Source organism: Salvelinus namaycush, chromosome 11 (assembly GCF_016432855.1).
Source record: "Salvelinus namaycush isolate Seneca chromosome 11, SaNama_1.0, whole genome shotgun sequence".
Lineage (NCBI taxonomy): Eukaryota > Metazoa > Chordata > Actinopteri > Salmoniformes > Salmonidae > Salvelinus > Salvelinus namaycush.
The window spans coordinates 20,335,289-20,437,987 of NC_052317.1; the positions used below are offsets into that span (position 1 = coordinate 20,335,289).

General features: G+C 41.0%; 6 protein-coding genes across 7 annotated transcripts; 4 read left to right on the plus strand and 2 right to left on the minus strand.

The window, feature by feature from the left end:
* The first annotated feature begins 1,495 nt into the window (after positions 1-1,495).
* LOC120055274 (aryl hydrocarbon receptor repressor-like) lies at positions 1,496-24,743 on the plus strand. Its single transcript, XM_039003159.1, has 8 exons — positions 1,496-1,557; positions 3,725-3,906; positions 19,412-19,545; positions 20,639-20,728; positions 22,278-22,413; positions 22,741-22,874; positions 23,152-23,354; positions 23,696-24,743. Exons 1-8 carry the CDS (start codon positions 1,496-1,498, stop codon positions 24,741-24,743), a joined length of 1,989 nt encoding a protein of 662 aa, XP_038859087.1.
* A 1,659-nt stretch (positions 24,744-26,402) lies between these two features.
* LOC120055553 (exocyst complex component 3-like) lies at positions 26,403-33,126 on the plus strand. Of its 2 annotated transcripts, XM_039003427.1 has the most exons (13): positions 26,403-26,502; positions 27,019-27,183; positions 27,342-27,561; positions 27,695-28,376; positions 29,903-30,020; positions 30,224-30,349; positions 30,588-30,688; positions 30,831-30,941; positions 31,028-31,169; positions 31,276-31,398; positions 31,542-31,703; positions 32,159-32,280; positions 32,440-32,644. In XM_039003427.1, the coding sequence occupies exons 2-13, from the start codon at positions 27,040-27,042 to the stop codon at positions 32,642-32,644; spliced, it is 2,256 nt and encodes a 751-aa protein (XP_038859355.1). In that variant the 5' UTR covers positions 26,403-26,502; positions 27,019-27,039. The 2 variants fall into 2 exon arrangements, with proteins under 2 accessions (XP_038859355.1, XP_038859356.1); XM_039003428.1 differs by lacking the exon at positions 26,403-26,502 and having other exon boundaries at positions 27,040-27,183; positions 32,440-33,126.
* A 9,697-nt stretch (positions 33,127-42,823) lies between these two features.
* On the minus strand, positions 42,824-52,456 carry LOC120055898 (zinc finger CCHC domain-containing protein 2-like). The gene is made up of 10 exons (XM_039003938.1): positions 52,435-52,456; positions 50,276-50,364; positions 47,944-48,023; positions 47,419-47,502; positions 47,172-47,232; positions 46,955-47,078; positions 46,637-46,778; positions 46,414-46,527; positions 44,835-46,190; positions 42,824-44,509 (listed from the first exon to the last, which is right to left on the minus strand). Exons 3-10 carry the CDS (start codon positions 48,017-48,019, stop codon positions 44,448-44,450), a joined length of 2,019 nt encoding a protein of 672 aa, XP_038859866.1. The 5' UTR covers positions 48,020-48,023; positions 50,276-50,364; positions 52,435-52,456; the 3' UTR covers positions 42,824-44,447.
* Positions 52,269-57,204, minus strand: LOC120055275 (zinc finger CCHC domain-containing protein 2-like). Its single transcript, XM_039003160.1, has 4 exons — positions 56,965-57,204; positions 55,016-55,118; positions 54,365-54,435; positions 52,269-52,566 (listed from the first exon to the last, which is right to left on the minus strand). The coding sequence occupies exons 1-4, from the start codon at positions 57,202-57,204 to the stop codon at positions 52,441-52,443; spliced, it is 540 nt and encodes a 179-aa protein (XP_038859088.1). The 3' UTR covers positions 52,269-52,440.
* A 6,632-nt stretch (positions 57,205-63,836) lies between these two features.
* Positions 63,837-86,850, plus strand: si:ch211-106n13.3 (vWFA and Collagen domain-containing protein). The gene is given in 22 exon segments (XM_039003161.1): positions 63,837-63,849; positions 65,063-65,623; positions 65,772-65,934; positions 66,050-66,281; positions 66,453-66,626; positions 66,789-66,867; positions 67,095-67,210; positions 67,356-67,409; positions 67,514-67,567; positions 67,661-67,714; positions 68,014-68,067; positions 68,374-68,424; positions 68,519-68,572; positions 68,933-68,986; positions 82,145-82,216; positions 82,812-82,856; positions 83,005-83,037; positions 85,165-85,311; positions 85,432-85,486; positions 86,049-86,243; positions 86,372-86,449; positions 86,663-86,850. Coding segments are annotated over 22 exon segments (2,526 nt in total).
* A 1,251-nt stretch (positions 86,851-88,101) lies between these two features.
* LOC120055554 (C-C chemokine receptor type 3-like) lies at positions 88,102-90,511 on the plus strand. Its single transcript, XM_039003429.1, has 2 exons — positions 88,102-88,189; positions 88,409-90,511. Exon 2 carries the CDS (start codon positions 88,427-88,429, stop codon positions 89,534-89,536), a length of 1,110 nt encoding a protein of 369 aa, XP_038859357.1. The 5' UTR covers positions 88,102-88,189; positions 88,409-88,426; the 3' UTR covers positions 89,537-90,511.
* The last annotated feature ends 12,188 nt before the right edge of the window (positions 90,512-102,699 follow it).

Below are 102,699 nucleotides of genomic sequence, written 5' to 3' on the forward strand. Positions count from 1 at the left end.
GGTGGCACAGAGTTCAGGCCAATGGTTCATGCTCATGTCAGTGGGACATTGAGGGGAGCGGTTTTATTATATGCAAGAATATTAGCATTTTTCTGATATGAATTGCCATTGGTTCTAAAGAAGTATCACTACAAAATTCTCTTTTCTTATTGATGACAGAATATTATACACTGAATAACATTATTATTATAATTTTCTTTTTTTTTAAGGATTTGTCTTATTAAGAACCCATTGACCCTAATTCTGGGGACATTCATGCAGTGTTTAGGCATACTTCTACTGAATAGAATTGAATAGACTTTAACATTGAATAGACTTTAGCATAGCCTAGATGCACACACACTATTTTAATAAGTTCTGTTTAACAGATGTTCGTTTACATTGGCTACAATTGCACTAGGCCATACATAGACTCTATATTCTCCGTTAGTACATTCTTGGGCTACAGTAGCACATCCAATGACAATTTTTACATATTTAATCCAGAACAATTGACTACTCACCCTGTTTTTAATTTGGTGTCTTGTACCTTTCTCTACGTAGGAAAGTGAAGTAAACATTTTTTTATGTGAGAACATGAAAATGTTGGCTATTGTCCTCCCGGAAAATTGCTGTGGCTCTTTCCATTCCTCTCCCTTTCCAAACGTCAAAATGAATGCTAATGGTGGATATAACCTACATTAATACTATTTCGTTTGTAAATGAACGTATTCCATTATATGTAAATATTAAATAATATCCACAAGAAGAGACCGTCGCTCACTGGCTCTGAGAAGTGCGGAACTGCTTGTGGGTCGGTCCTGAAGAGCATCCCGGAGAGTTGCGTGCGAAGGGCATGCCAGGTCACTGGGATGAATCCGCCACCTGAAATAGCCTACGTGGAATTTAACGCCACCCAATCCGGTATATAACATCAACCACATCCCTGACAAGACAAGAAGACTGCCGACTGATAAAGCACATTTACTGAGAGCTGTATCTTATGCAATAGTTTAGTTTTTTTTAAACTTTATTCACAAATTTTACATTTACGGGGCTCTAGACGGTTGATGACTGCCTGTTAACTTTGATTTGCAAATTGATTGGAACAGCCTTGAGGTGAGTTGTTACATTTTAATACAATCTGTAAGCTAGTAGATGTGTTAATTTCAAAATGTATCAGGAAAGGTAATTTCCCTTGAATCGATGGTTTACTATGCATGCGCTTAGGCTACTACGCATTACACTTTTCCACGCTATTATGCCATTGGTCCCGGAATGTAAACAAAGGTACGCAGGTGGATGCGGGTATTGTGAAATAACGGGATGCTAAATTTGTTTTTTCATTGTGGCAGCTCTTGCCGTTGTTTATTGTGATAGATGAATGAATAAATAGTAAACACTAATCAGTATTTTTGCCTGAAGGGGACTTGCGACCTCTTTATCATAATATGCCCTTTGTGTAAGTTTTGTCTTCTTGAGACCGGTAATGCATTCATGTTAATTGACTCAGATGATGATTCCACCTGGGGACTGCTTATATGCTGGGAGGAAGAGAAGGAAGCCCATCCAAAAACAGTTGAGTACCACTACCAGATATTGTCACTTATGTATTGAATGCTTTTTTAAAATTTGATCAATTAAATCATCATTGACCTATCTTATCAAGCTATATGATTGAAATAATGCAACCATCTATTTCTCATCTGTTGTACACTACTGATCATGAGTGAATGATTCTAATTGACATGTGCAAAAGGGGTACAAAAGTGACTTGTTACATTCAATAATATTTTTTAAAGATTGTATTTATCTAGGCAAGTCAGTTAAGAACAAATTCTTATTTCTAATGATGGACAACCAGAAGGCAAAAGGCCTCCTGTGGGGACGGGGGCTGGGATTTAAAAAATATATATATATTAAAAATATAGGACATAACACACATCACGACGAGAGATACCACAACACTACACAGAGACCTAAGATGGCAGCAACACATGACAACACAATAGTAGTCATGAGTTCTTAGAATCAGCCTATTTGATTTTAGTAGTTCATCTCACATGAAATGCATACCTGTTGGTTACATGTGCAAACTAAAACATATTCTATAATGACAATAACCTTGTTTAAAGTCTGGCATTGATAGATATTCCACACATTTGTAAATTAATGGACAAAAAGGATTTATGTTCAAACAGGCTACAATTTAAACAGAGCATCAAACCCCAAATCATTCATTGTTATATTGGGTTTATTTCCAAGGGTATTTGGTTACACTTTTAATTGTTGTGCCATGTACTGTTCCTCCTTTTTGTCAGCAGCTGTGGTTCCCCTTGCCAGGTTCCGTTCGTCAGGCCCATTTAGATATCACGCACTCTTGTGTGGTCTTCACTGCTGATCGCAATAAGCTCACAGAGTGGTTAATAGGATTGAGGCATGCACTTCACTTCATTGCAGTGAGCTCAATTATAAAAGGGCAGGTAAAGTGATGGGGTGGCAGGTAGCCTAGCGGTTAAGAGCACTGGGCCAGTAACCGAAAGGTCACTGGTTTGAATCCCTGAGCATGGGATGTGCCCTTGCGCATGGCACCTAAACCTAAATGCTCCTGTAAGTCGCTCCGGATAAGAGCGCCTGCTAAATGACTATAACTTCAATATAAAACGATAGAACTAGTACAAACTACACGGCTCCCTATGGTTTCAGGTATGTGTCCTTGCAGGTAGGATCACAGTGTCAATGGTAAATAATACCATGGTTCTGATACTGCCTGTTGCACATTCATCATGAAAAGGATTCTCTTTGAAGTGATCAGACAAGAAAAGGATGTGATGTATTCATAAGAATCCCCAAAAGTCCATAGAAATCATGTCATTTTCCATGCTGCCTGTTCCTAAAGTGTTACCTGAAGCTTAATGTATGCTGAGCGTCTTGTCAGCGCCAGCTAACTTGACTGTTTGAATTCTATGAGCCGACATGACAGTGTATTTCTGTGGAATACAGAGTAACGGGGGAAAAGATCATGAAAGATATTAGGAAGCTGTGATGTGCTCCAGCACATGAGGGAGTAATTGTGCACTAGTGAAAGTGTCAGGGAAAGCATAGTCAGATCAGAGAGTTAATGAATGCTCCACTTTCTCCCGAGTACATCGCGTGACAAACAGGCTACAATTTAAACAGAGCATCAAACCCCAAATCATTCATTGTTATATTGGGTTTATTTCCAAGGGTATTTGGTTACACTTTGAATTGTGGTGCTAATACCATGTATTTACATTGTTATTACATTGGAGAGTAAGATTTGGTACAGTACACCTGTTATACCAGTTTATTTGATATAGTTCATGTTCAACTGTGAGCATTTGTCTCTTCAGCATTATTCTGTTGAAGGACCTGCTAGCTACAGCTACAGAGGCTTTCCCTCTTCATTATTTAGTCATTATTGTTTTTACTTTTTACTCAAGGAATTTACTGTTTCTCAGACCCCACAGACCACCCCTGACCTTTCTCAAAATATCCCCTTAGACATGATACAGGTTCCAATAACTATTGATTAATATACCAGAGGAGACAAAATGGGATTGAAATGTCATTAATGCATGCTTGCTTATTGAATAAACCAGACATCATTGGGGCAATAGCACTGTATTTTTGGCCTCAGGAGATTGATCTAATACTTCCTAGATTGTTACTTTTTCATAACATCAATTAACCTTGCTAAATTATTTGGCTCTATATCCGACAGAAAACAGACAGCGGCCAGCCAGAAGACCAACCCGTCAAAGAGGCACCGTGACCGTCTGAATGCAGAGCTGGACCGGCTGGCCAGTCTCCTACCCTTCACCCCAGACATCATCTCCAAACTGGACAAGCTCTCAGTGCTGCGCCTCAGCGTCAGCTACCTCCGGGTCAAAAGCTTCTTTCAAGGTACGGACAGCACAGTGTCCCCATGTGGTGCAGTTACACCCTATACAGTCTCTCGTGACAGCAGTTACACCTTTTCCTGACAGCAAGCATGCGGGATTTGGCCCTGAATGCTAAGATTACAACCTATACTGTAGTAGGAAAATTATTTATTTTTACTGCAGGATCTGTTGTATATTAGATGTCACACTATATGGTGCACTAGTGTACATTCTATATCATATGCATACAGTACTGTGCAATTCATTATCACAACTTTACAATGTTTATTTGTTTTTATAATGAAAATATTGGTTTGTACACTTGAGTTGCATCACATCCACTGTGCTGCCACACTTATTTTACCCTAGTGCTGCTTCCCTGCCATGAAGCTATAATTCTGTTAACATTATTAATGAGAACATTTAGACAACATTTTAGACAACATTTAGACAGCTGAAAGAATGTTATTTATCATACATGGATCAAAGTAGAAGGGTGATATGAATCATCAGGCTGGGTGTAACACATTCAGACAGCTAGATGGTCAATAGATAAGAGCTGAAGTTTCTGAAGTAGTGCTGAACTAGGTTCTACATGTGCTCTGCTGTTTATCTCATGGACCGCTACAGCAGGCATACAAGACATCACGAGCCTATTGATATTTTCACCATGCACACTCCTACCTCTCTCCTACTTTTCTACGTATTTGACAAGGTTTATTACATTTAGAAAATGAAAATGGAAAACATGACCAAACATATATTTTACCCATGCATGCATGATGCCACTGTGCCACCCTTGACCATTCAGCCAGTTTGTATTGGATTAACATGCCTGGTAGCTAATATGAACTATTGCAATATACTTATTTATATTTTGGTTAAATGTACCTTCTTATTTTTTTCTGTGTAATTTCCAGTCCCTTCTGTAATTAAATATGTTAGGTCAAGGTGGTGTTGCTACATGTGTTAACTTAATTTGATTATCTGATTCAGAACAGGTTTTGACTCAAATGGCCACATATCGAATGAGGTGTCAGCCATCAGCTATTTATGTCTTCTTTGCAATATACTGTACATCTTTAAAGCTTTGAATTGTATCAAAGGCAAAGCTCATACTGGAGGTAGCTTACCTGTTTTGAATAACAAAAAGGATAGATATGCTATCTAATGAAGGAAATTAGTAGCTCTGCTCTTTTCACTAATATCAATAGCTACAAACTTAAAGTAATTGTATTGTCCAATTGAAATCTCCCATCTATAGTTACAGCACAACAGAAAACAAATATTAAAGCATTTTCCCTCATTAGGGATGTATTGAGCTTGTCTCTTTCTGTGGCCATGCTGGAGCTGGTGGGTATCTTTGCATGAATAGTCTCACGTCAATAATTGTGTAGATTGGCACTGCACAACAAAAGGCGTGAGTGGCAGACCCCAAACCACCAAATATTTTGGTCCAACAAGGGCAAGCTGAGAGCACAGCATGCAGCAGAGCGAAATCCCTTGTTGTCCCAACACTATTGTTGGACTGTTGTCGGGCACAATTACGCTCAAATTTGATCACCCAGAACTCAACTCCCTGAGTTGATCACCAAGTTTGATTTTCTGACCCCTGGATAAGACTAAATGAAGCACTACAAATATTGGTTAAGATTTGACCCTCAAACACAATAATATATTCCAGTTTCAACAGGTGGTTGTTTTTTATAGGTTTTCAGCACCCTACAAACCTTCAAGTTTAGAGCAGATGTTATTTACAGCTACAGCCTGAGACAATGCTGTAGCTGTTACACCACTAACACAGGATGTGTGCCAGGACTGTGGTTTTCTTGTTTTTCAGTCATCTCTCATTTTTTTGCTATTATTTGCTAAGTACATTTGTAAATAATCTTGATGACGTATCTCATTCAGCTGACACAGTGTGTGAGTAAGGAGGATCGATGCTGTTCTTTTAAAGGATACTGTATATGGATATATCATATATTATTAACTGGGTGGTTCGAGCCCTGACTGCTGATTGGCTGACAGCCGTGGTATATCAGACCGTATTCCACGGGAATAACGAAACATTTATTTTTATTGCTCAAATTACGTTAGTAACCAGTTTATAATAGCAATAAGGCACCTCGGGGGTTTGTGTTATATGGCCAATATACCACGGCTAAGGGCTGTATCCAGGCAATCCGCATTGCGTCGTGCCTAAGAACAGCCCTTAGCCGTGGTATATTGGCCATATACCACACCCCCTCGGGCCTTATTGCTTAAATATATGCAATTTAGCAGACGCTTTTATCCAAAGTGACTTACTCATGTGTGCATACATTTTTATGTATGGGTGGTGCCAGCGGGAATCGTTGTAAGCACCATGCTCTACCGACTTAGCTACACAGGAGCATAATAACGCTGTAAACCCCTATGGCCTTATGAATGGGTGTGCAGTACAAGTTGTGCCATGTACTGTTCCTCCTTTTTGTCAGCAGCTGTGGTTCCCCTTGCCAGGTTCCGTTCGTCAGGCCCATTTAGATATCACGCACTCTTGTGTGGTCTTCACTGCTGATCGCAATAAGCTCACAGAGTGGTTAATAGGATTGAGGCATGCACTTCACTTCATTGCAGTGAGCTCAATTATAAAAGGGCAGGTAAAGTGATGGGGTGGCAGGTAGCCTAGCGGTTAAGAGCACTGGGCCAGTAACCGAAAGGTCACTGGTTTGAATCCCTGAGCATGGGATGTGCCCTTGCGCATGGCACCTAAACCTAAATGCTCCTGTAAGTCGCTCCGGATAAGAGCGCCTGCTAAATGACTATAACTTCAATATAAAATGATAGAACTAGTACAAACTACACGGCTCCCTATGGTTTCAGGTATGTGTCCTTGCAGGTAGGATCACAGTGTCAATGGTAAATAATACCATGGTTCTGATACTGCCTGTTGCACATTCATCATGAAAAGGATTCTCTTTGAAGTGATCAGACAAGAAAAGGATGTGATGTATTCATAAGAATCCCCAAAAGTCCATAGAAATCATGTCATTTTCCATGCTGCCTGTTCCTAAAGTGTTACCTGAAGCTTAATGTATGCTGAGCGTCTTGTCAGCGCCAGCTAACTTGACTGTTTGAATTCTATGAGCCGACATGACAGTGTATTTCTGTGGAATACAGAGTAACGGGGGAAAAGATCATGAAAGATATTAGGAAGCTGTGATGTGCTCCAGCACATGAGGGAGTAATTGTGCACTAGTGAAAGTGTCAGGGAAAGCATAGTCAGATCAGAGAGTTAATGAATGCTCCACTTTCTCCCGAGTACATCGCGTGACTGCTCCCTGGCAAGGCCCAGGGCCGCCCTCAGGGCTCATTGTAATGCACAAGAAAGAACGGTATGTATAAAGTGCACTATGCCACAATGTTGGATTTTATAGATCAGATTTGCTTGGTCGGAATCTGATGACTTCACATGACACAAGGAGGATGCTGTGTGTGAATATGAATGATGGATTTCAAATGTGATTTTTGTTTATGATCACGTTTATGATCACAATTTGAATTGGTTATAATCAAATCAAATAATAATTATATACTGTACCTAAAATGTTGAATCAGATCCGACTTTCAGGGAATTATATCCCAGATGTGGCCAAATTAAGTAATTAAAATAAAGCTAATCCGAGCTAATGTATTTGAGGCGCTGCCAGGTGAGTGGATTTGACCACGTGAAAGCAAGAGAGGTAGACTGGGTAATCGTCCATAACCTTTAAATGCTCTTCTGGAAACACACTGTATGTACAGAGTGATAGTCTTCATAGGGAAATGCAGAAAAGGTTCTAGGTTTGATTTAATGACATTGAGAGTGATGAGTGACAAGGGTTTTGAAATGTTATACAGTTGGTACAAAGAGAGGCACATTTTGAAGTACCACTGAGAAAGCATTACTTTAATGTAAAACCTTTTGGTGTAAGTACTGTGAATGCTTTGAATTGTGATGTTTCACACTGCAGTCTGGTTACAGGTCCTTATTTCCCGTTCCAGTTACATGTAGTGTTTATCATCAAGGGGCTAAAATGGAACCAGTAAACAGAAGAGGTCTTGAGTTCTCCCATCTCCATGTTTACTGGGTGCTTTGAGTATAATTTTGAAATTGGCCCTCGGAGGGCAGAGTGTTACACTGCTGTTTGGCAGCTGCAAAACCTTCTTTGGCAGATTCCCTTCAGCTTGCGTGCAGAATGGGGAAATTCCAGTTCCCCCTTGTTTCTAGTCATCATGTTTGAATAGACTGTTTTTCAATAAGGATCAGAAACATTCCTTCCAATGGATCCAAGCAATTAACTCCTGATTCTAATACGGGCCAGGATAATTTACAATCATATAGCTTTTCTCAAATCCCATTTGTTATTACACTTAATCCAGGAAGCTATTGTTCACTTCATTTGTTTTTAGAAAAAGGGTACAATTAATTTAGCTTGTTCTGTTTGTACCACATAATTATTATCATTAAAAACGATTGATATCGTTCTTTACAGATGTCATATTATATCATATAGTATGTACAGTATGTTTGATCCAGTGAATGTATTTTTTGTATGCTTACTGCTTTTCACTGATTCAGTCACCAGATTATTGGTTAAAGTGTTCAATCAGCTCAAAGGCGACATTCACAAAGCGAAAATATATACTGATTTGTCTGCATGCAATAGCATGAGGTAGTGACCCCAATATGTCATAAGGCAGGGGCACTACTCTTGGTCTTATTGCACAGAGACTGCAGTGCTAACTGATTTGGCACAAGCCCTTTTGTCTAAACTGTGATTTTTAACGTGACATCAGATCATAAAAAACATTCCATCAGCTTAATCTCTAATCACACCCTCTTAACAAGCATTTTCACCACTGATATTGTGATGCATTTTGGCATGATAACAATGACAGCTGCAAGACAACAAATGTATGTTAATGGAAACAGACAAATGTTCAAAAGTGAAGATGACAGGGGTTGATCATCTGTAGTAGCATACCATCTTCAGGGCTTCTAGTGCTACAACGGACATGCTTTTCTACAACAAATCCAACTGCTCTTCGGACTAGTCACTCTACCACTTGTCACTTCATATAAAACTCTATCGACTCAAGAACGTAATCTCTGATCCCCCCCCCCCCCCCCCCCCCCACAAAGGCTATTGTCACCAAATTATTTTAATGTGAACTCGCACTCCAAGCTTTGTCTATAGCAGTAACGTCGTTGATCATCAATGCACTAGACACGATCTCATGGCACAACATAGCTAGCACACACAGCCCTGGTCACGCAGGTCCATAAGAAAACACAGACTGTTTATTAATGATCCCCCCTCTCTTTTAATCTAGGGGTTAGAACTAAGATGATAGCTAAACTTCTCACCAGCTCTGGCGCCCACGTGAGACAGACGCACAATTGCTTCCATCAGCTTGGGTGTCACTTTGGCCTGTAACCTAATTGGTGTTGGAAGAGCTACCATTACTAGGGATACGTTGTCCATCTGCAGACTGCAGGACAGCACCATATGTCTAGACGTGAACAAACCCCTGAAAACTGAAAGATAAAATCTCGGACTGGGGATTAGTGGTCTAAAGAGGGTTTAGGCAGTAACAATTGAGTTGAATTAATTTGTTAATTAAGCTTTTAAATTAGGTAGGTATATTATGGTACTTACGGTAATGTGTAAATATTAATGATATAATTTCATATGATGTAGTTTCAACATGGCTGTGAAAGTAAGTAGTCTTATTTAGATTTCAGATTTCGCTCCTCAAGTAACTTTACTGATGTTTATATAGGCTACTCTTTATTTTGGGGATTTTTTTTATTGATTTAACCTTTTATTTAACTAGCCAAGTCAGTTAAGAACAAATTCTTATTTACAATGACGGCCAAACCCTAACCCGGATGGCGCTGGGCCAATTGTGCACCGCCCTATGGGACTCCAAATCAATGTTGTGGTACAGCCTGGAATCGAACCAGGGTCTGTAGTGACGCCTCTAGCACTGAGATGCAGTGCCTTAGACCGCTGCGCCACTCTTCTTGAGATTCCCAGTGATTTATCCTCTCCTCTGCACCTTACACTGACCCTCTGAAGACTCGCATTACAGTAGTAGCTACTCACAGTAATGTCAATCAGCAAGGGTGAAATGTCGCAGGTTGACGTTTATTGGGATGAGTCCTGTAGGCAGAACTGAGTGATTTCCGCTATATGGGCCAGCTGCAAAGTCAAAATTGGATATATTGTAAAAATGAATGGGAAAAAATGTAAGGTTATGTTTAGGTTTAAAATCAGATTTTACGACTTTGTGTCTGTGCCAGCTAGTGACCACTGCAGAGCTGCCTCCAGAACAAGATTCATGACGAAAGACACTAACCTGCAAATCAGTCCTAGAAATGAAAACCTCCTCCCTGCCTCTCATCCAGTTCACCTCACAAAACCCAGTGATTGATACAAAGGTATCACTCAAAAATACAAGGACGAGAGGTGAACATGTTTGCTCTTAGAGCAATTGAGGAGGGAAACCACACAGTGTTAGTAACAGTAGAGCCCTCCTGATACAAGTAAGTACTGTAACTACTTGTGACTGGGTAATGACTTTTAGCCTCTTAGGAAATCGGCACACTGTCTCTTTAAGAGGCTCTTCGTGTAGTAGTGGTGTAGTTAAGCTCACCAGCCGAGCAGTTGCGTGACTGCAGCAGACTGGGTTCTGACCTCAGAAACGGTTATGAAAACGATCTGTAGATCAGTGCAACGAGTAGAAGACCAGCCCTGCAGAAATGAGTGACCCTTAATGCCTTTACAGCACTATACAGAGACCAGGACATATGCTTTTACAGATGTTAAGATTGATTCACATACCCAGTCTAGAGGTGGTATGGAGCAGAAAGCTCCATTGACTTCAATGTGAGTTATTATACTGTACCTTTCCTAAAAGCTTTCTATGACATTTATAGCGTAGTTAAGTCAGCGTTTAGAAGGTTGATATATTATTTGGTGTCCTTGATGTCATTATTTCGTATACGTATAGCCACCCAGACCTTTGTGCTTTGTGTAGTACTGCTGTATACATGCTCCAAGCCAATGAAATTAAAGAATTAAAGGCTCTGGTCTGAATGCATTAGTCATGGCATTGTTTATGCTTGGCAGCTGCATATTCCTCTTGTCTCATTCACTTCTCTACCTCATTACTCTACTGGCAGATGTGTTTTAGAGAGAAATGCTCATGGGTAATTGTTATTAGCCTACATTTGCTGGTTTGTATGACAATCTTTTGAGATAAATCTTGCTGTTTTATACTTACAACTGGGTCTGACAAGACAGCGTGACAAGGTCAATTGAATGGTATTAGTCAATATGGGGAGGGAGAAACCCTGTGTATTCTGCACCAGGATGAGGGAACTCCTGTTGTATATGGGACACCACTCTGACATGTTTGCAAAGGTAGCCCCATTACCACCAGACAAAATGGCGGTAGGCACAGTATCTGTATTGGCTGGCAATGACAATGAAAGGTACACATTGCTACAGTGTATTAGTAGAACACTGCTTCTATGGTATTATGTAACGGGTTGTTGATTCTACATGGATCTGTTCCTACATTTGAAAGTTAGCAAAACACTTAGTTTAGAATATCTATATAAATTCAGCAATTGCATTTTGCTCATATTAATCTGTAGGCTATTGACATATTCAAAGGTAATTTGCTGTCATTTGATTGCTGTTTGGTTTCATATTGCGTTCGATCGTTGCATTGCTGTAATCAGGGCACACTTGTGAATAAGACCCAGGTATCAATGAGAGTGTCAAATTTGGTTAACAAAAAATGTAATGGCTTATTTGCTGCGTGTGGCCTATTTGATCAAATAGATGTTTCGTAATGCTTAAGTTGTTACAAGTGTACTCATTGTCTAGAATGGCCCCACCTGATCTGGCCTCCTCCCGACTGCCTTCCATTTTTGAAAACATTTATTTTCATTGTTAGAGTGGTCAGTTGAGTATCTGGTCAATATAATGGGTAGTCTGTGGTATAGCTAGGGCTTTTCAGTCTCAAACGCCCGTGACCTTTGAATGCGTTGGGGGCGATGAAACAACAGAGCCCTACTTAATGAAGGGACGCAAAGTGGGCAGAGGTGCGAATTGCACGTGGAGTTTGGCAAAAGGGAGCATGATTTGTTGATATTATTGTCATCCAAACCCATCCTTAATTTACATTTAAGTCATTTAGCAGACGCTCTTATCCAGAGCGACTTACAAATTGGAAAGTTCATACATATTCATCCTGGTCCCCCCGTGGGAATTGAACCCTGGTCCCCCCGTGGGAATTGAACCCACAACCCTGGCGTTGCAAGCGCCATGCTCTACCAACTGAGCCACACGGGACCAATTTACTCGTTGTGACGCACTATAAAGTCTGACTTTATACCAAAATTATTTTATTTATACTTTTTAGTAAATTTTGATACTAGAATAAAGGTTTCGGACTCATATCGATGCCACATAGGCCATTTTCAAGAGATTAGTTGGTTTCAGGGGCAGTCGCTCTTTATAGGTCAGTGGCTTTATGTTGGATTTGATTAAATGCCCAGTGCAGTCAACAATGTGATTTTCCTGTGATTTATATACACTGAGTGTATAAAACATTAGGAACACCTGCTATTTCTATGACATAAATTGATTAGGTGAAAGCTATGATCCCTTATTGATATCACCTGTTAAATCCACTTCAATCAGTGTAGATGAAGGGAAGGAGACCGGTTAAAGAAGGATTTTTAAGCCTTGAGACAATTTAGACATGGATTGTGAATGTGTGCCATTCAGAGGGTGAGCGGGCAAGACAAAAAATGTAAGTGCCTTTGAACAGGATTTGGTAGTAGGTGCCAAGTGTACCGGTTTGAGTGTGTCAAGAACTGCAACGCTGCTGTTTTTTTTTCACTCAACAGAGGTTGGAATAATATTGTGAAAATTATGATAACTCCCTTTTAGCATAAGAGCTGTTTGAAAAGACTGCCTGAAATTATAACCTGTTTGGGTGGGATGGAGATTTGGCCTGCCTGGTGACATCACCAGTTAGTTCAGTTTCCCCCTCCCCACTCAGACCACTCCCAGACAGTCCAAACAAAATTGCTTGAGAAACTATTTTAGTTTCTTTTTGACAATTTTAATTGAAAACAATCACAGTAAGGTACTTACCCAGGAATAATTTCATGTTGAGATAAAAACTGCTGCATTGGACCTTTAATGCAAGGTGGGACAAATACTTATTGAAAACACATTCTACTCAACCCCGGCTTGCTTTTTTTGTGTGCTCAGTTTTATTTTGCATGCAGGCAACCATACAGAACATCACATAAACCAAGATTGGTACTAAGATTATTTTCGGCTCTTTATGACTCCCATGATGTCACTTGGCTTTTATGCAATCTGCTCTATGGCTAAATTGCTGTCTCTCAAACATAAAACCTATAACAATGGCATTATAAATAGTTAATGGAACAACTACGAGGGCCTGCTGGCCTGGAATTCTGAAGACTGATTCGGAAAGTGGAATGGAATTGAGGGTATATAATTTGGGTAATTCTACTCATAGTTGGTTGGCTATAGCTCAAAATCTGATTACATAAGCAAATTAGATCACTAATAGTTCCAAAACCTACAAAGGCATTATTTTGTGGGTAGGTGTCCGTTGCTCTCCTTGATTCATTGTCAGTGGATTAAAATGATTGCCTTGAATCCAGAATTGAGAGTTTTTTCCCCCTTCAAAGTTTGGAGGTAAAGAGTCATTATGACGGTCAATGTTAATCCAATCACCATGGTTCCTGACATCTGAGATTGGTGTTTGTAATTCTCATGTTTTTAATATTACAAAAATATGTTGTTTTATAAAAAGATCATGAACCAGAGCATTTGGGCAGTGTTGTCATTCCATTCCCACCGACACTATTTCCCCTGCATAAACACACATCTGGTTGTAAATGTAACGTTGACTGTCTGTCAGGGGAGTGTCTGGGTTTGATTAGCATATATTCTCCCATCAACAACAGCCCAGCAGTGTATCCCAGGGAGAGAGAGGGTTGGTCCTTTTCAATATTTTCTTTACTAAAACAAAAGATAAAGATAGTTTTGTAGCTTTCATGCTGTAGGTATATCTATCATGTCAGAGTCGGACAGCTGTTGCATCAGGCCAGATACTGTATATGAGAAAGGAATGTGTATTTGGAACCAACCTTTTTCTGTTGGAAAAAATACTATTTTCAACCACAAATTGAGATATTGTTGAAATTAACAATGAACTATGCAACTCTTCAGTTCAGCGACATTACTTAGTGGTCCTCTTTGAGTATTTGTACAACAACATGTAGTCCTCACTATTACAACAACGGCTCTATAACTGAAAACATTCTTGTTGTATTTTACTCTTTATTTAAAAAGATGCGGCATTTGGATGTGCAGCATGCCCCTATAGTAATGAAGCTTGGTTTATGGACCTTTTGTTTTCATTTGTTCCGTGGCAATGTGTGAAATAGCAGACATCTGCTTTCCTTTTAGACCACAGATTTAAAGATTCTCCCCACCATGTTTTTCCAGTCAAGCACTGAAAGCTGCACTGGCTCCAGTCAGTGGATTGCGTGTAAATTACAGTATGTATATGTGTGTGTATATGAGCCATTGTCTGCTGTGAAATTCTCCTCATTTGGGCTCGGATACACAGCACAGGCGTTGAGTGCAATGAGGGTGACAGATTAAAACGTCTGAACACTGTTGGGTCTGTCACACCGCAGGCTTTTAACCTGAAGTGTTCAGGCCTCATTGACCCTGTCAGGGCCTGTTGTGGAGTGATGCTGCACACCACAGAAAAGTGTTGGGATGTTACTGAAAGAGAGCACGCTCACAGCCAGGCGGGAGGAGAGCAAGAGCGGGAGCCGCCAGAACCCTCATCACGCAACGCCTGGGATTCCGTGCAGGTGAAGGATTTACACGGCACGCTTTGGGAATCCCACAGCTTCACACTCTCTTCCCCTCCTTTTACCTCCTAATTCCCTGCTCTGTTATTTTCTGTTCCCCTCCCCATTCTCGATAGGAAGTATTTACTCAGCTGACACAAAACAGGTGAAATCACACCCACACATTCTTCTGTTTCTCTCACACTGGTACAGCAGAGGCAATAGTCATGCAATGATGTGGCTTGCTATCTCTTTTTTTTCTTCACTCTCTATTTCTTTCCTCTTTGACTTATTCCCATAGAACAAAACACCTTTGAGTTTCCAAATCCACTATTCTTATATCACCAGGTAGCTTTGAAGTATTCTGGGGTGTTGGCTCAGGTCAGCAATGACATAGTTGAAGCTAGTGGGGAGGGGTCCGTTGTCTGATGGTAGGCAATAGGATTCCTCTACTACTCAGCAAACCGCTCAGACAATCTTACAACCGCTTCAATGTTCATATATAAAGGATGGTATTGTTTATCAGACACAGTCAACGTGCCACTAAGTCCTGGCACAGAAACTGTGGGATCCAAGTTTGCTGTTAACATCTTTAAATGGGTGGTTTGTATTCTCACATTTTCTAGTTTGACCTCAACAGTCTCACCATGTTAACATTCAGCTGAATTAAGTCTGGTCCACTAATAACAATTCCTTCATTTTTATGGTCTGTGGACAATTGACTTTGTCCTCTTTTGTTTCTGGTGAGAGTCTGCCAGTATAGCAGCAGTGACCACCCCATGTCAATAGTCACCAGAGGGACATTTTGGCAACTAAGAGTACAACATCCAGGAATAGATACTGTACCTCTTAAGACTGTGTTAATATTGGAGCTTCCTAACACAAGTGCATCATTAGTTTTCCTGCTATTTCCTCCAAGGCAGCATCACATCAACATTAACATGGATGCTATTGCTAGCTACAGTCATTTGACTTACAGTACACGTCAAAGGTTTGGACACACCTACTAATTTTTCTTTATTTTCATTATTTTCTAGATTGTAGAATACTAGTGAAGACATCAAAACTATGAAATAACACATATGTAATCATGTAGTAACCAAAAAAGTGTTAAACAAATAAAAATATATTTTATATTTGAGATTCATCAAAGTAGCCACCCTTTGCCTTGATGACAACTTTGCACACTCTTGGCATGCTCTTAACCAGCTTCATGAGGTAGTCACCTGGAATGTATTTCAATTAACAGGTGTGCTTTGTTAAAAGTTCATTTGTGGAATTTATTTCCTTCTTAATGTGTTTGAGCCAATCAGTTGTGTTGTGACAAGGTAGAGGTGGTATACAGAAGATTGCCCTATTTGGTAAAATACCAAGTCCATATTATTGCAAGAACTGATCAAAAAAGCAAAGAGAAGTGACAGTCCATCATTACTTTAAGACATGAAGGTCATTCAACCCGGAACATTTCGAGAACTTTGACCATTTCTAAAAGTGCAGTCGCAAAAACCATCAAGCGTTATAATGAAACTGGCTCTCATGAGGACCACCACAGGAAAGGAAGACCCAGAGTTACCTCTGCTGCAGAGGGTAAGTTCATTAGTGTTACCAGCCTCAGAAATTGCAGCTCAAATAAATGCTTCACAGAGTTCAAGTAACAGACACATCTCAACATCAGCTGTTCAGAGGAGACTGTGTGAATCAGGCCTTCATGGTCGAATTGCTGCAAAGAAACCACTGCTAAAGGACACCAATAATAAGAAGAGACTTGCTTGGGCCAAGAAACATGAGCAATGGACATTAGACCAGTGGAAATCTGTCCTTTGGTCTGATGAGTCCAAATTTGGTTCCAACTGCTGTGTCTTTGTGAGACACAGAGTAGGTGAACGGATGATCTCTGCATGTGTGGTTCCCACCACGAAGCTTGGAGGAGGAGGTGTGATGGTGTGGGGGTGCTTTGCTGTTGACACTGTGATTTCTTTAGAATTCAAGGCCCACTTCACCAGCATAGCTACTACAGCATTCTGAAATGATACACCATCCCATCTGGTTTGCGTTTAATGGGACTATCATTTGTTTTTCAACAGAACAATGACCGAACACACATCCAGGCTGTGTAAAGGCTATTTAACCAAGAAGGAGAGTGATGGAGTGCTGCATCAGATGACCTGGCCTCCAAAATCCCCTGACCTCAACCCAATTGAGATGGTTTGGGATGAGTTGGACCCCGGAATGAAGGAAAAGCAGCCACCAAGTGCTCAGCATATGTGGGAACTCCTTCAATACTGTTGGAAAAGCATTCCAGGTGAAGCTGGTTGAGAGAATGCCAAGAGTGTGCAAAGCTGTCATCAAGGTGGCTACTTTGAAGAATCTCAAATATAAAATATATTTAGATTTGTTTAAGTAGGTGTCTCCAATCTAGAACAGATACAGTAGATACTCATCACAAGCCTCTGAAGGAAGAGTACAGTAAACGTGATTAAAGAATGAAACGTCATCTGAATGATTTATGCCTTTCCCTGGCTGTGACTGTGAGGACAACAGAAGCAAATATGAATGACTCATTGTGTATTTGAGGGCAAGTGTATTAAAGGAAGCTTGTGTTTACATTTCACTGGATCAGCTGTGATTGAGGCGTAATGATCATTGACTGTAATAATGGCACTTCTCCCATTGAGTTCCTGTGGTCAGTTCAAGCAGTTTGTCTGAATGTGGAGATGTCAAACCAGTGGTAATCTAACTGGACATATTGTGCAAACAATTTTCTCTTGTTTTCACTGGTTCTTCCAGATGAGGCTCAGATACTTTGTACTGTATGCGGTATCATTATCTTAGGAAGGGCAAAGATGTGCGTGCTCTTCATCATTGCCCTTATATAAGTTGTGACCTCTTTGTTGTAAGTGAGCATTAACATCCATTGTGAGTGGAAATGATATTGAATGTGCTTTCTATGAAACATACCAAGTTGTCTGTAGTAATTCCCAGCAAAGCATATGCTGGCTGTTTCCGACCAATAGGGAATGGCTGGAAGAGGAGTTGTTGGCACGATTGCTATTACTACTATTCGTTTTTTTTCATATCATCCCTGGAGGTGTGTGTGTGTGTGTGTGTGTGTGTGTGTGTGTGTGTGTGTGTGTGTGTGTGTGTGTGTGTGTGTGTGTGTGTGTGTGTGTGTGTGTGTGTGTGTGTGTGTGTGTGTGTGTGTGTGTGTGTGTGTGCCTGCCACCAAGTGTGTGTGTGTTAGCTCATGTTCGTGCATGTGTTTGCCTGCTTGCCTGTGTGTTTGTGGGTGTTTCCATTAGCTCACTCCTAAAAGTAGAAATAATACAATTGATAGAGTGCATTTCCATGTTATCCATGCTTTCACCAATGCAGTTGTCATGGCATGCAGTATAGACTGTTAATGCTTAAAGGTATATCAACTTAAGGACATGATGTTTGTACAATTCCATAAGGAATAATGCCATGGATTTCCCACAGTCTTAGTTATTACCTTGACAGCGTATATTTGTATGTAATACTATACATATAAATGTAACTGCATGCATTATTTATCCCATCTACTAGGTATGTTGTTTCAGTTGCATTGTGGGCCTAATGTTTAGGCAGAGAATTCTGTGTAAGTTAGCGGTCATCATTATTTAACAGCTGTAGGTATTATGAAATTCTTTGTAGGCTAATGTAGCTTGTCATCTTACATGCAATGGCTTGAACAGGCGCCAGACCACTGTTAGGGATATGGAGGAGATTGACAGACATTTTAGTTGCGTGACAGTGTCACCTCAGCCAGCCAGCTCCTACTCTCTCGCTTTTTCTCTCTCCCCCTCTCTCTCTATCCATTTCTCCCTTCCTCCCTCTGGTGATCCTGACTTGGATTTCCTGGTCATGGAGGGGGCAGCCAGGGAGCCAGGAGGGTGGAAATACGCTAATGAGGTGGCTTGGGGCCAACTTCCCGCCCATTTTCCTCCCTGACCCCCTCGTGCCGCTGGTGAATATACTGTATATACTTTGTGCTGTGAACACGCAAAGGCTGTCAGACAGCAGGGACTCTCACACGCACTCTGGGCACAGTCACTTCTGCTCTGTGCTCTTCCTCTCTGGCCGACCGGAAGATGCCACAGCACAGGGAAGCAGCAGAGCGGACCAGGAGCAGGGGCAGCCTGGTACTGTACTGCCTCTCTCTCCTCTGTGGTTCCCAGGGAGACAGGTGTAAACACTGCCTCTCTCTGGACACAGAATGTAGGATCCACACACCATTTAATCATAGCTTGAAGAAAAAGGGAGATGGGAAATGATGCTGTAAAAAAAGTTAGAAACTGAAAATATGAACCCTTTAGGAACATGTCACCACAGTGTGTGTGTACTGTACTGCCTCTCTCTCACTCTCTGTGTGTGCATCTTGCAGTAATGAGTTCATATCCGTATGAATTGAAATCTGAATTGTGAGAATTGTTCTTTTGGAATGGAGAATGTTACCTTTTTAATGTACCCTAATCGTCTGATTACTTATCATACACTCCACATCTACAGTAATAAACCTGTTAGTCCCTTGAAAGTTGTCTTTTTTTCTCTCATCCAGCCATCCAGGAGAAGCCTTGCAGAAAGCACATCATGGAGTCGCCTGTGAACCACCAGGATACCAGGAAAGAGAGTCTGTCCATGGGGACCCCGGGGACCAGCAGCAGCGTGGTGGAGAGTGACCTCTTACTGGAGGTGAGACAGAGTGGAGCAGAAGGGTCAGATTGTGGTTTGTCCTCCCAAGAGATCACTGATGAGAGTACTGATATGAATGGACAACAGAAAGGAATGGGTCATCATAGTCTTGTGCCCAGTTGGTGAAAGACTAGCTAAAGACTAACAAACCATAAATACAACATGTTCATGAAACAGAATTAAAAGCAGTCTGCCCTGACTGTGTTTTTCTTAAAAGACACAATAAATAAAATTGTTGAATGAAAAAGGACACAAAGTTGAATTTAGCCACATTGATTATTAAGGTTTAGAACATGTCTTGATGATATCGTGGCACAAAAGTGGAGCTGCTTGGATGATGAGTAAGACCAACCCTCCGTCCCGGAACAACCCTCAGTCCTCCCTGTCTCTGAATACCCGTCCTCCCCGAACTCTCGCCCTCTCCGAAGTCCCGCCCTCCCCGAACTCCCGCCCTCCCCTCCCACAATAGCGTGACACCAAAGCAGCCGACCATGATGCTGCTGAATGAAGATGGTGACACGGTTAGGTCAGTATCACACCAGAGAGTGGGAAAAGAGGGCCCAGATGACCTGGGCTGACTTGAATTAGACCGGAGGTGACAGGGCCTGCCAAGGAGCAGGCCAGAGTCACGACAATGTCAAACACAACAGCTCCAGCACCAGCCAACACAGGGAAGTCAATGAGGAACTGTGTGTTGTTTCCTCCCGTTCTCCCCGTTTTTCTCTTCAAATCAGGAGGCATGAAGAGAATATTTTGTATGTTTCATTCCGATATCCATTTATTATCGGAAATAGTGATGTTTATCAACAAACTACTCATCAATCAAGTGCAACTGAAGTTTGTCCCCTGTGTGTTCTTAGTACACACATACAGTATGAATGACATTTATTATTTAAGTTTTAAGGCAAACAAAATGTTGACTTTGGTAATACTGAAAGTTTTGGAAAAGTATAAGAAATACAGAGGACAAATATACAGAACATTTTCTGATTAAATTAAAAGAGATGATATCCTGAATTCATGTTCAGACATTTAACATTACTGTTAATGCCGTTGTGTATTAACATGTGGGCCTGTCTCTTGTCTCTTCTAGTCCCTGACTGGGTTTGCCTTGGTGGTGAGCACAGACGGGTTGATCTTCTACACCTCCACCTCCATTGTTGACTACTTGGGCTTTCATCAGGTATGTTTCAATCACACCTTGTATTCTCAAAGTCATGATAAATTAGAATTCACTTTGCTACTGAGGGTCAATGATCAATCAAGCCGTAATAAATGTAGTTGAAATACAGTACCATTGTACAAGCCTTTCATAGAAAATTACATTCTGAGGAAACATTATACAGCATTGTAAAACTGTTTTATAGTAAACCACCAACAATAGAAAACAAAACAAAATGTACATAGAATTGTTTTTTAATACAAGGCCATGCCCTTTTAGTAATTAAATGAAACATAACAGAAATCAGACTGTGGTTGTATGAAAAAGATTCATATGACCAACCATGTCAAAAGTTGAAAATAGCCAATTGTGTAGTTCACTGGATTTTAACGACAATTTTTTTGTTCTAGAAGCAAACAGCTGGATCTTTTCCATTTAATATACTTTACAAGTTTGTAACTGTCCTTTTTGAGTGAATAGCTTTCTATTAGGCCTAATTAAAGCTGGGGTTTTAACATGGGAAGGGGACTAAAGAGACAGTTGATCGTTCCTCTGATGGGAATTGAGATGGTGTTGCTGTGTGTTCAATAAGCGGGGTGCTTCACAGGGCAAGTGTTCAAAGCGTTGCATGCAAAAGAAGCGGATATTATGGGAAGGTTGAATATTTTAGTGGGAGTCTGTCGTTTTATGAACAGAGGGTATAGCTGAGATGGAAAAAAAGGAGGAATTACAAGTGTGGGCTGGGGTTGGAGGATTTTTCATCAGGATAGTCTTGCGTCTGTCCTCATGCAAGCAGCTCTGGTGTCACGCAAAGCACAAACAAGGCAGCGAGGAGAGCCACCCATCATCCCACCGACTGAGGAGAGGGGAGCCCGGGATCTATATTATACATGCAAACTGCAGGGAGTCATAACTCATTACTCACCGATTCAACTGTTGTCACCAATTACCCTGCTGTGATACACATTGTATACAAGTCATTACTTAATGCTTTCACTATTTACTCCTTAGTTTTATTGATTTAAGTCATAATTTATAGATCTTTGACTGGCAAACAGTTAAACAAAGCAGTTTGAAATGACTGAACGCACTCAGTAATGATGATAGCACAGTTACAAACTTTTTATACATTCTGACTTTCCGTTTCACATCTAAGCTTTTCTTCTACAAAAACAATCATTTGAAAAAACAGTTTATGCCCTGTTTAGAATCAAGATCTCCCACATAGAGGGAGGGATGCTGATTGAACCGAGTCAGTCACAGAAGGTCCTCCCTCCCACACCCTTCTGGTCAGCGGTGGGAAACCGAAAAACAGAAGCGTTAAGTTCTCAGTGGGCTCGCTGCAGGCTGAAACTTGCGGTGTCTGTCTAGAAACCTCCATGGCGTCTGACCATAGATGTGTTTCACCCGACCATGACACTGGTTAAGTGAGGAGGTCAATGCGTTGACCAAACACAATGGACGGGTAACTGTGGGGGTTAATTGGTTGGAGGGCTGAATGTTTGATGACTCGTTCCTCCTTTACCACTGCTCCTCCCCTCTCCTCCCCTCTCCCTCTTCTCCTCCGTAGACGGATGTGATGCACCAGAATGTTTTTGATTATATCCATGTGGAGGAGCGGCAGGAGTTCAGAAGACAACTCCACTGGGCCATGAACCCTGGGACCCAGGGGGCCTCCCTGGACCAGCACTCAGCCACAGGAACTGGTGTGTAGATCATTACCATCAACAGAACCTTTGTCACTCTGTGGAACTGCTAAAGGATGCAGGAAAGCCCCTCATCATCACATGCAACTTGTCATTTACATTAGTTTCCATTCATGACCATTTTGTAGAGGGACAAAGGGATTAGTACATTAGTTGCTGTATACAAGACACAGAAAGAAAGAAAGGATACTGTATTTTATTTGTAATTTGCAATACTATCCTAAAACCCCTCACTGTAATATTGGTGGTTAGAAGACCAAAACAAATTTAAAGTAGGGCATTTATTACATAGGTTGTACTAACAGAAATGCTGTGGCTGTCCTGTAGGTGATGACTTTGTGATGAGCAGTCTCTTCCACGCCCAGGAGCCTGACGGTGTTCCTCTAGAGCGCACCTCCTTCCTCACTCGCTGTTTCATTTCCCGTGTCCGTTGCTTGCTGGATAGCACCTCAGGCTTCCTGGTGAGTGAGTACCTTGGCTCGCATAAGTACCTGACAATATCCACTCTTTTACAAACGACATTAACCGTTATGCTCCACACAGTATGAAGTCAGTTCTGATTTGTGAGCGTTCTATTCAGTAATGTATGTGCACTTTCTCCTTGGGGGTCTAGGTTCGGTTACTGTTACTGTAAAGCACAAATACTGTGAAGATATCTGTTGACATAAAAAGGGCTTTATAGTTCACTTTGATTGGTTGATTAATTGATTGATTAGTTGATTGATTAATGTTTGGCAGAGCATGCAGTTCCAGGGCAGCCTGAAGTTCCTGCAGGGCCAGAAGAAGAAGACAGACTCCGGGGCGCAGCTGCCCCCCCAGCTGGCTCTGTTCTGTGTGGCCGTGCCCCTCATGATGCCCTCCATCACAGAGCTGAAGATGAAGAGCATGACAATCAGGAACAAGAACAAGGGCCCCGTCAACCCCACACCAGATAAGCACAGGTAAGCAGTACTGTGGGAGTGGTGAGCATGGGGAGAGCTGAGCAGTGAGCATTCTTTTTTAAATACTGTGTGTCTGTCTATATCATGGTTTTACTAAACACTTTTTGAAGGAGCCAGGCATGTACACCATTTAGTTTACAATCAATTTACAATTTAAGACACATGTTTATTACAGCATCAGTTTCAGAATCTGCTGAATTCAGTCAAATTACTACTTCATACTGTAAATGTACACAACTAGAAGATTATATAATGCATACATGACTATGGATATATTTTCCTTCACCATTTTCCTAAATAAGGGAATGCTGTCTGTAATCTCTTTGTTTGTATTCCCACAGTGACAAGAGGCATCGCTCCACCAGAGGTTCATATGACAGCAGTGACTTACTGCTTCTGAATTGTTCCAGCAGCTCTACCAGAGACCCCTGCCACTACACCCCATGGACACCCCTCTCCAAAGACTGCATCAGGTATAGGAACAATGGTTACTACACCCAGGAGGAGCCCATCAACTTCTGCCTGTCTTCCATGGGTGGTGGGCCCAAAGCTCAGAGCGTGAATCATCCATGGGACATCCGCATCGGGTCCACCATAAGAAAGGGCCCCAGCAGTAGCTACATACCATGGAGACAAGGCAAGTACAACAACCTGGGGAAGTCTGGAGCTTACAGGATGTCTCCAGGATATCACGCTAAAAGACAGGTTGCCTCTCAGAACAAACTGTACGGAGGCCTCCACAGCCCAGAGGTGGAGAGCTTCTGTGAGGACGGCATGAAGGCAGACAACAACTACATGGGCGGCCATCTTGACTGTTACAATGGCATGGTGTTGCCTGAGACAGCCATAAAGACAGAGCAGGACTCTGACTCTGAGAACGGTTGCAACATCTACAGCATGCCCCACAGCGGAGCCTGGGTGGGGAACGAGAAGCGCTACAGCATGGGCTACTCAGAAGAACCACAGGTGAAGTCAGAGGCCGACTACTACGACCAATACACCACCTGCCAAAGGAACAAGTCCAACATGAGCCCAATGCTCAACGGATACCACAAATACTTATACCCAGTGGGGAGCAGGGCTCAGAAGGATCATAGGATACCTCACTCAGACCCTCTTTGTAGCAGTCATGGAGCAAACTGTATGGACAGCAATGTATATGGGAATGGTACTGTGGAGCATAAAGGGTACATGCAGCAAGACAACAAACTGAACTACGAGTTCAGGAATCATCTGGTCCACTCTATAAAGAGGGAACCCATGGACTCACCTCCTTGGTCTGACAATGGACATGACATTAGCCAAATACCCCTGCAGAGAAATATGATTCACAATTGTGCATTGAATGATATTGTACACAAACCAAACCCATATATCTACATGCAATGAGGTCAATGGAAATCTCATAAACCATCTGGGCACCACCTTGCTTCTTTATTGTATTGATGCATAATATGGCAGGGTGGGTAGTTATTTATACTCAACTCAGGTAATCAACAGTGTTATAAAGCAAAAATATATGGAAGCAAGGAGAGGTGTTTTTATAAGGACTTTGTACATAAGACACACAAGATAAATATAACTTTTTTCAGATTTACAGTACCAGTGAAAAGTTTGGACACCTACTCATTCCAGGGTTTTCTTTATTTTTTACATTGTAGAATAATAGTGAGGACATCAAAACTATGAAAGAACACATATGGAATCATGTAGTAACCAAAAAAGTGTTAAACAAATCAAAATAGATTTTAGATTTTATATTCTTCAAAATAGCCACCCTTTGCCTTGATGACAGCTTTGCACACTCTTGGCATTCTCTCAACCAGCTTCATGAGGTAGTCACCTGGATTGCATTTCAATTAACAGGTGTTGCTTGTTAAAAGTGAATTTAATTAATTATTCTTTGATAGGTTGAAATAATGTATTATTTTAACAGTGAGTTTTGTCATTTTTGTTTTAAAGACAGTGTTATAAATTGAGATTTAACAAAGCTTCACTTAACAGCTTAACACATTAATGTCTAAGGTGGTATCTGAACATAATAATGTCCAAATTTATTGCACAGCAATACTGTTAACTTATGTTCGTGGTCCATTGTTATATTTGTACATTTTTGTAAAATTGTAGTACATTCAAAAGAAATGTTAGGAACTGTAGTTCTGTTTTATGAAGCCAATGTTTTATTATATTTTGAAAAGATTGAAAAAAATACAGTATGTGAAATTATGACATGTTCCCTTACATATTCCATAGCTGCATAGCTGCAAAATTTCTACAGCATTCTATTATGCCGTTTTTAAAATAAAATAAAAATCTGTAAATTAATTTCTTTCTTTCAAAGCTATTCTACAAATTGTAATAATTTAATAGCAGACTTGTTTCTAAACAACTTTTGGTAACACTTTTTATTGTGTATTTTTTATTACTGGTCTGAAAATTGACCAGCCCTTCTGGCATTTGCCCAGATGGCCAGTCCAACCCGACATGAGTGAAACAATAAAAGATTTGTAGTAATACAGTGTAACAATGAATAAATACAACAGCCTGCTTGTTGCACTGTAGGCTACATTTTTCAGGAAGGATTACAGTCATACAAGTTTCAGATATCAATTAAATTCAATAGGCATCTAACATAGAATATTACGCTATTTAGCACATTAATATCATACAACGGATAATAGTCTTATTGTTTTCAGTGTTCAAATAAGACTATTATCCGTTTTTTTTTTAAATAAACAAAATAGTATCATCTGTTTTATAATTTCATTGTGCCCCAAAAAATTACATTGTATGTTAGATGCCTATTGAATTTAATTGATGCTGGATGCCTGTCTAGAAAGCGATGCTATTTATTATGAGAATGTGTCTGCAAATAAACTCTTTGCATTTAGTGCTTAGTACAGTCGGGGAAATAAAAAACATTTTATGCGCCTACACATAGTAGCTACTGATCAAAGGGATCATAAAATGAAGTTTTGAGAAATGCATATTCTGCCAAAAATTGCACACAGATGATCCTCTCGAGCGCGCTGCAGTCAGCTGGGCGGCGCTCGGGAACTGTCAACCAGGAAAAGCAGTTGGTGGTGTTGGAATTAATATCATATTAATCGAACGACTTCTTACTTATTCAAACCGATTATTTGAGTTGGTAAGATATTGGATTTGTTCATTTTACATCTCAAATGTGTTTTGTACACGGGATAGCGTTGTGTTTACTGATTGGCCGTGTGTGTCCTTCCTCTCGTCGACCTCGGTAACGTTAGTTAGCAAGCTAGTTGTCTTGCTAACGTTAGCTAGTTTGGCTGCTAGATGGCAAGCCTACCATGATTGCAAATGGGCCGCTGCTTGCTAGGTAGTCAATAGTTACTGTACTCCAGTAAAATACATTTTATGAGAGACAGTTGTCTTTGCTTCCAGCTTGTAGTAGCTAGCTTACGTTTTGCTGACATTTTATACCAGCAATATTAAGTAGCATTAGCCAGGCTGCTAGCGTTAGCGAGCAGGCTAGCTAACTGTTGGTCTAGCTAACGTTACCCTGCTATGCAATGAGCACCCGCCCCACACACTCAGTACCAACGGATTAATATCAACAGGGCGTTTCAACATTTTGGTCGTAATCACAACTTGTAAAATTCAGTTTCGTGAACATCTTGATCTTTGATAGACACAACTTGCCGTCGTTGTCATGGAGGAGACGAACAGGGAGGCTGTTGCTACGGCCGTGCAGAGAGTGGCAGGGATGCTGCAGCGCTCGGACCAGTTGGACAAAGTGGAGCAGTACCGCCGGCGAGAGGCCCGCAAGAAAGCTTCAGTAGAAGCCCGACTGAAGGTAGAAAATGATGACTCTGAGAAGACATAATACATTCTGTACTGCCCTATTATTCATAAAGCCCTAACTATTGTCTGAATGAGAGCTGTATGTATATTTATTGTAAATACGTGGCTCTGGCCTGAAGCACCTTACATGGTCTGTATCACTCTCCCCAGGCTGCCATCCAGTCCCAGTTGGACGGGGTCCGCACAGGTCTCAGTCAGCTCCACAATGCCCTTGGGGATGTAAAGGACATCCAGAACTCCCTGGCAGATGTTAGTAAGGACTGGAGGCAGAGTATCAACACTATTGAAAACCTCAAAGATGTAAAAGACGCCGTGGTCCAACACAGTCAGCTTGCCTCAGCCGTCGAGAACTTAAAGAATATCTTCTCAGGTACGCTACACAACTACATACCTCAGAGATACCACTTAATTATAAACTGTTATTGTCTCGCTGTGCATTTGTGTAATTACTGACTGTATTGTTACAATATATTATTCATGTATATCATCCTCTTCCTGTGCAGTGCCTGAGATAGTGGCAGACACCCAGGTGCTGATTGAGCAGGCCGAGCTGCTAGAGGCCCACCGTAAACTCATGGATCTGGAGTGTTCGCGGGACGACCTCATGTACGAGCAGTACCGAATGGACAGCAAAAACACTCATGACATGAACCTGATCCGCAACTACTTTGGCGAGGTGCAGGGCCTATCTGACGATCTGGCCAAGCAGCTGTGGATGGTGCTGCAGCGCGCCATGGGAACGGTGCGCCGCGACCCCACCATGCTGGTCTCAGTGGTGCGCATCATTGAGCGTGAGGAGAAGATCGACCGGCGCATGCTGGACCGCAAGAAGCAGACAGGCTTTATCCCCCCGGGCCGGCCCAAGAGCTGGAAAGAGAAGATGTTTGAAGTGCTGGAAGGCACAGTCACCACGCGCATCGAGGGCAGCCAGTCGGTGACGCGCGAGGCAGACAAGATGTGGATGGTGAGGCTGCTGGAGATCACCAGGAAGTACGTACTGGACGACCTGATTGTGGTGAAGAACCTGATGGTGCAGTGCTTCCCACCACACTACAACACCTTCGACAGGTTCTTTAAGCTCTACCACAACGCCGTGTCCATGCGGGTGCAGGAGCTGGCTGCTGAAGACCTGGAGGCCAATGAAATTGTGTCCCTCCTCACCTGGGTCCTCAACACATACAAAAGGTATCCTGTCTTGGCCCGTGTTCACTGAGTTTCAAAGTAGGAGTGCTGATACAGGATCAGTTTTGCCTTTTAGATAATAGTGAATAAGATTATATGGACAGGGGGAGCCTGATCCTAGATCAGCATGCTTTTTGAATATAGGTGAGGCTCTGATCTTTCATCTCTGTGACTGCTGTCACATCAGTGATAACTGGGCATCAGTCCAATCATAGCTGAGTGCAATATGCAGGAGTTGTAGTACATTAGCTCTGTGCTGCTGCAACCAGTTTAGGCTGCTGAATATCTTTATGGACCTTGTCATAGTTATACCGTTCATTTCATTGTAGGAATATCTTGTTTGAATTTACAATGTGAAGAGTTGAACACTAAGGAGAGAGAAGAGGAGATATTCCCATTGTAAAAATGTTGGCCGGCACCATTTTAACCTCTCTCCTCATGTGTCTGTGGAGAGGTAACTTGTGTCTGTGTGGAGAGGTAACTTATCTCGTGTGTGTGGAGAGGAAACTTATTTCACTCTCTGTCAAAATCATTAAAATGATATAGGGGAACATAGTCACGGAAATACTGTTGTACTCTCCTTATATGGGAGGGACTTGTAAGTGCTGCAAAAAGCCATTAACTCAATATTTAAAGCTAAAGTCCCCAGGCATGTGAGGTAGGGCATGGCATGTGATTTAAGCAAAACTGGTGTGAATAATCCAATGAATGCACATCGCATGCAACAACAGAATTGAACAGAGAAAGATTAATGAACAGCTAGCTCCCTTATGCACATTCAAAACACAAATAACTAGCCTTATATCCAATTATGACTTGAGCATCAGCCTGCTGTGCATTAGGCTACCATGGAAACCACAACCACCGATTGGCTGATGCTGTTTAATTATAGATATTCACTCAAATTTTCTGTGAATTTGTGTGTGTTTATGTGTGACTGCTTGTGAGTAGCCTATATTTATGGGTATCTGTATATCATTTATATTCAGGCATTGCCATATGTCAGGGATCATCAACTAGATTCAGCCACGGGACAATTTTTTTATTTTTCTGGAGGGGATGGTCGGGGGGCCGGAACATAATTACAAATCATTTGTAGACTGCAATTTGTCCGCAAGAAGCCCAAACGGATATAATGTTTGATTAAAACATAGTCATTTCAAACCTTGCTTACATTTGTATATGATCACGTCTCTATTATGCGTGCGAATACTTGGGAACAGATGTCTTAAATTAAAATCACTTGGAGCTGATTTCTTGGTGTTTTTACAGTCTTAAAATGTCCGACAATAAAAATTCCACAAATTGTTTTGCTCAAAAAACTTGGGGGGGGGGGAATAAAACCGCCAGCCGCCAGTTAGGGAACTCTGCCGTATGTGCACGAGCATGCCATGGTGTGTAGGTCTGTCTGTAGCTGTCTGTCGGTCTGTTACGTTAAAAGACATGCAACATATGAATTTCCACGAACAGTATAGTACAGTCAGGGTTCTCTTACAATATTCCCACACCCCACTGTGTTTGTGTTCCAGTGAGGAGATGATGGGTCACCCAGAGCTGCTGACAGAGTATGACATCAACCTGATGGATCCTCTGCTGCCTCAGGAGGTGGTGGATGAGCTGCTCAGCAGATACCTCCAGACCTTCACTGTAAGTCCAGACAACACACTATGATAACAGTGACATACTCTACGACAGCTCTTGTCAGATATACAACCCAGTCTCTGCGTCTGTAAACCTGGATTTGTCATTTGAAGTCTTTACAAGGGAATCCGCCTTTAATGAAATGTTTCATGAATTGTTAAAGACAAAGGTAACAGGGCTCTGGCTGACCCTCTCTCACCCTTCAACAGTCCAACATCACTGGCTGGCTGCGCAAGGCTCTGGAGACAGACAAGAAGGACTGGTTTAAAGAGACAGAACCAGAGGCAGATCAAGACGGGTACTACCAGACCACCCTCCCTGCCATCGTCTTCCAGGTATAACCAGTATCCACCTCTCTGGGGCATCACCCTGAGACCAGTTGTGGGTTAGAGATTAAGTGGACTAGTTGCTACTACAGTAAGGTTACTATACCAGACAATGTGTATATAACAAAATGGGGATCTTAGAATTGGCTGAATAAATACTACAGTGAGTCACTAGTGTGTACTTTTAAGTCTATTGGAAGGGGGGGGGGGTCATCATCTGACGTGTTTGTTCTGCTGTCCTCATCAGATGTTTGAGCAGAATCTCCAAGTGGCAGCCCAGATCAATGAGACATTCAAAGAGCAGGTCCTGAAGCTCTGTTTAAAACAGATGAATTCATTTCTCGTCAGGTAACAAGGGTTTCATAATGTTGTGTTAGTAATTGTGTAGTGTTTAGTCGTTTACATTGATGGCAGTAAAGGTGCATTACAAAGCATTCCATCCCTGATATACTGTATTTGACATCTACAATTGTCTTGTATTTCTGTTCAGGTACAGGGAAGAGGCGATTGCCTACAAGGAGAACCACTTGAGAGACCGGCAGCTCCCTCAGTGCTACGTCCAATACATGATCGCCATTATAAACAACTGTCATACATTCAAGTGAGTCCCATTGAGATTTCTCTGTAAATATTTCAGTCTCTAACCTAATGTGGCTAATGTGTACCTAACCATACCTCTGCCCCTAGGGAGTCTATTAACAGTCTAAAGAAGAAATACTTTAAATCTACGGAGTCCACCCAGAATGATGCTGCCATAGAAAAGACCCTGAACGACGTGGCCAAAGATGGCTGCCAGTTTCTATTGGATGAAGTCTTCCTAGATTTGGAGGTCAGAACTTAGTCTAATATTTAAAGACTGTCAGAATGTTTGCCATGAATCCGGTTATGTTGTATATAGATTTTGTGGTAACATTCCATGGTTTTGATTTCTACAGCATCATCTCAATGAGTTGCTGACCAGGAAATGGTTGACTGGGACCCATGCAGTGGACACTATCTGTGTGACAGTCGAGGATTACTTCAACGATTTCGCCAAGATCAAGAAGCCTTTCAATACGGTACATGGCGAAATCAATCAATTGATATCATCATATCAAATGAAAGGCTTGGCCAATTGATTGATATGGAGAAATCCATACTGAGAGCAGTTTGTCATGTACATCCTGTGTATGTGACTGAGTGTGTTGTGTGATATGTTTAGGAGATGACCAGCGAGGCCCATCGCAGGGTGGTGGTGGAGTATATCAAGGCTGTGATGCAGAAACGGATCACCTTCAAGAATGCAGATGAGAGGAGGGAGGGAGCAGACAGGATGATTAAGGAGGCTGAGCAGTTCAAGTTCCTCTTCAGGAAACTCACTGCTGTGAGTGGTTTTACGTCAAATCTTCCAGTAGCAGGTTTTTCCCCCTAAAGAAATCTGGATTAGAAACCACTAGCATCTTGATACCTCTTTTAGTCAATTATAACCCTGGTCCTCCAGTACCCCAACAGTAACGTGTTTTGTAACCCTGGACAAGCACACCTGATTCAACTAGTCAACTAATCATCAAGCCCTCATTGAGCTGAATGAGGTGTGTTTATCAAGGGCTACAAAGAAACTGTACTGTTGGGGGGACTCCAGGACCAGGTTTGGGAAACACTGAATTAGAGTCCTAAATTCCCTGACTCTTGATGTTTTACTGTACGTTTCATTCCTTCAGTCATTTGATGTAATGAAGACTACTTTTCTCTGATAATCTCATCCACTGTTACAGTAATTAGTGTATTTATAGTGTGTGTTTTGTAATGCTTTAAGTTATTGTCTCTGTCCTCTTCCAGGGTGAGGAGACTGACCGGCTGTGTGATGCCATCGCTGCTATAGCCGAGGTGTTCAAACTCACAGACCCCACCCTGCTCTACCTGGAGGTCTCCACGCTGGTGTCCAAATACCCTGACATCAGGTCAGATCATACCCCACTGAACACACAGGCTAGATAGAACAATTTTGTCTGTAGAAATTACTCCAGTCGTATACAATGTTTCGTTACTACTATAGATTTTCTATGATAGCCATTGCTATCAAAGGTGTCTGATTGTGTCTGTCCTCTGTTGGCCCATAGGGAGGAGCACATCGTGGCCTTACTGGCGATGAGAGGGGATGCCAGCCGAGATATGAAGCAGATGATCATGGAGACGCTGAACCAGAATAAGCCTACCTATGCTGGGATCACCCAGCCCATCTTCAAGGACATCACCATCCCCACCGTGACCATGACCTCCATGTCCTCCTCTATGGCCGCCACTGCCAACAAACTGCTGAAATAAATAACCAGTCTGGAGAAAGATGGAGAGATACATCTGGGTCGTATTCATTAATGCACAACGTAGCAAAATGTTTTGCAACAGAAAACGAAAACAAGCATTCCTTGTTGGACAAGTTCGGATAGTCCCTCCCTGTTTCAGTTTTTTGTTTGGTGCCTAGAGATTACAACCCTGGCTCACAAGGCACAAAGAAAAGAGACTGCAGAAAATCACCGAATCCAGATTTGTCACTTTTTGCACTTGTGAATCCGATTCCACTGACATCCGATGAAAGGCTTGGACTGTAGTCCTTGAGGATCTGTAAGCGTATGATACTTGATGAAACAACCGTCGAACACTAACAAGCGGTTTTGTTACTGAAATGGGAACTCACCACCCACCCCTCCATGTACAATGAACAGAAATTGTTCCAGTAAGAAACTTTGTCAGTGCGTGATGCTGAATGTCTGTTAGAACATCTATTAAATAAATCCTTTCCCCTGTCAGTCTGTTTTCCTAATTTACTCTTCTGTCAGGGAGAGGTGTTAACACGCTGAAACATGCCAAACTACTGCACAGTGCACTCACACATGGAAACCCTGAATTGGTTGGCTGAGCTCATTTGAGGCTTGCTGTGAAAAAGCTTCAGTTAAGACATTACTTTGCAGAAGCACCTGTCTGCCTGCCCTACTGCATCCTTCCTCACAACAATACGATCGAGATCTCCTTCATTAATCTTGCTCTCTCTCCGTGTGTGACTCTGTTGCAGCATGTTGCCTCTTGATTTAAGAGGTATGGGTACTCTCCTTTTTCCCTGCCTGTGTAATATCTCTAAATGTTTAATCAGGCTGCACGCTATCTGTTGTGACTAACCGAGCAGCGGAAGGGGAAAGGCACAAACAGCCAGAGGGGACACATCACCCTGGGTCGGGTAGCACAGCCTAGTGGAAGGAGAGGGGGGACCACAGTGACAACTGCAGGGGAGGGGTGGGGCCAGTTTTTCAGTGGTAGTCCCATCAGAATGTTGCGTGACCATTCAGAATTATTATGGGCTCTGTCCCATTGGCTCTCTGTGAGCTTAGAAACACCCACTCCAAGCTATGATTGGGGGTAGCTTTGTGATATTGAGATTTAAAATGTCATTTGTATACTTCCATTAGAATTAAAATGAGGTTGTCCCAAACTTAACATTAAGTTTACAGTTGATACGGGATCAGGTACGATGGGGATACTAAACATGTCTTTCCATTTCCTCCATATGCTTCAGTGTGTTCCAATGAGAGGGCTGCGTTTGCCATGCTGTGACTGGAAACAAGACCATGCAGGGCTGCAGCTGACTGGAGACTGTGCTCTTGCATGGCACACGCATCAGCAACCCGAAACCCTGGATGACATACACGCCGGGTTCAAACGAGACTACTGGGCCGAACGTTGCCGATAAAAAGGCTATGAATAGAGCTGATGTGATTCTTTACTCTACATAGCTTACTTCTATCTGAACGTTACATCTTGCTGAACGTGCCCCTGGCAGCTCTATCACGGAGTCATCAGTCACTCAACTGATCCACCACTCTTCCTTACACACAGCGCCAATGGCTGGCTACTAAAACCTTGCTTTGACTTTGGAGTATTCCAAGAAAAACTCCTAGTGCTAACAGTATACTGTGACGTATGACGTAAAGGTAACGTAAGGGTAATGGCGGACTGAAGGGATTTATGTAGAGCACCTCAAGATAAAACATAATATTCGAAATATCTGCTAAATTAGACTAAAATATTAGCACTACTTAATCTGGTGAGTGATAACCTTCAATCTGGACAATAACACAAAACAAATCCTAAAACTAGAGACATTTATCGACAAATATTACGAAAACAGGCAACAACCAAACATGACGGAGAGTAAGACAGGGGAACCGATTACAAAACGAAAACGTGACTCTTCTACAGACACTGATGATTTAATATTCTCACCACCCGGAATGGTAAAGGTCGAAACCGATCTGTTAAAATCAATAAATGACAAACTGGGTATACTTGAATTAGTTAGTAAGGATATAAAAGAGTTGAAGGCAAGCCTAGAGATGAGTGATGAAAAAGCTGCGACATTGGAGAAGCAAACACACGCGCTAAAAGGGACAGTCAATAAGATTGAAACCGAAATGAATGGAATTAAAAAGGAGAACACCGTTCTGAAGGAAACCTTACTAGACATACAAACTAGATCCATGAGAGAGAATTTGGTACTTACAGGTATCCAAGAAAAAGAAGTTCCTGAATCTATAGTTAGAGAGTTCCTCCTTACAGCGCTTCAGATTCCACGCGAAGTTATCGACAAAATCCAACTTGAACGCGTTCACCGCTTCGGACAGAGAGGGCAGAGGTACGAACGCCCAATCGTTGCCAAATTTGCTTCATTTAAAGATAAAATAATGGTTAAAAGCCTGGGTAAAAGACTTGCTGGGACCAAAATTGGCATGAATGATCAGTTTCCGAAGGAAATTGCAGAACGGCGCAAAGTTCTGTATCCAATTTTCAAAGAAAATAGATTAAAAGCGAAACGAGTAGCTCTCGTCGTTGATAAACTATATATTGATAACCAGTTGTTCAGAGACACAAAGACTACTCCATGGTTATTTTAAAAATTACAAAGTTCTCATAGACGAGGGAAATAAACACAATTCAAGCCCGGTTACTGATTGTAACAATACAATAAAAAATATAGCTTTTCTATAAATCTTCACATATAACTAATTGAACACACAAGCACTAATTCAACATAGTGAAGATAAAAACTAAGTAAACAGAAGGCACAGTATGTGTGGATGGTATGGTTTGTGTTTATTTTTTATTTTATTTGTTATGTTTGGAAAGTTGAGTGAGTGAGTAATGAAATGGTTGCATATCCCAGAGCCAATGTATTGCTGTGAGCCGGGTATGAGAGGGCTTTCAATGTTGTTCAGATGATGGATATACTTTTATAATGAATTATACGTCTTATTTATTTATTGTCCTATCATGGAGAACTACATTTTTTATTTATTTTTTTATAAATTATATCTAATTATTTATTATCCTATTTTAATGGTACGGTCCATGGCACTATACCCTAGACACCCACCTGAATGACCCAGATACTAAGGAGAAGTCCCTAACTGTTTTATGTGCCCGCTGTAAGCGGTCTGTATGCAGCTAAAATGAGGTCAGAGACCAAGAGCAGCACTGCCCCCTCAAGATTCTGAGCCTGCTTGGCAGGGTTGGTCCTGCAAAGCCAAAGCCCCAATAAGGGAGAGCATAATATACAAGGAAATTCTCAAAGCTGCTAATGAGAACCTTGACGACCTTGTACCTAGCCGGTGGGGATTCCGGTGGGGTGCCCCCACCCAGGCAGTGGCAGTGCTGGCAACACTAGCTGCAGTAACCCATGGGGAGGGGGTCACACTCGGACATTCAGAGAGGGGGTATATTATTGTGGCCCTGGCGGCACAAAATCAAAGTCGGACTGCATGGAGATGCGTGGGGACATGGTCATGACGGGTGGCCGTATTGTGGGTGTTTCAGGAATATGGTGTACATTTGACCTCCATTATCTAGGATATGACAATGGTAAATAAATCTCTCAATTTTTGCTAATTTTTTGTGCGGTCTTGCAGGCCTTCTCATGCAGCTGCAACTGCAAGTGCATTTGTAAATCATGACCCATCTTGAGTTGGGCTCTGGGATGGTGCAATTGTTGAGAAAGTGAGCTTATGGTTGTGTGGGGGTAAGGGCTGAGTGTGTGTGGGTGTATGTGTGTATCCCACAACTGTTGCGAAGGAAGAAGTAAAAGATGTTAGGGACAATAGAGGATGATCCACAGATATATATAATACAAATCGAGGTGAGGGCAATGGAAATGCATATGGTAATTGATCTTCTTCAATTCGGTAAATGGCACTGTATGCTCTTTTCAAAGAATGGATCCCAGTCGGTTCAGGGCTATGGGATACAGGGGGTCGAGGGTGGTCTACCGGGCATTGGGATGACAAGCCATCTCGAGATGAGGCCTTTTAGCGGGTGGAATAGTAGGGACCAATTGGAGGTTTACTTAGTAGAAATGCAAATATCATGGTACAACTATATAGACACTCAATCATTATGTTACTTTTTAATAGTACGTTTACAAAAATATATTCTGATTAAAAGAATGAAAGGTGTGTCTCATTATGGTAAGTGGTGAAATAAGTATAGCCAGTTACAATTGTAATGGCTTAGCAGATAATAAGAAAAGACGATCAGTATTTACCTGGCTAAAAGAGAAGGATTATAATATCTATTGTTTACAGGAAACCCATTCAACAGTTTTAGATGAAGTTTTGTGGAAAAAGAACTGGGGGGGCAAAATATATTTCTCCCATGGGCAAAGAAATTCAAAAGGGGTGATGGTTTTAATTAACAATAATTTTGATCCAAATGTGCAAATTGTCCAAACAGATCCTCAAGGTAGATGGATTATTTTAAATATGTTATTGGACAATAAACAAATATGGCTTGTTAACCTATACGATCCGAATAATGATGATCCAAGCTTCTTTGAAAATATATATAAGAATTTATCAACTCTACAAGCAACACTAGACTCTATTATTATAGTGGGAGATTTTAATACGGTCTTAAATACCTCTATAGACCGGAAAGGAAATCACACTACAAACTATCACCCTCAGGCACTTAAGGAAATCATGAATGTCATGGATATATTGGAATTAGTGGATATATGGAGACTTAAATACCCTGATTTAGTGAGATATACATGGCGGAGGCTGAATCAAGCTAGTCGTCTTGACTACTTTCTTATACCATTCTCTCTGGCACCAAAAGTTAAAAAAGTGTTGATAGGGGACAGAATGCGGTCGGATCATCACATAATTGGCATATATATTTCTCTTACAGAATTTCCACGTGGGCGAGGATATTGGAAATTTAATCAAAGTCTACTAGATGATAAATTGTTTAGAACTAGGACAGAAGATTTTATAACTGACTTTTTCAGACATAACATAGGTACAGCAGATCCCCTTATTGTATGGGACACTTTTAAGTGTGCCTTTAGAGGCCATGCAATTCAGTACTCATCTATAAAACAAAAGCAATTTAGATCAAAAGAGTCCATATTAACAAAGGAAATTGAAGGACTAACAGTACAGTTAGATAGCAATAAAAACAGTACCATAGAGGCACAGAATAAGTTAGAGGAAAAACAAAAAGAAATGGAGGAACTTATTCAAGAAAGATCCAGTGTAATACATTATAAAAATAAAGCGAACTGGATGGAATATGGGGAAAAATGCACCAAATTCTTTTTCAATCTTCAATATAGAAATGCTACCAAAAAAAATGTATTAAAACTTGTTACAAATGATGGAGTCACGCATGATTCACCAAATGATATTTTGAAAGAGGAAGTAAAGTACTTTAAGAATATGTTTTCGTTTCAGGCTCCTCCATCTCCACTAACTGAAACTAATTGTATGGATTTTTTTCCTATTAATAATGTAAAATTAACATCTGTACAGAAAGACTCATGTGAAGGCCAAATTACAGAGGAGGAACTGCTTGATGCAATTGGGGCCTTTAAGGATGGGAAAACTCCAGGGCTGGATGGCATACCAGTGGAAGTATACAAAACTTTTTTTGATATACTCAAAGGACCATTATTAGCTTGTTTTAACCACTCCTATATAAATGGTAGATTATCAGACACGCAACAAGAAGGTCTGATATCGTTATTACTGAAACAGGACCCAAGTGGTATATATAAAGATCCAGTCCAATTAAAAAATTGGAGACCTCTTACACTTCAGTGTTGTGATGCAAAAATCCTAGCAAAATGCTTGGCGCATAGAATAAAAAAAGTTTTGTCAGATATTATTCATCCTAATCAGACAGGTTTTTTACATGGACGATACATTGGAGATAATATAAGGCAAGTACTGGAAACAATAGAACACTATGAAATATCGGGGACACCAGGTCTGGTTTTCATAGCTGATTTTGAAAAGGCTTTTGATAAAGTACGACTGGAGTTTATATATAAATGCCTAGAATATTTCAATTTTGGGGAATCTCTTATAAAATGGGTTAAAATTATGTATAGTAACCCTAGGTGTAAAATAGTAAATAATGGCTACATCTCAGAAAGTTTTAAACTATCTAGAGGAGTAAAACAAGGTTGTCCACTATCGGCATATCTATTTATTATTGCCATCGAAATGTTAGCTGTTAAAATTAGATCAAACATTAATATTAATGGATTAGAAATCCGTGGCTTAAAAACTAAGGTGTCATTGTACGCTGATGATTCATGTTTTCTTTTAAAACCACAACTAGAGTCTCTCCACGGCCTCATAGAGGATCTAGATACCTTTGCTATCCTCTCTGGATTAAAACCAAATTATGATAAATGTACCATATTACGTATTGGATCACTAAAAAATACACATTTTATATTGCCATGTAGTTTACCAATTAAATGGTCTGACGGAGATGTGGACATACTCGGTATAAAAATCCCAAAAGAAAGAAATGATCTCACTCCAATAAATTTTTATAGAAAGTTAGCAAAAATAGATAAGATCTTGCTACCATGGAAAGGAAAATACTTGTCTATTTGTGGAAAAATCACCCTGATTAACTCTTTAGTCATATCACAGTTTACCTATTTGCTTATGGTTTTGCCTACACCTAGTGACCTGCTTTTTAAATTATATGAACAAAAAATATTCCATTTTATTTGGAACGGCAAGCCAGATAAAATTAAAAGGGCCTATTTATATAACGAATATGAATTCGGAGGGCAGAAATTATTAAATATTAAAGCATTAGACCTCTCACTAAAGGCATCAGTCATACAAAAGTTATACTTAAATCCAAACTGGTTCTCTAGTAAATTGGTACGAATGTCTCATCCTATGTTCAAGAAGGGCCTTTTTCCCTTTATTCAGATTACACCTGCTCACTTTCGGTTGTTTGAAAAGGAAATAATCTCCAAAATATCCTTATTTTTTAAACAAGCCTTAGAAAGTTGGTTGCAATTTCAGTTTAATCCACCTGAAAGGACGGAACAAATAGTACAACAAATATTGTGGTTAAATTCAAATATAGTAATTGATAAAAAAACTGTATTTATCGAAGAAATGTTTAAAAAAGGTATAATTTTTGTGAATGATATCATAAATAGGACTGGTGGAGTTATGTCACACATGCAGCTCACACAGACATATGGAAATGTCTGCTCTACCCAAAATTACAACCAATTAATTGCAGCATTACCACAAAAATGGAAGAGGCAAGTAGAAGGGGAAAAAAGTAAGGAACTTGTATGTCGGCCCTGTATTAAAGAACATAAATGGTTAAAGAAAAGTGTGATAAATAAAAACATATACCAATTTCATTTAAGGACCAAAAAACTGACAGCTGTGCCATATAAATTGCAAAATAGTTGGGAAGAGATGTTCGATGTACCCATTCCATGGCACATGGTTTATGAATTGATACGCAAAACAACGCCGGATTCAAAACTTCGAATTTTTCAATTTAAATTATTGTACAAAATTCTTGCAACTAATAGAATGTTATATATATGGGGTATACAATCTTCCCAGCTCTGTAGATTCTGCTGTGAGGAGGCAGAGTCATTAGACCATTTATTTTGGTATTGTCCATATGTAGCTCGTTTTTGGTCACAGGTCCAGGAATGGCTGAAGAATTGCAACATTTGCCTAGAACTAACGCTACAGATAGCAATACTGGGGGATTTGAAAAGCCATAGTCAATCAATCAATAATATAATAATTATTTTAGCAAAAATGTTTATTTTTAATTTACAATCTGTAGAAGCTATGAGAATAGGAAGGTTCAAATCTTTTGTGAAGCATCACAGCACAGTTGAAAAATATATGGCAAATAAAAATCCGAAATGGATGATGTTGGAAGATAGATGGGAAGGGTTGAGTGGAACTGAAGGGTGGGACTAATAACAAGATAAACAATGTAGGGCATACGGGATCTGTGAAATGTGTATAGGTGCGGAGCTTTTGTGAAATAGCACAGTTACAAGTGGAAATAAAATTGGATGGACAACAGAAATAGAGGAAGGACTAAGAACAAACAAGAGAGAACTATTATAAAGTAGTCTGTGTCTGTAAAATAGGTATAAGATGTATAAATTGAAGGTAAAAGCAGAAGTGTTTATTAGTTTACTCCAATTGGGGGAGCGGTGGTAGGGTTGCGGGGAATAATAATAAAGGTATATTCTTTAAAAAAGTATGTATGTCTATATAGGTATGTGTATGTATATATGTATATATGTATGCATGCGTGTATGGATATATATATTTACCCAAAAAAATATGGGGGATTGGAAATGATGCAGACAATTACATTGGAAGCAACATTCTTTCCGCAATATTAAGCTGATCCACCCAAAAAAAAAAAAAAAAAAAAAAAAAAAAAAAAAAACAGTATACTGTGTCTGGTCAACAGGGTTTCACTGGCTTCAGTCATGATCTAAATAGGCTACAACAGATGAATTTAAGTGACAGAGGAAGCATGCGCAATGCATTTGGTATACAGAATACATTTTCAATGGTTGGCAGGACGATTCTGTTTCTGCTTGTTACATTGAATTGTTGCCCAATGTAGTGAAATAAGTAATAGCCTTAGTTATATCTAGATGTCTCTGGCTTACACATTTTACTATGCTCCATAAATCTGCACAGAATACTGAATATATAGGATTATTCTGAGATGAAATAAGATTTCTTCCTCTAGACATTGACGATTTGATATAGTTCTATGCAATGTTGAAATACAGAAACCCCTCTTTATGATCAGTATTATTTTCAACCTGGACTCAATATAAAAAATAAAAAAACTACTACTACTATAAATACTGTTCTCATCAAGTACAGGTTCTTTAAGTACAACATTGATATTTACACTTGACATACACTGCCACCTTCTGGCTGGTGACTGTACAGTACAGAATTGATTTGACCCGGGACAAGTGAAAAACATTAATGCAATAGTAAATAGTCAAAAGCATTGTTCAATGGAGATAACACTGAAAAGACCTTAGATATTCAAAATCAAAAGATAAAAACGCTGAAGACTTTATTTTGCATACGGATATACACTGAACAAAAATATGAATACAACATGTAAAGTGTTGGTCCCATGTTTCATGAGCTGAAATAGAAGATCCCTGAAATGCTCCATACACACAAAAAGTTTATTTCTCAAGATTTTGTGCACCAATTTATTTACATTCCTGTTAGTAAGTATTTCGCCATTAACAAGATAATCCATCCACTTGGATTATGTCAGGTGTGACATATCAAAAAGCTTAAACAGCATGATCATTACACAGGTACACCTTGTGCTGGGGACAAAAGACCACTCTAAAATGTGCAGTTTTGTCACAATGCCACAGAGGTCTCAAGTTGAGGGCACGTGCAATTGGCATGCTGACTGCAGGAATGTCCACTAGAACAGTTGTCAGAAAATGTAATGTTCATTTCTCTACCTTAAGCCGCCTCTTACGCCGTTTTAGAGAATTTGGCAATGCGTCCAACCGGCCTCAACCGCAGACCACGTGTATGGCATCGTGTGGGGGAGCGGTTTGATGATGTCAAAGTTGTGAACAGAGTGCCCCATGGTGACGGTGGGGTTATGGTTTGGGCAGACATAAGCTACAGACAACCAATACAACTGCATTTTATCGATGTCAATTTGAATGCACAGAAATACTGACGATATGCTGAGGCCCATTTCTTTTAAGGTATCTGCCTAATGGCTGCATATCGGTATTGCCAGTCATGTACAATCTATACATTAGGGCCAAATTTATTTATTTAAATTGACTGATTTCCTCATATGAACTGTAACTCGTTAAAATTTTGTTTATTTTTGTTCATTATAGTATGGGTGTCTCACCATATAAAAAATATATAAACTTAGCTGTTTGATTGCTACCAACTTAACAGAAAAAAATTCTGGCAGCTTAATTTAGCACAGGAAGGAACTATTGAATTCTTCCCTTTCAGCAACTACATGTTAACATTTAGTAATACAGTAATCGCATCAGAGGTAACACTACCTTAATCTACAGCACATCATCTTTAACTATAGAAAAGTTAAACAAATACAACCCAAAATTGATAGTCTATTTTTCCTCTCAACTTTAATGTTCTTTATCAAAATAAAGATATTAATTAAAATAAAGTCAACAACTAGGCCTCTCAAATCCAATACAAAATGCTTAAAAAAAACAACTGAAAAGCAGCGTACAGAAAAACAGAGGATAAGTTCCACTTTATAAAACAGTGATTTTACCTGAATGTAATTTCAAATAGTTCAAATTTTTTGCCTGTGTGGAAAACAAAACAATCCACCTCAACGAACAGTGAAAGACAAGTGGCTTTCAAACCCACAAACAACCGTGTTACCTTTTTTCTAATACATTAGTTATTCTGTATAGTAGTCAATCATACAGGTAAAGTATGTGTGTGAAGTTAGCCCCTTACTGCTGTGCACAAATATACACTTACATAATACAACCTCCTTGCTGCATGAGAAAGGAGGAATATGGCACATACGTTCTGGCAACAAAGAGCTTGACAAGCCTACACAAACAGGCAAGAGCCACACATTCAACAGGTACAGTACATGCATGGTGGTAGGACAAGGGACCATTGATTCTGTAGCCCAATCCAAAAATCAAACCTTAGATCAGGAAGTATTGTATAGGTGAAGGCAATATGGCAAGAGTTCCACTTGGCTTATCAGAAGGCAAGCTCAGGTAAAGCTTTCACCATTGATTTAACCTATCCAATCCATTCAGATTTCCGAAGTGGCTAGGGTGATTTTGGATCGACCCAAGTGCCTAGGGGTGGGGGGGTGGGGTTGATTTGGACCTCAATAAATCTCTTCCTAGGAGGAGATACGCTCAAGGGAATACATCCACAAGAGTCCTCTCATTGCCCGAGAGCATTGGTGACATGACCCACCCACATACACACAAATTAGTGCATTTTTGCCCCCAGGAAACAAACCAAACAGCAGTAGCATTAACATCATGAATGAGACATGATTGACTTAATTCACATTATATCAAGTGGTAACAAACAGCAATAAAACGTACTTTTTTCATGCAAAATTTCCCTCAAATGGAATACCATTAGCTTGTAAAACAAATCAAATACAGGGTATTTATGGCACATTCTGTCAAAAAACTAATTATTTCATACATACTTTATCTTGTAAACCATGCATCTTTTCCCCGCTTTATCACAATCCCCCAAAAATAAGAGCGTGAGGTTCTTCATATATTTTGTTCTCAAATAAATGAAAATTAGCTGGTTAACTACTAGCTGCTTTGAAACTGTATCTTGCATTTTGAACACCTATGAGATAATACAAAAAAGTAAGAAACTAATTGAAATGTACTAAAAAGACCTGCTTTGAAATGTGGATATGAGAACCTTCAGTCAATCCATTAATCCTTATTAAATGCAAGTTTACCACCACACCATTTAAAGACGTGGTTCTCTTTCTTTAAAGTAATAGACTAGTCTGGAAACGTGAGCCTGTCTTGTACTTGTCTCCAGTGCAAAATATCACCATCCTCTGAAAAGTCTGAGAATGATACAGGATTCAATTCTCTGCGGAGAAACAAGTCAGGATATTTGCAAAGTAATACAATTGGTGAAAAACTCAACCCATGAAAACATTTTCTGGAATCTTTACTGTAGTGCGAAACAAAGCATTGCCTTGGTCCCCTCTCATGTCAGTCAGTTTGGTCTGCTTCAAAGGAGTGGGGGGGGGCCGTGTACTTCAGCCGAAAGTCACCTGAAACACACACACAGGAGTGTGTCAGTGTCGCGTGCCTAACAAGTAACCTAAAGAAATGTGATGTCCATAGTCTATGCTAGTCTTTCAGATTCAGAGTCAGTCCTATCAAAATATGTTTTAACACTTGGCCTGGGTATTTAATAGAGCTCATTCAGACAATCCAGCTTCAGACATAAAAATGTTGGACAGTGCAAAACACAGTGAACAAAAAAAACAACAGGTTACCAAATAAAGCTTTGCCTTCTTATGCTGAAACTAAGGATGAGGAATCTCTGTGAGAGACTTCACCTCCTATCTCTGCCACTAGCCTGGCCAATATTACCTTGCTGCCCGGCGTCCATGGAGGGCTGTTTGCAGTCCTGGGCATAATGCCCGCTTAGCCCACAGTTATAGCAAGAGACGTTGGCACTGCTCTTCATCGTGCCCGTGCCCAGTCCTAGTCCCAATGAAGCGAACATGGGCGTGTAGAAGCTGTTAAAGGGAGCAGCTGCCATCTGCTGCAGGTTGTATCCAGCCTGGGTGGCCAGCATGTGGTGGGGGTGGCGTGGAGGTGGCGAGGAGGTGGGGGTGGCTGTGTGAGGTGGAGGGGGGTAGAAAGGTAGCTGGGTGGTGGCGTTGCTCTGGTGTTGGACCTGGCTGTGGTGGCTGGGATATCCAGTGCTGCACATGGATGGGAGGTGGAAGAGAGGGAGGTGGGCATTGCTGAAGACCTGGCGCCCCAGCTGGGGAGGGAAGGAGAAGTTGGGGTTGGGGGCGGCAGAGTGGCTATTACCACAGCTGCCACGGCAACCACAGGAGTTGCAGCTCATCTGCTGTTGCTGTGGAGGATGGGCCTGCTGCTGGGGCTGTGGCTTTTGCTGGGTCTGGGCCTGCCCTGCTGCCACCCCAGAGCTGCTGCAGGAGGTACCATCTCCCTGGGCCGTGCTGTGGATGAGGGTCAGGGCTGGGCTGGCCACGGGGCCGGGGGTGTGAGTGGGGACGGCTGGGGGCAGAGTGGCCTGAACCTGGCTGATTGCAGCTGGGGTGACAGTGGCCCCTGAGGAGGGTGTCACGGAGGTAGGGGTGGGTAGGCTGGTGGGCGCAGCCAGGGCTTGGGTCCTGGTGCTAGGGTCAGGGAGAGAGGCTGCTAGGGCTAGGGTGGCGGTGGAGGCTGGGTCAGTGCTGGTGTATGCTGGCCTCAGGGGGGACATGTGGAAGGTCAGGAGGATGACACTGATGACACTCATGGGGGGCTGGTGATGGGGGTTAGTGCTTCTACTCTCTGGGCTGGTAGGGGTCATATAACACTGGGGCATTAGGTAAATGCTGGAGCCTGCATTGGCTAGCTGAGATGAGCTCAGGGGGGCAGACACGTGCCTCTGCCTCTCAGAGTCTCCCAGGGGAGCTTGGCTTGGGATGGACTCCTGAGGAACCATGGGGGTGGTCCCAGTCAGTGCCCCATCTGCTGGTGAACCGTCCCCCGGCTGTGGAGTGACCATGACCGTCCTGTCTGTCATGGTTTGCCCATTCTGGACCGTCATTGATAGAGGGTGTACACTCAGGGGACTGCCAGTGTAGGATGGCTCTTCCCTGTGGGGGACAGGGACTATAGCGTGTACAGTAGCTACAACTTCCCCTCTGCTGTGATCACTCGCCCTCTTCTCCTGGACGGAGTGGTCTGAGTAACTCTCAGCAGTGTCTGGGGGAGAGAGAAGCTATCATTAAAAAGACATCTTGAGTATCAACAGCACTAAAGACTCAGACGTCATGGGCCGGTTTCCCAGAACCAGTTAAAGCCTTGTCCTTGACTAAAATGGAGAATCTCCATTGAAAGAGCTATTTAGTTCAGGACTAGGATTAAACCCCATGAGTTCCCGACAGAAAAGAGAGGGGGACAGACAGGGTTTAGAGGGGCCACTCACCTCTCTCGTCCTCCAGGTCCTCATTATCCAGGCTCTCATGTGCCTCGTGCTGGGGACTGAAGGGAGTACTGGAGCTATCGGACCACGTGTCTCCATACTTATTCTGGACCGGCTCTACAGTGGTAAAGGAACGCACAACATACATGTTATTATAATGTTAATTGTTAAGCTGGAAAACAAATAGGGTAGGCTATTGCCACACCCATTGGTTACTTCCTCTTACTGGCACCCTGTCTGGTCATGTGTGTTGACTGTGGTCTGATGATGCTGCTGGGGATGTAGCCTTTAGCCCCATCACTTCTCCTTCCACCAGGTCTTCTTCTACTCTTTTTTTCTGGAGTGAAAGCCCATTTCTCATCTGCGTTCTGAAGAGAGAGGAGGTCATTTAACACCCTAAACAGATTCAAATGAGTATTATCGAAACAAAAAATAACAAATGCCAGTCAGCAGTATACAGCACATAGACAGTCCTCCACCGCCAACCTATCAGCATCTCTAATGGCCAGGCCAGAGAGAGAAAGGAGAGGCCAGTGTGACTGACCTGATGTGGGTCTGGCCTACAGGTCATGATGCCTGGTTTCCTCCTCCTCTCCATCACTCCATTGTGCTCTGAGTGAACAGCATGCCTCTGGCTCTCCCTCTGGCTGCTCTTTGTCATCAGTGTGCTGTAAAGTGAAAGCAGGGATCCTCTTAGTATAACCCATCAGTGCATCAGCCACAAGGTCACATGTCTTGGACTGAACAGGTAGAGCTCTTACCTCTGGCCTAGGCTCTTGCTGCTGCACGCCGTCTGATGCCCTAGGTGGTGAGAACCTATGTCTGGGTGAGGAAGAGGAGAATGACGAGAGAGAAGTACTAGTGAACTTCAACTATAGGCAACGAATATCTGGCTCTATGAAATAGCCATTTTCACACACACTGTGTCATTTCAACCCCACAAAGAATGACAGACATGCTAAATAAATAATTACTGCCTAAATACAATATAACTAATACCATACACACCATGGTCCTGACTGGATGGCTCAGTGCAGTCTTCTTTAAGGTGCTCAGGTGCCTTACAGGTCTTTCCAGGAGGTACTGTATTATCTGGGTAGGAGAGACCGGATGATGAGATATTAGGGAATGTGCGACGAGACCTCCTGCCTACACAACATCACAGCTTTTCCACGGCTCTAACCAAAAAAATACACTCTTGGTTTATGAATTTCTGTGGTCAATTTGATGCAGCTGTGTGAAACCAACCAGCAATGGATGTGTGAGGAAACTTTCTCAATAATAATGAAAAATAGTGAAAAATATTAGGATGACTGAGAAGTTGTTAATTGGTACGATTAGTCATGAGGAACTGACCACATCAATCCACATACAAATGATTTGAGAAGAGAGAGGGGTAATTGTGCTCCGAGTTCCAAGGTATCCCTAACCAATCATGTGGATGGTTCATGTAGACATGCATTCCTGTAAAGGTCAGTGGAGAATATGATATCTCACCACTCTGAAGGCTGAGACAGGGGCACAGACACTTACAGTGGCTGCAGTGTGGGAGGAGGAACCTGCAGACCTCTAGTCTCTGCCTGAAGGCTGCTGGGGCTGACAGAAGCATCTCCCTGTCACAGTGGAGCGAGATGGGGGGGGGGGGGGGGAGTTAGAGATATAAATTATACAGAGGGAAAGAGAAAGAGGGAGAGAGAAGGTGACATGGAAATTGAAATTTCATGTGTCAGATCACCTGTTGTATACTAGTACATCAAACAGCAAGGTACGGTTATGGTACACTTCGAGTGGGAAGTCAAAGTGCTGGTGGGGCTTGAATGGGAGTGGAAGGGTGGAAAAAGTGATCCCACCCATATCTGTAAAGGATGGCCAGCGAATCCCTCTGGTAATGACATCATCACCATTGACCTAGATATCATTGCCTGGGTTCTATGGTTCTGACATATGTGAAGCCTGAGTTTCTTCACCATAACTGACAACACTGGAGCTTATGGCATCGTTGGTGACAATAACTAGAGGGTAGACTACTCTACTTTCTACACAATATTGAGGCTTGAGAGTAAAGCAACATGTAAAAAAGGTAACAGGAAAGTGCTTGAGCTTCAAGTATCATTCTTGGTATTCACATCTCAAAAAATATAAATGAACTTACCACAATTAATTTCAATAGAAAGTTAGCAAAAATAGATAAGATTTTGCAACCATGGAGAGGTGAATACTTGCCTATTTATGGAAAAATTACATTGATAAACTCTTTGGTCCTATCACAGTTTACTTCCTAATGGCACTGCCTACTCCAGAGGATTTGTTTTTCAAATCATATGAGCAAAACATATTTCATTATTTTTGGAATGCTAAGCCAGACAAAATTAAACATGCCTATTTGTATAATGAATATGAGTTTGGGGGGCTAAAATTATTAAATACTAAAGCTTTATAAACCTCTCTGTTAAAGCTTCACTCATACATAAGTTATACTTAAACCCAAAATGGTTCTCCAGTAGATTATTAAGAAAAGCTCATCCTTTGTTCAAAATGGCTTTTTTGCTTTCATACAGATTACAACTTCTCATTTCCAACTAATTGAAAATGAAATTTTGTTTAAGGTATCACCCTTTCTTAAACAAGTCATACAAAGCTGGTTACAATTTCAGTTTTATCCTCCAGAAAAGATAGAACAAATATTACAACAAATGTTATGGTTAAACTCAAATATATTGATTAATAAAAAAAGATTATTTAATGGTATTATATTTATTAATGACATTATGAATAGAAATGGAGGAGTTGTCACATATGCAGTTATCGAATATATATGGGAATATCTGCTCAATCCAAATTTACAACCAACTGATTGCAGCACTACCACAAAAATGGAGGAGGCAAGTGGAAAAGGGGGAAGGTAAGGAACGTGTTTGCCTGCCATATATTAAAGATACAAATTGGCTGAAAGAAATTGGCATAAATAGAAAAATATACCAGTTTCATCTGAGGACAAAAATGTTGACAGCTGCGCCATACAGGTTGCAAAATAAATGGGAGGAGATGTTTGATGTACCAATTCCATGGCACATGGTTTATGAACTGGTACAAAAAAACTACATTTGATTCAACACAAGAGTTTTTCAATTAAAATTATTATATTAAATTCCTGCCACCAACAGAATGCTATATATATATATATATATATATATATATATATATATATATATATATATATATGCGGCATACAGCAATCTCAGTTCTGTAGATTTTGTTGCAAAGAGACAAAATCAATAGATCATTTATTCTGGTATTGCCCCAATGTAGCTTGTTTCTGGTCACAGGTTCAGGAATGGTTAAATAAATAAATAAATCACAACATACACTTAAAATTAACCTTACAAATAACAGTGTTGGGCGATCTGGAAAGCCATAGCCAGTCAATAAATAATATAATAATACTCGCAGGAAAGGTTTTCATCTTTAGCTCACAATCTGTGGATAATAAACGATTAGAAAGATTCAAAAATGTTTTAAAACATCACAGAACAATTGAAAAATATATGGCACATGGAAACCAAACAAGGGCGGTCTATGCTGATAGTTGGAATGGGCTGAGAGTGTCTGAGGGTTGGGATTAAAGAGTTTGTTTGGTAATGTATTGTTGTTATATATAAAAGTACCATGTATGTATATGTAGCAAAAAAGCTGTAAAAAAACAAGGATATTTGTCCTCCAAAGAGGTGGTGGAGGGGTAAAAAAAATAATATATATATATTTTTATTTATTATTTATTTATTGACATTAATAAAACCCTGTTGAGATTTCCAATTACACTTTGTGCTGCTCTGAGCTGAATGATCAAACAAAGAGGGGAACTCACTGTAGTGTCCTCTCCAGGTCCCTGGGCTCATACTGGTCTCCCTGGGCCAGTAACCTCACCAGGCCCTTCTCAAATGGCTCAGTGGACCTCTGTATGGGGTTCAGGGAATCATGAGCGGTTATCATAGACATACATACAGTGGCAAGAAAAAGCATGTGAACCCTTTGGAATTACCTGGATTTTTGCATAAATTGGTCATCAAATTTGATCTGATCTTCATCTAAGTCACAACAATAGACAAACATAGTGTGCTTAAACTAATAACACAAATTATTGTATTTTTCTTGTCTATATTGAATACAGGGCGGCAGGTAGCCTAGTGGTTAGAGTTGGGCCAGTAACCGAAAGGTTGCTAGATCGAATCCCCGAGCTGACAAGGTAGAAATCTGTCGTTCAGCCGCTGAACAAAGCACTTAACCCACTGCTCCTAGGCCGTCATTGTAAATAAGAATTTGTTCTTAACTGACTTGCCTAGTTAAATACATATTTTTTATTAAACATTCAGTGTAGGTTGGGAAAAGTATGTGAACCCCTAGGCTAATGACTTCTCCAAAAGATAATTGGAGTCAGGAGTCAGTTAACCTGGAGTCCAATCAATGAGACAAGATTGGAGAAGTTGGTTAGAGCTGCCCTATAAAAAAACTCAACATTTGAGTTTGCTATTCACAAGAAGCATTGCCTGATGTGAACCATGCCTCAAACAAAAGAGATCTCAGAAGAATTAAGATTAAGAATTGTTGACTTGCATAAAGCTGGAAAGGGTTACAAAAGTATCTCTAAAAGCCTTGATGTTCATCAGTTCACGGTAAGGCAAATTGTCTATAAAATGGAGAAAGTTCAGCACTGTTGCTACTCTCCCTAGGAGTGGCCGTCCTGCGAAGATGGCTGCAAGAGCACAGCGCAGAATGCTCAATGAGGTTAAGAGGAATCCTAGAGTATCAGCTAAAGACTTACAGAAATCTCTGAAGGATGCTAACAGCTCTGTTGACAAGTCTACAATGCGTAAAACACTAAACAAGAATGGTGTTCATTAGACACCATGGAAGAAGCCACTGCTGTCCAAAAGAAACATTGCTGTACGTCTGAAGTTCGCAAAAGTGCACCTGGATGTTCCACAGCGCTACTGGCAAAATATTCTGTGGACAGATGAAACTAAAGTTGTGTTGTTTGGAAGGAACACACAACACTATGTGTGGAGAAAAAAGGCACAGCACACCAACATCAAAACCTCATCCCAACTGTAAAGTATGGTGAAGGGAGCATCATGGTTTGGGGATGCTTTGCTGCCTCAAGGTCAGGACAGCTTGCTATAGTCGACGGAAAAATGAATTCCCAAGTTTATCAAGACATTTTGCAGGAGAATGTTAGGCCATCTGTCCGCCAATTGAAGCGCAACAGAAGTTGGGTGTTGCAACAGGACACGGACCGAAAACACAGAAGTTAATCAACAACAGAATGGCAGAATGGCTTCAACAGAAAATACACCTTCTAGAGTCCTGACTTCAACCCGATTGAGATGCTGTGGCATGCCCTCAAGAGAGCGGTTCACACCAGACATACCAAGAATATTGTGGAACTGAAACAGTTTTGTAAAGAGGGATGGTCCAAAATTCCTCCTGACCGTTGTGCAGGTCTGATCCGTAACTATAGAAAACGTTTGGTTAAGGTTATTGCTACCAAAAGGCGGGTCAACCAGTTATTAAATCCAAGGGTTCACATACATTTTCCACCCTGCACTGTGAGTGTTTACACGGTGTGTTCAATAAAGACATGAAAACATATGATTATTTGTGTGTTATTAGTTTAAACAGACTGTGTTTGTCTATTGTTGTGACCTAGATGAAGACCAGATCAAATTTTAGACCAATTTATGCAGAAATTCAGGTATTTCCAAAGGGTTCACAAACTTTTTTTTGCCACTTTCATGATGTTTATATACAACATTTAGGGGTATACATAAAGCTAGATGAAGAAATACATTTGAATACAGAAAGTCACAGTATTAGCATTAGTCTTTATTAGCATGCACACAGAGCATTCAGTGACTAGAAAACACATGAAAACATTTGGAAAGTAAAAACAGCATCTGGGTTGACCTTTATAAGACAACATTTAGAGACTTCTCTGTACAAATGAAGGAGTGTGTGACTTCATTTCACCTGACATTAAATCCAGTATATTCTTGGCCTATAATCTATTGATGGGGATGTGTTTTTCCTCTTGTACAGGAAGTCGCCCAGCTCACGGTGAGTCTTGGTCACTGTGGTCCATGTTGAGTCAGACCACTGGACCTAGAAGAGGGGAGGAGAAGGAGACAACATCACATCATAAGTATGCTTTACTAAACACACATCCGAAACATTGCTTTTGACAGCATGATGCAATAGAGTACCACAGTATGAGTCATAATACCCATAAAACCTAGCGGTCAAATATGGAAATGGCTCCAATCATACATTTTTCCCATAGTGGATTTTAGAACCACTTAAAGTAAAGTCTGTGTTTCATGTAGGCTTACCCTGGCATGACGTTTTCATAAGCGTGTAAATCTCTCTCAGACAAGGTCACTTTTAATCAATATATTCGGCTCTATTTACTCTCAGATTTGGAAATACTAATTAGCATCAAAGTAGACCATGCAAAACTACAAATCCCTGCAAGCTCCTGCACGTAATCTCTAGCTGACACCTTTGCTAACAGGTATTGTGTAAATTTAAAAACAGCTCTTTCACAGACTGGCAGTCTCTACTCTACCCTGTCCATCACAGAGTAACAATATTTTTGGTTATGGAAAATATATTTCCCAGCGGTTTAGATGGTACAATGATTCCCTACACTATACTTGCTTGTTTGATCACATAAACGGAAATCAGGCAAACTATTAAAATTTTAGCAACCAGGAAATGGCTGAGCGATTTCTGCATAGTGCATCTTCAAAACTTTTTTAGTTTTTGCCCCATGGCAAAATGTGTATAATTGCAAGAAATTTGCTTTAAAAAAAAAAGCTAAATGTCTCTGCAGCCAACACAAGGGCCTCAAATGTTTTGGTGCTCCTGGACCCCCCTAGCTAAATTCTAGGGGAAACAGTTGAAATAGCTGAGTGGAGTCCCAAACAGCACCCTATTCCATCTTCATCATGATCCCTGATCTGACAAAGGTGAATGCAAAAGCACTCACAACTTGAAGTGGGATATGAAACATCTGTTGCTCTTTGTCAAATAAAAATTTAACAAGCCAGAACAGTAAGGCCGGACAAAGTTGAATTTGTCGGATGCCCCGCCTCACTTTTCTCTACATACCGAAAAAATAAATAAAAATAAATATATCAGATGTGTTATTTTTTGGCCAATATATGCAGCTCTTTGTTTATAAATGCACTGTCTGCTCTCCCTTGAGGCTTTCCCAAGTTGATGCCCAAGAGACCAAACAGCCTCAGATCACACGCTCAGATCATGTTCAAACCTGGGATTGGACTGTGAAACACACACTCGCACCTGCAGGCAACGTGCAGAAGTTTCATTTCTCTCTCATGCAGTCATGGCTGAAGCCAGCGCAAATCCTTCCTGCTGTCCTATTTAACCTGGCTCTCTGTCTTGCTCTCATCCTCAGCACAGTCCTGCCCGTCATAATGATGCCTGGCCATACAGTCCTGACTGTTGATTTTTATTTGACCTTTATTTAACTAAGCAAGTCAGTTAAGAACAATTTCTTATTTACAATGACGGCCTATCCCGGCCAAACCCTAATTCGGACGACGCTGGGCCAATTGATTAAGGGACAGGCAAAGTCTTAGATCTCTGCCTGTCCAGATGTTGTAAGAGAACGTTGCATGATTTACAGAGGAAAAAATAAAAACATATATACAATATTGCATAACAATCTGAAGCTCAGGACAAACGTTTTGTAAGTGCCATCATTTGAATGGGAGGAAGCACGAAGTAATCTGGTGGCCCACCATATATGCGCCTAATAAAAAATTAAATATACCTCGATCCTTCAGCGGGTATGCCTCAAAATGTATAAGAATAAAATACACAGGAAAACAACATACCAAGGCACAGAGTCCAAACATGAACCTACAGTACATACCTCAATACTGTATTCACTGTTTACTCGGTTCCAAGATATCGTCTTTAGCACAATCTTGTCAATGTGAACTTCTGCAAGAAGAGAGAAGACCAGGGTTATTTTTTTGAGCAATTAATTGCTGTTCATCCATACCCCTGCACTCCCCCTCCCCAATGGCAAAAAAAAATGTGAATTACAAGAAATTATCTTTAAAATTACCTGCAAAATATTCTCTCAGCCTCATGGCAAAATGTGTAAAATAGCATGAGATTAGCTATAAAACTGAGATTTTTGGGTCCTGAGCTTCAGATTGCCAATGGGGCATAAAATATTTCATGAACAAAAAAAATTTTTTTTGCAGGAAATTTGCTTTAAAACAAACATTTTGCAAATTTTTCTCTTTGCCCCATGACAAAATGTGTATAATTGCAGGAAGTTAGCAATTTTCCACAAAACTGCAGTATGCTACTGTGTTCATCTAAATGTAATTTTGATTACTGTTCAAAATACAGATCATTTCAAATATATCCTGTCTATTGTATCATATCTGATAGTTTGGGTCTCGTTTCACCTCAAATGCACTAGGCTAAAATACATCTTGCTTTGAACACTCCTCTCAACATGGGAATGAGAGACCTCAGAGGACACAATGACAAACAGGATTGAGACTACCTTCTCTCTGGGATGATGTCCTGTTGGGGAGCTGATTGGGAATACAGCAGGCCGACTGGCTCCTGGGGCTGAGATCCTCCCTTCGAAGGGCATGCTGCTTCTGCTGCAACCAGGAGTGAAGAGATTGATGGTTTAGTATGCATTTGTGCTTTCTCCCCCAATCAAGTTTCAATGTCGCATGCACAAGTACAGTGAAATACCTTGCAATCATAGTCCCACCAAACTGCCGCCCCCTTACAGCACTGAACAACTGGAACCAATACTAATTTCCTCCTCTCCGCATGCTTTGAGAATAACTCTCCCTTTTCAGTTTCATTTCTATTCATAAATCATCTCCATTTGGATTAGAAATACTGCCAATCCACAGGAAAGTGTAGGCTAACAAGTCATTATGCTGAAGAACATCCAAACACGGAATTACAGAATGCCCCTGTAAGAGAGCAGTCAGCCAGCCAGACATGAGCAAGAGGGTGTGTCTCATTAAAACTCTTGGCTTTTTCACTGGATGACAGAGAGAGAGAGGTTTCTCCAACACAATGCAAAGTTAGATCACAATGCAATCATAAACAAGAATGCTGGGTGTTCCCATTCATATAGGCTACAGTAGCTAGCTGCTGTGGACAAGATGACAGAAGACACAGTAGCCATGGCCAGAATGTCTGCTAAAGCCAGATAAACTCTCTCTCTATTCTCCTGGTGCACAAGGGGCAATTCCATGGTAATGGAATTACAGAGTCAGATGTTTCACTTTAAAATGTATACCAAACCAACACCATTAAATTTCAAAGTTGAACCAACCATACAACTCTATGCACAAGGACTACTTTTAACAATTTCCACTGAACATTTTACAAAAACACATTTACAGAAAGAACTGTGATACAAAGTTTGGTAACAGAATAACAGAGGGATATTTTACTGCAATTCTGTTAACAAACTTTGCATCTGCACAGTTTTTCCAGTAAATGTTTTTGTTTGTTTTACTGTCTAAATTGTTCAAATTAGTCATTGCGCATAGAGTTGTATGGTTTGTGAAACTTTGAAATCAATGTTTTTTGTTTGGCATACATTTTAAATTGAAAAATTGGAGTCTCAGCATAATTCCATTAACATGGAATTGCCCTAAGGCAAATTGAGAAAGTGATCTTCATTCAAAGTCTATGGTGTCTGTCCTTTTGTGACAGCGCAATGAATTCAGTCTGTCGTCATATGGCCGTGGCATTCTAGACTGTTCTTGGAAATGAAACAGTGTTTTGCACTACTACTTGGCATGAAAGGGTTGAACCTCTACTGACCCCACAAGCCTATTCACAGTACATGTTATTACAGCATATTCCTACATCAATTATTTGGCCCCACTTTACCAGAAATAAATTGCTACATTGTGCCATCTAAACTAAGATGGCTGAAATGGAGAATATTTCATTCTATATAGACTTTGATTAAAAAGTAATCTGTTCATTCCTATGGCTAAGGTGGCCAGTAAAAATTTTGAAAAATGGGTGGTCCTTGTTTAATAATACATATAGTTCATTCTTGTCAAAGTAACTGTCGATCAAGTCTTATTGAGACCCCCAGGGGATGTTTCTCAATAGTCACAGTACCAGTGCCTTCACTGGCTTTCTTGTCGTTTCCTCAACTGTAATGATCTAATGACATTGGATAGTAAATGTGGTGGAAGCCAATCAGAGGAGTTAGCTACTTCCACCTGCCCTGTGACCATAAGGGGTGAGGTAGGTAAGAAGCTAATCTAAGGAGAGGTGGTAAAATGAGGAAGCCACCTTAAATTCCACTCTTGAGCTGCACTTCAGTCAAATCACCGGAATACGCCGTAACCCAGAGACTATAAACTCTAATTACAAGACAGCCCCTCCTCCCGCGGTCCCAAATACTACGAGTTGGTTTACAATGGCGGTCACTATAAACATGCCACTGTCAAGTGTGTTTACCTGGAAACTCATGCGTTTGTGGCAATCCATTCTCTCCTCTATGACCAGTTCCACATTATCCAACTGGTGTCTGACAGTATCCCTCTGGTAAAAAGGGAACGCAGGGTGTAGTGAGGTCATGGTGAAAAGCAGCGCCAAGTGCTCCAGGGAACCCGACTGCCTCCAGTGGAGTCCCGCTGGGATGCACCATTCTCCCAGACTCCATTCCACCCTCGCGAGGGCAATGTTGATTAGGTACATTCTGAGTGTTCCCACCACGTGGAGATAAAGGAATGCCATGATAAGTATTTAAGTACAGCGCTGGATCTATATGGCTCAAAGCAAGATACAGTGTGTCCGCACATTCTCTGTTTCCAGATCGCAAAAGTGACAGGTAGACAAGTAGTTTGGAACGCACAACAGGGTCGCCAACGTCCTTAAAAACCTGTCTAGGACTGGGGCAAAGGCAGCGCGCGAAATTCAAAAATATTTTTTTAGAGATATTTAACTTTCACACATTAACAAGTCCAATACAGCAAATGAAAGATAAACATCTTGTGAATCCAGCCAACATGTCCGATGTTTTAAATGTTTCACAGCGAAAACACCACGTATATTTATATTAGCTCACCACCAAATCCAAAAAAGCACAGACATTTTTCACAGCACAGGTAGCTTATACAAAACCCACAAATAGAGATAGAATTAATCACTAACCTTTGAAAGTCTTCATCAGATGAGTCATATAACATCATGTTACACAATACATTTATGTTTTGTTCGATAATGTGCATATATATATATAAAAAAATCTCAGTTTACATTGGCGCGTTACGTGCAGTAATGTTTTGATTCCAAAACATCTGGTGATTTTGCAGAAATACTCATAATAAACATTGATAAAAGATGCAAGTGTTATTCACATAATTAAAGATAAACTTATCCTCTATGCAACCGCTGTGTCAGATTTCAAAATAAACTTTACGCAAAAAGATTAATCTGAGAACGGCGCCCAGAGCCCAAACCAGCCAAAGAAAGTCACCATTTTGGCGTCAACAAAAGCTACAAAAACACTATAAATATGCACTTACCTTCGAATAACTTCATCAGAAGGCACTCCCAGGATGACAATAAATGACTGAAAAGTTCCATAAAGCCCATCATTTAACCACTTGTTAGCATGTTCAGCCCAGGAATCCATTTTCATGACGCACGAACAATCCCTCCAGACAAAAACTCAAAAAGTTCCGTTACAGGTCGTAGAAACAGGTCAAATGATGTTTGCAATCCATATTTAGTATGTGTTCTACATTAATCATCAATAAGGATCCAACCGGAGAATTTCATTGTCTGAAGAAAGAGCTTTGGAACGAGAGCACTCTCTCTCATGAGCTCGCCAAAAGAGACTGGAAGATTCTGACGACCACTCACTAAAACAGCTCCTATGAGCCCCTCCTTTATAGTAGAATCATAAGACTAAAATCTAAAGACGGTGACATCTAGTGGAAGCCCTAGGAAATCTTTGTTCAGTCATAACTAGAAGGGGTCTCATTTGACACTGTTTTGAAAATCGAGTTCTCATTTCCTGTTTTGACCTCTTCTCAGGTTTTTGTCTGCCAAATGAGTTCTGTTATACTTACAGAAATAATTCAAAACGTTTTAGAAACTTCAGAGTGTTTTCTATACAATAGTAATAATAATATGCATGTATTACCTTCTGGGACAGAGTAGGAGGAAATTGTTTGGGCACGCAATTTGTTCAAAGTCAAAATGCTGCCCCCCTGTCCCGATGAAGTTGTTTAAGGAAGGCCAAGTCAGTTTAACAGTTTGCTGTTATCTCAAAGTCCCGGAAGACGTGGACATCTTTCCGTGCAAGATCCTCAAGACATGATCCCAAAAAGCAAATCTCAAGTGGTTGACACATATGAAGTAGTCCGTACATAAATTATATCCGCTTCGCTGTGCTGAGGTGCAAGCCGAACCACTCAAACACAGCCTTCTTGTCAATTTGCCACTGGCAATATGACTCCCTCGTTGAATGTTTGAACCTCACACAACAACATGGAACCGAATCAATTGTGTGACTGCTGCAATCGGTATTTTCCTGCTCGTCTTCAACGGTATGGTCTCCTTCCGCCGTTCGAATGGGAAGCTTCATTTTCAACATGAACAACTCTCCGGCAGGACTTGTTAGTAGTTATCAATTCATTCAAATGTGTCAGGACTTTACATAATCGTTCAGTTCGCATCCGTACACCGCAGCCGAGTGGTTATGTGATATTCGACGGAAATTACTGAGATTATAGCTGGCTCAGTAACTCATTTTCAAGACTAGTATTCTGCCAGCAGCACAAACGATGACGTCACTTTGAACTTTATTAAAATCCTTCAGATTAAAGGCCCGCATTTCTAAACATTACAATGTGGCTCATTATACTGATTAAAAATATGAACAATATGAAACAATTTCAAAGATATTGCTGAGTTACAGTTCATATAAGGAAATTAGTCAATTGAAATAAATTCATTAGGGCCTAATTTATGGATTTCACATGACTGGGCAGGCTGACCCACTGGGGAGCCAGCTGCAGCCAATCAGAATTCGTTTTTCCCTACAAAAGGGCTTTATTACAGACAAAAATACTCCTGAGCACCCACCTGCCTCCGCGTCTGACAATCCCACAGGTGCAGAAGCCGGATGTGGAGGTCCTGGGCTGGCATGGTTATACGTGGTCTGCGGTTGTGAGGCCGGTTGGACATACTGCCAAATTATCTAAAATGAACTCGGAGGCGGCTTATGGTAAAGAAATGAACGTTCAATTCTCTGGCAACAGCTCTGGTGGACATTCCTCCAGTCATGCCAATTGTACGCTCCTGTTTTTCTTAACTTCTTAAATAATTGTTGGTTAAGGGCTTGTAAGTAATAATTTCACTGTAAGGTCTACAACTGTTGTATTCGGCGCATGTGACAAATACAATTTGAATTGATTTGTGGCATTGTGTTGTCACAACTGCACATTTTAGAGTGGCCTTTTATTGTCCCCAGCACAAGGTGCACCTGTGTAATGATCATGCTGTTTAATCAGCTTCTTGATATGCCACACCTGTCAGCTGGATGGATTATCTTAACAAAGGATAAAATGCTCACTAACAGGGATGTAAACAAATTTGTCCACACAATTTGAGGGAAGTCACATTTTTTGTGCGTATAGAAAATTTCTGTGATTTTATTTCAGCTCATGAAACATGGAGCCAGCACATTATATATTGCATTTATATTTTTGTTCAGTGTAATTCAAAAGATATTACATTTTTATCAATGTCTGTTTTTATTGTGCTTATAAGCAAATGCAATAATGACTTTACGGAAGCAATTACAAATATGCTTCTAAAAACATTTAAGATCACTATCGAAAATACAATGTTCATATTGTTATGTTCACAACATTGGGCTGTAGAGAGAACTATTCTATGTGCTGAGGTAAAAGTGGGGTTATTACTTGGGGGACTGAGGTCTAAATGCCCAATAGCACTTTCTACTCCACCAGTTCCATTCACTGCAATACAATACATTATAGGCCTATAAATGACATATTGGCTTATAGAGAAAAACAATTCTATGTGCCGAGGTAAAAGTGGGGTTGGGATCACTCAGTTGGGTCTATGGAATCTATAGATGGTGTCATTTCTTGGGGGACTGAGGTCTAAATACCCAGCAGCACTTTCTACTCCAGCCACACCATTGGTCCCAATGCAATACACTATGGGACCAATGCAATGAGTGGAGTGAAAAGTGCTGCTGGCTATTTAGACCTCAGTCGCCCAAGAAATAACACCATATATGGACTTTACAGACCCTACTACTGATTATTCCCAACCCCACTTTTACCTCTGCACAGAATTTTTTTCCTTCTCTATAAACAAATATGTAATTCCATATACATTGTATTGCAGTGAATGGAGTGGGTGGAGTAATGAGTCACCAGCACATTGTATTAAACCCGATGCTCAGCACGAGACTAATTTAAGTTTTGCGGACTCTATTGAGTTATTTCAATTACATATATTTGTATTTTATTAAAAGTATATTTATTTAAATATAGCTTTCAACATACCAGTATTGGTGTAAACTTTCTAAAGAAATTCTGGTATAAATTAATACAATGTCAAATTATCAATGACGTTTTTCAAAGGTGGTTGCAATCACCTTTGAAAAAATAAATGGGTAATTTGACATACAATATAAAAAGTATTATTTATATCAGCATTTCTTTAGAAAGTGAAAAAATAAATATGATATTCCCAGTCGAGCATGTCTTTGCAGGGGGACTCTTTCAAAAAATGTTAAACAAAAATCAGCGATCGTGCTGCCAACATAATATCCTGCTGCTAGGAGAACGGTAATATTTACGAGCGCTCATGACTGTACCACTCGAAATTGCATCGTTGACTCCTCCCAACTGTTTTTCATTAGCTGCTGCTGGGTCCTAACTTCATCTAGCAGGGTCATCGGGTGGTGATAATGGTGCACCCTACCTCATTGCACCCGAGTTATATTCTCTCATGAACGCTAACAACATATTTTTAAAAATAAATGTTTCAATACATTATTATTCCGTTCTATAACATTTTATTTAATTATATTTGCTATATGTGGCATGAAACTGTTAAACGTGCAGTTCACTGAAATATATTCACACAATATTGCTCACAAAGTCGTTTTAAGATTCAATAACTAGATATAGTTCATGTAAATAAATTGGGTTGTATTATTCTGCATGAGTTTTCTTATCTTTGTCGACAGATGGCAGTATTTCATTACAATCCACTAGGCCCTGTAGTTTGCTTCAGTGGATTACACCAAACACTAGACCTACTCTTGTCTAGAATAAATGCGTTATGAAACACTACCAGGTAACTTACAAATTTCGGCCAAAATGTGATCAATTGGCCACTTTAAGGAATGGAACACTACTCACTTTAATAATGTTTACATATCTGGCATGTTTTCTATACTATTCTACTGTATCTTAGTCCGTATCGCTCTAACATCGCTCGTCCATATGTACAGTCGTGGCCAAAAGTTTGGAGAATGACACATATTCATTTTCACCAAGTCTGCTGCCTCAGTTTGTATGATGGCAATTTGCATTTACTCCAGAATGGTATGAAGAGTGATCAGATGAATTGCAATTAATTCCAAAGTCCCTCTTTACCATGGAAATTAACTGAATCCCCAAAAAACATTTCCACTGCATTTCAGCCCTGCCACAAAAGGACCAGCTGACATCATGTCAGTGATTCTCTCGTTAACACAGGTGTGAGTATTGACGAGGACAAGGTTGGAGATCACTCTGTCATGCTGATTGTTCGAATAACAGACTGGAAGCTTCGAAAGGAGTGTGGTGCTTGGAATCATTGTTCTTCCCCTGTCAACCATAGCTACCTGCAAGGAAACACGAGCCGTCATCCTTTGCAAAAAAAAGGGCTTCACAGGCAAGGATATTGCTGCCAGTAAGATTCCACCTAAATCAACCATTTATCAGATCATCAAGAATTTCAAGCAGAGCGGTTCAATTGTTGTGAAGAAGGCTTCAGGGCGCCCAAGAAAGTCCAGCAAGTGCCAGAACCGTCTCCTAAAGTTGATTCAGCTGCGGGATCGGGGCACCACCACTCAAAGCTTGCTCAGGAATGGCAGCAGGCAGGTGTGAGTGCATCTGCACGCACAGTGAGGCGAAGACTTTTGGAGGATGGCCTGGTGTCAAGAAGGGCAGCAAAGAAGCCACTTCTCTCCAGGAAAAACATCAGGGACAGACTGATATTCTGCAAAAGGTACAGGGATTGGACTGCTGAGGACTGGGGTAAAGTCATTTTCTCTGATGAATCCCCTTTCCGATTGTTTGGGGCATCCAGAAAAAACCTTGTCCGGAGAAGACAAGGTGAGCGCTACCATCAGTCCTTTGTCATGCCAACAGTAAAGCATCCTGAGACCATTCATGTGTGGGTTTGCTTCTCAGCCAAGGGAGTCGGCTCACTCACAATTTTACCTAAGAACACAGCCATGAATAAAGAATGGTACCAACACATCTTCCGAGAGCAACTTTTCCCAACCGTCCAGGAACAGTTTGGTGATGAACAATGCCTTTTCCAGCATGATGGAGCACCTTGCCATTAAGGTAAAAGTGATAACTAAGTGGCTCGGGGAACAAAACATATATTTTGGGTCCATGGCCAGGAAACTCCCCAGACCTTAATCCCATTGAGAACTTGTGGTCAATCCTCAAGAGGCGGGTGGACAAACAAAAAAAAACACAAATTCTGACAAACTCCAAGCATTGATTATGCAAGAATGGGCTGCCATCAGTCAGGATGTGAGCCAGAAGTTAATTGACAGCATGCCATGGCAGATTGCAGAGGTCTTGAAAAAGAAGTGTCAACACTGCAAATATTGACTCTTTGCATCAACTTCATGTAATTGTCAACAAAAGCCTTTGACACTTATGAAATGCTTGTAATTATACTTCAGTATTCCATAGTAACATCTGACAAAAATTTCTAAAGACACTGAAGCAGCAAACTTTGTGGAAATTAATATTTGTGTCATTCTCAAAACTTTTGGCCACGACTGTGTATATAGTCTTAATTCATTCCTACTTAGATTTGTGTGTATTGGGTATATGTTGTGTAATTTGTTACATATTACTTGTTAGACATTACTGCACTGTCTGAGCTAGAAGCACAAGCATTTCGCTACACCCACAATAACATCTGCTATTCACCTGTACTGTATGTGACCAATAAAATTTGATTTGGATAGTGGATAGAGTGGATAGACTTTATATAGACTTTTGAACTAAAACAAATATTTTACAGATGGGATTCACACCTCAATGATGGCCCAGTTGGGTATACCAGCAGCAGGTTGTGAGAGAAGAGGGTTGCTAATGCTAAGGTATTGTTGTAATGTTATATGAATCATCATTTTAAGTTATGTATGATCTACTAACTGCAGTACGAAAATGTATGCACTCACTACTGTAAGTCGCTCTGGATAAGAGCGTCTGCTAAACTACCACAATGTAAAATGGGAGCTTTGGATTCAGCAGCAAGGGCTTTTGACCGTCTGTTCCACAAAATGGAACCAGATAAACAAGCAAGTATGTTTGACCTATAAAGCAGCATATGATTTCAGCAACAGATTTGACGCTACAGTACCTCTCGCAGGTGGCTGCAGACAAGCATGCTTCAGAGGCTGGGTGTAACCACTCCCCTATAATCCACATCCCAACCCAAAGCCAGTAGGTCCTCATTGGGAAGTCTCAGGTCCACGTCACAGTTTGGTTTGGTATAAAAAGGCTTCCAGGAACATCTATTCATGTCTGCTAGCTATGTTACAGCCTGCCATCTTGTACAGCAGGGAGTAAGTAGCCTGTTTCAGTAAATCTAGACGCCTGTGTTACTGCAGGACTGTTTGCATTTACATTGATGAGTGGTATATTGGCAGCTGATGAGTAAAGAGTGAAGGTAAGAGAACTGTCTTAACAATTGTTAAAGTTTCTCCTAAAAATGTACTGAAGTAATGGACAAAAGTCAAATCGATATTCCTGTAAAACATGTACATTCAATGTGCAGTTTTGGGTACAACATTTATTTATCGCATAGAACTTTGAAAGTAATTTGACATGTTTTGCTATTATTGTCTTAATCATGTTTTGCTAGCTTATTACATATTTACTAAAATATGCATTTTGCCATTTAGTTTGTATCCTCCATCTTCATTTTAATTCAAGGAGGACTTTGCAGTACTGTTGATCAACAATGAAGAAATGGATATTAGGATCAGTATTAACATGGATGTTCCTTCCACATCTGAGGGGAGATAATTTAGTGGAAGATGTTGACGTTCAAGCGGGTAAATACATTTTATACATTTTTATGTATTGCAATTAATGATAATTATCAACATTGCCTGCAATTTCTAACTAATATTACTACTGTACACAGGCCTATAATGTCAATATTGTCATATTAATGCAGATTTATAAATACTGGTTTTGATGTCGGTAGCCAGCGAGGTGAATCACGTGGTGGGTAATATTTCTTCTTTCCTTGATTCCAGGCTGTAGCACAGCATCAAATGACCTGGTTTACATAATCGACGGTTCCTCCAGTGTGGGCACTCCAGACTTTGACTTGGCCAAACGATGGCTGGTCAATATCACCAGAGGCTTTGACGTGAGCTCCCGTCACACCCAGGTGGGCGTGGTCCAGTACAGCGACACGCCCCGTCTGGAGATTCCGCTGGGAAAACACCTGAGCAGCCAGGAACTGGTCGACGCCATCAACACCATCGGCTACCTGGGGGGCAACACCCAGACGGGCAGGGCCATCAAATTTGCCACGCAGCACGTCTTCCCGTTCTCCAACCGCACGCAGCCTGCCAGGAACCGCATTGCTGTGGTGCTGACGGATGGCCGTAGCCAGGACGACGTGGTGGACGCGGCCGTGGAAGCCAAGGCCCAGAATATTATCCTGTTCGCTGTGGGCGTGGGCAATGAGATCACCAACTCCGAGCTGGTGTCCATGGCCAACAAGCCCCCCTCTACATATGTTCTCTACGCTGAGGACTACAGCTCCATCGCTAACATCCGAGACGCCATGGAGCAGAAGCTGTGTGAGGGTGAGTCTGGGATCCTGAGGCTAATGATAGCTTAGATAGCTTATTTTGAGACATTTCCATAATGCAGCATGTGTCATGAACCTCCAAGATGAAATAACAGTGGTCAAAACTAACTTGCTCTCTATGTCTGTCTGTCTCTCTCTCTCAGAGTCTGTGTGCCCAATGCAGATCCCTGGAACAGCCAATGTAAAGGGATTTGAGCTGCTGTCTAGAATGCAGATCGACATGAAAGCAAAGAAAGTCCAGGGCTCGCTGATGTCAGAGACTTCCTACTTGCTTAGCCCCCGACTGGACCTCACCGACAGCACCAGGTAGGGGGACTGACCGTTTATATACACACACTCTGACAGTAAACTCCTTACAGCTCACAAGATTTCTGTAACACACTTCTACATAAAGTATAACCCATTTTTATTGATCCTCTAGGTCCATCTTCCCTGAGGGTCTGCCTCCCTCCTATGTGTTTGTGGCCACTCTACGCCTGAAGAGCCCCACCAACCATGTGAAGTTGGACCTGATCAGAGTGCTCTCTCAGGACGGGCTGAAACAGTTCGCTGTGACCCTCAATGGACTGGACAAGTCTGTCACCTTCACCAGCACAACCACCAGTGTCAACAAGAAAGAACAGTGTGTCATTTTCAATGACAGAGGAATTAAGGTCTATAGAAACACACTGACATAATGACCCCCAACACCTTTGGACTGGTTTCCTGGACACATATTAATCCTAGTGCTGGACTAAAACGCATGTTAAATGTGTCTGGGGAAACCAGCTCTTTATGTTTTGAAATGGTAGTTACCTACTCAGCAAGTTTTACTTTTTCTACAGAGACTCTTTGACTCAGAGTGGCACCAGTTGAAGCTGCTTGTTAAACCCAGACGTATCATCTGTTACCTGGACGACATGCAGATAGAGGAGCAGCTACTAGAACCTGTATTTCCCATCTACATCAAAGGAAAGATACAGGTCGCCAAGAAGGTCAAGATGGAAGCAACTGTTCCTGTGAGTAACAATGGGTGTTGGGCAAACTTGAAGAAATGCAACAACCATATATGTACAAATAATGGTTTGCTTTCATTTTAAAGGAGCTTCTATATTTGGATGAACTTTTTTACTATAATGACACAGTAACATGACTATGTTCGTCTTGTAATCCTTCTTTAGATCGAGATACAAAAACTGAGGCTTTACTGCAATCCCGAGCAAAGTGAGAACGAGACAGCGTGTGAAATATACTCTGTGGTGAGTGTAATGATACTGTAACTACGAGACTCATAATTTACTTCCACATGTCACTGAAGGTTTCTGTTGAAGGCGGGGGGGGCCAACGATAATTTAATCTTCATATCATTATCTCTCTATGTTTATTTCTATACAGGAGGATGACAGGGTGAGTATGCTTGTTGGTTGTCTATCTTTACATTACATTGTAATTATTACATTACATTTGTAGACTTGTTGGGTTGTTCCTGTTATATTAAATGGTTTTCTGCTCCCAGTGTCCTCTGGACAGACAACCTGCAGCAGTGGAGAGCTGTCACTGCCCTCAGGGGAAACCTGGGTCTCCTGGTCTTCCTGGGCCTATGGTGATAATTAAATCATAAATAATTCAACCATAAATTGATTGAGAGATGTATGACCAAACAGCTGTACAGACAAAATGCCAACTCCATCAGATGGATGACTGTATGTAAATCTCTAGTTCATAGCTTGTCAATTTGAACCCTGTAGGGCTTCCGAGGTGAGAAAGGGAGGGAGGGGCCACCTGGCCCTGACGGTAAGCCTGTGAGTACTGGCTATCTATCTTAAATATATCTAATTTCAAAACATGAGGATCAATCATACAGTATGGTGATTCTGATGAATTGTTGCTCATTTTCTTTGTGAAGGGGAAGCCAGGTGAACGTGGAATACCAGGAGAACCCGGGAAGAATGGGAACAATGTGAGTGAAATATATGTCACTACAATTTCTGCATTTTGCTGATTATACTTACTGCCACTGTGTTTGTAATGTTGGTTTCATTATTCAACTTAGGGCAAAGTGGGCATACCAGGGCATAAGGGCGAAGCAGGACTTAATGGGGCCAAAGTAAGCATCATGAGATAGGTTCACAATATACTGTAACAAATCATTTTCATATCACATAACTCGTTGTATGGCTCATCATGTTAGGTTAGATGACTTGTTAGATATTACTGCATGGTCGGAACTAGAAGCACAAGCATTTCGCTACACTCGCATTAACATCTGCTAACCATGTGTATGTGACAAATTACATTTTATTTGATCTTGCTATTAGATCTAAAGGCCCCAGGCCTAAACCATGTTACTGTAGTTTTGAATTCAGGTCATGTCTTTGTGATTGAGCTGATTCATCCTGGCTGCAGGGTGACACGGGAGCACCAGGCCTTGAAGGCAGACCTGGCCCTCCAGGACCTACGGTGAGTCATGACCCTTTAATGAAGTGTAATTATAGAGACACACACACACACACACACACACACACACACGGCTGTGGGAGCAGCCCAGCGTAATAGGCAGACTACTAAGCAGGTGCAAGTAGTGTAGACATGAATGATAAAAACAAAATGCCAATATCCAGTTTAATTTAGTGCTTGTAGACGATAGACGTATTCTCAGACTACCTTAATAACACACTACATACTCAGAGGTAGTCAGGTCTCAAAGACCATGTAATGGTGGTGGTGCCAATGGACAAGGGTTTTAAAAGACTGTTTCCATTGTAGGGACCTGAGAGACAGCTTAAATTGGAGGCCACAGGAATTCTAGGAGAAAAGGTAAGAGACAAACTTTTTCAGAAATATTTTATGGCAATTGAATGTAGTGCTATATTTTGTTGACTCTTTAATGCAGACATTTTCATATGTACAGGGAAGTCCCGGTGAAGCAGGAGCTCAGGGACCACCAGGGGAGCATGGACCACATGTAAGCTTGTATACACCTATTATGTATGCTGACCTTCATGTTCATATCTGTGTAAGGTGGCGAAAAAAATTAAGCTTAGTTGATTAATTTAGACTTCATTTTCAACATATACTGTAGATACACCCTAACTGATAAAACTGAACAGTTTTTTGATTTGTAAAGTTCAAATAGAGTAGTCTTGCACTTAACGCCAATATAAAATATCACAATATTTGATTTAATCATGTTGGCCCAACCCTATTCTCTACAACAAAACATCCAATGACAACAGTACAGTATCAGTTTGCTTGTTGGTCAGAGGGAAGTCCAGGGTTACTATACAGCATTTTATAACTGAAATTATGTTGTTTTTCTGTGCAGGGGGACACAGGGCCAGTAGGAAAGGATGGTTTTGTTGGACCAGCTGGAGTGAAGGTGAGCTGAGATTTCATTTCACATACTTTCATAAACAAGTAATACGTCTGTAGGCGATGGCAGATGTGACAAGCAAGGGACTGTGAGCTCAGTGACATCTTGTTCGAGATGATCTTCTATCTTGGAACATCTGTGGGTTTTTGGGGGGGGGTTTCAGAGGGAATATTTGTGGTTAATCTTTCCTTTTCCTTTAGAGTTGGTGGTTCCATAGGAGGAGGTTTGAAATGTTAGAGTTTCACTCATAGTTCTATATTAAGACACTTCCACAAGCTAGTCTAGGTGGCGGAAAGTCTACATAAGCTATTTCTAGAGTTGAGATGGTGGGTGCAGGAGGTAGGAACATTGTTAGTTCACTTGTAAACATTGACTAAAGTATATTTGATGTTCTTTGCTTTGGTTGGAAAGAACAGGAAGCAGGTTACCCAGATTTGAACTGTATATATGTTCAGTTATTTTTTTTATTTTTTTTAATGAATGGGGATAATTTCATTACCCCATTGTGGATAATTACTTTTTTAGCTACACCCTATAACCCTGTTTAATTAGATGTTGAACTGATGATGCTTACAACTACATACTGTAATGCAGGCTATATTTAATGAATACTCATATGCCGATCAGTACCTAGTAAACTAGCCTTAGACTTAAGAGGTTTATTTTTCCTGAGGGAACTTTGTGGTGTGTGCGCTGGATCTGTAGTGGATCTAGGAGATCCAGGGACACAAAGGATCGTTTCAGCTTCCAGTAGTAGTATGTGTAACCTGGCTCGCTGCCTGGCGTGAGTTTGGTGTTCTATAATGAGGGGTGAGCGCTGCAGAGCGGAGCGTGGCTTCTGTTCCTGCAATCTATTTTCAGAGCTCTGCATCTGCCCCAGCATCTGTTAATCGCCCAGGGAACATGTCCCTTCCTTTTGGAGTGGTGGAAATTAGTGACACCCTACCATTTACCGGTTTATTAAACTATGCACACTTACCCGTAAAGTAGCTTTGATAAAGGTCTTGGCTTAGTAAGATGTTTGTTGTCATCTTGCAATTGGAGAAGGAACGGTTTTGTGAGGGATGTGACATTTGCGCATTGTAACCATGAAAAGTACAAGTGAAACCTCAAACTGGTTTGCTGAAATTGTAAAACACCAGGGATGCCACCATTTGATTTAACTGTAAAAATCTCCTGTACACAGATAATATTTATCTTGTTGGAGTGACAGATTATTTTGAGTGTAGTTTGTAATTGCAGTGAGTCACTGTCATGGCTAATGGTCATCCTCTCACTCAAATTCATTGAATAAATACTTTTTTTGGAACTCCTTGGCTTATTATCAGCTAAATGTATCCTAAATATGTATTTTTTTATTTAAAAAAAATCCCAACCTTCCCTCTCATTTTGGATTAGAAGCCAAGGTCCCCAAATAATTCTTCAAGCAAAACCCCAGCTTTTCCAGCCCAGCTCCCCATCCCCAGCCTGCTGGTCTGGATCCAGTGCATGATTAACTAACCGACTGGTTTGATGTGGTGGCCCAGATGAAAGCCTGTTCATTGGGTTGGGTTTTCACAGTACGGCATGGCGCTGCAGCGGGCTTGGCTGCTGCACTCTGTAATCACGGCCCTGAAGCTCACAGGACACAGCAGCTGTAAAAACCAGCCACACCATACTTTAGATGTCGGAGAGGTTTGGTTTAACCAGCCAGCGAACTTGCCTTGACAACAATAGGAAAAAAAGTCTATCAGTACCAGGCTACACTTGGATCAAAATGCACAGGAATGTTTTGAGACGCATGCATAAAATTCAATGTAAACTTGAATGAAAGTTACATGTCAGATGAAGTCTCATAAAGTTTTGGGTAATTGCTATCCTAGATGAGTAAAAATGGTTGTGTGGAAATCATTTCCTAGTTTTAAGTTACAAAGGATTCCTGTTGTAATTCAGAAAACAGCTTGGTGTGAGGTCCTGTATCAAAATTAGAACGTTATTGTGCCAAGGATGCAAGTCCTATATACATATACTGTAGTTATTACCACGCATGAGATCCCCAAAAGTTCTCGTGATTTTTCATGCACGGGAAGGAACAATGTTCCGCCGCATGTGGAATGGAGTGTTCCAAGCAAGATGAGTATTCTGCTCTTGCTTTTGAGGCTGTGCCTTACTCTAAAGCATGGCTCTTCAATCCTGTCCCTGGAGAGCTAGCCCTCCTATAGGTTTTCAATCTAACCCCAGTTGTAACTAACATGATTCAGATTATCAACCAGCTAATTATTAGAATCAGCAGAGAGGAAGAGGCAAGGCGACAGGGATAACTGGGCCCAACATATGTTTTCTCCAGCAGGTGCAGTTTTTTTGTTTGTTTCACTCAAGGAGTTTTTGTACGGAGTTCAATGAGAGAGTGTTGAATTTGGTTAACAAAAAATGTAATGGTTTATTTGCTACGTGTGGCTTATTTGATTGAATAGAAGTTTCGTAATGCTTAGGTTGTTATGAGTGTACTGATATAAGTAGGTCACGTGACATCCTGGCAACTTTGAGAAAAAACACTTTATCGGAGTTGTGCCTGTTGTTCACGCGCGTCTCTGCCCTCTCATTTGCTAGAATGGTCTTGCCTCCTCCCGACTGCTTTCCATTTTTGAAGATATTTGTTTAAATTGTTAGAGCGGTCACTGGGGTATCTGGTTAATATAATGGATAATCTGTGGAATCAAGTGCGCTAGATTAGGGTTGGATTGAAAACCTACAAGAGGCTAGCTCTCCAGGAACATGGCTAGAGAGCCCTGCTTTAGAGTAAGGCACAGCCTCAAAAGCAAGAGAAGAATACTAATTTTTGCACAATCTTGCCTAAACATCCATGTCAAATAGAATGCTTCATTCCACACAGGGAGCAACATTGTTCCTTCCTGTGCATGAAAAATCACAATACTTTGAAGAGAGAAATCTTGGAAGAAGTACCTAAGTGACTCATGCTCAATCAAGTTTTGACCATGATGTGTGATTGATGTGATATACATTGGCATTTTCAACACTCTTTCAGACTTTCATTTTGCATAACCAACATTTTAGATTAAAATAGATAGATTCTGTGTATCGACATGAAAGGTTAAGTTGATGACTGACTTGTGTGAACTTTGCAATTAACATACATTTAAGGTTACACAATTAAAACACAGCTGATTACAGAACATGTTAATTCTGTATGTGAGTACAGTAATCAATGCTATATTTAAAACACAATTCAACAAGAACACAATTCAACATCCAACACCCTTTTTACTAAGAATGTTCCAAAATAGGATTCCAGGGTCTTAAAAATGTAACTAATGTCTTGTAATTTGGCGAATCGCATGAGTAATTGTGATATAGTATACAGTATTCATTATAGCATTTTTGGGTGCTATGTAATTTGAGATTTTGATAACAGGGTTTTTCTTGATTTCATGCCTTGGTTGCAGTTTTAATTTCTGAGCTTTTATGTAATTGAACGTGCATTGTTGCAGAGATGTAGAACACTAAATGGACTAATTGTAGTTAGCGTGGCTAAAACTGAAGAGCATTCAATAAGTTTGACTGTAGATACTAACTCCTTTTCTAGATAACATCTCCCACACTGTGTTGGTTGCACATTTTGAAAGCCATAATCAACACTTGTCATCCTCAATATTTACAGCCATTACAGTTTTAACATGTCTTTTTATAAGATCATACAGACCTCTTATGTTGCTAATGATAGGCTCTTTGTCGCACGTGTGCCTGTTAGATGTTCAGGAAGGCAAAGCACTTCAAAAGCAGCCCTCCGTGTGTCAGGACCTATAAACCCACAGCTTTCCCTGCTTACCTCCTTTATCATTGAAAACCTGACTGAGCAGCGTGTACTGTGGTCTGTGGTTTATATTATAAACCTATGTTGGAGGTGTATGAGTGTTTGAGAAGGATCGTCTCTTCTCTCGTGCACTCTGTTCTACTCCTGCAGTCTACACTCACCTTGGAAAATGAATAGTGTGTATGTTGTGTTAGTGAGGATTTAGAACACATTTTTTGTTAAGAGGGACTTTTGTTAAGAGTGATAGTGTTAAACCTCACTGACGGGGTATGGAAACCCCCAACTTGAGGCGATCATCTGTCTCAAAGCTCAATGGATATTTTCACATGTTACAGTAGCTATTTCAGAGTATATCAAGTATGTGAATATCATAGTTCTGTTTTATTATGTTTAGGGTGAGAAAGGAGACTTTGGGGTTCATGGTGGTGATGGACAGATTGGAGTTCCGGTGAGTCTTCATTGTTCAAATGAAACGTTATTTCTTAATAAAAGCTGGACACATTCACTAAGCCAGTCCATTTACTCATCATCCTCATCCTCATCCACTCCTATACATTCTACTACCTGCTCCCTTTAAACGATCATGTCAACTATGTTTTTCCAATATACATTAAAACCATGGATCATGGATCAAGTCACCTAAAATGACATTAAGGACTTTTAACTCAAAATAGTCATGGAGTTTGCGTAGATTTTTCTTCAAATGTGGTGTTCATCCAACCACAGTGTTTGCTAACTCCAGGATCGGTAACACTTTTTTTTTGGATAGTCCATCTGTAGATAGTCTGTAGAGTATCAGTAACATTTCAACTAACTATCCACTATCCCTAACTCTAGCTCTAACCCTAAACTTAACCCTCTTGCCCTAACCTTTATTCTAAACTTTACCCTAACCGTAAACTTAGCAAGCAGTTGCTTATCAACAGACAGTCAGTTGCTTATCAGCATCTGTAGAGCATCCAGGATCCAGACTTGGTGTATATATGACCCCAGGATCCACACTTGGTGTATAGAAAACTATTTATATGATTAAACATAAGAACATGTCTAAGCTTATTTGTCTATGCTTATCATCTGACAGAAAAATTAAAATACAGATTGTTATTATTTTATGTGTTAAATCATTCTCCCTACCCTGTCCACAAAAAAATCTTTTAAGCCACATTTCCTCCTTGTAGGAGCATGAAAACCTTGAGTAATATATACAGCGAATGTTTTAGTGCGGTACTGTGGCCCCTGGCCAGAATCTGAACCAGCTGGCTGAGGAAGCACCAATAACCACCCCCATCTGCGTAGGGTCTTTGGGTTAAACCTTTCACTAAAAATAATTTTAACCAATTGCTAAAAAGACCTGATAGCATCTGTGTGTAATCCATATGTAGCCTACATCCACAAACTACCTTGTTTCTACTAAAGAAGATACATTTTTGATCTCTAACAACCTTAATTTCCTTTTTCCAAACCATAGAAATATTATGAGAACCACTATGATGTAATAATCAGTCTCCTCTTTCATAGTCTTTGGAAATACTGCGTACAGTGCCTTCGGAAAGTATTCAGACCCCTTGACCTTTTCCACGTTTTGTTACGTTACAGCCTTATTCTAAAATGGACTAAATCGTTTTTTTCCCCCCTCATCAATCTACACACAATAACCTATAATGACAAAGCAAAAACATTTTTATTTATTTTTGTAAATGTATTAAAAAAAAAACTGAGATTACCTTATTTACTTAAGTATTCAGACCCTTTGCTATGAGACTCGAAATTGAGCTCAGGTGCAACCTGTTTCCATTGATCGTCACAGATGTTTCTACAACTTGAATGGAGTCCACCTGTGGTAAATTCAATTGATTGGACATGATTTGGGAAGGCACATACCTGTCTATATAAGGTCCTACAGTTGACAGTGCATGTCAGAGCAAACACCAAGCCATGAGGTCAAAGGAATTGTCCGTAGAGCTCCGAGACAGGATTGTGTCAGGGCAATGATCTGGGGAAGGGTACCAAAACATTTCTGCAGCATTGAAGGTCCCCAGGAACACAGTGACCTCCATCATTCTTAAATTGAAGAAGTATGGAACCACCAAGACTCTTCCTAGAGCTGGCTGCCTGGCCAAACGGAGTAATCGGGGGAGAAGGGCCTTGGTCAGGGAGGACTCCGTTCCATTTTTTCCATTCCAGCCATCACAATGAGCCCGTCATCCAATAGCTCCTCCCACCAGCCTCCACTGCTCCATTGAGTAAACAAGGTGTATGTGAGATCAAATGAATGACTAATGCAATAGTACACCTAGTCCTAGAGGCTAATCGAAAATACTTTAGTAACTACCAGTTCTCACCTCAGTGAGGTGGATGAGGTAAACATTGGGACGTTCTTTCCTGTTTTCAACCTATTTAAAGAGACCACTAAAAGGCCACCAGGTGGAGACAGACGATTATATTGACAACTGTATTTGTCTATCTGGTCTCTGTCTAATGCAATGCAAGCCTTGGTTTTTTAGAGCATTTCACAGACAACATTGAAATTTAAGCTGGTCTGTTTGAACATGGATACAGCAACTAATGTTCTTACCAAAAATAGCAAGAGGAGTTTGATAAATATTATACCAAGAAATATTGACCCCCCCCAAAAATGTACGAGTCTGTAGTCTGGCTCTCGCACAACATGAAACCCTATGGCTCGACATGTAGCTAATGTAGCCAGTGCCCTCGCATGCCATTTTCCAATCAAGCTCAAAGTATTTGAAAGAAAACAAATACTATTTGAACTTAGGTGTGGTGGCCAGTGCCCTCAGATGCCATTCTGCTGTGCCACTTTGCCCATAATTACAATGTTCCTGTTTATGGGGAAATCAAGTAAAATCTAACTGTGTTGAAAAATGAATGAAAGTCCTAATGAGCCAGTCAGCCAAGCCATCCTACAACTGTGACTTAAAATCCTGCAATGCATCACGAGGAGTAGAACTAACAGTTTATGTTGTCCTCTCTGCTAACTTTAATCATCATCATGGCTCCCTCCCTAAGTCCCATGAGTGTCATTACGTACTGTAGATAATGGGTGAAAGCTCTGACTGGCTGTAAACTAGGTTGATATTGTGGTCACCGCCAGCCGGGTAAACATGGGAACTGGAAATAGAAAGTGGGCCTCTAATTTCATGTGCACAATATCATCATCATCATCATCATCATGATACAGCTTTCTTCCAGTTTCCAGGATATTTCAAGAGCAGTAAGAGACCCTCAGCTGTGCTGAAATAGAGCTGTAGAAATTATACTGTACATGTTTATTGATATACAGTACCAGTCAAAAGTTGACACACCTACTCATTACAGGGTTTTCTTTATTTTTACTATTTTCTACATTGTAGAATAATAGTGAAGACATCAAAATTATTAAATAACACATATGGAATCATGTAGTAATGAAAAAAGTGTTAAACAAATCAAAATATATTTTATATTTGAGATTCTTCAAAGTAACCACCCTTTGCTTTGATGACAGCGTTGTACACTCTTGGCATTCTCTCAACCAGCTTCATGTGATAGTCACCTGGAATGCATTTCAATTACCAGGTGTGCCTTGTTAAAAGTTCATTTGTGGAATTTCTTTCCTTAATGCGTTTGAGCCAATCAGTTGTGCTGTGACGAGCTAGGGGAAGTATACAGAAGATAGCCCAATTTGGTAAAAGACCAAGTCCATATTATGGCAAGAACCGCTCAAATAAGCAAAGAGAAATGACAGTACATCATTACTTTAAGACATGAATGTCAGTCAATCCGGAAAATGTAAAGAACTTTGAACGTTTCTTCAAGTGTAGTCGCAAAAAACATCAAGCGATATGATGAAACTGGCTCTCATGAGGATCGCCACAGGAATGGAAGTCCCAGAGTTACCTCTGCTGCAGGGGATATGTTCATTAGAGTTACCAGCCTCAGAAATTGCAGCCCAAATAAACGCTTCACAGAGTTCAAGTAACAGACACATATCAACTGTTCAGAGGAGACTTTGTGAATCAGGCCTTCATGGTTTAATTGCTGCAAAAAAACAACTACTAAAGGACACCAATAAGAAGAAGAGACATGCAGGAGGACAAGAAACACGAGCAATGGACATTAGACCGGTGGAAATTTGTCCTTCGATCTGATGAATCCAAATTTGAGATTTTTGGTTCCCAACCGCAGTGTCTTTGTGAGACGCAGAGTAGGTGAATGGATGATCTCCACATGTGTGGTTCCCACCGTGAAGCATGGAGGGGGAGCTGTGATGGTGTGGAGGTGTCACACAATCACACTGTTGGTGATTTATTTAGAATTCAAGGTACACTTACACAGCATGGCTACCACAGAATTCTGCAGCGATACACCATCCCATCTGATTTGGGCTGAGTGGGACTATCATTTGTTTTTCAACAGGACAATGACCCAACACACCTACAGGCTGTGCAAGGGCTATTTGACCAAGAAGGAGAGTGATGGAGTGCTGCATTAGATTACCTCCACAATCACCCAATTGAGATGGTTTGGGATAAGTTGGACCGAAGAGTGAAGGAAAAGTAGTCAATAAGTGTTCAGCATATGTGGGAACTGCTTCAAGACTGTTGGAAAAGCATTCCAGGTGATGCTGGTTGAGAGAATGCCAAGAGTGTGCAATGCTGTCATTAAGGCAAAGGGTGGCTACTTTGAAGAATCTCAAATATATCAAATATATTTAGATTTGTTTAACACTTTTTTGGTTACTACATGATTCCATATGTGTTATTTCATAGTTTAGGTGTCTTCACCATTATTCTACAATGTAGAAAATAGTAAAAATAAAGAAAAACCCTTGAATGAATAGGTGTGTCCAAACTTTTGACTGGTACTGTAGATATTTGCCTTTGTTTTTTCATAGTTCTCCTGAGTGTGATATCTCTGTTTTTTCATGAACTTCATAGGGAATCCGAGGCCTTCCCGGGCAGATGGGGCCTGCTGGACCTCGGGTAATAAACAGATCAACTTAGACAATATAATCCAGTAGTTGGCCATGGCGCAATCAATGACTTGGTTGGCTCACCCTCTGTGTCATGACATTCTCTTTGCCTCCTAAGACATGACAAATTAAATATTCAGTGAAAGAGTAACTGCAAAACCTTGTGTGTTGAAAACAATGTAAAATGCATTTTTAATACATTTGATTTGACCTTGTTTTTACAAGGGGGAGAGAGGCCCACCCGGACAAGAGGGCCTGGTTGGACCAAAAGGACCTCAGGTAGGTGACGGATCGGACCTGAAAGTACAGTATGCTTGATGTTCATTACATATTTTCTTCTCTTTTCTTTTCACCCTATTGAAAATGAAATAATTATTTTGCTGCTCCATAACTCTCCTCTGCAAAATTCAGAGTGAGATCCTTCACAAAATAGGAATGTACATGTAAGTAGGAACTGTACTTCACATTCAAGTGTCATTGCTGAACCTCAACTTTGCTGCCCTCAATTGGAATGTCAAGATATTGCAACTCTGTGGTTGAATTTAACTGAGGTTCTTCTATCAGACTTGTGGCTTACATGACAACTTTAGAAGAACTGAAAAGCCAATGAGGACAAAGAGGCAATTTTATTGTCATGTGATTTCAAATCATTCTCACCATTTTATTCACCAATTGTTTTCTGTGTATCTTTCAATTTGTTTTTGTCCCTATATCATTTGGTGTGATAAAAGTAACTATTTGCCTCACTTTTGATCTATAATAAAGTCTAGTCCTCAGAATTTCACATAATTTAAAATCACATTATTTTCATGAAGTTCATTTCATTTTGCCTTACAGATGATTAAGCCATTGTTTTAAAAACGGAATTTTCACTCATGTACAGGGTCTTCAGGGTCCGATTGGTCCACCTGGAACTTATGGAATTGAAGGTTCAAAGGTAACTAGTGAACTCTTGCCGCTACTGCATTTCCCCTATCCTTAGTGTGTGTGTGTGTGTGTGTGTGTGTGTGTGTGTGTGTGTGTGTGTGTGTGTGTGTGTGTGTGTGTGTGTGTGTGTGTGTGTGTGTGTGAGAGCTGCATATACTTTGTCTGTGTATGTATTCTCTTATGTACATGTGCTTTTCGTGATGTAGTTTGTGTGTGTTCTGGGAGTGTTAATGTGTGTGTTAACACATCTCTACATGTGTAGGGGGCCCAAGGTGCGCGTGGATCAGAAGGACATCCTGGGACACCTGGACTGAATGTAGGTATTTTTCAGCTGTTTGGGGGTAGGTGAAAGATGCTATACAGTTGAAGTCGGAAGTTTAAATACGCCTTAGCCAAATACATTTAAACTCAGTAAAACTCCCTGTCTTAGGTCAGTTAGGATCACCACTTTATTTTAAGAATGTGAAATGTCAGAATAATAGCAGAGAGAATTATTTATTTCAGCTTTTATTTCTTTCATCACATTCCCAGTGGGTCAGAAGTTTACATACACTCAATTAGTATTTGGTAGCATTGCCTTTAAATTATTTAACTTGGGTCAAACGTTTTGGGTAGCCTTCCACAAGCTTCCCACAATAAGTTGGGTGAATTTTGGCCCATTCCTCCTGACAGAGCTGGTCTAACTGAATCAGTTTTATAGGCCTCCTTGCTCGCACACGCTTTTTCAGTTCTGCCCACAAATTTTCTATGGGATTGAGGTCAGGGCTTTGTGATGGCCACTACAATACCTTGACTTTGTTGTCCTTAAGCCATTTTGCCACAACTTTGGAAGTATGCTTTGGGTCATTGTCCATTTGGAAGACCCATTTGCAACCAAGCTTTAACTTCCTGACTGATGTCTTGAGATGTTGCTTCAATATATCCACATCATTTTCCTTCCTCCTGATGCCATCTATTTTATGAAGTGCACCAGTCCCTCCTGCAGCAAAGCACCCCCACAACTTGATGCTGCCACCCCCGTGCTTCACGGTTGGGATGGTGTTCTTCAGCTTGCAAGCCTCCCCTTTTTCCTCCAAACATAACGATGGTCATTATGGCCAAACAGTTCTATTTTTGTTTCATCAGACCAGAGGACATTTCTCCAGAAAGTACGATCTTTGTCCACATGTGCAGTTGCAAACCGTAGTCTGGCTTTTTTATGGCGGTTTTGGAGCTGTGGCTTCTTCCTTGCTGAGCGGGCTTTCAGGTTATGTCGACTCGTTTTACTGTGGATATAGATACTTTTGTACCTGTTTCCTCCAGCATCTTCACAAGGTCCTTTGCTGTTGTTCTGGGATTGATTTGCACTTTTCGCACCAAAATATGTTCATCTCTAGGAGACAGAACGCGTCTCCTTCCTGAGCGGTATGACGGCTGTGTGGTCCCATGGTGTTTATACTTGCGTACTATTGTTTGTACAGATGAACGTGGTACCTTTAGGCATTTGGAAATTGCTCCTAAGGATGAACCAGACTTGTTAAGGTCTACAATTTGTAGCAAAGAGGCACTGGGTTTGAAAGTAGGCTTTGAAATACATCCACAGGTACACCTCCAATTGACTCAGGCTAATTGACATCATTTATCAGAAGCTTCTAAAGCCATGACATCATTTTCTGGAATTTTCCAAGCTGTTTAAAGGTACAGTCAACTTAGTGTATGTAGACGTCTGACCCACTGGAAATGTGATACAGTGAAATAATCTGTCTGTAAACAATTGTTGGAAAAATGACTTGTGTCATGCAGAAAGTATATGTCCTAACTGAGTTTGTTAACAATACATTTGTGGAGTGGTTAAAAATGAATTTTAAGGACTCCAACCTAAGTGTATGTGAACTTCTGACTTCAACTATATACAGTATTTTAGTACTGGTGGCTGCAAATGGGGTTTTTCCATACAGGATCCACCTCAGGCAGAAGACTTCGAATTGGGATATATCTCTCAGCATCATTATAACTCACAATACATATCATTATGTTTTACTGCTGTAGACCTATGGTTCATGTGCTTTTGGCCTTGTGCCATTCAGTACTAACAAGTAGAAGTCCCCCGAGAATAAAATACCAATTGCACTACTGTACATGGAAAGGAAATAAGTAATGTTCTGTGTGTGTGGCTCATTTTGCCCTCTGTCACAAAGACGGAATCTACCTACTTGAATGTACAGTGCCTTGCAAAAGTATTCATCCCTCTTGCCATTTTTCCTATTTTGTTTCATTACAACCTGTAATTTAAATTGATTTTCATTTGGATTTCATGTAATGGACATACACAAAATAATCCTAATTGGTGAAGTGAAATGAAAAAATCTACTTGTTTCCAAATATTCTAAAAAAAAAAATAACAAAAGTCGTGCGTGCATATGTATTCACCCTGAAGGAGCTGCAAAGTTCCACAGTGGAGATGGGAGTATCTGTCCATAGGACTACTTTAAACCCTACACTCCACAGAGCTGGGATTTATGGAAGAGTGGCCAGAAAAAAGCCATTACTTAAAGAAAAACATTTGCAAACATGTTTGGTGTTCACCAAAAGGCATGTGGGAGACTCCCCAAACATATGGAAGAAGGTACTCTGGTCAGACGAGACTATAATTGAGCTTTTTGGCCATCAAGGAAAACGCTATGTCTGGCGCAAACCCAACACCTCCCATCACCCCGAGAACACCATCCCCACAGTGAAGCATGGTGGCAGCATCATGCTGTGGGGATGTTTTTCATCGGCAGGGACTGGGAAACTGGTCAGAATTGAAGGAATGATGAATGGTGCTAAATACAGGGAAATTCTTGAGAGAAACCCGTTTCAGTCTTCCAGAGATTTGAGAATGGCACGGAGGTTCACCTTCCAGTGGGACAATGACCCTAAGCATACTGCTAAAGCAACACTTAACTGGTTTAACTGGGGAAACATTTAAATGTCTTGGAATGGTCTAGCCAAAGCCCAGTCCTCAATCCAATTGAGAATCTGTGGTATGACTTAAAGATTGCTGTACACCAGCAGGTCCCATCCAACTTGAAGGAGCTGGAGCAGTTTTGCCTTGAAGAAAGAGAAAAAGTCCCAGTGGCTAGATGTGACAAGCTTATAGAGACATACCCCAAGAGACTTGCAGCTGTAATTGCTGCATAAGGTGGCTCTACAAAGTATTAACTTTGGAGAGGTGAATAGTTATGCATGCTCAAGTTCTGTTTTTGTTTGTTTCACAATAAAAACTATTTTGCATCTTCAAAGTGGTTGGCATGTTGTGTACATCAAATGATACAAACCCCCCAACTCCAGGTTGTAAGGCAACAAAATAGGAAAAATGCCAAGGGGGAATACTTTCGCAAGCCGCTGTACATGTATGATTGTTATACAGTAGTGGAATTGTTATATTTTGTTGAAGCCATTATGAAGAATGGGTTTCCTGTTGATTCTCCAGGGAGTGGAGGGAGAGCAGGGGATTCAAGGGTTACCTGGTGACCGAGGACTGCCAGGGTTCAAAGGTCACAAGGTAATGAATTACAAAATGATAAACACTTTCACATATAAACTACATTACAAAAGTAACTTAACTAGAGTAGAGTATGGCTTTTTGGTTTATTAACTGTTATCAATTGGCGCAGCGGTCTAAATCAAATCAAATTGTATTTGTCACATGTGCACATGTTACAGTGAAATGCTTACTTACAAGCCCTGCATCTCAGGGCACTGCATCTCAGTGCTAGAGGCGTCACTACAGACACCCTGGTTCAAATCCAGGCTGTATCACAACCGGCCGTGATTGAGAGTCCCATAGGGCAGCGCAAAATTGGCCCAGCGTCACCCGGGTTTATGTCCGGGTCATTGTGAAATAAGAATTTGTTCTTAACTGACTTGCCTAGTTAAATAAAGGTTCAATTTGTAAAAAATATATATCTAATAAAAAAAATCATATGACTGACTCGAGATACCATGTCTGTCATTGTTTTCAGGGGGAAACTGGTGAACCTGGTCCCAAAGGAAGCCAGGTATAATACAATACAATAAATCTGAAATGTATGTTATATTATGAGCAACAGCATTGAATGGTGTTTTTCATCACTACCCATACCCTCCTGTTTCTCCAGGGTGAGAGAGGCAACAATGGAGTTCCTGGGAACACTGGGGCAAACGTATGTAACATTTAACCTTTCACCTCTTAACTCTGTTTAGGAGGCATGCATCAATGATACTGTAACTAAAGGATATTCATACTGCCTTTTAGACCATCCATTTATTTCAGTGTTTTTATCCTCATGTTGTGTATGATTGCCACTGCAGGGAGAAGCTGGACTCAAAGGAAGCAAAGGAGAGGTTAGTTTGATCTGATTAATTTCATCTTAGAGTTGATGTTCTACTTTATCCTTTCATTTGACATAGGTCGAAGTTCAATTTACAAATGTAACTTCTCAGTTGTACACTGAGTAATTGAAAAGTACACCTATAGTACAGAAGGTGTATTTAGAAGACGATTTGTCCTATCATGCTAACATATAGAAACAAATTCTGATGAAGGGAAGGGAAATGTATCTAGTAGTCAGCTCTGCATTCTCTACTCTCTCATGAGAACCTCATGGTCTATGAAAACAAATAGACATACACTACTGTTCAAAAGTTTGGGGTCACTTAGAAATGTCCTTGTTTTTGAAAGAAAATCAATTTCTTTCTTTGTCCATTTAAAATAACATCAAATTGATCAGAAATATAGTGTAGACATTGTTAATGTTGTAAATTACTATTGTAGATGGAAACAGCTGATTTTATTTTATAAAAAAAAAAAAAAAAAAAAATTATATGGAATATCTACATAGGTGTACAGAGTCCGATTATCAGCAACCATCACTCCTGTGTTCCAATGGCACGTTGTGTTAGCTAATCCAAGTTTATCATTTTAAAAGGCTAATTGATCATTAGAAAACCCTTTTGCAATTATGTTAGCACAGCTGAAAACTGTTGTTCTGATTTAAAGAAGCAATAAAACCTTCATTAAACTAGTTGAGTATCTGTAGCATCAGCATTTGTGGGTTCGATTACAGGCTCAAATTGGTCAGAAATAAAGACCTTTCTTCTGAAACTCGTCAGTCTATTCTTCCGAGAAATGAACGCTATACCATGTGAGAAATTGCCAAGAAACTGAAGATCTGGTACAACGCTGTGTACTACTCCCTTCACAGAACAAACTGGCTCTAAGCAGAATAGAAAGAGTGGGAGGCCCCGGTGCACAACTGAGCAAGAAGACTAAGTACATTAGAGTATCTAGTTTGAGAAACAGACGCCTCACAAGTCCTCAACTGGCAGCTTCATTAAATAATACCCTCAAAACACCAGTCTCAACATCAACAGTGAAGAGGCGACTCCGGGATGCTGGCCTTCTAGGCAGAGTTGCAAAGACATAGCCATATCTCAGACTGGTCAATAAAAATTAAATATTAAGATGGGCAAAAGAACACAGACACTGGACAGAGGAAGATTGGAAAACAGTGTTATGGACAGACGAATCGAAGTTTGAGTTGATCGGATCACAAAGAAGAACATTTGTGAGACGCAGAAAAAATAAAAAGATGCTGGAGGAGTGCCCGACGCCATCTGTCAAGCATGGTGGAGGCAATGTGATGGTCTGGGGGTGCTTTGGTGGTGGTAAAGTGGGAGATTTGTACAGGGTAAAAGGGATCTCGAAGAAGGAAGGCTATCACTCCATTTTGCAACGCCATGCCATACCCTGTGGACGGTGCTTAATTGGAGCCAATTTCCTCCCACAACAGGAAAATGACCCAAAGCACAGCTCCAAACTATGCAAAAACTATTTAGGGAAGAAGCAGTAAGCTGGTATTCTGTCTATAATGGAGTGGCCAGCACAGTCACCGGCTCTCAACCCTATTGAGCAGTTGTGGGAGCAGCTTGACCGTATGGTACGTAAGTGCCCATCAAGCCAATCCAACTTGTGGGAGGTGCTTAGGAAACATGGGGTGAAATCTCTTCAGATTACCTCAACAAATTGACAACTAGAATGCCAAAGGTCTGCAAGGCTGTAATTTGTGCAAATAAAGGATTTTTTTGGACGAAAGCAAAGTTTGAAGGACACAATTATTATTTCAATTAAAAATCATTATTTATAAACTTATCATCTTGACCATATTTCCTATTCATTTTGCAACTAATTTCATGTATGTTTTCATTGAAAACAAGGACATTTCTAAGTGACCCCAAACTTTTGAATGGTAGTGTATGTGGTTTGGAAATTCCCCCTCCGTCTTCACATTGAACATATTCAATTAAATAAAAAAGATGTTGAACAGAATGACACCATCCTATGCAGACATTGCTTTCAATAGTCAAGTGAATTCAACAGACTGCTCTCTGTTTAATTGTTTGCATACTCGTATGTTTGCAAACATACAACAATACACCAACTGAATTAGCTGTGATGTTGTCCCCCACCAGAAAGGCCTATCAGGAGATACTGGAGCCAGAGGGCCGGAGGGGAGGAAGGGGGACGTGGGTCTGATGGGAGCTGCTGGGCCTCGCGGCTCTCCTGGACAAGATGGGTTACCAGGGCAACCAGGAGAGCTGGGATACCCAGGCAAACCTGTAAGTTGACCACATCTGTTCCTCTAGACTCGAGTCAAAGCCATTTGCCCGAAAATGTCAATAGAGTCATTACCAGCTCATTAACTACCAGCATACTGATGTGAATGTATTGCCTTTCAGGGGAAGCCACCAACTGATGACCACTTGATGATGCTTTGCGCTAATGTTCTTCGGAGTATGTTTCCTGCTATTTTATTTTATGCATAAGCATGACCATTATCTGTTGTATGGATTCTTGAAGATTTTTGGCTGTTAAAAATGATAAACTTCAAAATGCTTGCTAGGAATTTAGGCAATCATCCATTGTTTTGTTTTTTCACCAAGTGCACATATCCATGCCGTTTCAAAATAGTCACTATGTTGGTAACTGTAGGTCTATGCATACAGTAGTATCCTGTTGAACTATGTGTACAGCAGCACGCCTCTATCTAGTGAACCAATGCAGATTTCATTTCTGCAATTTGGTGACAAAGCGCATCCTCTGATATGTGCATGGTTTCATAATCACTGTCTGGGCATGAGTCAGAACAAGTTGCTATTTTTGACACGTAACACTCTTGGAGAGATTACACAATAACATACTGACAGTAGCCATGAAAATTAGGATCTCGCTCCAAACTAAAGAAATGTCATAGAGTACATTGTTGCAATGTTCAGTAAGCCTATGTCAATACAGAAACAAGACTAGCTAGTATTGTGTGCTGCATACAGAACAAATGCTCATTTCCCCTATCTAGATCAGCTGCCGCAGCTCCTGGCGATGTTGGCATCAAAAAGTCAATGTGGGCAGTGTGAGACAGTGAAGGGGCCACCTGGTGAGCCAGGCCCTGCCGGCCCCAAGGGCCCCAGTGGAACGCCAGGGTACCCTGGCACGCCCGGTTTACAGGGTTACCCAGGACAGCCAGGCCGGATGGGACCTCATGGGCACAAAGGTAACACAGGGATTGACGGTCAAAGAATTTGACTTCAGTCTATGTAGTGCTGTTGATGTAAATTGCAATTCCATGGTTTTGGGATTAAGCAACCTTGCTGACTGTTTTTGCTATGCTTTTATGTGCAGGTGATATTGGACCAATGGGGTTAAAGGGGTCCAAAGGAGATGGAGACACAGGGTTGACAGGTCCTCCCGGCCCAGCAGGTAACAATCCCCCACTTCTTGTAGGAATGTTGAGTGATGCTATTCATGTTTTCACAAACAAATGTATACCTGTCATCTACAATTGAATACTGACCAACATACTGTCTGACCAATTGATCAACATGTGTAGGAGTCTGTAGATTGTCCCTGTGGCTGTCAGGGATATGTGATAAACAATTCCACTCTTCGTGTCTTTATCTTCCACCTCTGCAGGTCTCCAGGGGCCCAGAGGCAATGACGGACACGGTGTCTCAGGGCCTCCAGGTGAACCAGGGAAGTCAGGAATTCCCGGCAGCCCAGGGAAGCGTGGCCCTCCTGGGGCCAATGGCGTATGTGACCCCACCTCCTGCTACCAGGCTATTCTCAGAGAGGAACGCTACAGCAAAGGACCCAACTTCTAGGTCTCACAAGGAAAGCAGGACATTTTAATTTGACATTTTGAGACTAACAAAGTCAAGGACTGCTCACTGAAAAATCAAGGGCTGCTGGAGTGAGTGAGTTAACCCTTTGTTTCATGTGGGATGATCCACTCAGACTTGAGATAAAGAAACAGAGGATATAGGGCAACAAAGTGACGCAAATTGGTATCCAGCCAAACAGGGTTGTTTGACAGTCTTCAGGCCAGGGGTAATTCAGCGATTAGGCAGAAGTGATGAGGACAAGTGGTGATTAGGGATATTATTACCCATCACTGGCTCATAACATCCGAGTGACAATGTTGTTTTTACTGTCTATCAGTGTCGAGGAGGTATAGAAACTTACAATGAGAATTGCACTGCCTTAGTTAAACTACCTCTTTGTTGGATCCAAAGCATTAAACACGATCTGGAGTGACAGGTAGCAATTGTGAAAAAGTTTTCTCCCAAATGATTTACTGTATGTTCAAGAGCAACACTAGGAACATACGACTCTGCATCAGAAGTCTTTCACTTTAAAACTACTAGCTCTTCACTACAATGTATTTTTAAGTAAGTACTATATTTTTTATATGTAGAAATTACTTTTTTAAGTCATTTATTTTCCTTTTCAATCAAGCTTGTTAGTCATTCATTTGCTTCACTTCTACGGGTATAAACATATTTATTGTCCTAGTCATCATAGATATGTTTATTGTTACACAACTTCTGCATTTTCCCCTCAGTGTTCAGAGAACCTCCTGCTGGAAGGAAACTAGCATGTCTACTGTCAGTATGCGTCGTCTGTCTGTAGTAACCATGAACACTTTTACCTGATTTAACTTCCATCTATCTTATTTTGAAAATCTTTTTTGAGTTCAATTTTTATTCTTCCCCACAATATGTTTTAATATATCAAATGGGCTATTTTGATACAGTTTGTAGTATACTTTTTAAATATTGTTGTCCTGTTACAATTGACTTTCTTAATTTGATTTCCACATTTCAAAACAAATGTATACATTTCTCCATGTATTTTCTTATCAGAGAAAGCACTGTTGACTGTGAAGTCTTTTTTGAATAAACTTTTGTTGTAGTCTTGTAGTTGAATCCCATGTTACAACCTTTTTTATGATTACGATGAATATGGTTCCTCTATTGAACAGTGTCAAGACAGCCCCTTGTTTGGGAGGCTCTTAGGCTGGAGTAGATCACATGTCTCTAGCAGGACCAACACCTCTCGCACACAAAGCTTCAACCTACTATACTAGCATTGACACTTTAACAGGAAAACCACACTTCCTTTCTGACAATCACAATACCAGGACCTAGAAAAGTCACACTGGTAAGTTGTTAAAGTATCGCTTTAAGTATACAGTCCACTTGCAGATTGTAGGGTATTTACTGAGAAGTTAAGTAGTTAAAATGAGTAGTTTCTGGTATTTACTTAATTTTATTAAAGAAATGAAAGCTAAATAGTGTGTAACTACCTGTTTATCTTGCCATCTGCAAATACTAATAATAGCAGACCAGAAAATAAAACATATTTACAACCTTTAAACAGGTTAAGAGACTGACAACCATGGCGGAGTACAACGACTTCTTGGCTTTGCTCAACGATGAAAATGACATGGATTATAACTACACAGACCCCATCTATGTTGTGGATAAACTGGTGAATCTTTGTGCCACAGCTGATGTGAACAAATTTGGAGCCCAGTTCACTCCAATATTGTACACCATCAATTTCCTGCTGAGCATCACTGGGAATGGGCTGGTTCTGTGCATTATTTACAAATACGAGAAGCTCACTTCCATCACCAACATCTTCCTCCTCAACCTGGTCATCTCTGACCTGCTGTTCGCCTCCAGTTTGCCCTTCTGGGCCGTGTACTACTTCTATGGGTGGATCTTTGGCCCGGTCATGTGCAAGCTAGTGGGTAGCGTGTACTTCATAGGATTCAACAGCTCCATCCTCTTCCTCACTCTCATGACCTTTGACCGGTACCTGGCTGTGGTCCATGCCATCAACGCTGCCAAATGGAGGAGGAAGATCTACGCCTGTGTCTCCTCGGCAGTCGTGTGGTGTATCAGCCTGCTGGCCAGTGTCAAGGAGTTGGTTCTATACAATGTCCGGAAGGATCCTCTTGACGGACACCTTTGTGAGGCAGCTGGTTGGCAGCTGCCAGCTGGTTGGCAGCTGGCTGGTTACTATCAGCAGTTTGTGATCTTCTTCCTGTTTCCCTTGGCTATGATCATGTACTGCTATGTTAGAATCATGGTCCGAATCATGTCAACCCAGATGAGAGGGAAGTGCAGGGCAGTCAAGCTGATTTTCGTGATTATATTCACGTTTTTTGTGTGCTGGACCCCATACAATGTTGTAAATCTATTGATAGCCCTCCAGATCTCCACCAGTGATGATTCTGAGCAGTGTTCTGAAGCGCTTAACTACGCTCTGTATGTCACTAGGAATATAGCATACCTCTACTGTTGTGTGAGCCCTGTCTTTTACACGTTTGTTGGGAAAAAGTTTCAGAGTCATTTCAGGAAACTACTTGCAAAGCGCATCCCATGTCTGAAGAGACATATACTGACTAGCCAAAGTAGCAACAGTAGAAGAACTTCTCAGAAAAGTCCACATACCATGTATGAATATGAGAAAGGAACTGGTCTTCAAACCAGAGTATAGGTTCCGGTACCCATTTTGGGTGCCGGTACTGTTTAAATTTAGGTGCAGGATCTCCACAATACTTTTGAGCTAATATTCTTTTTTTTACCCCCTTTTTAATTACAATCTTGTCTCCTTGCTGCAACTCCCCAACGGGCTCGGGAGAGGCGAAGGTCGAGTCATGCCTCCTCCGAAACATGACCCGCCAAACTGCGCTCCTTAACCCGGCTGTACTAATATGTCGGAGGAAACACAGCTCATCTGAAGATCCCAGCCAATATCTCCCCTAAATCAGATGGCCAATTGTGCGCCGCCCACAACCGGTCAGGGCCGGTTGTGACACAGCCTGCGATCAAACCCAGGACTGTAGTGACGCCTGAAGCATTGCGATGCAATGCCTTATATGGCTGCATCACTCAGGAGGCCCCTTGAGTTAATATTCTATAAGAGGAACAGGAGCTCAAGCAGTAGAACATTTTAGATGCCGGTACTTACAGTAGCTCTGGTGAGCTCCTGCCAGGTCAAAAACATGCCATTTAGCAGACACTTTTATCCAAAGTGACTTACAGTCATGCTTGCATACATTTCACATATGGGTGGTCCCAGAAGTTGAATCCACAATCCTGGCGTTGGAAGTGTCATGCTCTACCAGGTTGAGCTACAGAGGACAAACTGTTGATATGGTTTGTAAATGATGTACAAGATGCCTGATAAGGTATATGTTTTCCATGATGTTTAGCTTTGTTTGCATGCTTTGAGAAGGGTTTTATGTTAATGTTCTCAGGGAATTTCAGCACAACTCAATGTGTACATGCAATTACAATTATGTGTAGTTTTGCTTCTGACTTGATGTACTCAACATTTGTTGCTAAATTGTAAGTTACAATACAAATTACATTTTAAATCATTTGATTCTATAAAATAAAGTGTACATTTTATTTGCTTCAGGAACTTGAGATGTTACTATCTGCATTAAATTGTTGATAAAATAAAAAATATATTTGTGCCTTGTGGCTCTGAATGTTGAGCAACTGAATATCGGTCTACCTGTTGAGAGAGATGCATATTATATGCTCTATCATACTCTATGTACTGTAGGCCTATCATACCATATTCTAGTTGCCATAACTATGGTCAATATAGCTATTTTCAGAGCAGCCTGTTCTTGGTATTACTCAGACCTCCCCTACTCACACTTCTCTTCTCAGAAACTGGTTGGAGAGCATCCTGTTAGTCATCCTATTATTTATATTTCACTTTACTTAACATTTAGGGACGGTTTGCCCGGACAGAGATTAAGCCTACAGTCTTAGAAAAAAAGGATTCAAAAGGGTTCTCCCCATAGAATAACTATTTTTGGTTCTATGTAGAACCGTTTTGGGTTCCATATAGAATTCTCTGTGGAAAAAGTTGTACATGGAACCCAAAAGGGTTCTTCAATTGGTTCTCCTATGGGGACAGCCGAAGAACCCTTTTAGGTTACAGATTGAAACAATTTTTCTAACAGTGTAGCCCTGGGCTAAAAAGCATGTTCAATGAAGGTTCTCCATTGAACATGTTTTTAGTCTAGGACTAGGCTTAACCTGTGTACGAGAAACCAGCCCTAACAATATTACAATAAAAATCATTCTTCAGTGAAATTGTTTACCAGTCATTTACCAGATGATTGGGCGGCAGGTAGCCTAGTGGTTAGAGTGTTGTACTAGTAATTGCAAGGTCAAATCCTTGAGCTGACAAGGTAAAAATCTGTTGTCCTGAACCTGAGAATTTGTTCTTAACTAGTAAATAGTAGCCTAGTTAAAAAGGTTCAAAAAAAATTAAATGCTTAAACTGACTTTACAAACAGAGCCTCCTTTTTAAAAAAAGTGTGAGTGTAGCAGTCACAGTGCAAGAAAGCAAGCGAAAGCCAGCATTCAGATGGCGGAGGTAAACAGGCTTCTGTGAATGTCAGAAGAACAAGTTACTTTAGGTCTCAAGGAGGGTGATGCAACACTTAATGGGCTCATGGTGGCACTATTCATCACAGTACAAAGGAAACATAACACAGAGGAACTATAGCTTCATTAAAAAGTGACACATAGGACTACTAAAGAATTTAATTTATCAATGATTTCAGTCTCCAAGGTTTCACAATCTCTAGTAGCCCATGGTCTATAATTGATACTCGAAGGTATGGAAGCCCATTCCCGCCAAGAATTTTTAAAAATGATACAAAATATTTCGAGATACTATCTAAAAATGTCGAGATACGCAAGTCAAAATTTCGAGAAATTATCTAAAAATATCTAGACACTAAGTTGACATTTTTAGATAAGTAAGTAAACATTTTGAGTTACTGATATACTACGTTTTCCTGGGACCCAGAGTTTTTCCGGATCTGGTAGGCTAACCCAGTGGTTCTCAAACCACTCTTTGGGGACTCCCAGCCGGTTCATGTATTTGATATATTCCAAAACTAGCACACCAGATTCAACTTGTCAACTAACCCTTGATTAGGTGAATCAGGTGAAGTAGGTCAGGGCTAAAATTGCATTTTGAAACGTCTGGGGGTCCCTGAGGAGAGGTTTGAGAACCACTGGGCTAACCTAACCAGGTAAAATCTGGACCCTAGTTGGAGGGTCTGACATAGTAATAAATCAGCTGTAAAATGGTTTTATATGGGCTACGATGGGACCAGAGTTTTTTTAATCAGGTCATATGGTTTAAAATAAAATGGGCAACAACTGCAATTGGACAATAGTACTTAAAGGGCTGAGTTTGCTTTATGCAGGGTTGCATCAGGTAGGCCTTTGCATTTGTATTAAGAAGTGACTCACACAGTATGTCATCACTATTGTCTTGATTGATTAATTACAATCATTAATTTTGCCTAGCCATCCAAAGTTTGAATATAAAACCAATTTGATCACATTCACATTTTCTCTTAACACAAATAAATAGGCCTATTTTAGGCTATAAATACACAGTTTAGGCTATAAATACATGACATTACCTCTTCGTTTCCCCTGGCCAGAGAGGATCAGAGCGCGTAGTCTTCTCTAGGCTACCTGCAGCTGTAGTTGTTAGCAGTAGGCTACAGTTGATCAAATCAAATCAAATTCTATTGGTCACATACATATGGTTAGCGAAAAGTGTAGCAAAATGCTTGTGCTTCTAGTTCCGACAGTGCAGTACAAGTAATCTAACAATTCCCCAACAACTACCTAATACAGACAAATCTAAAGGGATGGAATAAGAATATGTTAATATAAACATATGGATGAGCGATGGCCAATCGGCATAGGCAAGATGCAATAGATGGTATAAGATACACTATTTAAATATGACATGAGTAATGTAAGATATGTAAACTTTATTAAAGTGGCATTGTTTAATGTGACTAGTGAGTCTCTACGTAGGCAGCAGCCTCTCTGAGTTAGTGATTGCTGTTAAGCAGTCTGATGACCTTGAGATAGAAGCTGTTTTTCAGTCTCTCGGTCCCAGCTTTGATGCATCTGTACTGACCACGCCTTCTGGATGTTAGCGGGGTGAACAGGCAGTGGCTCGGGCAGTTGTTGTCCTTGATGATCTTTTTGGCCTTCCTGTGACATCGGGTGCTGTAGGTGTCCTGGAGGGCAGGTAGTTTGCCCCCGGTGATGCATTGCGCACCACCCTCTGGAGAGCCTTGCGGTTGAGGGCGGTGCAGTTGCCATACCAGGCAATGATACAGCCCAACAGGATGCTCTCAATTGTGCATCTGTAAAAGTTTGTCAGGGTTTTTGGTGACAAGCCAAATTTCTTCAGCCTTCTGAGGTTGAAGTGGCGCTGTTGCATAAGAGCACCAGCTGTTCCGGATGACTGTGTGATCACGCTCTCCGTAGAAGATGTGCTTAAGACCTTTAAACAGGTCAACATTCACAGTGTCGCAGGGCCAGACGGATTACCAGGACGTGTACTCCGAGCATGCGCTGACCAACTGGCAAGTGTCTTCACTGACATTTTCAAACGATCCCTGACTGAGTCTGTAATACCTACATTTCAAGCAGACCACCATAGTCCCTGTCCCCAAGAACACTAAGGTAACATAGCCTAAATGACTACCGACCCGTAGCACTCACGTCTGTACGCATGAAGTGCTTTGAAAGGCTAGTCATGGCTCACATCAACACCATTATCCCAGAAACCCCAGACCCACTCCAATTTGCATGCCGCACCAACAAATCCACAGATGATGCAATCTCTATTGCACTCAACACTGCCCTTTCCCACTTGGACAAAAGGAACACCAATGTGAGAATGCTATTTATTGACTACAGCCCCCCATAGTGCCCTCAAAGCTCATCACTAATCTAAGGACCCTGGGACTAAACACCTCCCTCTGCAACTGGATCCTGGACTTCCTGAGGGGCCGCCCGCAGGTGGTAAGGGTAGGTAACAACACATCCGCCACGCTGATCCTCAACACGGGACCCCTCAGGGTTGCGTCGTCAGTCCCCTCCTGTACTCCTACTCACCCATGACTACATGGCCAGGCACGACTCCAACACCATCATCACGTTTGCCGATGACACGACGGTGGTAGGCCTGATCACCGACAATGATGAGACAGCCTATAGGGAGGAGGTCAGATACCTGGTCGTGTGGTGCCAGGGAAACAACCTCTCCCTCAACGTGATCAAGACAAAGGAGATGATTGTGGACTACAGGAAAAGGAGGACCGAGGAGGCCCCCATTCTCATCGATGGGGCTGCAGTGGAGCAGGTTGAGAGCTTCAAGTTCCTTGGTGTCCACATCACCAACAAACTATCATGGTCCAAACACACTAAGACAGTCGTGAAGAGGGCACGACAAATCCTATTCCCCCTCAGGAGACTGAAAAGACTTGGCATGGGTCCTCAGATCCTCAAAAGGTTCTACAGCTGCACCACCGAGAGCATCCTGACTGCCTGGTATGGCAACTGCTCAGCCTCCGACCGCAAGGCACTACAGAGGGTAGTGCGTACGGCCCAATACATCACTGGGGCCAAGCTTCCTGCCATCTACGACCTCTATATCAGGCGGTGTCAGAGGAAGGCCCTAAAAATTGTCAAAGATCCCAGCCACCCTAGTCATAGACTGTTCTCTCTGCTACCACATGGCAAACGGTACCAGAGCGCCAAGTCGAGGTCCAAAAAGGCTTCTTAACAGCTTCTACCCCCAAGCCTTAAGACTCCTGAACAGCTCATCAAAGTGCTACGCAGACCCCTCTTTTACGCTGCTACTACTCTCTGTTTATAATATAGGCATTGTCACTTTAACTCTACCTACATGTACACTACCAGTCAAAAGTTTTAGAACACCTACTCATTCAAGAGTTTTTCTTTATTTTTACTATTTTCTACATTGTAAAAAATAGTGAAGACATCAAAACTATGAAATAACACATATGGAATCATGTAGTAACCAAAAAAGTGTTAAACAAATCAAAATATATTTTATATTTCAGATTCTTCAAATAGCCACCCTTTGCCTTGATGACAGCTTTGCACACTCTTGGCATTCTCTCAACCAGCTTCACCTGGAATGCTTTTCCAACAGTCTTGAATGAGTTCCCACATATGCTGAGCACTTGGTGGCTGCTTTTCCTTCACTCTGCAGTTAGACTCATAAACCATCTCAATTTGGTTGAGGTCGGGGGATTGTGGAGGCCAGGTCATCTGATGCAACACTCCATCACTCTCCTTCTTGGTAAAATAGCCCTTACACAGCCAGGAGGTGTATTGGGTCATTGTCCTGTTGAAAAACAAATGGTAGTCCCACTAAGCCCAAACCAGATGGGATGGCGTAACGCTGCAGAATTCTGTGGTAGCCATGCTGGTTAAGTGTGCCTTGAATTTTAAGTAAATCACAGACAGTGTCACCAGCAAAGCACCCCCACACCATAACACCTCCTCTTCCATGCTTTACAGTGGGAAATACACATGCAGAGAGCATCCGTTCACCCACAACTTGTCTCACAAAGACAGCGGTTGGATCCAATTATCTCCAATTTGGACTCCAGACCAAAGGACACATTTCCACCAGTCTAATGTCCATTGCTCGTGTTTCTTGGCCCAAGTAAGTCTCTTATTATTATTAGTGTCCTTTAGTAGTGGTTTCTTTACAGCAATTCAACCATGAAGGCCTGATTCACAAAGTCTCATCTGAACAGTTGATGTTGAGATGTGTCTGTTACTTACTGTGTCTGTATAATTTATTTGGGCTGCAATTTCTGAGGCTGGTAAATCTAATGAACTTATCCTCTGCAGCAGGGGTAACTCTGGGTCTTCCATTCCTGTGGCAGTCCTCATGAGATCCGGTTTCATCATAGCGCTTGATAGTTTTTGCGACTGCACTTGAAGAAACTTTCAAAGTTCTTGAAATGTTCCATATTTACTGACCTTCATGTCTTAAAGTAATGACTGTCATTTCTTTTTGCTTATTTGAGCTGTTCTTGCCATAATATGGACTTGGTATTTTTCCAAATAGGGCTATCTTCTGTATACCCCCACTACTTTGTCACAACACAACTGATTGGCTCAAACACATTAAGAAGGATTGAAATTCCACAAATTAAGTTTTAACAAGGAACACCTTGTGCATTCCAGATGACTACCTCATGAAGCTGGTTTAGAAAATGCCAAGACTATGCAAAGCTGTTGTAACGCTTTTCGTCGTCAGATGAAGAGTAGTCGGACCAAAGCGCAGCGTGGTAAGTGTTCATGTTCATTTATTTAAAAAAACAGAACATTAAACAAAATAACAAAGAGAACGAAACGAAACAGTCCTGTCTGGTACAGACAGAAAACAACTACCCACAAAACACAGGTGGGAAAAGGTTACCTAAGTATGGTTCTCAATCAGAGACAACAATAGACAGCTGCCTCTGATTGAGAACCACACCCGGCCAAACACACAGAAATAGAAAACATAGAACACAAAACATAGAATGCCCACCCCAACTCACGCCCTGACCAAACCAAAATAGAGACATAAAAAAGGAAATAAGGTCAGGGCGTGACAGCTGTCATCAAGGCATAGGATGGCTACTTTGAAGAATCTCAAATATAAAATATATTTTGATTTGTTTAACACTTTTTTTCTTACTACATGATTCCGTATGTGATATTTCATACTTTTGACGTCTTCACTATTATTCTACAATGTAGAAAATAGTAAAAAAATAAAGAAAAACCTTTGAATGAGTAGGTGTTCTAAAACTTTTGACCGGTAGTGTACATATTACCTCAATTACCTCAACTAACCTGTGCCCCCGCACATTGACTCTGTACCGGTTGCACCTGTATATAGCCTTGCTTGTTATTTTACTGCTGCTGTTGAATTATTTGTTACTTTTATTTTCTATTTTCTATTTTTTAGTTATCTATTTTTTACTTAACACTTTTTTTCCCTTAACTTCTTAACCCTCCTGTTGTGTTCTGGTCGAATTGGACCGATTGACACGTTTTCTCTCTGAAAAATGTAGTTCATTTAATCTGATTGTCATAGAGTTCCATTACTTTGTCCACACAGGGCATCTGAACACACAAAATACATTTAAATGATTTTCATTACATTTTGGGTGTTTTATTTAACTTTTGTACACCTGTTGTGTTCCCGGTCAAAAATGACCAGTCATTAGAAATGAATGGGTGAGACTACAATTAGTGTATAAAATTGAGTTCAGGCACATTCATCAGATGGAAACAATTCCTCTCCAGAGCCCCACATGCATGTGTGTTTGAGCACACACACACACACACACACACACACACACACACACACACACACACACACACACACACACACACACACACACACACACACACACACACACACACACACACACACACACACACACACACACACACACACACACACCTCACTCCCCTTCTTGGCTTCCATGGCAACCCCCACGGAAACCTTTCCCCAATAGATTATTTCCCCCACGGGAACCACACCATTCTCACAAACAATAGCAACATTGTTTCAATAATATATAGAACTTTTCTTGCAGCTCTGGTATATAGAGCTTTTTTGAGGCCTTGCTCACAATTCATTCTGTTGCAGCACAATGACCAAACAATATACTGTATGTGAGGCTCTTGATCATATCTTTGATCATGACACTGGTGAGGAGGAGAGAGGCCAGGAAACTGACGGTGAAGTAGTCTCTGATAAATAGCACAATATATCTCCTCTGAGTATTTGTTATAGTCAAAATAAAACCATTTGAACTCAAAAACAAGTTGTATGAGCTCAGGTCAATGAGGCCTACAGGCCATAAATAGCAAATAGAAGTTCAAAACTTGTAATGTTCACAAGAACTTAAGTTGATAAAAAGATCTAACACAACATTAGGTGATAATATATGTGTTATTATGGATTTATAATCAGCTATAATGGGGCGGTCATTTTGGACTGGGAACACAGAATTAATTAACATGAAACGAACACAACAGGAGGGGTAAAGCATTGTTGGTTAAGGGCTTATAAGTAAGCATTTCCCTGTTGTATTCGGCACATGTGACAAATAAAATAAAAATTTATTTTATTTTATTTTATTTGTTGTGCCTTCTTCACCACACTGTCTGTGATGTGTATGCCGAGGAACTTAAAACTTTCCACCTTCTCCACTACTGTCCCGTCGATGTGGATAGGGGGGTGCTCACTCTGCTGTTTGCTGAAGTCCATGATAATCTCCTTTGTTTTCTTGACGTTGAGTGAGAGGTTGTTTTCCTGACACCACACTCCGAGTGCCCTCACCTCCTCCCTGGAGGCTGTCTCATCGTTGTTGGTAATCAAGCCCAGTACTGTCGTGTCGTCTGCAAACTTGATGATTGAGTTGGAGGCGTGCATAGCCACGCAGTTATGGGTGAACAGGGAGTACAGGAGGGGGGTGAGCACGCACCCTTGTGGGGCCCCAGTGTTGCGGGTCAGCGAAGTGGGGATGTTGTTTCCTACCTTCACCACCTGGGGGCGGCTCGTCAGAAAGTCCAGGACCCAATTGCACAGGACGGCGTTGAGACCCAGGGCCTCCAGCTTAATGATGAGCTTGGATGGTACTATGGTTTTAAACGAATGCTGAGCTGTAGTCAATGAACATCATTCTTACATAGGTATTCCTCTTGTCCAGATGGGATAGGGCAGTGTGCAGTGTGATGGAAATTGCATCGTCTGTGGACCTGTTGGGGCGGTATGCAAACTGAAGTGGGTTTAGGGTGGCAGGTAAGGTGGAGATGATATGATCCTTGACTAGTCTCTCAAAGCACTTCATGATGACAGAAGTAAGTGTTACTGGGCGATAGTCATTTAGTTCAGTTATCTTTGACTTCTTGGGTACAGGAACAATGGTGGCCATCTTGAAACATGTGGGGACAGCAGACTGGGATAGGGAATGATTGAATATGTCCGTAAACACACCAGCCAGCTGGTCTGCGCATGCTTTGAGAAAACGGTTATGGATGCCGTCTGGGCCAGCAGCCTTGCGAGGGTTAACACTTTTAAATGTCTTACTCACGTGGCACTGTATTATCCTCAAAGCGGGCAAAGAAGGTGTTTAGTTTGTCTGCACGCAATATGTCGGTGTCCGTGACGTGGCTGGTTTTCTTTTTGTAGTCCGCAATTGACTGTAGACCCTGCCACATACCTCTCGTGTCTGAGCTATTGAATTGCGACTCCACTTTGTCCCTATACCGACATTTCGATCAGACTGAAACACAGATTAATTGTGCATGAGTTGACAAATCATGAGGCAAATCAGTCTAAACAACAGTATTGTCCCTTTTTTAACACTTTGTGTCAATATTTTTTTTATTCAACCAAATCTAAATTGTTGGGGCAAATACCAGCTCTCCACACGTTTGCGGTGCTGTGCTGAACTTTGCAAGGTGGATAGATGGAAATTGCCAGGAAATGCTACAAATGAAGAAACATATCCTATATGAATGTTCTACTATCTCGATATTTCAAGTTAGTATCTCTTCGAGTTAATATCTTGAAATTTTGACTTAGTATCTTGAATATTTGAGATAGTATCCCAACATTTTGAGATAGAATCTCGAAATGTTGAAATAATATCTTAAAATGTTTACTTATGTAGTATCTCAACATTTTTAGATAATATTTACATTTTGAGAAGAAAAAAAGTGGTGGGGGAATGGGTTTCCATACTATGGACATACTGTACATTTGTGAAATAAACTCAGGACCCTGTCTTTCAAAGATAATTTGTAAAAATCAAAATAACTTCACAGATCTTCATTGTAAAGGGTTTAAACACTATTTCCCATGCTTGTTCAATGAACCATTAACCAAACAATTAATGAACATGCACCTGTGGAACGGTTGTTAAGACACTTACAGCTTGCAGACGGTAGGCAATTAAGGTCACAGTTATGAAAACTTAGGACACTAAATAGGACTTTGTACTGGCTCTGAAAAACACCAAAAGAAAGATGCCCAGGGTCCCTGCTCATCTGCGTGAACGTGCCTTAGGCATGCTGCAAGGAGGCATGAGGACTGCAGATGTGGCCAGGGCAATAAATTGCAATATCCGTACTGTGAGACGCCTAAGACAGCGCTACAGGGAGACAGCACGGACAGCTGATCGTCCTTGCATTGGCAAACCACGTGTAACAACAGCTGCACAGAATCGGTACATCCGAACATCACACCTGCAGGACAGGTACAGGATGGCAACAACAACTTCCCGAGTTACACCAGGAACGCACAATCCCTCCATCAGTGCTCAGACTGTCCGCAATAGGCTGAGAGGGCTGGACTGAGGGCTTGTAGGCCTGTTGTAAGGCAGGTCCTCACCAGACATCACCGGCAACAACGTCGCCTATGGACACAAACCCACTGTCGCTGGACCAGACAGGACTGGCAAAAAGTGCTCTTCATTGGCGAGTCGCGGTTTTGTCTCACCAGGGGTGATGGTCGGATTCGTGTTTATCGTCGAAGGTATGAGTGTTACACCGAGGCCTGTACTCTGGAGCGGAATTGATTTGGAGGTGGAGGGTCCGTCATGGTCTGGGGCAGTGTATCACAGCATCATCGGGCTGAGCTTGTTGTCATTGCAGGCAATCTCAACGCTGTGCGTTACGGGGAAGACATCCTCCTCCCTCCTGTGGTACCCTTTCTGCAGGCTCATCCTGACATGACCCTTCAGCATGACAATGCCACCAGCCATACTGCTCGTTCTGTGCGTGATTTCCTGCAAGACAGGAATGTCAGTATTCTGCTATGGCCAGTGAAGAGCCCGGATCTAAATCCCATTGAGCACGTCTGGGAGCTGTTGGATCAGAGGGTGAGGGCTAGGGCCATTCCCCCCAGAAATGTCCGGGAACGTGCAGGTGCCTTGGTGGAAGAGTGGGGTGACATCTCACAGCAAGAACTAGCAAATTCTCACAGCAAGAACTGGCAAATCTGGTACAGTCCATGAGGAGGAGATGCACTGAAGTACTTAATGCAGCTGGTGGCCACACCAGATACTGACTGTTACTTTTGATTTTGACCCCCCCCTTTGTTTAGGAACACGTTATTCCATTTCTGTTAGTCACATGTCTGTGGAACTTGTTCAGTTTATGTCTCAGTTGTTGAATTTTGTTATGTTCATACAAATATTTACACATGTTAAGTTTTCTGAAAATAAACGCAGTTGACAGTGAGAGGACGTTTATTTTTTTGCTGAGTTTATATACACTGAACAAATATAGAAATGTAAAGTCTTGGTCCCATGTTTCATGAGCTAAAATAGAAAATCACATACATTTTTCATAGCACGAAAGCTTATTTCCCTCAAATTTTACTGAGGAGTATTTCTGTCCGTCATAAAAGCCTTTCGTGGGAAAAATCTCATTCTGATTGGCTGGTCCTGGCTCCCCAGTGGGCCTGCACCCCTGCCCAGTCATGTGAAATCCATAGATTAGGGAATAATTAATGTATTTCAATTGATTGATGTTCTTATATGAACTGTAAAATGTTGCATGTTGCATTTATATTTTTGTTCAGTATAAATACGTAATTTTGATATGCGTGCGAGTGCCTTGCAAAGCGCAGGCCTTTAATTTGTGCGTGATGCGTGCATGGGCGGGGGCAGCGAAACAGAGGCTAAATTGATGCAAAATGGTCCGCTATTGGTCGAAGCATTGTGGTACCCAAGAGAAAGACCACTGCACAGCAGCATCGCCGTACGAATGTTCAGAAAATCGTCCGACAAAGCTGGAACATGGCCCAACGGAGGATATGCGATATATTATTCTTAGAACAACCAAACAGCAGAAATGCCATAAGAATTTGAAGTTTCATCTAGTATGATTCAAAGGCAGGTGACACTGACCCAGGTACGTTTAGATACATTTAGTTGTCCATCTGTGAATAAGATAGTCGTGGCTAAATTGATACGTGCTCGTGTCTGAATCGATCTCTAGTTAATTTTGATGCATGGGATCACGAGTTCTATGTGCTACAAAATAATACTGACTGAGGTTGACGCCTCGTATTTTCTCAAACAACGAGATTGTTTCCATGGATGCTCTAAATAATGGCCAGCCACTAAAATTCACCCCTGTACTGTAGCTTACTACTATGCCTGACTATGAAAGGTCTAGCAGTGTTTGTTGATATTAGAAAGTGAGTATTGATTTAGGCATTCCATTCGCAGGGTGTGTTTTGATCGAGTCTGTATAACCAAGTCAGAGTAGGTCAATCCTATAGGGATGCCTCACCATAATATGAGAGAGCGAGAGAGAGAGTCTCTTGCTTTGTGTCTGTGTTTGAATCTAAAATACAACACTACATAGAATGGAGTGGTGAGATAAGGAGGAAGGCAATATTTGTAATTTACTAAAGTACTACTGCTACCATAGTACTACTATTACCATAGGCCGCCTACAACACACAGGCTGTTCCAGCCCGTTCAACACAGCACAGGGAGATAGAGACTGTTTTCATCATAAAAGGCAGTCAGTGCTCAGAGTAGCAGTAATAGCAGTAATCCTGATCAAGTAGCAGTAATAGCAGTAATCCTGATCAGTAGCAGAGAGATTGACCAGATTACTATTGATTCATCTGTAACTGCCAAAGACTCAAGCTTCCATGTAGAAGGGGGAACCGCAGTCTATTGATCCATGTTAAAATCACCACTGTGGAGGAGACAGCTTGTTCACAGTGAAAGGTCTATG

Excerpts from the sequence above, each read along its gene's own strand:
- LOC120055274 (XM_039003159.1), top strand. The coding sequence starts at position 1,496 with ATGATTCCACCTGGGGACTGCTTATATGCTGGGAGGAAGAGAAGGAAG. Across the intron at positions 20,729-22,277 it reads ACTACTTGGGCTTTCATCAG|ACGGATGTGATGCACCAGAA; the intron begins GTATGTTTCAAT and ends TCTCCTCCGTAG. Across the intron at positions 22,414-22,740 it reads GCACTCAGCCACAGGAACTG|GTGATGACTTTGTGATGAGC; the intron begins GTGTGTAGATCA and ends GCTGTCCTGTAG.
- LOC120055553 (XM_039003427.1), top strand. The coding sequence starts at position 27,040 with ATGGAGGAGACGAACAGGGAGGCTGTTGCTACGGCCGTGCAGAGAGTG. Across the intron at positions 27,562-27,694 it reads CTTAAAGAATATCTTCTCAG|TGCCTGAGATAGTGGCAGAC; the intron begins GTACGCTACACA and ends CTTCCTGTGCAG. Across the intron at positions 31,704-32,158 it reads TCTTCAGGAAACTCACTGCT|GGTGAGGAGACTGACCGGCT; the intron begins GTGAGTGGTTTT and ends GTCCTCTTCCAG.
- LOC120055898 (XM_039003938.1), bottom strand. The coding sequence starts at position 48,019 with ATGCTTCTGTCAGCCCCAGCAGCCTTCAGGCAGAGACTAGAGGTCTGC. Across the intron at positions 46,191-46,413 it reads GGACCTGGAGGACGAGAGAG|ACACTGCTGAGAGTTACTCA; the intron begins GTGAGTGGCCCC and ends TCTCTCCCCCAG. Across the intron at positions 44,510-44,834 it reads CATGGACGCCGGGCAGCAAG|GTGACTTTCGGCTGAAGTAC; the intron begins GTAATATTGGCC and ends TGTGTGTTTCAG.
- LOC120055275 (XM_039003160.1), bottom strand. The coding sequence starts at position 57,204 with ATGTACCTAATCAACATTGCCCTCGCGAGGGTGGAATGGAGTCTGGGA. Across the intron at positions 55,119-56,964 it reads ACAAACGCATGAGTTTCCAG|CAGAAGCAGCATGCCCTTCG; the intron begins GTAAACACACTT and ends TCCTGGTTGCAG. Across the intron at positions 54,436-55,015 it reads GACATCATCCCAGAGAGAAG|AAGTTCACATTGACAAGATT; the intron begins GTAGTCTCAATC and ends CTCTTCTTGCAG.
- LOC120055554 (XM_039003429.1), top strand. The coding sequence starts at position 88,427 with ATGGCGGAGTACAACGACTTCTTGGCTTTGCTCAACGATGAAAATGAC.